Source organism: Oncorhynchus keta, chromosome 5, assembly GCF_023373465.1.
Source record: "Oncorhynchus keta strain PuntledgeMale-10-30-2019 chromosome 5, Oket_V2, whole genome shotgun sequence".
Taxonomy (NCBI): Eukaryota; Metazoa; Chordata; class Actinopteri; order Salmoniformes; family Salmonidae; genus Oncorhynchus; species Oncorhynchus keta.
The window spans coordinates 18,636,736-18,780,914 of NC_068425.1; the positions used below are offsets into that span (position 1 = coordinate 18,636,736).

Below are 144,179 nucleotides of genomic sequence, written 5' to 3' on the forward strand. Positions count from 1 at the left end.
CCTATATCGACATAATCTGAAAGGCCACTCAGCAAGGAAGACGCCACTGCTCTAAAACCGCCATAAAAAAGCCAGACGACAGTTTGCAACTGCACATGGTGACAAAGATCATACTTCTTGGATTAATGTCCTCTGGTCTGATGAAACAAAAATATAACTGTTTGGCCATCGTTATGTTTGGAGGGAAAAGAGAGGCTTGCAAGCCGAAGAACACCATCCCAACCGTGAAGCACGGGGTGACAGCATCATGTTGTGGGGGTGCTTTGCTGCAGGAGCGACTGGTGCGCTTCACAAAATAGATGGCATCATGAGGCAGGGAAAATTACGTGGATATATTGAAGCAACATCTCAAGACATCAGTCAGGAAGTTAAAGCTTGGTCGTAAATGGGTCTTCCAAATGGACAATGACCCCAAGCATACTTCCAAAGTTGTGGCAAAATGGCTTAAGGACAACAAAGTCAAGGTATTGGAGTGGCAATTACAAAGCCCTGACCTCAATCCTATAGAAAATTTGTGGGCAGAACTGAAAGTGTGTGCAAGCAAGGAGGCCTACAAACCTGACTCAGTTACACCAGCTCTGTCAGGAGGAATAGGACAGAATTCACCCAAGTTATTGTGGGAAGCTTGTGGAAGGCTACCCTAAACATTTGACCCAAAGTAAACAATGTAAAGGCAATGCTACCAAATACTAATTGAGTGTATGTAAACTTCTGACCCACTGGGAATGTGATGAAATAAATAAATCACTCTATTATTCTGACATTTCACATTCTTAAAATGAAGTGGTGAATCTAATGGACATAAGACAGGGAATTTTTACTATGATCAAATGTCAGGAATTGTGAAAAACTGAGTTTAAATGTATTTGGCTAAGGTGTATGTTAACCTCCGACTTCAGCTGTATAATTGTCTGTAGAACAGTTCATTCTGTTTATAGATGCTTAATTACGCCATTGAGAGCCGTGAGGATCCACAGTTAGTCAGTTAAACGGTCATCTGCCCTGGCAGGCAGTCACACACACACGACTAAATGTACAAAAACAACTTTTATTTGAGTTTCAGAACTCCTCAGGCACTTAAACAGATCCACATACACAACCCATATTTTCCCCTGCTTTCAGCCTCACACCATCTTAATACATTTCTTTCCCACTCATTCCCTGGCAATTATAACAGAGAGCAAAGCATTGACGTTTAACAGCGGGTTAAAAAGGGGCTACAGTACTGTATTAATAGCTTTGGTAATGACAAAGCAGAGAAAGTATTGCAACAAATATAAAGTAGTTACACAATTTCAAACAAGTATAAAATGTATGTCTTCGTACTGCATGTATTAAACTAATTGCATAGGTTACATACAAAAGTGCAGCTTTATGTAAATGTATAAAATACTTTACTAAATAGATCAGTTCTGTGCTCACCTTCATGTAACACACTCCAAGTAATATTCATAACAAAGCATGCTCATAACACACTGGTGTACAGCTGGTCTGATTACAGTAACATACAGCTATATTCAATAAGAACCACATTTGGTTGCTGGTTTTTGAAAATGAGGTCATCAAAATATACTTAAACAGACAAAAACTATGATTTCATCCAAACCAAATAACTGAATGAAAATGGGGGGGAAAAAACATCCTTGTAAGAAGCACTCTGCATGCAGCATTAAAATTCCATTTAGGATTTATACGCCTCACTCGACCACAGAGGATGGCAGCGATTGTTTGGACTTATGACAGATTGCCACATAGGTACTGGATGAGTGACAGCATGAGGTCCTTGGCCAACCCAGTCTTTAAAGCATACTCCACTATATACAATTACACACCTGTACACACCAGAGCTTTTGCCCTTCTCCACACCACATGGGAGAGCTCTACTCTGCTGGTTCAGGCTTGTTCTTCTTATTCAGGACTTTGAGGAGGCGGTCAGACATCAGGTAGGGTCTCTCCGCACTGCCATCGTTCCTCTCCAGGTCCTCCACTGAAGAATCAAGGAAAACATCATGAGACAAAAATATGAAATGATTTCAAAAGGAAAAACTTGAACATTGTTACATTTCCAAGCAGGGGCCAGATCAGAACTAACTTGTGATGGATTAGCAAAGCTTCAAGGTTACACCAAGTTAAACAGAAGTGCTTTAAAGTCATTTAGCATGTCATCCTACAAAACATATAATTGGCCTGCTTCTGACAGAATTGGTAAAGCTTGCCTAGTCAAACCCAAAAGGAAGTTTGTTACCTTAGCTTGTTCCCCATCAACACAATGCAGAAAGAGAATGAGGAGGAAGACAAATAACAGAAAGACTGGCAGCTTTAATCACTAGCAGACATACTACCAACATGCACAATAGCACAAGAAACAGAGAAAAGAGAAACTGCATTCAGTTAATGCTCATAGATCCTAGGAGTCTCCAGGGCAGTGCATCAAACAGACCTTGCTGACAGGCAAATATTTCAAGGCAATGAGGGATCTGATTGCAATTGCTTTATAGAACAAAAAAATGGAGTCGCTTCCCTCACAAGCGGAACTAAGAAATACATTTCAGTATATACAAAACTACATATGGCTTTTATAGATCATTGAAAAGATCACATTTTAATAATGCACTGATAGCAGTAACACTAATGATGGAAGCATTGCAGAGATCTTTTGAATGCTTTAACTGTAAACAAATGTGATATCTGTAGGAGGTTCAATACATCAGACCAAAATGGATAGTTAGTCAATTAGGCACATTGTTTCCTATGGCTGACAGTGTTTTCTTTCTAGCAACAATGTCAGAACTGCAACATGTTCACTAAAACATCAGTGGAATTCCTAGCATTGTTTATGGGTCAGGGTCTTTTTTCCAAATCAATGAAACAACTATCATTTGCCAACTCCAACCATTAAGAGCACTAATATATATATATATATATATACACACACACACACACACACACACACACTTCAATAGGGAGAAGGAAGGACACTGGTCAAGCAGTTGTCTTGTCCAAATTCAAGCCTTGATGTCAATCTACCAATCATGAACAGTAGCATGCCCATTTCTACAAGACAGATCTGCAGGTGGAGATCTCGTCCACAGTGTCTTTGCTATGACTACTCCTAAACGTCCTGGTCTTTCCCCTGCATCGGAGGCCGCTATTGTTTCAGCTGGACGTGTTGGTCATCTGGTTGATGTGGACTGGGTTGGCTCCTCTGTCTCCTCCACAGCCTTGTTCTCCGACAGAATGTCATGGAGCGAAGCTGACATGTAATACGGTCTTGCCAGAGAGCCATCATTTCTCTCCAGGTCTTCACCTATGTGGGTGTGTGTGTGTGTGTACGCGCGTGTGTGTGTGTTAAATGGGGTCAAGGGATGGTTGATTGGAAAACAGGATGATGAAGGTGAAGGGTGGCATTAGTAAGGGAGATGGAGGAAAACAATATGAATTGAGAAGGGAGAGAAAGAGAAAGTCTGTCAAAATTCCCAGCAAAAGCACCCATTCGCATTTTAAATGAATAGATCAACACCTAAACTTCCCCATTGTCTGCAACCAGAAAGTTAACACTAGTCCTAGATAGCTGGGTTAGGATCAATAACTTAGCAATAAAGCATTATGAAGAACACCAGAATATCATCATGCAATTCATCATTAGTGGCAGCCCAACACCATTAGCAGTGAAAGAGGTCATGAAGAAAGGGAGAGGTCATTGTTTCAGGAAAACATGAACTTTAGACACATTGGGACATCTTTACTTCAAAACATGCCATTTAGTAAAGCTTTGAGATGTAAAAGAGTTGCCAACAGGAGGCAGCCATTTCCTAAGTATACTATGTCCACCATAATCCTTTACCTTCTCACCACTGGTCCCTTGTGTTTGTGGGGGAAAGACAATGCGTAAAACAAGAGGGGGATGGTTTTACTGTTACTCACAGAAGCAGAGGAAGAGTGTGTCCACACACATGGCGTACACACTGAAGAAGCCGTGGGCAATAAGGTAGGAACCAACCACCACCGTCTGAGGAGAGAAACACACTCCAACCATTACAATACACAACACCGTAGGTTACACTCAGCTACATTTAAATCGTAGATTAAACTACATAACCCACGAGACCCGGAGCATGGCTATGCTACTCACCAGGATGGGAACCCAGTAGTAGTGGAGGTTGGGCGCTGTGTTCTCAAAGGCCTTCACCCTCCCAGAGAAGAAGAAGAACGCAAAGATTCCTGGGAAACAGGACGGAAGAGTTCTCTTCCAATAGCACAACTGGTTGTCAACAATGAAACGTAATAAAACTAAATACAATCATTAGAAGACTGGCCGTACTGAGAGCGTGTTATTGTTCATCATGTTTCCTGTAGAAACAGCCGCACTTACCCACAAGCCCCACGATGAGGAGTTTGCCCAGGAACAAGAGGAAGTCTGTCACCTTGTCCAGGACGGCTACCCTGCAAGGTCAAACAGTGATACGTTGTGATGATCATAGTCCATTTTATAAAGTTCATCAAGTCAACACAAACATTAAGAGACAGCACACTCACTCACCTGATCATGTTCCTCATAAGGAGGAAGAAGGCATCTTTGGCAGACGTGCAGAAGTTCTTGCCATATATTGCCACCTAGAGGCAGCAGACTCAAATTCATAATCAAGCATAAACCAAACGTTCTCCCACAGTTAACATTGACAGATGATCCAGGTGACAAAGCGCCTCTGAAATTAATTATATCCAATATGACATGCATTTAACTGGGTGACATTGGGCATAGCAGGTGCACACAAACAGGTAGTACACAAACCATAATATAGGCATTTCTGTTGATGAACTTGATGAATTTCTCCAGGCACCAGAAGCAGCACTTGAGACAGCACAGTAGGAACTTTGTGCACTTATTTTGGGTTCCTTTAGGGGAGAATAACAGACAGTAGGGCAGAACCAAATCAGAGCCAACACAAGTACTAAAAAACCAAACATTCATACACAGCTAGTGTAAAGTATGATGAGGGTATACAGTGACAGCTGTGTTAATATCAACATACCGTAGTACTGCTAATACAGGATCTATGTCTCACCTTGTAGCTTGTGGTCGATGTACTCCAGCAGAACCCTGATGATCTGGATGATGGAGAGGATGAGAGAGCCAAACGCCAGGGAACCTGTGTGATACCTGAGCAGGGGTGTGACGACATGTCACTAACCAACCTTATTAAATGGCGCCAAGATACCCACATATGCAACAGAGCATCATGTACATATCTGAACACCCAACTTGGTTAGGAACAGGAACGTAAACAGTCACACACACCTGAGTGATCTGCCAAGGGATGAGAAGATGGGGAAGGCAGGCATGTCGTCAGGCTTGACCAAGGCCCAGTAGTAGGAGGCAAAGGCCCCAGCCAGGGTCATCTGACCCAGCGCTGTCACAAAGTTGGCACACCAGAAGAACAGGAAGACGTTGTAGAACTGCAGGCCGATCAGGTACTTGTGATAGACAGTCTCTCCACCGTAGAAGGCAAACAGACACTTGGAGTCTGGGCACTCCGCCTTCATACTGGATGTGCTGAAGTTCTGGAGGAGACAGGTAGAGAAGAATCAACAGTTGACATTCTATCCTTTGTATACACTTTTATCATGGAGGTGATCGATGGTTCAATGTCTCTCCAATTAAGATCAGGATGTTAGATGGTGACATGTTGCATGGGCTAACGGAAAAGCAGGACTCACAGCTGGCTCGCAGATTTTCCTGGAGTGATCGCAGGCCGTCTCATTGAACACCTTATAGATGGGCTGATTGGAGGTGGACAGGAACCTGGCCAGAGGCTGTCAAGGACTAGAATATGACCCAGAGAACTACAAATCCCAGCAAATACAATCATTCAGAAGAGCATGTTGATTTACTCAAGCCTATGAGTCATTTTTCTCCAAACATGAAGGATACACAGCGGTGACAGCCCAGTAGGCGATGACAATGGATAGGAGGGCAAAGGTGAACAAGGGGTAAAACAGTGCTGACATCACATACCCAATGGCCCTGTTAACAAAACATCACAGTTTAGCACTAGAAAGGTCTTATCCACCATCTATGTATTACGCCCCCATTTAAACCACAATGATCTAGCATTCAATGATCCATTTCCCATCCAATCCCATTAGAAAAGGCTGTAAGTGCAGAGATCACTCCCGTTTCCTGACCTGCTGGCTTCTTTGATGAGAGCGATAGCGATGAGGATTCTATTCCTGAGGAAGATGAGCAGCAAAATGATGACGACCTCCACAATGGCCAGAATAATAACTAAAGAGAACGGGAGAGAGAAAAGGCATAAAAACAAATGGAGAATTCAGTCACGGCCATTTATACAGGAATCCTAGTAGTCCTTAGTATCAGTTTATGCTTGCAATAACACCGCAATGCATTATATCTAAGGGTTTATAAAAGTTACCTGGCTAACATTGATCCTGCTTCATGATATACAGTAGAACTCTAATGTATTGGCCCAGGTGTATACCTCCTGAACCACACTAGCTGTAAGGTTGAGAGGAGGTTAGTGGGGAGACTTACTGAAGGCCAGCCAGGTCTGTCTGATATGCAGGTACACAGAGAAGTCTGTCTGGAAGCCCAGGTCCTTTAGAGTGACATTAGAGCCGGCCTCTGACTTCAGGCTAACATACTCCATGGAGCAGTGGAAGATGCCTGTGGTGCAATACAAAGCATGGCCACAAGAGGGAAGTACAGCATTTAGAGAGATGGGAAAGGGACACAGAAGATGGCTTTGTTGATAAGAGCGTTCATAGAGACATGAACATTAAGAAACAACTAAAAATGGGACTTCTGTTGAACCGGTCTTTACCGTATCCAATGACCAGAATCACCATGACGATCATGACCCAAACCATGATCCCGGCCAGGAAGCGCAGGAGGACGATGAAGAGGAGACTGATGAGCATGGCAATCACCAACCCTCTGAACCCCGACACAAAAACAGACGATAGTGGCTACATAAATGACTCTTTGCTGATCAAGTGCTTTGGAATTCAGTGTGAATGCATTACTGCACAATAGTGTCAAAGAGAAGATGCTGACTTACATTAGGATCCAGTACCAGGACTGGGTGTAATCCTCAAAGATCTTCATGGCCACTTGTCGAGCTTCAATGACCACTGTGGCATTCCTATAGAAGAAAATACAGTGACCAATGCTGATTGTAGATGTAGCAACCATCACAGGAAAACATCATGCAAATTCTATGGACTCACTTGACCCCCGCCACCAGATCTTTGGCATCTCTAATGTTCCCCTCCCCGTCATCAAACTTAGAGTTATTTCCCACGGTGATCTCCCCTCCCTTCTTCTGGCCCAGGGCAGGGAAGCACCTACGGGTGACTGGAGGAAGAGGAAGGGGGTGAAGGAGAAGACACAGGACAATGAGGGAGAGCAGTAAAACAATGTCTTTCAATTTTTTCAAATTCCAGAAATGGGGAGGATGGGCTGGCCAGATGGAGGGTTGGGAGTTTGACTCAGAAGAACGGAAAAGGGGCAGGTAGCCAGGATAGGGGAGCAAAAGAGACTAGAGCCGTACTTACAGGGTTTACTTGGCGTCAGCATGGCAGGACACAGGCCAGTACTCAGGATCTGTGTTACAGTCTAAAACACACATGAACAACCAGCACTTAGTATCTCAACCATTGGTGCGGCAATGTATATTCAAAGTTTGAATTGCTCACACTAAATTGCCACTGGGCACACTATTGTTGTAGAACAAAACACTGTCACATTCTTGACATTTTATTGACATTGTCATCCATGTTGATTTAGTAAAACTACTACGCCACACATCTCAGAATCCTCTTCACATGCTACTCACCAGCCCCTCTAGACCCTCCTTGCAGAAGTTCTTATAATACTTAAAATCCTCTTTATTGGTGTAGGCATTCAGGAGCGTCATGAACTTATCAGGACATTTCTCCACACACATCTGATGGCAAAAGAAATGTAAGGCATGAGCCAAGATAATACAAGTGCATAGGCATGCATAAATAACATGGCGTTCAAGAACGTATCAACTAAAAACAAAGGTTCAGGTCACCTGTGTGGTTGGGCACTGGAACTCCAGCAGCACCATGGGACTGGCACACTTCATGATGTTGAAGTAGAACAGCAGGGGCTTCGTCCTACAATACAAACACAACCAGTTGTTCAGAAAACAGGAGCAGGTTAAAGAAAGTGAATGCCCAGGGGGGGAATGATGGAGACAACCAACACATGTGAGTGTTTGTGATTGTCTGTTATGTATTCCACCGTGTATGAATGGTGAGGGCAGAACTTACTCCAGAGGTGTGCCTGCCTGCCCACAGAACTGTCCTCTGCTGTCTGTGGGGTAGATCACCTTCCTGGGGTCTCCCTGGGACCAGGCTAGGGGAGAAGGGAACCATCAACAACAAAGAAACAATCAAATACCAGGCATCTTTAACACAGACATGCTTTAGGTGAGCAGCACTTAGACACATACCCAAGGGCATGACTCCGGGTATACCCAAGTCCTTAATATGGGGTCAGTTAAGCTTGTTTGTGCCTACAGGACACATTTACTTACCCAGAATTCCCACTGCAACATAGCCCAGTATGCAAATAATGAAGAGGATGCAGCATACAATGTCAGTGCAGCCCCTAGAGTAAAGAGAGACGGAGACATGGAAACGTTATGGGAACAATAGTTTTTAGATGTGAATGATGTGCCGTCCTGACTACAGCGTCGATGAACTGGCAATCCTCTCACCTGTTATAGATGGGGCCTTTGAAGGTGGGGTCATACTTTTTTGGTTCGCCTAGATGGAAAGAATGCAAGTATTGAAACAAACAGTAGGAATACCATTTCAGATGGTAAATGTCTTGCAGTGTAGAAGTTAAATGAAAGTGTACACACTGCAGGGCTGTCAGAAGGCATTTCATAACCAAGATGCACTTTGACACTGTTCCATGTGGGGGCGTCTGCCTCCTAGTTATACATTTCATGGGGTAAACAGAATGGATTGCCCACGCGTCAACATTCTGCTCCCTTTACTGTGGGTCAGATTACTTTTCCCTCGGGGCAGACACACCTGGCAACCCGACAAATTCCTCTGTAGTGACTAAGCAGCCCTTGCAACATGAGAACCTGCAGTACCAAAACACAGTCACTAGAGGTCAGCGACTCTGTGTGAGCACAACCTATTCTTGGGGGTCCTTTTCCAACAATGCAGAGTTAAGATAAAATATAAAAAATGGTGGCACAAGGAATAATACACAGTGAATACCGAATAACAATAACGAGTAAAGAGTAACATTGTTATATACAGGGAGTACCACTACCGAGTTTATGTGCAGGGGTACGAGGTAATTGAGGTAGCCATCTACATCACAGGTGGTTGGTGGCACCTTAATTAGGGAGGACAGGCTGGAGAGGAATGGTATCAAATACATCAAACATGGTTTCCATGTGTTTGATGTCTTTCCATTTGTTCCATTAGCCATTATTATGAAACGTCCTCCCCTCAGCAGCCTCCTGTGATCTACATATAGGTAGGGGTAAAGTGACCAGGCAACAGGATACATAAGACAGTAGCGTATGTGGGGAATGAACTCGTGTGATGTCTCCTTCAGCCAATGTTACATTTGATTGAAGGACATAAGACACACAAAATGACAGATTAACCTTTTCATCAGTATTGATTACTTCTTAAAAGGTAAATGTTGATTAATGCCATGAAAAAGGTATTAAAAAAAATATGTTCTTGTTGATGTTTCTTGATTTTCTTAACTTGATAACACCCCCCAAATTAAACTAGGCTATAAACCAGTGCACAATATCCTCTCCCTTTCATACCCAATATAATGTGTAACCTGGATCTGAACCCTGGGGTTCCAACAGGGTGAGGAGGAGCACAGAGACGACAGACTCTCCACATCTGCCATCAGCCCACATAAATCAAAGTTACCTACAGTTACTGTACAACAAGGGAATGAATATGTCATGAGCAAACTACATTCACTCATTGCCAGTTCTAAATCCTCAGACGACCAAAAGGAGGCATTAATGTCAACTACATTTAGGCCTAGATGAGAAAAGGTATGGTTATAACGATCAGTCAGAAGTGCTCAAGTTGAGCCATAGTGAATCTCAACTTCACAGAACATCAATAATCACAGTCTTAAGGTGGTTGAACCACTGGGTCTAGACTAGATACTATAGAGTATGACGTTCAGCATGGCGGCCATTAATAATGCAGAGCAGTGGTCAGGGTGCTGTTGCAGCATGCATTATAGTGGGCCTGCTCCCAGAGAACATCAATCCACTGGACACAGCAGGTCCACAAGCACAGAGATACAGAGTCTGGATGTTAAAGTGTTAAATGGGCAGAATCAGCCTGAGATGCCCTTCAAAGACATGGTGGAAACAGCCTGCCGAGGGAGTGTAAGCTGGAGCAACATGCAGAAACATTTGCCCAAAACAACAGTGGCTGATGCATTTATATTTTATCAGGGCTGAAAACAAACAATGTTGCCTGCCAATTTTTCAGCCCAGTCCTTACACACACAAAAAAAAATGCAGCAGCATTTGATAGAGGAGAGAAAAGATTGACACAATGTTCACTTGCATTTCTCCACACACCTGTATAATCAGCAGGTTTAACCCACACCCATTCTCAGTCATGTTGTCATAATGCCGATACTAGAGGTCTAGTTTCACCCAGTGTCGCTCTTCTCTAGAGACAAATTACACCACCCATTAGCAAGTTCCCAACTGACAGATTCATTAAAACATTCAAGCAGTGAGAAAAGCTCTCTCACTTTAAGAACAAACTTAAGCTACAACCAAACCAGCCATCATGAAAGACACAAACAGCTTTTCATAAGGTTGAAAAAGGTCAAACCACATAAGCTCTAATGAAACTAAAATCAAGTAGAAGCAATTAGTAGTTACCATTCTTTCCGTAATAGGGTTGCTGCTCAGGCATCTTTAAATTCCTTTCTGGTAGTCAACTTGTAAATGACCGGAAAACTCTCCCTCTTTTTCTTCAGCCCTTTTCTGCTTCACTTCCTTTTCCTGCCAACTGGTGTGTTTAAGAAAGTGAGAGCGACAGGTATTGTGGGGAGAAACTTGTCCGACCTGTCAAGAACAGCTCTGAGCACACCCCTGTTCCTCAGAGTCCACCCACTGCCCAACCCCCCAACAGCTGCCTAACTCAAATCTCTGGTCCACCTGTTCCTTTCTCTTTCCCCTTTTCCCTCCACACAGAGCTCTTTTTGTCTGTGTTTCTCTCACTCTCTGCCTTTGTTCCTGGCTGTCTCTACCTCTTTCACACTCTCTCTCTCCCCAGAGTTTGGTCAGGTAGCTCACCTACAGGGAAGGGTGGGAGCACAACTAAGGCTAAATGGGTGGAGACAATTCCTCGTTTTTCACAACACTGACTCTCCCCTCCCCCTCTGTGAAAGAGCTGCTGGATAAAGCAAACTACACAGGAGTGATTAAAAGCATGTGTTTGGGGAAAAACAAAAATCTGTTGTGTGCACTGGAGACTGATGAGACTCTGGTGGGCTGGTTATAATACTGGATAGATGAGCGCTTTAATCAAGATCTCCAGCCCTGAAGCTATTTTGACTGTCAAATTAACACCAAGCTATATTTTGATAGCTCTAAAAGTTAAACAAGGTATCTTAAATGGCAATTCTGATATTTTTCCACTAATTGACCATTTGACGAATCAGATCAGCTCTGAAAAAGATCTGGGCCCATTGTTGGTTCTAACAAACTCAGTCTGAAGATGCTTTGGGAAACCGGGCCCTGATGTGAAAAATCTGATGTGGTTGTTCAAAAGACCAATTTGTGGAAAAAAATATCAGAATTGGACTGCCTGTGGAAACACAGCCGTTTTAAAACTTATTTCTAACGGTCACTTCTACGTTTGAAAAATGATTGTCACACCAGGGCTGCGTTCAGTATGTTTTTATGTTCTGGAACGTTCAACTGAACGGCCAGGTTGGGGAATGATGTATCATGGCCTCTGCCCTTTAAATACGTCACCCATTGAATCAAGGCATGACTCGCCACACCCACCAAATGGGAGCAAATGTACCTCAAAGTCTGTTCAACGTACAAACCGTTTCTGCAACGTAGCAAATGTTCAAAGCAAAGTGAGCGCACCTCTGTTGAATGGAGTATTCACAAGGTGCATTCAATTCAAAGTTGCTCATTAGGAAGTTCATTATAAGCTAAGATTGTCTATTATAGTGACAAGATAAACATGTGACCGCTCTAACAATGGAAATACATATCCTCAAAGATGGAAGGCAGGCAGGAGGATGGACCATTCCAGCCAATGAGAGGGCAGATAAGTGTGTGAACAACTGGCCATAGAGATAGATAGAGGACTCATCCTTGTATCTGTGCCATTATACTGTAGTATCTGTGACAAATGGCATCTCCATTTTAAGGTAGTACATTTTCTTATTCTTCATTGGCTGATTGCTTCCAACTCATAGGAATCCCCACCCAGTTGACTACTTTAAAATGGTGGAAGTCCTCAATGGCTAAATCAATCAGGGCTTGACATTCACTTTTTTAGCCAAGTAGGACAGATTCTTGTTAATTGTCCAAAAGCTCAAGTCACTTGTAACACCCCCCAAAAGAAAAAAAATAAAATAAATATGACTGAAAATGTTTTGTATTACGCAAGTAACCACAAAATAATTTATTATTATATCTGGTATTGACAATGGAAGGCTGCTGTTCTGATCCCATGTATTATACAGTATCTCCTGGCGTTGTGGCCTTGAGCAAGGCACTTAACCCCCACAAAGTAAAATACGCACCAGAGTCAGCTTATCAAGGCCCTGTTGAGCAGCTGATTTTTTGCAATGTGCTGTGTTCAAGCAAGGCTGGAGCAAAAGCCTGCACACCCAATAGCGCTCCTGAAATCTCCTGGAGCATGATTGGCCTCCCTGCAACAATACAATTACAACCAAATACTTTTTATGTCTTTATAAAATAATTCCCTCATTCAGTGAACCAGAGATCAAATGGCTAAGGTGGGTGAGGTATCTAACTAAGATGTTTATCTATTTATAAGGTTCAAATATTCAGTGTTCAGGGGAGATCTTGACAGCATAAGAGTTACTTGTCAATAAACCTAGTCTAGGAATATTCTTGTAACTTTGTCAGAATTACATGGGCAGTATTGACATTTTGAGCGCTTGAGAGACGGTTTTACAACCGGAGTTTGCAGCATTGGTTTCATCAGCACCCGTATCAACTGCATGTCAGCCATTTGCGATTATACACGAGTGCCGGTGGAAAGTTATTTTAGGACATTGGACATGACAATGACACTAATACATGCTAAAAGCAAGATAGTTAATGATTAATATAATTTATTTAAGTGTTATACACCTACCGGTGCCCAGCCCAACTAGCGAGTTAGCCAATTCAAAACATATTGTGTAGTTTGGCTGGTTATCCAGTTAGTCTGTTGTATATCATTATTTTACCTGCTGTGCAAATGTCTCTCTCTCCCTCCTCTGGTAATGGCCCACTGGAACACAGGTGATACACACACCATGACTTTTACAGGACTTTCATTGCTGACCAGAATTTGCTATAACTGTGCAAATAACTCACTAACTAGTAATAAATATCAACAAATGTGCACATGCTGCTGCTTTGATTTCAAAAACGCATCTCGCAACTGCAAGATGTAAAGGCCTGTCAATGCAGGCCTACAATACTATGCTCAGCAGCATACCACACTGCATACCACTGCTGGCTTGCTTCTGAAGCTAAACAGGGTTGGTCCTGGTCAGTTCCTGGATGGGAGACCAGATGCTGCTGGAAGTGGTGTTGGAGGGCCAGTAGGAGGCCCTCTTTCCTCTGGTCTAAAAAAATATCCCAGGGCACTAGACTGTCCTGTGTAGGGTGCTGTCTTTCGGATGGGACATTAAACAGGTGTCCTGACTCTCTGAGGTCATTAAAGATCCCATGGCACTTATTGTAAGAGAAGGAGTATTAACCCCGGTGTCCTGGCTAAATTCCCAATCTGGCCCTCAAACCATCACTGTCACCTAATAGTCCCCAGTTTACAATTGGCTCATTCATCCCCCTCCTCTCCCCTGTAACTATTCCCCAGGCCGTTGCTGCAAATGAGAACGTGTTCTCAGTCAATTTACCTGGTTAAATAAGATGTGCTCTGCTGAGATTGGGAGGACAGTGTGCAACACATTGCATCCGGAGGACACTGATCCAATACTGATCGGAGTAACCTAATGTTTGAGATTGTGATTTTTGCGTGATTGTTTTTTACTTGTCCATCTGGACAACTTAAATCTATATTCTTCTTGTCCGACAATTGTTTTACTTGTCCTGGGCAAGCGGACAAGTATTAATGTCGAGCTTTGTCCATGATGAGTCCTCAATCTATCTCTATGAGAACAGGCACAATGCCGATATAAAGTTTTTTTTTTTTTTTTTTTTTCAAAAGTTGCCGAAATGCCATGTGCGTCCACTTATCAATGCCTTCGTAACAACCCAACTATTATCAAACTTCTATTCAATCAAATAAGCAAATTAGCAATTTCATTTGGCCACACTTGATTGGATAGAGCATCTACAGACTGACTATCAAAATAAAGTCTAACCTTACATTTTTTTGTTGACCAAATTCAAAACTCTCAATGACCTCCATACGAAAATACCTCACTTCGTGGGCTTATTTTCATGGACATATTTTGGGCTGAATAAAACCTCTCACTTCGCCTATTCCTCTTTGTTGTATCCAGGTGTGTCCTCTCAGAGCCATTGCATGTCATATTCATAGGTGTTTTCTACCCTCTTGTGGGAACATGACTGTATTACATTGGGTGGTTTCACCCAGCCTGGCTGGATATTCACATATCCATGTATGGTCCTTCTGTAGCTCAGTTGGTAGAGCATGGCGCTTGTAACGCCAGGGTAGGGGGTTCGATCCCCGGGACCACCCATACGTAGAATGTATGCACACATGACTGTAAGTCGCTTTGGATTTAGCGTCTGCTAAATGGCATATATTATTATATTATTATTATATATAACCACATCCTGTTGCGCCATTTCCTTTTCTTTCATTTCATTATCACGCTAGCGGGATATTAGACTACTTTTTATTAAAAAACATTTAGCAGTGAGCAATGAAAAGCAATATTTATACCAATTCAATTTAGATTGCCTTTGTCTGAACTAGAGGTTGACCGATTCATCGGAATGGCCGATTAATTAGGGCCGATTTGAAGTTTTCATAACAATCAGATTTTTTTTTTTTACACCTTTATTTAATCTTTATTTAACTAGGCAAGTCAGTGAACACATTATTATTTTCAATGGCGGCCTAGGAATGGTGGGTTAACTAGTCCAACGCTCTAACCACCTGCCTCTCACTGCAATCCACGAGGAGACTGCCTGTTATGCGAATGCAGTAAGCCAAGGTAAGTTGCTAGCTAGCATTAAACTTATCTTATAAAAAACAATAAATCAATCATAATCACTAGTTAACTACACATGGTTGATGATATTACTAGTTTATCTAGCATGTCCTGCGTTGCATATAATCGATGGGGTGCGTATTGTTGCTCCAATGTGTACCTAACCATGAACATCAATGCCTTTCTTAAAATCAATACACAGAAGTATATATTTTTAAACCTGCATATTTAGCTAAAAGAAATCCAGGTTAGCAAAGCAATATTAACCAGGTGAAATTGTGTCACTTCTCTTGCGTTCATTGCACACAGAGTCAGTGTATATGGAACAGTTTGGGCTGCCTAATTTGCCAGAATTTTACGTAATTATGACATAACATTGAAGGTTATATTAATGACATAAGCCTTGTATTTTTGTGTGTTATTATGTTATAATTAAGTATATGATTTGATAGAGCTGTCTGACTGAGTGGTGGTAGGCAGCAGCAGGCTCGTAAGCATTAATTCAAACAGCACTTTCGTGCGTTTTGCCAGCAGCTCTTCGTTGTGCGTCAAGCATTGTGCTGTTTATGACTTCAAGCCTATCAACTCCCGAGATTAGTCTTGTGTAACCGATGTGAAATGGCTAGCTAGTTAGCGGGGTGCGCGCTAATAGCGTTTCAAACGTCACTCGCTCTGAGACTTGGAGTGGTTGTTCCCCTTGCTCTGCATGGGTAACGCTGCTTCGAGGGTGGCTGTTGTCGTTGTGTTCCTGGTTCGAGCCCAGGGAGGAGTGTGACGACCCTCCCACTCTGTCTGCCATATTCTCTCTTTGTTCTTGTTTCCTTATTAGGATGCCGGTAGGCGGAGTTGGGAGGGTCGTCAACTACATGGGAAACACCTGGGCCCGGTGTCTCCCAGGATAAATACACCACTTCCCCATTCATGGAGGAGACTCTCTCCATGCAGACACCTTTATAGATTTTGTTGTGTTTCTTGGTGGTTTTTGGGTTGTTTGCGTTAGCATCTTTCAACACTCTGCATTATCACATTTATGCATGCAAAACACTCACTTTGATGACTGATTACACACACACAATTGTATATTATACTTAGTTACTTTATTTAATAAATATATATTTTGTTACTCCTTATCTCCACGTTGTTTCCCTTTTGTTACGGGCTTTGAGCCGGTTCATGACAGGAGCGAGGAGAGGGAAGGAAGCTATACTGTTACACTGGCAATACTAAAGTGCCTATAAGAACATCCAATAGTCAAAGGTATATGAAATACAAATGGTATAGAGAGAAATAGTCCTATAATTCCTATAACAACTACAACCTAAAACTTCTTACCTGGGAATATTGAAGATGTTAAAAGGAACCACCAGCTTTGATATGTTCTCATGTTCTGAGCAAGGAACTTAAACGTTAGCTTTCTTCCATGGCACATATTGCACTTTTACTTTCTTCTCCAACACTGTTTTTGCATTATTTAAACCAAATTGAACATGTTTCATTATTTATTTGAGGCTAAATTTATTGTATTGATGTATTATATTAAGTTAAAATAAGTGTTGATTCAGTATTGTTGTAATTGTCATTATTACAAATACATTTTTTTTAAATGGCCGATTAATCGGTATCGGCTTTTTTTGGTCCTCCAATAATCGGTATCAGCATTGAAAAATCATAATCAGTCGACCTCTAATCTGAACCCAACGGGATGCTGTGTATGCCGATAATAAAGACAGATTATGGAGTATGTTTCATGACGAGCTGTGTTTGGAAAATTGGTATTGATGAGAAGCTTCTGTTGGAATCTCTCCATACTCTTTCCAGGCAGTGTAGTCACTTGTTTTGGCCAATGGGATAGTCTATGTCATTCTGGGAATGTCCAATTTTCCATTCATTACAAGTTAGTGAGAGAAAGCAAAGGCTCCCTCTGTCCTCATTTTCTGTAAGACCCTACTGGCCCCATTATTACAAGCACAGTAGCAGACTGTTTACAAGCTACCAGCACAAAATAGCAAATCAGCAACAGTCTCAACATCTCGATGGGCTATGCACAGGGAGGATATTTCACCCTACAAGAGTTGGATCTCCACTGAATACATAATACAGGTATGACATGAATTCCCACATTTCAGTGTCACATTTTCTCTACAACTTCTATATTATCCTTCCTCCCTACCCTCTCCTCCTCTCACAGTAAAAACACCCATAAATAAGGTCAACCTTCCATTAAATGTTTTCTGTCCACCATGTCTGAATATATTGTGACTGTCATTCTGAATGTGTGTATGCACATATCTTGAGAGAACAGAAATAATGTATTTAGTTTGGGACTGGTGAACAGCACTACACTTAAACTTACACTTAAACACTCATCCCATGTGCACTTCTCCTGAGTCAACTATTATACAGAGCATTCGGAAAGTATTTAGACCCCTTCACTTTTTCAACATTTTGTTATGGTACAGCCTTATTCTAAAATGTATTCAAATGTTATTTCCCCTCATCAATCTACACACAATACCCCATAATGACAAAGCAAAAACAGGTTTTTCAAAATGTTTACAAAAAAAATGATATCACATTTACATAAGTATTCAGACAGCTCTAGGAAGAGTCTTGGTGGTTCCAAACTTCTTCCATTTAAGAATGATGGAGGAAACTGTGTTCTTGGGGACCTTGAATGCTGCAGAAATGTTTTGGTACCCTTCCCCAGATCTGTGCCTTGACACAATCCTGTCTCGGAGCTCTACAGACAATTCCTTCGACCTCATGGCTTGGTTTTTGCTCTGACATTCACTGTCAACTGTGGGACCTTAAATAGACAGGTGTGTGCCTTTCCAAATCATGTCCAATCAATTCAATTTACCACAGGTGAACTCCAATCAAGTTGTAGAAACATCTCAAGGATGATCAATAGAAACAGGATGCACCTGAGCTCAATTTTGAGTATCATAGCAAAGGGTATGAATACTTATGTAAATAAGGTATTTCTGTTTTAAGTTTTAATAAATTTGCCAAAAATTCTACAAACCTGTTTTCACTTTGTTATCATGGGGTATTGTGTGTATTGTTGTAGAACTTTTATTTATTTAATTCATTTTAAAATAAGGCTGTAATGTAACAAAATGTGGAAAAGGGGAAGGGGTCTGAATACTTTCCCGAAGGCACTGTATACCCTTGAGAAAAGAGAAGCATGTCATTGTCACACCCTGGTCGAAGTATGTATGTTTGTCTTCATTTATTTGGTCAGGCCAGGGTGTGACATGGGTTTATTTTGTGGTGTGTTTTTGTATTGGGGTTTTAGTAGGTATCGGGATTGTAGCTGAGTAGGGTTGTCTAGGAAAGTCTATGGTTGCCTTGAGGCGGTTCTTAATCAGAGGCAGGTGATTTTCGTTGTCTCTGATTGGGAACCATATTTAGGCAGCCATTTTCTTTCAGTGTTTCGTGGGTGATTGTTCCTGTCTTTGTGTTGGCACCAGATAGGGCTGTTTCGGTTTTCATTATTTCATTTCATTATTTTTGTAGTTTCTGCATGTATAGTTTTCCTTCATTAAAATATATCATGAATCATCATCACGCTGCATTTTGGGCTGATCCTTGTTCCACCTCTTCGTCAGAGGAGGAGATAGAAGAGAGCCGTTACAGTCATTCAGAGATATTGAAACTAGATATGGAGCCTTGTTGGTGGTTAGGGTAGGGAAGTGTGCCCTCTCTCCAAATATCTCCGCTGGTAAAAACAGCATCCTCTTTATGGTCTGGACTAGATGTCTGTACACTTTGGATCAGGGTTCGAATTACAGAGCTACCAGGACACCCCCATAAATGTTACAAATATCAATGTTGGTCCAGTCCACTATTTTTAGAGTATCCCAAGACACAATTCCATCCATTCCATGTAATTCCATCCCTGCTCTGGACTTTAATCCTAAACAAAACTCTTCTGTAACAATGAATATCTCTGAATAGTCCTAACCAGTTTCCACTTTCTGAAGCCTTCTGGATAAACAGGCCTATCTTCCTGAGGAGAGAGTGTCACCTCTACTGTCTATCTCCCTAATTTACTCCAGTGAGAGACTCTCTCACAGACAACAGACAGCACTGCACTTCACTGAAACAGACGCCCATTCATGTCTTGTCTTTGTTGTTTTCTCTATTGTGCTCAGAGCAGAGATAGATAGGCTAGAGCCTCAGCACCAACCCATTAGACAACATCAATTAGGTTACTTGGCTATGTTTTGATAACATTGACAAAGAAACGCAATTACATTCTCTAAAAGTCTGCTAAATTAACCTATTTCCAAAATAGTGCTCTATTTTCGTACCCCTTACTCATGGCTCTGATTCAGCTACGAAAATCTATAAAACAATGCAGAATTCCAAAGAATATAGTGGTTTTTCACCTTCCAAACATCCAGATGTGACAGACCAGACAGGCTGTGGGAGGGCAGCCAAGTCCAACAGTGATGACTACCAGTCAGGAAGAGGAAGGGCATGGCATACCACACAAATAGACGGTGCTTCCTAATAACTCAACATCACTATTACAGGAATTGATCTCTGCCACTTCTCTTCTCCTCAGGCCCCATGACCATAATAACTTTCCCTAATAACTTAATCTAACACAGGCTGTCTGCTGTCTGAATAGAAACAAAACGTAACTGCTGTTGAGTTAATAAGTCACATGAGTCTGTTTGGACCAGACTGTGATCAAGCAGATTAAACAATAATAATTGGGGCTGGCAGGGAACACTATTCTCCTTCCCTAGGGGCATGCCACTGGGCACAGACGTCAATTCAACGTCCATTCCACGTTGATTCAACATAATTTCATTTAAATGTTGTGGAAACAACATTGATTCAACCAGAGTGTGCCCAGTGGGATGCCTGTTTATTCAATACAGTTGTTGAGTAAAGCGACAATGTGGCAAGTGATAACACGATGACAGCTGTTGTAATAGAAAACAGCTGGACTGGACTTCAAATGTAAATGTTCATGAATAGCAAAAACAACACCATTGCTCCACTCTTAGAAAGAAAGGTGCTATCTAGAACCTAAAAGGGTTATTTGGCCGTCCCCATACAGGAACCCTTTGAAGAATCATTTTTGGTCCTAGGAAGAACCCTTTTGGTTCCAGCCAGAACCTTTTTGAGTTCCATGTAGAACCCTTTACACAGAGGGTTCTACATGGAGCCAAAAAAAGTTCTACCTGGAATCAAAAAGGGTTCTACCTGGAAACAGAAAGGGTTCTCCTACAGGGACAGCCAAAGAACCCTTTTGGAACTCTTTTTTTCTAAGAGTGTAGCTAGACCTTGCCAGAGCTTGAAATAAAGATCAGAGAGACTCTGGCTCAAGTTTCAAACCACTCTCCTAAATATGTCTTATAATTACACATAATCTAAGACTGCACAGGGCTGTAGGCTGTCTGATCCTGTCAGTTCCCCTGTTATTGAGGTTTGCTGATATGTGTTGGCCTGAAATTACTCCATGATGTGAAATGGGGATGACTATGTTAGATCACAGCCTAAACCCCACTGTATTTCTGAGGCAGTCCTGTTATACCATGAAAACCTCAATTACAACCATATGAACGCATCTACAACATTAGCACGTGGGAGAGTCGGGGTCAAAGGAATGTTGAGAAATGCTGGGGGAGATATTGAAAACCATTTCTTCATAAAAACAGATACAATCTAAAACCAAGTGAGGGCTGTTCATTTCTGCACGGTGGTAGCCTGTGTCAAACTCCCCATAGTTATGTTTTTTGTACATTGCCTTCTTATGTGAAACCCTGACAGATTTCCATGGAATGCAGAAAGACTTCACACGACTGCAAAACAAACGCACAAGGAACAAACAATGAAGAAGAAAAAAGAAGGGCCTCGGTCTACCAATCATCACACTATTTATAACCACACAAACACATAATACCTGATTATCACTAAATATGCTTCCTACTAATCAGATTCCAATAGATCTGCACCTCCATCATTATTTTCAATTAAGAGTACCAGGTACAACCCTAACTCTGTAAACAAGGGCACCCTCATAGACGTCATCCTGACCAACTGGCCCTCCAAATATACCTCCGCTGTCTTCAACCAGGATCTCAGCGATCACTGCCTCATCGCCTGTATCCGCCACGGAGCCGCAGTCAAACGACCACCCCTCATCACTGTCAAACGCTCCCTAAAACACTTCTGTGAGCAGGCCTTTCTAATCGACCTGGCCCGTGTATCCTGGAAGGACATTGACCTCATCCCGTCAGTTGAGGATGCCTGGTCATTCTTTAAAAGTAACTTCCTCACCATTTTGGATAAGCATGCTCCGTTCAAAAATGCAGAACCAAGAACAGATACAGCCCTTGGTTCACTCCAGACCTGACTGCCCTCGACCAGCACAAAAACATCCTGTGGCGGACTGCAATTGCATCGAATAGCCCCGTGATATGCAACTGTTCAGGGAAGTCAGGAACCAATACACGCAGTCAGTCAGGAAAGCTAAGGCCAGCTTCTTCAGGCAGAAGTTTGCATCCTGTAGCTCCAACTCCAAAAAGTTCTGGGACACTGTGAAGTCCATGGAGAACAAGAGCACCTCCTCCCAGCTGCCCACTGCACTGAGGCTAGGAAACACGGTCTCCACCGATAAATCCATGATTATCGAAAACTTCAATAAGCACTTCTCAACGGCTGGCCATGCCTTCCGCCTGGCTACTCCAACCTCGGCCAACAGCTCCGCCCCCCCCCGTAGTTCCTCACCCAAGCCTCTCCAGGTTCTCCTTTACCCAAATCCAGATAGCAGATGTTCTGAAAGAGCTGCAAAACCTGGACCCGTACAAATCAGCTGGGCTTGACAATCTGGACCCGCTATTTCTGAAACTATCTGCCGCCATTGTCGCAACCCCTATTACCAGCCTGTTCAACCTCTCTTTCATATCGTCTGAGATCCCCAAGGATTGAAAGCTGCCGCAGTCATCCCCTCTTCAAAGGGGGAGACACCCTGGACCCAAACTGCTATAGACCTATATCCATCCTGCCCTGCCTATCTAAGGTCTTCGAAAGCCAAGTCAACAAACAGGTCACTGACCATCTCGAATCCCACCGTACCTTCTCCGCTGTGCAATCTGGTTTCCGAGCCGGTCACGGGTGCACCTCAGCCACACTCAAGGTACTAAATGATATCATAACCGCCATCGATAAAAGACAGTACTGTGCAGCCGTCTTCATCGACCTCGCCAAGGCTTTCGACTCTGTCAATCACCAAATTCTTATCGGCAGACTCAACAGCCTCGGTTTTTCGGATGACTGCCTTGCCTGGTTCACCAATTACTTTGCAGACAGAGTTCAGTGTGTCAAATCAGAGGGCATGCTGTCCGGTCCTCTGGCAGTCTCTATGGGGGTGCCACAGGGTTCAATTCTCGGGCCGACTCTTTTCTCTGTATATATCAATGATGTTGCTCTTGCTGCGGGCGATTCCCTGATCCACCTCTACGCAGATGACACCATTCTATATACTTTCGGCCCGTCATTGGACACTGTGCTATCAAACCTCCAAACGAGCTTCAATGCCATACAGCACTCCTTCCGTGGCCTCCAACTGCTCTTAAACGGGAGTAAAACCAAATGCATGCTTTTCAACCGATCGCTGCCTGCACCCGCATGCCCGACTAGCATCACCACCCTGGATGGTTCCAACCTTGAATATGTGGACATCTATAAGTACCTAGGTGTCTGGCTAGACTGCAAACTCTCCTTCCAGACTCACATCAAACATCTCCAATCAAAAATCAAATCCAGAGTCGGCTTTCTATTCCGCAACAAAGCCTCCTTCACTCACGCTGCCAAGCTTACCCTAGTAAAACTGACTATCCTACCGATCCTCGACTTCGGCGATGTCATCTACAAAATGGCTTCCAACACTCTACTCAGCAAACTGGATGCAGTCTATCACAGTGCCATCCGTTTTGTCACTAAAGCACCTTATACCACCCACCACTGCGACTTGTATGCTCTAGTCGGCTGGCCCTCACTACATATTCGTCGCCAGACCCACTGGCTCCAGGTCATCTACAAGTCCATGCTAGGTAAAGCTCCGCCTTATCTCAGTTCACTGGTCACGATGGCAACACCCATCCGTAGCACGCGCTCCAGCAGGTGTATCTCACTGATCATCCCTAAAGCCAACACCTCATTTGGCCGCCTTTCGTTCCAGTACTCTGCTGCCTGTGACTGGAACGAATTGCAAAAAAATCGCTGAAGTTGGAGACTTTTATCTCCCTCACCAACTTCAAACATCAGCTATCCGAGCAGCTAACCGATCGCTGCAGCTGTACATAGTCTATAGGTAAATAGCTCACCCTTTTTCACCTACCTCATTCCCATACTGTTTTTATACTGTTTTTATTTATTTACTTTTCTGCTCTTTTGCACACCAATATCTCTACCTGTACATGCTCATCTGATCATTTATCACTCCAGTGTTAATCTGCAAAATTGTATTATTCGCCTACCTCCTCATGCCTTTTGCACACATTGTATATAGACTGCCCATTTTTTTCTACTGTGTTATTGACTTGCTAATTGTTTACTCCATGTGTAACTCTGTGTTGTCTGTTCACACTGCTATGCTTTATCTTGGCCAGGTCGCAGTTGCAAATGAGAACTTGTTCTCAACTAGCCTACCTGGTTAAATAAAGGTGAAATAAAATAAAAAATAAAGTACTACGCCGAATTTGACAGTCATTTGGGAGAGTCATTTGTGTCACAATATAGTGCTAGAGGCCTTTAACCCCACAACTTTTCACAGAATGTCTTCAACTTTATTTCCTGCCAAGTCACAGCTTACTATTCCCACAATGCAATTTGTTGTTCAACTGTCTTTTCTTCCCATCACAATCTTGCTCTGGTGTTGACCTGACTGCTTGTTTGTATGAGGGTTATAACACATTCCTAAATCCTGTATAGAGGGAAGAGGAAAACAGTGCTATACACAAAATAGTAGCCTATACTGTGGTTGTAAAATCTATTGTGCCAGGAAGAGAGGAAAAAGTATTGGATAATGAAAGAGGGTTTTAAATAATAAATGAATCATCATAAGACAGGCAGAGGGAGGAAAAGGCTGTGTGCAGTGGAAAGAAGAAAAACAGCTTTCCTATGGCTGGAGAGGGGAGACAGCTAACAAGTCAACCATATATCTCGCCTTATCCCTCCTCCATGTTGTTCACAGGGCCCTGCAAACCCCACATAAAACCAAAACACAAACAGTGAAAATGAGAAAATATATCAGTGTTTCTACATCTTGTGGACAGTGTTGAAACTGAAAAAAATATTTTAGCTCACAACAAAGGGTTCCAGATGTCTGTGATGCTGCGAGAAAGTCTACATTTTGAGCGAATCTCATTATTTCTTTCTTTTACTGGTTTCCACCATGCTTTGCTGTACTAGAATTACAATGTTAGAACTGCAGGCAGCAGTAGCGTACCCGCAAAATGACTGGGTGTGCCACTACTTACATTTTGGGGGTATACAGTACCAGTCAAAAGTTTGGACACACCTACTCATTGAAGGGTTTTTCTTTATTTTACTATTTTCTACATTGTAGAATAAAGGTGAAGACATCAAAACTATGAAATAACACATATGGAATCATGTAGTAAACAAAAAAGTGTTAAGCAATTATATTTTATAGTTTAGATTCTTCAAAGTAGCCACCCTTTGCTTCGATGACAGCTTTGCACACTCTTGGCATTCTCTCACATGCTTTTCCAACAGTCTTGAAGGAATTCCCACATAAGCTGAGCACTTGTTGGCTGCTTTTCTATCTCAATTGGGTTAGGTTGGGTGATTGTGGAGGCCAGGTCATCTGATGTAGCACTCCATCACTCTCTTTCTTGGTAAAATAGCCCTTACACAGCCTGGAGGTGTGTTAGGTCATTGTCCTGTTGAAAAACTAATGATCATCCCACTAAGCGCAAACCAGATGGGATGGTGTATCACTGCAGAATGCTGTGGTAGCCATGCTGGTTAAGTGTGCCTTGAATTCTATATAAATCACTGACAGTGTCACCATCACACCTCCTTCATGCTTCACGGTCTTGGCCCAAGCAAGACTCTTCTTCTTATTGCTGTCCTTCAGTAGTGGTTTCTTTGCAGCAATTCACCTTGAAGGCCTGATTCATGCAGTCTCCTCTGAACAGTTGATTTTGAGATGTGTCTGTTTTTGTGACTGCACTTGAAGAAACTTTCAAAATCCTTGAAATTTTCCAGATTGACTGAAGTAATGATGGACTGTCATTTCTCTTTGCTTATTTGATCTGTTGTTGCCATAATATGGACTTGGTCTTTTACCAAATAGGGCTATCTTCTGTATACCACCCCTACCTTGTCACATCACAACTGATTGGCTCAAGCACATTAAGAAGGAAAGAAATTACATAAATTAACTTTTAACTAGGGACACCTGTTAATTGAAATACATTTCAGGTGACTACCTCATGAAGCTGGTTGAGAGAATGCCAAGAGTGTGCAAAGCTGTCATACTCTGAAGAATCTTATGTTCTGATTTGTTTAACACTTTTTGGGTTACAACATGATTCCATATGTGTTATTTCATAGTTTGATGCCTTCACTATTACTCTACAATGTAGAAAATAGTTTTTTTTTAAATAAAGAAAAACCCTGGGATGAGTAGGCGTGCCCAAGCTTTTGACTGGTACTGTATATTTAAAGTCCAAATTACAACCATGGAGTCAGACTTTATCATTTTGGCAGAGGTTTGTCTACTCCAGCAGAGATTCTTGCTCGTTTTAGGAAGCATAAATTAACTAATGTATTATGAGAACATATCTTCAAGGAAAAACATTTCCCTTACATGAACAACAATTGTTTGGATCCATTAACCTACCAACACCTTTATATTGCAGGGAATAGCAGGTTTTTGCTGACAATAGCTGAAACAATACACACAGTATCTTCTCTAAATTCAAATTCAGACCTACCATGAGGCATTTTTTTAAATGAACTAATCTATATTTGGATGGTGTTCAAATTTCTGTCAGCACAAAGCTGGTGAGTTGTTCTCTAGTGTGCCATACCAGGCTGAGGAATGAAACAACTGGACATGCAAAGGCTGAGTAAGGACACTACAGCTTAACCCTAACAATCGTAAACTACATGTTTACTACTGATTAACTGAAAATGTTAGAGAATTGAAAGAAACGTCAAAGCCCACAGCCTATTTGAGAATCATATTGTATGCTAATTTCAGATAGGCTACAGTATTTGCATACAAGTGTGCATTTATTGTATGGAATATTGTAGGCCCTTATACTACTAATTGCTCAGCAGTCTCATTGTTTGGCACAGGGATGAGACCTGGGCGTGGGAATGTGAGAGGCAACAACAACATAGGCTAATCAAATGCAATCTGTAGGCTCGCCCAAAACAGAAGCATAGACTATTACGCATGGAAATTATGGCTCGAATTGTGAGAGTCAATTTCCATTCGTCTATTCTCTGAAACGGAGACAGAGAAAAGTTGATTGAGTTAGGCTACGTCAATGGGGTAAATCAAATATGTAATAGCCAAATGCTGAGTTAAATTGTTACATGCATCCAGCACAAACCAATACAATGTTGCATTCCACACTCCAGTCTTCTTCATACATGAAAACGAAACTATATGGGGCTAGTCGACTAGCTATCCCAGGACAGTGAAAGCGCTGTTAAAGATATACGGTACCCTATATAAACTAAACAAGCTAACAACTTACCATACTTCGGTTTCTCACCCTCCAGTTCCATCACGAATTAGTGAGTCCACTTGTAAACTAAAATTGTAAGACTACATATATCATAATTCCCAGTCCAAATGGTAGCCTACCGATAAAGTTACTTCGTTGAACTCCACTACAAATCTGAACCAAACTCATAACATTTAGCGAGGCGTTACTTCTTGAAAAAGTTGACCAGTGAATGCCAACAAAACTTTGAATGACGGGCAAATATACGAATCACTGGACGTGGGTGTGAGCACGATGACACTGCTATTATAACGGTACGTCATTGTGACCATATAACATGCAGACAGTATAGCCTATCTATTTATCTTCATATGCAGAGCACAGGGACATGTTTTTATACAGTATGATACAGTGTGTCAAGAAGAGAAGTTGCAAGATTTCCTAAAATACTAAATCATCTATGTCAGGACTGGAGTGGATGAACCGCTGTGAAAAGGGACTAGGAGTACGATACAGGTTTAAGCCTACTTGCTCAGTAATTTGTTTTCTAGTTTATCAGATTAATTGAGCTACACAATAAATATGTAAGAACTGTGTTGGACGTGCAGTCAAGTTCAAATATTATTTCCAAAAGAAAGAAGAATACTGGAATTGGTGCCTATCTATCCAACTCAGATGACTGGCAAACAATTACATTACACTGGAAGGCATTCCATTGGCACCATATCAACGTGGCTATTGTTCCAAATGTGTGACTGTCCTGGTAAAAAAGTTACATAATTCAGCATAACACCAGGTGACTATACACCATGTCAGTTTGTTTCTGTCTCAGCATGGCTGGTACCTTGAAGGTCTTACCTAAATGGGCATCTATCTCACTGCAGGATTCCTTAGGGCCTTTCAACAGCACACTGCTTCTGCCAAGTGTCACACAGGATTAAAGTGCTTTTTTCCCCAATTATTAATATATTTCATTCTCATTTAGTTACAGACCTTTTTCTAAATGTGGGATGGGGAGTTGCATGTCTGGCTGGAATCAACATCTCTTTGCACATTTAATTAACAACAATCATAAACAAACCTTCAATCAGCTTTGTAGAATTGTATAGCTCCATTATACTCTATCATATTAGTGCATGTTACATTGAGCTCATTACACAAATGTCAATGTGCTGCACTCTACTGGTAAAGTCAGGGCCCAACCTCTTAGAATAATATGAAAATGATCCTCATTTTATGATCCAGAGAGAAGGGCAAAGTCATGAGTGGTTGCTCAAGTAATCAGACTCGAGTGACTTAATGTTTAATTGTTATCTACAGGAAAAACGTTCCAAGTCATAGTCAAGTTAATGTATGGAATGATAAATTACAATCGTTTTTATCAGCTTGACAGGTCCATATGCAGTGATGTAAAGTACTTTGTAAAGTTCTACTTAAGTAGTATCTGTACTTTACGTTACTATTTATATGTTTGACTAGTTTCACTTTTACTTTACATTCCTAAAGAAAATAATGTATTTTTTAATCCATACATAGGGCGGCGCACAATTGGCCCAGCTTCGTCCACGTTTGGCCGGTATAGGTCGTCATTGTAAATAAGAAGTTGTTCTTAACTGGCTTGCCTTGTTAATTAAATTTTAAAAATGTAACTTTTTCCCGTACACCCAAAAATACTCCTTATATTTTGAATGCTTAGCAGGACAAGATTTTCCAATTCACTCTGATCTGGAGGACTCACTAAACCCCAATGCTTAATTTATAAATTATTTGTGTGTTGGAGTGTGCCCCTGGCTAATCCACAAATAAAAAATAAATGTAAACAATTATGGCGTCTGGTTTGATTAATATAAGGATTTTGAAATGATTTATACTTTTACTTTTGATACTTTATATTTTTAGCAATTACATTAACTGTTGATACTGATAGTTGTGGCTGCTTTGCGTGATATATTGTTCTCTACGTTCTCGCCCTTCGTGCTGTTGTCTATGCCCAATCATTTTTTGTGCCCAATAATGTTTTGTGCTCCTACCGTGCTGTGCTGCTGCCATGTTGTGTTGCTACCATGTTGTTATGTAGTGTTTTTACCATGCTGTGTTGCCATGTGTTGCTGCCATGCTATGTTGTTGTCTTAGGTCTCTTTATGTAGTGATGTGTGTTTTTGGCCTATATTTTTATTCAATTGATTTTACATTTTAATCCCGGCCCCGGTCCCCCATGAGACTTTTTGCCTTTTGGTAGGCCGTCATTGTAAATACGAATGTGTTCTTAACTGACTTGCATAGTTAAATAAAGGTTAAATAAAATAAATAAAAAATACATAAGTATATTTAACACCAATTATTTTAAGTTGTATTTTACTAGGTGACTCTCCCTTTTACTTCAGTCATTTTCTATTAAGGTATCTTTACTTTTACTCAAGTATGACAATTGGGTATTTTTTCCACCACTGTCCCTACGTTCTGAAAATAGTTCTGAACATGAATGTGGTCAATACATGAAAAGAACCCTCTCATAGCCACGCCTTTAATCTGCACGCCCCCGCCAATAAACCAATCAGAGCTTAATCAAAAACTACGCAACAACATGGAGAGACACAAGAAAGCAGCCATAGGGAGTGGTTCAATAGAGAAAAAAACGACCAATGCTTTTGCACAAAAAAAACATGTTTGAAGTTCATAATAATTTACTTCCCACTATCATTTACATTTGGTTCCAGACATACCATTAACATGTTATTTTATCATACTAAATGTGGATCAACGTAAATTTGCCACACTCAAAATGGCGACAGAACCTAACCATTCCTGACCTACGTAACGCAGGCGCCTGTGTTAACGTTTGTCCTCCTCTACCTTGTCAATTTGGAAAGGACTACCGAGGCCTGGGTCAAGGATCTCCAGCACTGTAAATTACAGGTCAGTCTATGTATTGAAGTTAGCTAATATATTTGGGACATTGATGAAACAGTAAGTTTGTGTTCGTGTCAAGTAAATAAACTCGATACTATGTTTTTACATCTTGATACTAGAGCAAGACTGACTTTCAAGCTAGTCTAGCTAACGTAAACTAACTAATCGTATTCATTTATCTGCATGCAGCATTTTTCTAAATAGCTAGCTCTTTTAGCTATCACAACTAAAATGTTAACATCAACTAACGTGGCCAACACACACAGTGAGGTGTGTTAATAGCTGCCAAGTTTCAGTTGCCTGCAGATCATCATTTATCTAGCCATGTACTTTGTAAATAGTTGGGATAGCTACTAGCTAGTGCTAATGTTATCTTGCGTAACAACTTGTCTGCCGACCACCACATCTCTTTTTCAACATTGTCGAAACTAATCACGACGTATTACTCCTCACTTATTACTCCTCAAACTATCCTATGCAGCTACATGAGTTCAATTTGCTAGTTGCTTTCTCCACCTGCTCTCTTAAATTACATAATTGTTAAAAGTTATAACCCATTATGTCTTTGCAATGACAACTATTTGAGTTTGTTGCATTGATTTATGGATTATTTTCTTCTAAAACGTTTTTCTCCTTGTTTTTCTCTCATAGAAATCTAGCTACCCATCATGGCACTGAGAAGCGCTGTGTGCCGTCTGCTGGTCAACCCCCAGAGATGTGCCATCATTTCAGCATCAAGATCTCAGGGATCAGCAGCACCTGCACAAAAGGGTATATATAACATTACTCAATAATGACCTTGCCATCATGAGAACACAATGGTAGCAGTTTTAAAAAGCCATTCTTACAATCATCATGCCTCTTTTTGTCGGGTGAAGTACTCAATCTGTGTCTTTTCCACAGATGCAGAGAAAGCTAGTGAGAAGAAGGCTAAAGCACGTATGTTGATATCAACTCCTTTCAGATAAATCATACATATATTGCCCTTCTACAATTTTTGGGGTCTGATTGCTATTCAATTGTGCTTCTCTGCTCTATGATCCTTCTCTACTGAACGACCAGCCAAGGTTCAGTTTAACTGGCGGGATGGCCTGGAGCTGGAGGGTCAGCTAACTGAGGACGAGATCATGATCCGAGACTCGTTCCGTGATTACTGTCAGGACAAACTCATGCCCCGCATTCTGATGGCCAACAGAAACGAAGGTGGGCCTGACTTTTGAGACACACCATCACCCAGCCCATTGAGCTATTGATGCCAATAACCTAGGAAGGAACCCTTAAGGATCAGTTTTGCCCTTTAAGATGGAATGTCAATATTATGAATTTTGTCAGTTATGCAAACCATGTCAACATAACAAGCTGCCTGTTTTGTCTTAGTGTTCCATCGAGACATTGTGTCAGAAATGGGGGAGCTGGGTGTCCTGGGCCCAACTATTAAAGGTGAGTCAATACCTTTGTGATCTGGAGGGTGGCCTTGCCGATATCCTGGACAGTAATAGTTTGAGAACATTCCAAGATTTGAAATACATATACATTACCAGGTAAATCATTTTTTTCTATATTTACAATTTAGATCAGCTATGCTGGCCTATGGGGTCCCTTGGGAAACCCAACTACTAAACCATCCAATGATGGGATTTATAAATAAATTATCTGGGCTCTCGAAAGGACTGATCTCCATTAGAGGTTGGCCGATTAATCGGCATGGCCGATTTAATTAGGACCGATTTCATGTTTTCATAACAATCGGTAACCTGTCTTTTTGGACGCCGATTACATTGCAATCATGAGGAAACTGCGTGGCAGGCTGACCACATGTTACGCGAGTGCAGCGTCAAAAGGACCTTGTGGCTCCAACGAGCCAAGATAAGATGCTAGCTAGTATTAAAATGATCTTGTATTAAAATGATCTTATAATAAAACAATCTTCACATAATCACTAGTTAACTACACATGGTTGATATTACTAGGTTAACTAGCTTGTCCTGCGTTGCAAATATTCAATGCGGTGCCTGTTATTTATCATCGAATCACAGCCTAATTAAACTTTGCCAAACAGGTGATGATTTAGCAAAAGCGCTTTTGCGATAAAAGCACATTTGTTGCACAAATGTTCCTAACCATAAACATCATTGCCTTTTTTAAAATCAATACACTGAAGTATATATTTTTTAAACCTGCATATTTAGTTGAAATAAATGCATGTTAGCAGGCAATATTAACTAGGGAAATTGTGTCACTTCTCTTGCGTTCATTGCAAGCAGAGTCAGGGTATATGCAACCGTTTGGGCCGCCTGGCTCGTTGCAAATTGTGATTCTTCCTAACAAAGACCGTAGTTAATTTGCCAGAATTTTACATAATTATGACATAACATTGAAGGTTGTGCAATGTAACAGCAATATTTAGACTTGTGGTTGCCACCCGTTTGGCAAAATACGGAATGGTTCTGAAAGACTAAATGTTTTGTTTTCTAAATTATAGTTTCCGGATTTGACCATATTAATGACCAAAGGCTCGTATTTCTGTGCGTTTATTATAATTAAGTCTATGATTTGATATTTGATAGAGCAGTCTGAGTGAGTGGGGGTAGGCAGCAGCAGGCTCGTAAGCATTCATTCAAACCACACTTTACTGCATTTGCGAGCAGCTCTTAGCAATGCTTGAAACACAGCGCTGTTTATGACTTCAAGCCTATCAACTCCCAGGATTAGGCTGGCAATACTAAAGTGCCTATAAGAACATCCAATAGTCAAAAAGGTATATGAAATACAAATGGTATAGAGAGAAATAGTCAACGTGTCATAATTCCTATAATAACTACAACCTTAAACTTCTTAACTGGGAAAATTGAACCACCAGCTTTCATATGTTCTGAGCAAGGAACTTAAGTGTTGAGGATCAGCGGGGTGGAGATGTTGTTACCTACCCCCAGGTGGTGAGGGTAGGTAACAACATCTCCACCCCTCCGATCCTCAACACTGGGGCCCCACAAGGGTGCGTTCTCAGCCCTCTCCTGTACTCCCTGTTCACCCATGACTGCGTGGCCATGCACACCTCCAACTCAATCATGAAGTTTGCAGACAACATTACAGTGGTAGGCTTGATTACCAACAATGACGAGACAGCCTACTGGAGGAGGTGAGGGCCCTCGGAGTGTGGTGTCAGGAAAATAACAGGGGGAGGCGGAGCAGCCCCCTATCCACATCGACGGGACAGTAGTGGAGAAGGTGGAAAGTTTTAAGTTCCTCGGCGTACACATTACGGACAAACTGAAATGGTCCACCCACACAGACAGCGTTCAACCTCAGGAGACTGAAGAAATTTGGCTTCTCTCCAAAAACACTCACAAACTCTTACAGATGCACAATCGAGAGCATCCTGTCAGGCTGTATCACCGCCTGGTACGGCAACTGCTCCACCCACAACCGTAAGGCTCTCCAGAGGGTAGTGAGGTCTGCACAACGCATCACCGGGGGCAAACTACTTGCCCTCCAGGACACCGACATCACCCGATGTCACTCATTCTGAGCTAGCTATTAAAAACGTTTGGTTCACAGATCTTGTTGAATCTGAATAACCTTTTAACTGGAACAGAATATGGAAAAATAAGTCATCCTGTAATCCAAGCCATCAATTTATACATTATAAGTTTGTTCACAGACTGTATTTAACACCAAGAAAATATTTAATGATGAAATTGGCCCCAACTCCATATGCTGTGTGAGTGCCCTGCAGTTATATGCTTCTGGGGCAAAGGTACAAGTGCGATGTGCATGAATGTAAATATTCAATGTTTGATGATAGCTCCTTGAATCTCTCAATCAATCAGAGATGATTGATGGCTCTTAGATGGCAATCACCCCACTCTCCAAGTTCGCCAGTGGATACAGTTACTGTTAGAAGTTATAATTATCGACAGCGAGAATGAATGGTGCTACTCAAGGAACAATTGAGGCTTGGACAAATATACTTGACTCTAAACTGGTGAGCGGGATGGGAATGGGTGGGAAACATGGTTGGCTGTTTTTTTTATATCACTTAAACTCTGTATTTCTTACAGTTTTCTTTATTTTAATTTGAGTGACAGCCTACATGTTTTATAAACGTATAATTTGAAATGGATAATGTACCTGTAAGCCCCCCGGGGGTTATATCATTCTCTGTAAGCTTTCAAAGAGGGATTTTGTTTTCTGTGAAATGGACTTTAGTCATTTTGATCACAAAATGTTAAAGGCTATTTGTTTTTGAGAATCAACTATATGTGTGATGCCAAAATAATTCAAATATAGATAATGTAAATTAGATAATTAATTGTAGATTCACTTAATTCCATTTTAATGTAGGCCTACTGTTTGTTTTGGAGGTTATTGCCTATGATGTGACCTCTCTCCCTCTACACTTTGACCAGGCTATGGCTGTGCTGGGACGAGTTATGTGGCCTACGGTTTGATCGCGAGGGAAGTGGAGAGGGTGGACAGTGGCTACCGCTCTGTCATGAGTGTGCAGTCCTCCTTGGTCATGCACCCTATCTACGCGTACGGTACCGAAGAGCAGAAGGAGAAGTGGCTGCCCAGGCTGGGTAAGGAGGAGGGGACATCCACATCCCTTAAGCCTCATCTTAAATGATGCACAGTCCTGTTTGTATCTGGGTGTATTTGTCCTGTAATGCGTCCTCTACCTCCCAGCACGTGGAGAGATCCTGGGCTGTTTTGGGTTGACTGAGCCCAACCACGGCAGTGACCCCGGTGGCATGGAGACCCGTGCTAAGTTCAACCCCTCCAGCCGCACCTTCACTCTCACTGGCTCCAAGACCTGGTGAGTAGAAATGGGAGACTGTACTTCATTCACTACATAGTAGTGCTAGGGAGAAAAAATCAATAGTTACATGTCGCAATATTATTTTTGACGATATTGTGTTATATATATATATATATATATATATATATTTATTATTATTTTTTGCTAGATGGTGCTAGTTGTCTGTACCTGCACCAAAACTCTGGTATTTTTCATCTTATAGCTTGTTCTCCATCTTCTTTTTAAACAGTGAGCCACCATGTCTTCAGCACTTTTATTTCCTGACTGATCAAAACAAATTTTCTCATGCTTTCTCATCTCTCTGCAGCAGACATATAGTGAGCAATATGTTTGGAACATAACCTTGCAATAAAATCGCAGTATTGAATCACAATACATGAGAATTGCAATACATATTGTATCGTCACCTAAATATCACGATAATAGTGTAGCGGGAGGTCCCTTGTAATTCCCAGCCCTACTACATAGTGACGGAAACAGTTCATCACCCCGTGAGGACTTCAGGACTGACTGGACAGAGATGTATGTAGCTGGATAGCAGGCATTAGGAGAACCGTGATGTTTAGATGTGATGTACTCAGTGTTTTGTGATGTACCCAGTGCAAAGAACTTTAGAATTGCTTCCTATAAATAGCCAATGGATTATATAACAGAACAAACACCTACAGACCACAAACATTGATGAAGGCTACCTTTGTCTCAACACCTTGGAATGCATTCCTCTACTGATTGAAAAGACTACCTATTCATGAAACATCAAGAATAGGCCACTTCCAAAAATTCTGAAGAATAGGAATATATGCTTTCTATTATACAGAAATCTTCAGAGTTTTTGTATTCATTAGAGCAATTTTTTAAATTTATATTTTTATGTATTTTTAAAATAAAAAAACCCAAGATCAAGTGGTTTGGCTCTTATCTAAATTGTAAACATTTCACTCTGTAAACTAGTCCACAGGGTGGTGCTGTTCACAAATATATTAATGCTAGGTGCATGAATATTAGGTTCCCCTCAGTTCCCCTTTACTCGGGTTTCACAGAGTGTTATGATTCTGAACTGAGAGACGTCAGCAGTGACTGAACTGGACTTTGTGGTTGTATACTTAACCATTGAGTGCATTGGCCCTCACATTGCGTAAGCTTAACACTGAATAAATACATGTTAATTGGTAACCTGGGCCTGTAGTTCATGTTTTATATATTTAATGTAACACTGTTTCCTCTGGGGAAATGCAGCTTCAACAACTTCAACAAAATGCTTAGTTTGACATTGAGTACGTGGTTCTGTTCAATTCTCCCATCACGTCTTGTGAAACTTATGCAAAACTGTCCTCATATAGCCCTAGAAACCAGGCTCACTCTGTAGCATACTGATAAAATAGCTCCTCCCTAAATTGCAATGCCTTCCCTCATCTCCTTCACCTTCGTCAGGATCACCAACTCCCCTGTGGCGGACATCGCTGTGGTCTGGGCCAAGTGTGACGATGGGAAGGTGTGTGGCTTCATCCTGGAGCGCGGTATGAAGGGCTTCACCACACCCAAGATCGAGGGCAAGTTCTCTCTGAGGGCGTCTGCCACTGGCATGATCATCATGGACGAGGTGGAGGTTCCTGAGGAGAACCTGCTGCCCAAAGTCTCTGGCCTGGGGGTGAGTAGAGGCCAGGATTACCGCTCTCATGTACTGACTTTTATGTGGATGGCCAGACTTTCTTATAATGCTGTTTAACCTTGTTGGTATATAAATGTTTTGTCCTCCTTGGCTCTAGGGTCCCTTTGGTTGCCTGAACAATGCCCGGTATGGCATCGCCTGGGGTTCACTAGGTGCTGCAGAGTTCTGCTTCCACGCGGCTCGTCAGTACACACTCGACAGGTGAGGATTCTGCGGCTACTATTGGTATGGGATGTTTTGGATGAGCAGGACCGAGCAAAAGTCTGTAGCTCTTGAATCTTATTTTGTTTTCTCAGCTTTTCTGAGTGAACTTAAGATGTTCTGCTACTCATGATATTTGTTAATCTCAGAATCCAGTTTGGAGTACCCCTGGCCAGAAACCAGCTGATGCAGAAAAAGATGGCCGACATGTTGACAGAAATCACCATTGGTCTGCAGGCCTGTCTACAGCTGGGGAGACTCATCGACGCCAAAAAGTAAGAGGGAACTGGAAATGATGTGACATAATTGTCTTGTAGTGTGACACCACCTTTTAACAAATAACTACACACCATAGGGGAAGTACAATTTCAGGTTGTTTCAGAGTGAATAGAACCTGAGGAGACTTATCTCATATGTCTTCTCTCCTCCCTCAGGGCAGCCCCTGAGATGATCTCTATGCTAAAGAGGAACAGCTGTGGGAAGTCCCTGGACATCGCCCGGCAGGCCAGAGACATGCTGGGAGGAAACGGCATCTCTGATGAGTACCACATCATCCGCCATGTTATGAACCTGGAGGCCGTCAACACATACGAAGGTGAGGAGAAAGAAGGCCATAACCAGGTCTAAGAGGATATGGATGTGGAAGCAAAACTGTTTTATCGTGGTTTATTTACTCACCAGTAGAGGTCAGTAATATGTCATTTACAATAAATAAATAGGTCATATGGGAAAACCATTGAACTTTCCACAATATTATCAAATGAGAAAACAAAATGTCTCTCTCCCCTTATATAGTTGCTCAACTTCAGCAACAGCACTGTTCCACATGGTTCCTTATATTGTTTTCTTTGTCTTCCAGGTACCCATGACATCCATGCCCTGATTCTGGGCAGAGCCATCACTGGACTGCAGTCTTTCACTGTTAATAACTAACTGCCTGCTGCTAGTGCTCAAACAGACCACTATCAGAAACCTCAAGTCAATCTGTTCCTTAAACAAAGGACAAGTAGTTCTACACTGCTTTTATGGCTTGTCTTCTACAGTAACACTAATGCTAATGTTTCCTCTCTCTTGAGTTTGTAGATTATGGGCTGGTTTTCTGGACACAGATTAAGCTTGGTCCTGGACTAAAAAGCATGCTCAATGGAGAATCTTGATTGAAATGGCTTTTTAGACCAGGACTAGGCTTAGTCTGTGTCCGGGAAACCAGTCCTAAATCTTTATTTTATGCGAATGACCAGGTCGGGTATTAAAGGCAAGTCTATCATCGATCTCATGGACAATTCATGAGTGTAATTATTTCAACTTGAAAAACAAAGCTATTTTTCTACTCTCATAAAACCCTAGTACTTACTGGTTTGTTTGGACAATTTCTGTCTAGAATGTGTTTGAAATAGTTTACTATACGGTGGAAGTTGAAATGGTTCAGAATGAATCGCTTGTTTCCTCACAGCATTTGTAGTAAAATGGTTGTTGGACAAACATTTTAAAATTAGGTCATGATCCATACGTGTCCTGAGTTTTTAGAACTGTGATGGTACGAATGACCAGTTATTGAATGCCAAATAATTGATACTGCATGTACTGTTAGAGTTAGGGGGAAAAAAGTTAAATAAATGAAAGCAGTTTAAATAATCATGCCGTTGTATTTGTGACCATTTAGGCAGATCCGAGAAATGTGTATTTGGGGTATTCCATGAAAAGTGTAATTTTGCATCCCTTTGATATAGAAATTGTGCACCACTATTGAATTTTAAAAGCCTGTTACATTAAATGAAGTGCCTTTTAATATAGATCACACGGAGTGTTCAATAAATCAGATTTCTATTATGACTCGCTAAATGGCCTATATTCAGTACGTTGACATGCTCCTCTGTGCACTCTGACTTCTGGAAGATTTTAACGCACTTAAACTCAAACGTTTTCCCCATCACTGAAGTTGTAGTTATTTTGTTGCTTTGACAAGGTCATTTGCAAATACTTATTTAATGTGATTAGTGATTTATCTGTACATTAAAGTCAACACTTGTGAACTGAACTCTTATATTTCTAAACATTGAACATCTAATAGTCAAATCCTAGTGTAAAAGTAGATTCTCCTCTTTTTGGACATTTTCTGGTGTTTTGTGATGGAAAACTGAGTGGGTCGAATAACACGTCAACCCCGTTACCCATGGATAGACAGGCTAGAATAACACGTCAACCCCGTTACCCATGGATAGACAGGCTAGAAATGTTTTAACAATTTTAATGTTGGGTGAAGCTTGCATTCAATTGCCACTGTTGCACACAAGCTTCCATTCCCCCTGTCACAAGGGATTTTATAGCTGCTTTAAGAAGTCATCAACCCTGTTACTTTATTTCGCACTTAATATGCCCTTACTATAGTAATTATTTTTATTTGACATCTTTTGATAGAAAAACTTTCTTTAATGAAGTTCTCTGCTCTTTATGACAGCATGTTCAAAAAATAATAATTATACCAAGTTACACTTCTCCAAAGGCAGCGAATTGGTGGACTGACCCATAGGCATTAAGGTGAATGTTTTTGATTCTAAACTGGGCACAAACCTATATTCTGGCCCATTAAATATGTTCTATAATGCTATTTGGTGATGGGTATGAACAAAAAAATATCCACACTAGTTATGTAATAAATAATTTTTATAAACAAAAGCTTCCAACACCCACTCAGTTTACAACCACTGTTTTATGTTATATTTGACATATACCACAGTCAAACAAACAAGGCATTGCTTTAATTATTCCAGACCTCCCAGAAGTTGGGATGCTATTAGGCAGTTCAAATAAATTAATGGCTGGGTAGATGTCAGTTCTTAGCTGTCCGCTGCAGGCTGTTGTTAATGGCTGATAAGGTCTGACTGGCTCCCTGCAGCTCCATACTGAGCTGACTGCACCGCTCCAGAACCTCAGACAGCTCCTGCAGATTGGCCTCCATCCCACGGCCATGTTCCTCATAGCTGCTGAACATCTGCTCCTTCACCTGTTGGCACACCTCACTCACCTGGGGAGGAACCCACGCGCGCACTCGTCACAGTCGCTCTCCTTCACATAAACATTAGGCTAGACTCAATCTAAATGCATTCTTTTTTAACTACCAAAAAATATGACCATGTGCTTTTTACTCAATAGTAGGACAGTGATACCTTATTCATTAACTTGTTCTCGAAGGTGGTCATGATTTCCTGGTCCATGGCTCGGCTCTGGTTGATTCGCTCTATCAGATCCTGGGCCTTCTTCCCTATTTCCTCTATTGTTGAACTGAGAACAGTTGTAGCCCCCTCACCTGGGCGCTCGCTGGAGATACTGTTGTGTACGTCACGTCTATTGGATATGTTTGAAATGTCGATGCCGGAGTCCTCACTTCCATTAAAAAAAAAACGTTAAATACTTAACAGAACACATAATGAATAATGCTTTAAACCCAGTAACGCCATACCGTTGCTGTCCATGGCTTTCGTCCAGTGTCACAAACGAAAATGTCTCATCGGGGATGTTCTGTTCTGGCCCATGTCCTTGTTCAGGGTCCTAAGAATACAGGGATAAATGTCAATCAAACCATAACATTTTCTGATCCCTGTAATATACATTGACAATGTGTACAGTTGTCAAAAATAAGTAGCAAATGATTCAAAGGTGCAAGATCTCAGTCATTCAGAGTTGAGCTGGACAGTCATATTTTCCTTAATTTACCTTGGGTGATGAAGGATGATGATGACAAGGTTTTGGTGTAGACTGAAAGGTACGTGCTGGCTTTCCAAAGAGGAGCTGGGACATTGTCTATGAGCAAAATGTTGCATAGGAAAAATAAATGCAACCGGTATGGAAGTTAGATCATTCTGTAACAACTCAACCAAACCACTTTCTCTAACCTTCTCTGACTCAACTTCTTTAACGTTACATTGGGCTATGCTGGCCAGCTAGCCTAGCTAGGCATAATACTAACATTCAGACTGATCTGATCATGACAAAACCAAATAGGTATCCAGTCTCGAGTTTTGTCAAGGGTAAATCATGTGGTGGTAACCAAAATATTAGGAATATTTAGCGAAACTCCATTGGAAACAACAAAATACTGTTGCTGGCTACTTACCAAAAAGAATATGTATATTATTCAGTTGCACTGTGTCATAAAAGTTTTCGTCAGAACTGTCTGGCCACCTCGAAAATTGCGCGCGAAAAACGGGTTCTGGAGGACACGTGCTGTGAACTGGTTCGTTGTCAACGTAGATTCGGAACAATACTGTATCGTGCACCAACACGCATTCTGAATGATTGAATGCATATTCTTTAAAACAATTATCAAAGAAACACATTTTTATCATCAAAAATCATATTCAAATGAATTGTCAACTGTGAGGCTGGGGTCCGGTCAAGACAGTGGGAGAAAAACATTTTACAGTCGAAGTCGGAAGTTTACATACACCTCACCTTAGCCAAATACATTTAAATTCAGTTTTTCACAATTCCTGACATTTCATCCTAGTAAAAATTCCCTGTCTTAGGTCAGTTAGGATCAACACTTTTTATTTTAAGAATGTGAAATGTCAGAATAATAGTAGAGAGTATGATTTATTTAAGCTTTTATCACATTCCCTGTGGGTCTGAAGTTTACATACACTCAATTAGTATTTGGTAGCATTGCCTTTAAATTGTTTAACTTGGGTCAAACGTTCAGGTATCCTTCCAGAAGCTTCCCACAATAAGTTGGGTGAATTTTGGCCCATTCCTCCTGACAGAGCTGGTGTAACTGAGTCAGGTTTGTAGGCCTCCTTTCTCACACACTCTTTTTCAGTTCTGCCCACATATTTTCTATGGGATTGGGGTCAGGGCTTTGTGATGACCACTCCAATACCTTGACTTTGTTGTCCTTAAGCCATTTTGCCACAACTTTGGAAGTATGCTTGGGGTCATTGTTCATTTGGAAAACCCATTTGCGACCAAGCTTTAAATTCCTAACTGATGTCTTGAGATGTTGCTTCAATATATCCACCTAATTTTCCTCCCTCATGATGCCATTGTAGGAGAGTTAAAAAGGTTTTTCCATCCAACTTCAAATTATTAGAAAAGTACACAACGGAGAACAGAACAACCAGATTGAGGGTCAGTGGCAAAAGCCTGTGAACAGTTCAGACAGATGGGGGAAGTCAGATCGATATGATTGCCACTTACTTTATTTTTGGTGTCTATTTTTAATTGTTGCGCTACTGGTGCTGCCTGTTGATGTTCGGTAGGCAGCTACAGTAGCTGAATAATGTTAACATCTTCGGGTTGTGTTTCATTAAATGTATTTTATTTCATCTGGGTGCTTGCGTCACCTACTAACACCCTGGTACCACCCGTAGCTCCCGTTCTCCTCAGTCCAACAAAACACAGAGTACAACTTGTCAGATGGTGCATTGGAGACTGATGTGTTCCTGTCTTTTCACAATACTATTGCAGATCAACATAAAAGCCAAAAACATTACATTTACATTTAAGTCATTTAGCAGACGCTCTTATCCAGAGCGACTTACAAATTGGTGCATTCACCTTATGACATCCAGTGGAACAGCCACTTTACAATAGTAAAGAAAAAGACAGCCATGGTGTTGCTCTTCATTTCTTGGTTCTCCTGTGGTACATATAAGACCCGCTACACCATCTATTTTGTGAAGTGCACACGTCCCTCCTGCAGCAAAAAGCACCCCCACAACATGATGCTGCCACCCCCGTGCCTCACGGTTGGAATGGTGTTCTTCCACTTGCAAGCCTCCCCCTTTTTCCTCCAAACATAACGATGGTCATTATGGACAAACAGTTATTTTTTGTTTCATCAGACCAGACAACATTTCTCCAAAAAGTAAGATCTTTGTCCCCATGTGCAGTTGCAAACCATAGTCTGGCTTTTTAATGGCGGTTTCGGAGCAGTGGTTTCTTTCTTGCTGAGCGGCCTTTCAGGTTCTGTCGATATAGGACTCGTTTTACTGTGGATATAGATACCTTTTTACCTGTTTCCTCCAGCATCTTCACAAGGTCCTTTGCTGTCGTTCTGGGATCGATTTGCACTTTTCGCACCAAAGTACGTTCATCTCTAGGAGACAGAACGCGTCTCCTTCCTGAGCGGTATGACGGCTGCGTGGTCCCATGGTGTTGATGCTTGCATACTATTGTTTGTACATATGAATATGGTACCTTCAGGGAAATTGGTCCCAAGGATGAACCAGACTTGTAGAAGTCTACTATTTTTTTCTGAGGTCTTGGCTGATTTCTTTAGATTTTCCTATGATGTCAAGCAAAGAGGCACTGGGTTTGAAGGTAGGCCTTGAAATACATCCACAGGTACACCTCCAATTGACTCAAATTATGTCAATTAGCCTATCAGAAGCTTCTAAAGCCATGACATCATTTCCTGGAATTTTCCAAGCTGTTTAAAGGCACAGTCAACTTAGTGTATGAAACTTCTGACCCACTGGAATTGTGATACAGTGAATTAAGTGAACTAGTCTGTCTAAACAATTGTTGGAAAAATGACTTGTGTCATGCACAAAGTAGATGTCCTAACCGAGTTACCAAAACTATAGTTTGTTGACAAGAAATGTGTGGAGTGGTTGAAAAATTAGTTTTAATGACTCCAACCTAAGTGTTTGTAAATTTCCGACTTCAACTGTAGCTAGAGCACCAGAGACGAGGTATTTTCAGGATGAACTTTGTGTGATCAAACAAACTTTAAAGTACATCCATCTGCAGTAGCTTAATCTGCTTTGGCGACTTTGACGCAATGTCTGGGTCAAACTGATTGATGAGCGGTGTTGTATTGCAAGAATGCCATAGCAAACATTGGAAATGTGTATTTGGCTGGCTCATCTACACAGTGATTTGTCCTGGCAGGGGCTCAGCGGTCATTTAACCCATGCAGTGTCCTTTCAGTTCCATTCCGAGTAAAGCAGATTCAATCCGGGACCATGGAAGAATCGTGTTAAATGTCAAGCGCGCTATAAAAGGTAACTTCCAGTTCAGCCGAAATATGCAGCGTTCACCTTGAATGTCGTCTCTGCGAACGCAGAAACATTTCCTTTCAAAGGTGCATTGCCGAAAGGCAATGAAGGATTGATCGTATTGAATCTCGGCCTAACATCCTTTATATCTCAACATACCATAGCCTACTAGGTGTGTCTGATGTGCATTCTTTCATTTATTTAGAGGCTTCTTGGTGAAAGAAGTGATTCGCAAACTGGAATTCCACCCCCAACATCTCTCAAACATCTCCGCACAGATAGTCTACAGGCACGCAGAAAGGAGGGGGGTATATTGGTCCGCTAAAACACGACTAGTAAAGGCCCAGTGCACTACTTCTGTGAAAAATAACGAAAGCAGGTGGCATGTGCATTCACATACACACGTACATGAAGTATACACAACTTGAGAAGAGGTCCGCATTATGTTGCAATATGTAGATATATTGGGCCAACAGAACAAAACGTTGTCAAAGTTCAGGAGATAATCTCTGGAGGTATTCCAGTGGCTCTAGCAGTTTAAATCCATCAGGAAATGAAGGACATGGGGTGGTCAGATAAAGGCTTGTCTCATAGAGGGAATAAAACCTCTAATCGCTTCAGATTCTGCTTCTTTGCATGTCTACTGCTGCTTTGAAAATGGGGAATTATGAAACAGATAAATACCATACATGCCCAAGCCTGCTCTCTACCTAAGGAAATAGAAGTCAGTCACTGAATATGAACCAGTGTAGCTCCTATTTTGGTAGAAATTATTCGTAGCGTAATAATAATAATACATTCATTTGATAGGGACAGTCTATATTTACACATTGAGGCCATGAACTGTATGATCATTTCCAGTTAGGATTTGGCTCATGAGGTTGCGTTTCAAAATCTGCTAACAATTAGCGCTTACAAATACAAATCTAGTCTATGATGGGAAAGCATTAAAGGCCAAAAGGCTTTTTCATTTATGAGCCCTGAATTATTCCCGGCGGAGAAGTATATTCCCTCTAAAACAATCGAGTGGAGATGAACAACTACATGTTTTAAAGATGAAAGTAGGTTTATATTGAATAGGAAATGTCTACAATATTTCATAAACAACATAGATTAAACAAATTCGTCCACTACATGCGATCGTGTGTCGATTAACTCCTGTTAACTACGATTAACTCCTGATAATCTCCTGTAAAGGTTCTAATTGGCATGATTTTCACGCCATGAGTCCTTAGTACATTTAAGGAGACATTTCTTGGTAATGTAAATCCATCAACTATAGCATTAAGGGAACATTATCAACTACATCTAGCTGATACAGGTTGGCTGTTTAAGTGGAGGCTGGATAAAGTTTATCCCTTGAGTGATGAACAGTGCGCGGTCTAGGAATAGAACTGTTTCCTACCGCGTGAAAATTGGTTGGGTTCATTACAGAACCAAGGACAGAGACAGAGGGATGACAAAGAAGCGTGTCAAAGGAAAACTCCAGGGGGACTGATTTATGAACATGGACATTAATTTCAGATGGACATCCAAAAGTTCTCTCCCAATTAGGGACCTTTAAACAAATCTAAGCAAAGACAGTTTCATCAAAACAGCGGTCGTCCAAAATCAAGGTAAGCAGCTAACGCTTGTATTGTCAAAATGGTATTGAAATCGTTTTGAAGTAATATCTCCATAAATGAAACTACATTTGGTGGAGATATTAACATATATACATGTTTCATGCTTTTCAATCCCCTTTAGGATCATTCGAACTGAGACATCAAAGAAGTTGAGACTTGAGTGTTGCACGGATTCAAGACTCACCACCAATCAAGTCCTTGTCTTGGTGTTGGGGGGGGATTGCCTCATCTCCGGACATCAGCGGGTTTATCATCATTAGAGCTATATCGTTTAGGCTACTTTTCCATAATGAATGCCCTCAATTTCACCAGTTTTAATTTCAATGATGAGGCACATGCTTCCCCACTAGTCTACAAATTCGACATACTAGTCGGGACGGAAGACCCGCTGTACAAGGAATATAAACCGGCAGTCCGGGACCTCATTCCGTTGCCAAAGGCAGTGGTCTACCTGCTGATTGCAGCACTGGTAGTGGTAGGAGTCGCCTATGCTATAGTTGGACATCTGATCAAGGACCTGGCCCTTGATATAACAGGTATGAACTTAAAATTTTCGAAAATCAGGTGGAAATATAACTAATCTATGTAGTTGTTAGGCTGATCCATCGCAATGTATAAGTGTACCAAATAACTTGTGTCAAATAGGCATAAGCCTAAGCTTTTCTATGCAAAATGGCAACATGACTAGCTAACACAGAGATGATCAGGGGCACTAGTCCTGAAGGAAATGTACTTATCTCCAGTGTCCCCTCTGTTTACCCCTTTCATCAGAATGTCTTCTTGGCCCCACTGACGAGGACCTAGAGAAGAACAGAAATCCGGAGTGCTTCATTGCCAGACACCCCCCCATAGTCCTGACCCACAATGCTTTCCACGTGTGGGACACAGATGATGTGGGCTTCCCCATGCCCCTGGATGAGAGCCCCCCGGGCAGCCCTTTGCTGTTTCCTACAATCCCCTACATCCCCTTCTTCCCCACCCATGGCACTGGCAACAACAGCCCTGCTGCCCTGGCCATAGACAGCAGCCCCTGGCCTGGGTACTCTAACTCCCTCCCCAGCGAGATCTGAAAGGAGCCAGCACCAACTCCCTCCAGCCCTTTGGTCACTGGTTGATTCTGATTACACCAAGCTCGTCACAGGACTCAACAGACCTACTTAAGGTTATTAACAAGACAACTAAATGGGTTGAAATGTTAACACCACACAGCAACCAAAGCTTTACAAAGGAGTTTTTGAAGACAACTTTCATGCTGGTGCTATACAGTATCATCCTGTACTGACACGTAGAATTGTCTACTGCAGGGTTTCTTAATTAAACTATGGGTTGGGACCTTGAGTGGGCCCTGGGTATGTGAAAGGAGGGTCATGAGTTATAAGGATACATCTACAATCACACACTATTTATTCTTAATTTGGGTCATGGGAGGATGGTCAATTTCTCATTTGCGTCTCGAGCTGAAAAAGTTTAATAACCCCTGGTCTACTGAATGGACCCTGTGCAGGACAGGGGTTAATCAATGGCTATTGCCATGAGATGATGATTTAAAGATGTGCAACACATTCAAAATGATCCAGACTGATCCCATGGAAAAGGATTTGCCATGTTTCATCCCAAACCTATAACCATCAGCTGCCTACACCAGCCCCCTTTCTTAAATAACATTTAAATACTGCTTCAGTATCCATCAAAACATGGAGACTTGGGGGCCTCTAAAAACTGCTATTCCTCTGTAATATAAATGTTGCTTCATTTCAAGATCAAAGTCAAATGATCAAAGGGAAATAATGAGACCTATAGGGTAAAGGCTAAACAAGGGAACTGATTATTGCTAAATCTTAACCAAGCTACTTTAAATAAAACTTTCAGCAAGTCTCTCAGGACTTGGTAGATCATGTTTTGATGAACTCCTAAATGTATTAATCATTGACTTGACGAAATGTCCGATTTTCTGATCAATGCAAAGCATTGCATTCATGGTGATATATGTGGAACTGTGTGCAAAATGACTCCCAGATGTGGCTTTGGAGTTTAAATGAGAGTATGAGGGTGAACACGATTAAGGACCAGCTAATAGGTTTGTCCACTGGTCGTGCCAACTGGAATTTTTCTTTACTGTCTGTATCTTCAGAACATGAAAAGGGACTACAATTATACAGTACCACATCAAAGCTGAAATGTTCAATGAAGTAGTAAATATTTGTACAAACTTCAAACTAAATGGCTATTACATCGGTTGTTATTATTGATTTGGGTATGTAGTGTAACTTTTGCAAGTTAGAAACTGCAAACATGATATTATGCCGCGGAACACACAGAATCAGATTGAACAGGATAAAAAAATGTATATTTAAATTGAAATTTGCATATAAAACTGGATACAAATACCTATGAAGCATTTTTCTATCCCAGTGCTTTTGAGGATAGTTAGTACCTGGTAGGATAAAACTGCATCCAGAAGTATGTTCCAACTAGAATTAGAGGTTCTACAGAGAAACTTGGTTGATCTGTTCTGTCTATATATTGTTTTGTTGTGGGGAAACCTTAGCTGGACTCCCAGACTCTGGTTTAAAATGTTATTTCCAGACGTTGAAGGATTAGCTGAACAGAAAGACTTAAGGAGTTCCTGCATTTGATTAAGTAAACAACCTTTAATCCTGTCGGTCCATTATTGCAGCAGACACAGGATTTCCCAGTATTGGCAGGGCACGCAACATCATTCTCCTTGTCACAAACTTTCAACAGCATCTATTATGTGCCCTCAAGTCAACCTCAATAGCATGCAAGGTTTTTTAAAGACTCACGAATTCAGAAATTCAGCTCCATGTAAGCGTCTAAAGACAGCACAGGATGCTCAGGCAGACTTGCATGTACCACGACGTCGCTGTGCCAGGTTCATTCAGGAGAAGCTATTCCAGTGAAGTGATTACACATGGCTGAAGTACAATGTCAATATTGCTCCTCAGGATACTGATTTGCATTACAACGTACAGTCTCAGTGATTCAGACTACGGAAGACTTAACTAATACATAACAGAAGAGTGTAGAACATCTCTTCGCAACAGCAAATTGATTCAGAATCTTGCAGGGATTGGGGATGAACTAGGCTACCAGCAAAAAACATCAATGTGTCGTTGCCTAAAACAAACTAACAGGAAGACTTGACTCTTTATTTAGTACCATATTAAGATATTTTAGGTTACACTTACAACCAAAGTGCTCTAATGTGTTAATTATCTCCTGTGCGCACAGAGCTAAAAATCTACCCTGTGTACGATGACATGAGACTTAGAGGCGATGAACGTGATTTGTAATTCCACCTTCACTGGAATGACACAAATAACTCCTAAATCCTCTGGGTTAAACCTTGGCACACATCATTCAACATGCCAATCCACGTTACGCACCAGCCACAACAAGATTGAGGAAAACAAGAATGTTCTTCTGACAGGTTTAAAACCGGACCTGGCATAGCCAGAATAGAATAACAAAAGCTCAGCATTACCAATGGTAATTACATTAGACTTGACGACATAAATCGTGCTCCTTTCAAACATCTTTATTTGACTATTTCTAATTTGTCTCATGAACTGAGTGGACACAGCACGGAGTTGGTTGGTTTTGTATGGAAGGCTAAAGGGTTTCAAAATAGCATCTTTACTGTACAATCATTTCATTACATAGGAGCTCAAAGGTAGCCGCTGTGCAGCGTTCTAACGTTTAAATTAAAAAAGACTCACTGGTGAAGTTCCTTATGCTCTGATGTAGTGCACACATCAGCAGAGAACCCAGTACTAGCACTACCTACCCCTCAGCACATGCATAGATGCTGATTAGGACCAAAGATGAGTTATAACTGTTTCATAAATTAGGTTTAAAGTATAATCTGTGTATCACTTTCTAAACAGCAGCTAGAATCCAGCTAGAATCCCAGACAAGCTATAAGGAGAAAAGTAAGTCCTCTTTCCCACCCTCTCAAACAGACAGATCTGTCTCTCAGGCAGTCTCTGGCCAGGGTAGATTAAGGGTTTGTGGGATTGTTCATTGTTCATATGGTTACTAATGAGCAAAGGGGTCCTGATAACACAGGCCTTGGATGGGATGGGATATGTATGGTAATGTGAGCCTGTCCAAGTGGAAGCCTGAACAGAATCTAAGAGTCCAGTCGACACACAGGGCTGTCGTAGACCATCTGTAGGTTGACCTTGTGTCCCACCAGCTCACGGATGTTGTTGATGCCATACTTGATCATGGTGGGCCTGAAGGAGATAGAGAAGGGCAGAGGAAAGAGTGTCAGGAAGATGACATAGTACATTATAAGGAGAGGTGGAAGACAGCAAGAGAGGACAAACGGGTGATAGAGACAAAGGTCTGTATTGACAGAGGGGATGGAGGAGAGCGATTACACAGAGTAGATGATATGGTCCTTCCCAGCTCACTGACTATATCCATTAGCAGTGATTGTTCTCATAGATGCAAGTCCTCAGTGTCACCAGGGTTCAAGCACCCGTAGTAGAGCACAAATATATCTAAATGGTCAATTCTGACCTGCATCTGAGGAAACCATTATTCTAGGCTCATTAGGCGATATGGTGTTTTATGCTCATTGCTCAGATATAACAATCCAGAAGTAAACATGTCGACATGTGGGCCAACAGACTGGTTTGTGTGCTGGAAGCATGGCTGCACATCTGGGGACATGACCACACTACTGTCCACCTTTCATCCCTCTATGGGAAATCACACTGGGATTACAGGCATAACATTGTATATTTTCACATTTTCCTATTGAAATCCCATGTCCCATTCAAGTACACTAACAGTTGAGACTGTGCATCTGGTTATGAGAGGGTTAAGGTCAGGGTAAGGGATATGGATCTGATGTGAGTGAATTCCAGTGACATAGCTGGCCCAAGAGTGGGTAGTGATTTGGGGGGGGGGGGTAGATAGTTACATATTGCAATATTATTTTTGGATGATATTATATCGATATCCAAGTTGATTTGTAATTAATAATAAACGAATGGTTTTGCTACTCTAGGTAGCGTTAACTAGCACAAGTTGGCTGTACCTGCCTGTAGCTTGTTTTCCATCTTCTTTTTAAAAACAGTGAGCAAACATTTGTTCAGCACTTATTTCCCTGACTGATCAAAACGTGTTTTCTCATGCTTTCGCTTGTCTCTCTGCAGCAGACATACACAGAGTATAACAAACATTAAGAACACCTTCCTAATATTGAGTTGCACCCCCCCTTTTGCCATCAGAACAGGCTCAATTCTACAAGGTGTCAAAAGCATTCCACAGGGATGCTGGCCCAAGTTGACTTCAATGCTTTCCACAGTTGAGTCAAGATGGCTGGATGTCCTTTGGGTGGTGGACCATTGTTGATACACACAGGAAACTGTTGACCATGAGAAAAAACAGCAGCGTTGCAGCCCATTCACTCTCTGAATGTCACACATACACAGTCCATGTCCCAATTGCCTCAAGGCTTCAAAATCATTTAACTTGTCTCCTTGAAGTGGATTTAACAAGTGACATCAATAAGGGATCATAGCTTTCACCTGGATTCACACAGTTTGTCTGTCATGGAAAGAGCAGGTGTTCCCAATGTTTTAGACTACATATCGTATCGGCACCGAAGTATGGTGATATCGTATCGTGAGGTCAAATCAAAATCAAATAAAATTTTATTTGTCACATACACATGGTTAGCAGATGTTAATGCGAGTGTAGCGAAATGCTTGTGCTTCTAGTTCCGACAATGCAGTAATAACCAACAAGTAATCTAACTAACAATTCCAAAACTACTGTCTTATACACAGTGTAAGGGGATAAAGAATATGTACATATATATATTATAAGGATATATGAATGAGTGATGGTACGGGGCAATGATGGTACGGGGCAGCATACAGTAGATGGTATCGAGTACAGTATATACAGATGAGTATGTAGACAAAGTAAACAAAGTGGCATAGTTAAAGTGGCTAGTGATACATGTATTACATAAGGATGCAGTCAATGATATAGAGTACAGTATATACGTATGCATATGAGATTAATAATGTAGGGTAAGTAACATTATATAAGGTAGCATTGTTTAAAGTGGCTAGTGATATATTTACATAATTTCCCATCAATTCCCATTATTAAAGTGGCTGGAGTTGGGTCAGTGTCAATGTCAGTGTTGGCAGCAGCCACTCAATGTTAGTGGTGGCTGTTTAACAGTCTGATGGCCTTGAGATAGAAGCTGTTTTTCAGTCTCTCGGTCCCAGCTTTGATGCACCTGTACTGACCTCGCCTTCTGGATGATAGCGGGGTGAACAGGCAGTGGCTCGGGTGGTTGATGTCCTTGATGATCTTTATGGCCTTCCTGTAACATCGGGTGGTGTAGGTGTCCTGGAGGGCAGGTAGTTTGCCCCCGGTGATGCGTTGTGCAGACCTCACTACCCTCTGGAGAGCCTTACGGTTGAGGGCGGAGCAGTTGCTGTACCAGGTGGTGATACAGCCCGCCAGGATGCTCTCGATTGTGCATCTGTAGAAGTTTGTGAGTGCTTTTGGTGACAAGCCGAATTTCTTCAGCCTCCTGAGGTTGAAGAGGCGCTGCTGCGCCTTCTTCACGATGCTGTCTGTGTGAGTGGACCAATTCAGTTTGTCTGTGATGTGTATGCCGAGGAACTTAAAACTTGCTACCCTCTCCACTACTGTTCCATCGGTGTGGATAGGGGGGTGTTTCCTGAAGTCCACAATCATCTCCTTAGTTTTGTTGACGTTGAGTGTGAGGTTATTTTCCTGACACCACACTCCGAGGGCCCTCACCTCCTCCCTGTAGGCCGTCTCGTCGTTGTTGGTAATCAACCCTACCACTGTTGTGTCGTCCGCAAACTTGATGATTGAGTTGGAGGCGTGCGTGGCCACGCAGTCGTGGGTGAACAGGGAGTACAGGAGAGGGCTCAGAACGCACCCTTGTGGGACCCCCGTGTTGAGGATCAGCGGGGAGGAGATGTTGTTGCCTACCCTCACCACCTGGGGGCGGCCCGTCAGGAAGTCCAGTACCCAGTTGCACAGGGCGGGGTCGAGACCCAGGGTCTCGAGCTTGATGACGAGCTTGGAGGGTACTATGGTGTTGAATGCCGAGCTGTAGTCGATGAACAGCATTCTCACATAGGTATTCCTCTTGTCCAGATGGGTTAGGGCAGTGTGCAGTGTGGTTGAGATTGCATCGTCTGTGGACCTATTTGGGCGGTAAGCAAATTGGAGTGGGTCTAGGTGTCAGGTAGGGTGGAGGTGATATGGTCCTTGACTAGTCTCTCAAAGCACTTCATGATGATGGAAGTGAGTGCTACGGGGCGGTAGTCGTTTAGCTCAGTTACCTTAGCTTTCTTGGGAACAGGAACAATGGTGGCCCTCTTGAAGCATGTGGGAACAGCAGACTGGTATAGGGATTGATTGAATATGTCCGTAAACATACCGGCCAGCTGGTCTGCGCATGCTCTGAGGGCGCGACTGGGGATGCCGTCTGGGCCTGCAGCCTTGCGAGGGTTAACACGTTTAAATGTCTTACTCACCTCGGCTGCAGTGAAGGAGAGACCGCAGGTTTTGGTTTCGTTGTTGTTTTCGTTGCAGGCAGTGTCAGTGGCACTGTATTGTCCTCAAAGCGGGCAAAAAAGTTATTTAGTCTGCCTGGGAGCAAGACATCCTGGTCCATGACTGGGCTGGGTTTCTTCTTGTAGTCCGTGATTGACTGTAGACCCTGCCACATGCCTCTTGTGTCTGAGCCGTTGAATTGAGATTCTACTTTGTCTCTGTACTGACGCTTAGCTTGTTTGATAGCCTTGCGGAGGGAATAGCTGCACTGTTTGTATTCGGTCATGTTACCAGACACCTTGCCCTGATTAAAAGCAGTGGTTCGCGCTTTCAGTTTCACTCGAATGCTGCCATCAATCCACGGTTTCTGGTTAGGGAATGTTTTTATCGTTGCTATGGGAACGACATCTTCAACGCACGTTCTAATGAACTCACACACCGATTCAGAGTATTCGTCAATATTGTTATCTGACGCAATACGAAACATGTCCCAGTCCACGTGATGGAAGCAGTCTTGGAGTGTGGAGTCAGCTTGGTCGGACCAGCGTTGGACAGACCTCAGCGTGGGAGCCTCTTGTTTAAGTTTCTGTCTGTAGGCAGGGATCAACAAAATGGAGTCGTGGTCAGCTTTTCCGAAAGGGGGGCGGGGCAGGGCCTTATATGCGTCGCGGAAGTTAGAGTAACAATGATCCAAGGTTTTACCACCCCTGGTTGCGCAATCGATATGGTCCCTGGCAATTCCCAGGCAGAAGGGGTTGTGTATTGTAGATATTGTATTAGACAAACGTTGGTCAGTCAATTCCATTACATCACCAGGATCAGTTCTAGTTGAAGAGGATAATGTGTTTCTTTGTCATTGACTCACCTCTCCAGAGACAGCCCCCAGGCGATGACTGTCACCCCCTCAGGGAGCCCCATAGGCAGCAGCATCTCTGGCCTGAACATCCCAGAGTTCCCCACCTCCACCCACTTCTTCAGCCCTGGAGAGAGCAGGAATGGACAATTTAAGATGGATTCCGTATGGATAGGACTGCGTTGTCTATGGGCTTTTGGGTTTGAGTGAGAAAAGCCCAAGGCCTATACACACATATCACACAAACATGAAAAATGTCAGGGTTTGAGGATATTCACAATAACTGTACCTTCATGATAGCTGAACACTTCCATGCTCGGCTCGGTGTATGGATTGTAGGCCGGTTTAAAGCGTAATTTGGTGATTCCTGGAGAAAATACAAAATATATTTACTTTCTCAGAAATACTATATCTGACAGATAGAGAAACAAGCTCATGTTATACTACAGGCATTAAGATGCATTAGAAGCCACATCAGTACGGACAACCGAACCCACTGTAAAAAAACAAAATAAGAAAATAATGAGGTACTGGAAGCAGGGTGGGGGTCAATTCCTATTTAATTTGAAATTCCAATTAAATTGTTGAATTCCCTCATTCATGAGAATGTACGTTGAATTACATTCACATTTTTAAAGTTATGGAAATGTAAAAACATTTCATCTTTGGAATTGAATTGGAATTCAATATGTTTACATTTCCCAGTCAATGTAATTAATGCATATAGTATAAAACATTTACTGTAGGATTTGTTTTTAATAATTTCAACCTGTATTCCGATATTTACAGTATAGCTAGGCTGTCTGAACAGTGACATGATCAGCCTGAAAGCCTGAAGAAATGTAATTTCTAATTGGAGTTTGTGGAATTGTTGGGGATAATATTGAATTATCTCTGAATTCAAAGACTGACCTTTGAATTTGAATTGAATTACATTTCATGGGAGATAATTGAATGAGTGGAATTGACCCCAACCCTGACTGGTAGAGCCCTCACCTAGTTTATTGAAAAACTGATGAAGGATGCCCATGAGGTCACCCAGGGTAAGGCCAAAGTCAGCCACCACTCCCTCAATCTGGTGAAACTCTGCCAAGTGGGTGGCATCCAGAGTTTCATTACGGAATACTCTGTCGATGGAGAAGTACTTGACAGGGGTGAACTTTTCCTGGTAGAAAGAAAGGAACATTTGAAATGGTTACAGAAGAGTTGCTCAATTGCTGCACAGTTAGAATGTAACATCATGCAATTGATTTCTAATTCATTTGAGTAAATACTAAGACAGCATGAACCAATGTAGATAGTGGGTTACCTGCTGAGCGAGTTTATACAGCATGCGAGCGCTGACTGCTGTGGTGTGAGTACGGAGGATGTTCTTCTGAGCCTCCTCAATCTTCCAGTCATACTTGTACCTGTCAAACACAGACATTGTTAAAAATAGAACATGTTGGGCCTCCCGAGTGGCGCAGTGGTCTAAGGCACTAGAGATCCTGGTTCGAGTCCAGGCTCTGTTGCAGCCGGCCACGACCGGGAGACCCATGGGGTGGCGCACAATTAGGGTTAGAGGAGGGTTTGGCCGGCAGGGATGTTCTTGTCCCATCACGCACTAGCGACTCCTGTGGCGGGACGGGCACAATGCACGCTGACATGGTCGCCAGGTGTAGTGTTTCCTCCGACACATTGGTGCGGCTGGCTTCCGGATTAAGTGGGCATTGTGTCAAGAATCAGTGCAGCTTGGTTGTGTTTCAGAGGACCAAGAAAGGGGGTCATATTTTATTTTAATTAAAATAAAACATGGTTGTGGTCATGGTGAGTGTGTGTAAATCCATGCGTATGCATTTGTGTGGAAGATTAGCTCTCACCCCTGTGATCCAAAGCCTCCCTCTGAATGGACCTTCCTCACTCTCTCCAGGTAGTCCTGGGGAAACTCATGGGCCTGAGCTGGGTCTGAGACATATAATAATAGGAGGGGACACAGTTACCGGTAAGTTAAACGGAAATAATACTGATGGTACATGATGAAAACAGATTAGTTATATCTAATGGAAATCTAGAGTGTTTTAGCTAGGGAAATCAGATTTCCCTTTCAGCGCATCATCAATAATGCACCATTTTATCCTATCTGGGCATCAAGTCCAGACACACAGAGACACCCAGTCGCTCACCAGACAGGAAGAAGGTGTCGTGTTGGTCCCTGGCTGGGTGCTGCTGGGGCTGAAACAGGGAGTCAAAGTTCCAGAAGGAGCTCTCAATGAAGTTGTTGGTGGGCATCTCAGTGAAGCTGAAGGAGACAGGAGGAGTGAGTACACACAGGTCTTAGAACTTAGTCTTACCATACATTAGTTATATAGGGTATACTGATGGTGTCCTGCAAGGGCAGAATAGAGGATAGGCGACTGACCCCATCTCCAGGAAGATCTGTCTGAACTGCGTGCGGACCTTCATGAGCGGATGCAGGTGGCCACAGTCTAGGGCCACACCCATGGCCTCAAAGTTATAAGGCTTGAACTTCTTCTCCTTCCAGCTCCCACTGTCACAGACCAGAGATGGGTCAATTTGGAGGAGATCATCAAATATGTTCTAGAGAACATCAAATTAATTTGTGTATATGGCCAAACACAAACAAAGTCTGTGTGCAGATAAAACATGGAGGCAAATAAACAAAAACACTCATTTAATTTTTGGGACACCTGAATACAGTTCTGTGCCAAATCCCCTCATGTGATAATGCAGACCAAGTGCATTTTCATTCATCTATTTTGGACTACGAGAACCAACAAATTGTTTCAGACAATCACATGAAAACCAGGCTTGGTCAAGAGATCACCTGCATTTTAAGAGAGACTGCAGTTTCCAGGTAAAGACCAAACTTATTGGATCATGCGTGGTACCTAATGAAAACACTGCCAATTTGACTACAACATTCAGTGATATGAATAGAAATGACACAGACATCACTGTGAGAGAATGAACCACTTAATACATTTGCCTTAGGACAGGGTCCTCAGCAGCAGCATGCAGGTTAGAAATACAGAATGAGGAATCCCTTATCCATCTTAGCAATCATAGAGCGACCATGTCAAAGTTGACAGTTAAAGCAGAGCAGGATTCACCTAGCGATCATCTCTGGGGTGAGCTCTGTCTCCTGCTTGGTGATGGTGGTGCTGAAACAGCTGCCCTTTGTGATCCAATAGGACTTGACCGTCCTAATATTCACAGAAATAAACACAATCATTCTCATTCAAACTGCATAAATGTGGTCATTTGAAAGTGTTATATCACATGAGTCACAAAGGCCACATCATCTTGGGGAACATTGGAGATTGGGAACATGTGGTGGTGAGTGCCTGGGACACTATTTAGCAAATAGGAAGTAGACAATTAACAATCTGTTGATAAATGCGTCTAAACTCTGGACACGTGGAACGTCACAGGGTTGAGTTCTCATACTGCTGTTCATTTATGATATTAAAACCGAACAAAGCCTGGGGCTGGAAGCATGCCATTTACGGCAGACAGAGACAAACGAGAAACAGAGAGAGCTACCTGGGGGAACAATGGCCTGAGCTAGCGACGCAGCCAACATTCTCACCAGGTACAGTATTAACCTCACCACTGGGATCCTGACTGACTGGACCCAGAAAAGTACTTGTGGTCCTTTAGCTGGTGCATTCATTTAGTAATAATGTATATAAACACAATGTTAGGGTATTCATATCATTGGGTGAACTAGACATCTCGACTCAGACAAGGCGACAACATTGACTCACATCTGATCTGTGAATATTATGTAAGTAGGATGTAACTATGATATGACATAATTTATATTCTAATCCAAACCTGCATTTCTCAGCTGTTATTCAACTAAAGACTTAGGGGTCAACAAGTCAGAGAACATCATCAGCATGAGACTATGCTGAGGCTAGTTGTGACTGGGGCATCCTGAACATGCCTGGATGCCAGATGATTGAACACTGTTGTACTGCTGAATGGCATCTATTGCCATCTACTGGTAGATATCAGTTAGGCATATACTTAACATTTCACAAACATTTTCACAGTAGTCAAATATTATCAACCGGTCTGATTCTTACACTTCAGAGAGCAGTTTGCGTTTCTTCAGCTCATTCTTCTCCTTCTCCTCCAGTTGAGACGCCTGGCCTTTCTGTACCAGGAGCAACTTGTCCCTCACCAAGTCTTCTAAGCGCTCCACCTGGGTACACACACACGAAATTGATGCTTGTGTGTCATACTTATTTTCTCCATTATAAAAGCAACACTCACACTCAATCGCAAAGCACACCAAGTCAGATGTGAAGATGAACTCACAGTCTTGAAGATCCTGGGACCGCCCTCATGGCCCTTGTCCAGACGGATCCACTTGTTGGACATGGCCTTGCTGAAACCCACCTTTCCAAAGGCTAGTTTCTACACAGAAATAGAGACAAAACTATCTGTAAACACTGCCCCAATGCTCCAAGTAGGGAGCATATACTGTATATTGCTATGACCCAAAATCACAATGTAAAGACCATCTTTAATTAAATTCTTTCTTTTTCAGCCAGATGTTTTTCATCCAAATAAACATAACATTACAGTACATATTATTTGTCCAGGTACCCTGCAGGTCCTCTCACCATGAGCTGGCTCTGAGGCATCCCTTCCTCTGGGATGGAGCTGACGACTCTGGCCTCATGGCTGCCCTGCTCGGCTATCTCACAGCCTTCCCCAGTCAGCTCCCAGTGCTTTGAGGAGCGCTGCTCAGCTGAGATCACCTGTGCAGGAAAACCAACAACCATGATCAAAATCATAATGGAGGCTTGAGGCAGAGGACCACCAATCAAGGTCTGATTGTGGTACACATCATTAATTAGCTATCACTGCACATTATACGTTTACCATGGGCTCATTTTTAGATCCAGTGACAATAACAGCTCCCAATTTATTGACTCGGTCTAGTTTATCAAAGTTGACATTATGGTATTTCCTATTTTATTAGGATCCCCATTAGCTGTTGCAAAAGCAGCAGTTACTCTTCCTGGGGTCAACACAAAACATGAAACATAATACAGAACATCAATAGACAAGAAAAGAACTACATACATTTTTTAAAAGGCACGTAGCCTACATATCAACGCATACATACAAACTATCTAGGTCAAATAGGGGAGAGGCGTTACTTTATCTGTTTTTTGAAACCAGGTTTGCTGTTTATTTGAGCAATGAGATGGAAGTTCCATGCAATAAGGGCTCTATATAATACAATACGCTTTCTTGAATTTGTTCTGGATTTGGGGACTGTGAAATGACCCCTGGTGGCAAGTCTGGCGATATAAGTGTGTGTCAGAGCTGTGTGTAAATTGACTATGCAAACAATTTGGGATTTTCAACACATTCATGTTTTTTATAAAAAGAAGTGATGCAGTCTGTCTCTCCTCAACTCTTAGCCAAGAGAGACTGGCATGCATAGTATTTATATCAGCCCTCTGATTACAATTAAGAGCAAAACGTGCCGCTATGTTCTGGGCCAAATGCAGCATAACTTGGCCTTTCCTTGCTGCACTGGACAATAATCAAGATTAGACTAAACTAAAGCCTGCAGAACTTGCTTTTTGGAGTGTGGTGTCAAAAAAGCAGAGCATCTCTTTATTACGTTTAGACTTCTCCCCATGTTTACAACCATTGAATCTAGAGGTCGACCGATTAATCGGAATGGCTGATTAATTAGGGCCGATTTCAAGTTTTCATAACAATTAGAAATCGGTATTTTTGGACACCGTTTTTTTTTCTTTTTACACCTTTATTTAACTAGGCAAGTCAGTTAAGAACACATTCTTATTTTCAATGACGGCCTAGGAACAGTGGGTTAACTGCCTTGTTCAGGGGCAGAACGACAGATTTTTACCTTGTCAGCTAGGGGATTCAATCTTGCAACCTTACGGTTAACTAGTCCAACACTCTAACCACCTGCCTCATGAGGAGACTGCCTGTTACGCGAATGCAGTAAGAAGCCACGGTAAGTTGCTAGCTAGCATTAAACTTATCTCATAAAAAACAATCAACCAATCATAATCACTATTTATAACTACACATGGTTGATGATATTACTAGTTTATCTAGCATGTCCTGCGTTGCATATTATCGATGCGGTGCGCATTCGCGAAAAAGGACTGTCATGTGTACCTAACCATAAACATCAATACCTTTCTTAAAATCAATACACAGAAGTATATATTTTTAAACCTGCATATTTAGCTAAAAGAAATCCAGGTTAGCAGGCAATATTAACCAGGTGAAATTGTGTCACTTCTCTTGCGTTCATTGCACGTAGAGTCAGGGTATATGCAACAGATTGGGCCGCCTGGCTCTTTGCGAACTAATTTGCCAGATTTTTACGTAATTATGACATAGCATTGAAAGTTGTGCAATGTAACAGGAATATTTTGACTTATGGATGCCACACGTTAGATAAAATACGGAACGGTTCTGTATTTCACTGAAAGAATAAACGTTTTGTTTTCAAGAAGATAGTTTCCGGATTCGACCATATTAATGACCTAGGGCTCATATTTCTGTGTGTTATTATGTTATAATTAAGTCTATGACTTGATATACAGCACTTTTGTGAGTTTTGCAAGCAGCTCTTTGCAATGCTTCAAGCATTGCGCTGTTTATGACTTCAAGCCTATCAACTCCCAAGATTAGGCTGGTGTAACCGATGTGAAATGGCTAGCTAGTTAGCAGGGTGCGTTACTAATAGCGTTTCAAACGTCACTCGCTCTGAGACTTGGAGTAGTTGTTCCCCTTGCTCTGCATGGGTAACACTGCTTCGAGGGTGGCTGTTGTCGATGTGTTCCTGGTTCGAGCCCAGGTAGGAGCGATGAGAGGGATGGAAGCTAATCTGTTACACTGGCAACAATAAAGTGCCTATAAGAACATCCAATAGTCAAAGGTATATGAAATACAAATCGTATAGAGAGAAATAGTCCTATAATTCCTATAATAACTACAACCTAAAACTTCTTACCTGGGAATATTGAAGACTCATGTTAAAAGGAACCACCAGCTTTCATATGTTCTCATGTTCTGAGCAAGGAACTCAAACGTTAGCTTTGTTACATGACACATATTGCACTTTTAGTTTCTTCTCCAACACTTTGTTTTTGTACTATTTAAACCAAATTGAACACGTTTCATTATTTATTTGAAGCTAAATTGATTTTATTGATGTATTAAGTTAAAATAAGTGTTCATTCAGTATTGTTGTAATTGTCATTATTACAAATACATTTTTAAAATGTTTTATTTTATTTTAAAAATCGGCCGATTAATCGGTAGCGGGTTTTTTCTGGTCCTCCAATAAATCGGTATTGGTGTTGAAAGATCATAATCGGTCGACCTCTAATTGAATCTACATGTTTTGACCATGCCAGTTCACAATCTAAGGTAACGCCAAGTAATTTAGTCTCCTCAACTTTTTCAAAAGCCACACCATTCATTACCAGATTCAGCTGAGGTCTTGCACTTAAGGAATTATTTGTACCAAATACAATGCTCTTAGTTTTACAGATGTTCAGGACCAGTTTATTACTGGCCACCCATTCCAAAACAGACTGTTTTGTACCGCTGCCCTGCGGTACAACACACTTTACATGTTTGACATTAGAGAAGCTTCCATTAATTACCATCCTATACAAGTAGTAGCCAGCTAGGTGTATCAAACGTTGGTAGATTGCCTTAATGACGATTCAATAAAAGCTAATATTGAAAATGTCTAACAGTTTTTTAGTCAAATTCGCGGATTCGCAGTGCAGCTGAACATTCAGTCTGAACAGTCACCATTGCCTTGGATTGTAGTCCACACTGCATTGTTGGATTGTTCTGTGTGTCTTGACAGGGATGCACGTCTGTAATAGCATTGTCACTGTATTCAATAAGAGTAGCTAAATTATGTATTTATTCATGGTCTACAATTATTTCGTCTTCACAATAGAAGGTTGCTACCTAGGTGGCTAACATGATCCCGTTTACGTCCCTATTGCATCACTTTCCTATCCAATCGCCCATCATCATAGAATGAACAAAAAAATGCACGCTTGACGCCCAAAACGATATTTAATTACATAATTTATTAAAATTAGGTTAGGGTTAAGGTAATGGTCAGTTTTAGGTTTTTCCTAGTCGGTTTAAGCATAAGTTGTGTTCTTAAATTCTCCGCCGAATGAACAAAGTGGACGGTCGCTTAACTTCCGCTTCAACACGGGCAGGTAAACTCACATCACCAAGTGCCTGTAGGCTCTTCACAGCACCGACGATAGCTTGGTGGTCCACACCAAGACTGGTTGCAACATCCTGACTGTCGAGACCACCGTCCACCTTTTCCACCCGCCGAAGAAGCGTTTCTACAAGACCAGTGTCAGCCATGCTTGTCACAGTGAAGCCGAAAAGAGACCGGTAGTGAGCTCAGTATTGGATATGTCGAAAGTACTAGAATACAAGAGCCCGTATTTTGAAATACCGTAAACTCCTCAGAACAAGCGAAAATTAATACCTGAATTGACATCTTGAAGAATTTTTAAAAAATCCACTACACACTTGATTTATCCCTTGCATTGCATGCAATGTACTGACAGTGACTGAATTGCGACTGAGGATGAAAATGGATATAGTTGAATGACTGAACTGATATATCTTGGAAATATTGTGCTTGTTGTAGGTAGGTGACGTTTAAATGGATGTAAGATCAAACGGTTGCAATTATGTTTTTCTGAATGGCTCTCAACACCAGGATTGTCGCACGAAAGGGGGGGGGGTCTATGACGTGTTTGCCTATAACTGGAACGAATATTTCAATAGAAATATAATACAATTTTACTTTACACAAAAGCAAATTACTACACATATTCCTTGTTGAGAGATTCAAAAAGCACTAATGGAAACAGACACGGAAATCCAGATGGATAGCTGTACCAAATATAAAATAATGTAAATGTCAATTGTTGGTCCTGTGTTTCATGAGCTGAAATTAAAGTTCCCAGAAATGTTCCATACAGAGAAAAAGCTTATTTCGCTCAAATTTTGTACACAAACTTGTTTACATCCCTGTTAGTGAGCATTTTTCCTTTGCCAAGCTAACCTGACAGGTGTGGCATATCAAGAAGCTGATTAAAATGCATGATCATTACACAGGTGCACCTTGTGCTGGGACAATGATGGGCCACTAAGATGTGCAATTTTGTCACACAACACAATGCCACAGATGTCTCAACTTTTGAGGGACCGTGCAATTGGCTTGCCGAGTGCAGGAATGTCCACCAGAGCTGTTAACAGGGTGTTCATTTCTCTACCATAAGCCGCCTCCGTCATTTTGGAAAATTTGGCAGTACGTCCAAACGGCCACACAACTGCAGCCCAACACCTCCAGCTTCTTCACCTGCGGGATCATCTGAGACCAGCCACCTGGACAGCTGATGAAACTGTGGGTTTGCGCGACTGATAAGGTAAGCTCATCAGGTAAGCTCATCTGCATACTCATCATCCTCAACAGGGTCTTGACCTGACTGCAGTTTGGTATCGTAACTGACTTCAGTGGGCAAATGCTGACCTTCGATGGCCAACTGGCTCTTCACGGATGAATCCCAGTTTCAACTGTACCGGGCAGATAGCAGATAGCGTCATGTGGGCGGGCAGTTTGCTGATGTCAACGTTGTGAACAGAGTGCCCCATGGTGGCGGTGGGGCTATAATATGGGCAGGCATAAGCTATGTAGAATGAACACAATTGATGGCAATTTGAATGCAAAGAGACATCGTGGTGAGATCCCGAGGCCCATTTTCATGCCATTCATCTTCCGCCATCACCTAATGTGTCAGCATGATATTGCACAGCTCCATGTTGCAAGAATCTGTACATAATTCCTGGAAGCTAAAAATGTCCCAGTTCTTCATGGCCTGCACACTCACCAGACACTTTTTCCCATTGGGCATGTTTTGGATGCTCTGTATCGACGTGTAAGACAGCATGTTCCAGTTCTCACCAATATCCAGCAATTTCACACAGCCATTCAAAAGGAGTGGGACAACATTCCACAGGCCTGATCAACTCTATGCGAAGGAGATGTGTCATGCTGCATGAGTCAAATGTTGGTCACAGCAGATACTGAATAGTTTTCTAATCCACGCCCCTACTTTTTCTTTTGTTTACATCTGTGACCAACAGATGCATATCTTTATTCTCAGTCATGTGAAATCCATATATTTAGGGCTTAATAAATGCATTTCAATTGTCTGATTTCCTTATATGAACTGTAACTCAGTAAAATCTTTGAAATGGTTGCATTTATATTTTTGTTCAGTGTATATTTGGCTCAATTGCCTGTAATACACCTATGCAGAAAAAAAGCTGTGCGTTCATCACTCAAAGCAGTATATACAGTGCAGGTCCTGAGCACTCTGGAGCAGGTTTTCATCAACGCTTTCTCTGTACTTTGCTCCATTCATCTTTGCCTCGTTTCTGACTAGTCTCCCAGTCCCTGCCGTTGAAAAACATCCCCATAGCATTATTCTGCCACCACCATGCTTCACCGTAGGGATGGTGCCAGGTTTCCTCCAGACGTTACACTTGGCATTCAGGCCAAATAGTTCAATCTTAGTTTCATCAGACCAGAGAATCTTGTTTCTCATGGTCAGAGTCTTTTAGGTGCCTTTTGGCAAACTGTCATGTTCCTTACTGTAAGGCAAACACCTAGCAAACCAAAGGTTCCAAATTAGAATCTTATCACAGAATAACTTTAGCATTTGAGCTACTTTGTTACTATTTAGCACGTTAGCTAACCCTTCAACAATAGAAAACATTTGCGAACGCTGTTAGCTTGATGTTGACTGTGAACGTTTGCTAACGTTAGCTAACAGTTTGAAAAGGTATTCTCACGGACTCATCTCCAAGCTCATCAAAAGCAACTGCTAGTAGGGGAAGCAGTGCTTCAATAAGATCGGGACCAAAATACATTTGAAAAATCCACAATTGCTCTAGCTGCAGCAAGCACAGCTGCTCTTCTTGCCGCATCCATATCAAACACAGTTAGCCGCGAGGGTTTGCAAACGGAAGCCTTGTTGAATGCACCTCTAGTTTTCCATACCTACAACTGAGAAGATCGTCCAAAACATGCTCAGGAAGCTAGAACACCTGTTTGGCACTACTAAACTCCTGACTGACAAACTAAGCACAGGTGACACACCTGCTCAACACCATTACTGCTGAGATCACAGCTAAAGTTAAGAATGTATTTAAGGGTCCCAGCAGTCTCAATGTAACAGTCAGCACTACCCTCAGAATCTTATCAGAGGCTACTAGGAATAGGACTCCAACAGAAGAAGACTTGCTGGTTCACTCAGACACTGAGGTGCAATGTCTCTCTCTTGCACATTCAGATATACAATGACATCAAATAAACAAAATCATAGACTTGCAAGACTGGCAGCTCATTGATTGTGTTGTGAGCAAGCTAGATTTATTTTAAGGAGTCACAGTGTTGAAAATGATGGCCAACCTCTGTCTTGAGGGGAAACAGACTAGTCCTTCAAGATATGTTTTTAGTGAGTCCAGATATTGGTATTAACTACGAGTTTGTCCTCAAATGCATATTCTGCAGATTTTTAGGGAGGATCTACCCTGAAGCACAGATCAAAGCTTTTCACTCTGTAACAAGCTGTAGTTGAACACCTGCTTACCTTGGTTCTGGGCTTCGTGTCAAGAGCTCATATGAGCATTTGTGAGATCTGACAAAACTGTATCACCAGATTCATTGCACAAATGATAAGAAGCCTGGCATGCTGTACGACAATTATACAAAGTTGTTTCGCCCAGAAAATAGCCCGAAAATCGAGACCTTCATAGCAGACATAGAACAGTGTTTGGTGGTGGCAGACATGATCACCCTGGCTCACCCTGACAGTCCAGCATTTTTTCCAAGCTGCCTCTGACTCCATTGAAAGACATCAAGACCGAGCAGGTAATTCCTGATCTGGTGATGGTACCAGAGCACGTCTCCACTCCACCATCTGTAGGTACAAACACCTAGCTGGCATCCCACTGTGGCTTCTCGAGACTGACAAGTCAGTGCTGAAGCAGAACGAGAGGGGCAGAGAGAGACATCCAGATCAGCTCAAATCGGGGTAAGCAGAGTATGCTGACCACAAATGGAAAGGCCTTTTGGTTAAGCTGTAAATGGTATTAATCAAATCAAACATTTTGACATGTAATGCCATTGCTTTTCTGCTTTCAGTGGGCTGTGGCACAAACAAGTTCCACAGACAACTCTAATGAGGAATCAGTTGATAAACTGTCTTTCCTTTTTGTATCGATACACATTTTAACACTTCATCAAGTACCCGATACGTAGATTCATCCAATCTGTTTGACACAGTTAATGTAATGTCATTTGTAAGAGTTGGTCGCAAACCAAAAAGTTGGATCATATGCTGCTGTCCCAGCGTTGTAAGGGCAATGAGCTGTTGTTATCCCGGTTTCTGATGAAACTGTCAGAGCATGACACTTCATCACAATTCACCACGTTCACCTCATTCATACATCTGAACAGGGTTGGGGAGTAACGGATTATATGTAATCCTTTATATGTAAGAGATTACAAAAACGGTAACTGTAATCCGTTACGTAACCAGCAAAAATATTAGAATCTGATTACAGATACTATTTAAAAACTAGATGATTACTTCGAGGATTACTTTTAAATTCAGATCGGATGCACTTCTCTGTTTTCTCAAAGACATTTAAGTCAAATTTAAGTTTGTTTCACCAAAGCGAGTCTGACCACAAATCAGAGAGGACTATGATGACACACTAAATGTGTTTAATGGATTGCGGGAAAAGAGCAGGAATTGGCTTTAAACCAACCAATAAACGCTTGGAGGTAAGGATGACAGCAGTGGTGTGGTCTACGGGGGTACAGATATCTACATAGCTCATTGATGTAAAATCACACTGCTGCGCTTTCATTTATCTATTTGCGCCTTACGGATTGTGGTTGCTGTGGATGGGTGTTCACAAATTTAAGTTTATTTGAACCCAATAATGGTTTAATTCAAATGGTCAAGCTGCCTATCAATCATTGTTTTTGAAACCAGTGGACAGCCAGTGAAAAATGTGCTCTTGCAACAGCTGCAAAGTGCGGATCCCAGCCTATGGAATAAAAATGGGGCTTTTATTGCTCAATCTAATTCATGCAGATAAAAAAATGTTTTTAATCCATAGGCCTAACGGACATGCTTAAACTTGCCCACTTTTGATAGCCATTTTTAAGCCTGTCTGTAGTTGCAACATGCATTTCTTACATATGTATATATATATATATAATTTGGTTAATTCCAGACCTGACTGCCGTTGACCAGCACAAAAACACCCTGCGGTGTACTGCATTAGCATCAAATAGCCCCGGTGATATGCAACTTTTCAGGGAAGTTAGGAACCAATATACACAAGCAGTTATGAAAGCTAAGGCTAGCTTTTTCAAACAGAAATTTGCATTCTGTAGCACAAACTCAAAAGTTCTGGGACACTAAAGTCCATGGAGAATAAGCGCTCCTCCTCCCAGCTGGCTATCCCTACCCCGCACACCCCACAGCAACTCACCCAAGCCTCCCCATTTCTCTTTCACCCAAATCGATATAGTTGATGTTCTGAAAGAGCTGCAAAATCTGGGCTAGACCGGGCTAGACAATCTGGACCTTCTCTTTCTAAAATGATCTGCCGAAATTGTTGCAACCCCTATTACTAGCCTGTCCAAACTCTCTTTCGTATCGTCTGAGATCCCCAAAGATTGAAAAGCTGCCGCGGTCATCTCCCTCTTCAAAGGGGAAGACACTCTAGACCCAAACTGCTACAGACCTACTATATCTATGCATTTTTAAGGTCTTCGGAAACAAAGTTAACAAACAGATCACTGACCATTTCAAATCCCACCGTACATTCTCTGCTATGCAATCTGGTTTCCGAGCAGCCATGCTCAAGGTCCTAAACCCAATTTGTAAGTCGCTCTGGATAAGAGCGTCTGCTAAATGACTTAAATGTAAATGTAAACGATATAATAACTGCCTTCGATAAAAGACAATACTGTGCAGCCGTATTTATCGACTTGGCCAAGGATTTCGACTCTGTCAATCACCGCATTCTTATCAGCAGACTCAACAGTCTTGGTTTCTCAAATGACTGCCTCACCTGGTTCACCAACTACTTCTCTGATAAAGGTCAGTGTGTCAAATCTGAGGGCCTGTTGTCCAGACCTCTATCAGTCTCTATGGGGTTGCCACAGGGTTCAATTCTCGGGACGACTCTTTTCTTTGTATATATCAATGATGTCGCTCTTGCTGCTTGCTGGTGATTCTCTGATCCACCTCTACGCAGACGACACCATTCTGTATACTTCTGGCACTTCTTTGGACACTGTCTTAACAAACCTCCAGACAAGCGTCAATGCCATACAGCACTCCTTCCGTGGACTCCAACTGCTCTTAAATGCAAGTAAAACTAAATGCATGCTCTTCTGGACGGTTCTGACCTAGAATATGTGGACAACTACAAATACCTAGGTGTCTGGCTAGACTGTAAACTCTCCTTCCAGACCCACATTAAACATCTCCAATCCAAAATAAAATCTAGAATCGTCTTCCTATTTCGCAACAAAGCATCCTTCACTCATGCTGCCAAACATACCCTCGTAAAACTGACTATCCTACCGATCCTCGACTTCGGCGATGTCATCTACAAAATAGCCTTGAACACTCTACTCAGTGCCATCCGTTTTGTCACCAAAGCCCCACATACTACCCACCACTGCGACCTGTACTCTTTCGTTGGCTGGCCCTCGCTTCATACTCATCGCCAAACCCACTGGCTCCAGGTCATCAACAAATCTTTGCTAGGTAAAGCCCCGCCTTATCTCAGTTCACTGGTCACCATAGCAGCACGCGCTCCAGCAGGTATATTTCACTGGTCACCCCCAAAGCCAATTCCTACTTTGGCCGCCTTTCCTTCCAGTTCTCTGCTGCCAATGACTGGAACGAACTGCAAAAATCACTGAAGCTGGAGACTCATATCTCCCTCACTAAGCACCAGCTGCCAGAGCAGCTCACATATCATTGTATCTGTACATAGCCCATCTAACAACCTCATCCCCATATTGTATTGATTTATTTAGCTCCTTTGCACCCCATTATCTCTACTTGCACATTCATCTTCTGCACATCTATCACTCGTGTTTAATTGCTATATCATAATTACCTTGCCACTATGGCCTATTTTATTGCCTGATCTCCCTTATCTTAACTCATTTGCACACACTGTATATAGACATTTTCTACTGTATTTATATCATTGATTCTTGAAGAATATAACTAAAGTCTCATGAGCCTAATTCAACTGTCACACTCCATGAGAAACCAAAATATGCACTTGTTTTTCTCCAGTTTGTAAACATTGTAAATCTGAACAAACACCGTGGTTAAAACAATAATTTTGGTATCATGGATGGTCAGTCCTTGCATCAATAGCGGCCTATTAATCTCAGTGGTTACATTTCTCCAGGCCCATCCCTCAGCTTTTTACCAAAACAGAGGCGGCGTCTGTATTGTTTTTATCTGTGGATTTGCCCTTTAAACAGCTGCATATTATCAAAATAAAGTGTCACCAACAAAAAGGTAAACAATAGGCCTATAGCATTCATTTTTCACATGTAAATAGTACTTTTCAGTAGTGATCAATGCATGCCACTCCATGAGCTCACCATTTATTTTTCAACTCAAATCAATTAGCCCAAACAAAATCATAAACCGAGTAGTCCTGGCTAATAAATCCTTAGTTTTGGGTTATGCTCCGGTAAAACAATTTGGCTAATCTATACTTCAATATTTCCAAGTCCTATTCTTGAAGATCAAGGGGTATGACCTTTATTAGAATAACTGGAATTCTGACTTTGGTTATTAATGTAAGGATATAATCCTATTATATTTAGTAGAAAGTGATGGGTTAGATTAGAAGAAGCATACATAGCCAACCCATAAAGTACAATTGAACATCCATATGGCCAGCTATGTAAATGTAAACTAACATGGATTTATGCTACAATAGATGTGGTTCATTTGGGAACATACATTTGTCTTCCAATACATTTTATGGGGAAAGGAATCTAAGTACTGAATGTAATCAGAAAAAATTGTTTGGGTAATCCAAAAATTGTTATGGATTATAATTGGACAGCTAACTCATTTTGCTGTAGCTAGCAAGGTTTGACGAATACCCTGAGGAAGAATGTATGACAGATGTGGTTGTCCCACCTAGTCATTTTAAGATGAATGTAGTAAATTACTCTGGATTGGAGCGTCTCCAAAAGGACAAATGTAACATTTCATTGCACAATATTGACTTCAAAATGTATTTTCTGATATCTGGGAGGGAACGCAAGGTTAATAGAGAGCCTCTTTCATGAAGTGAAATGCTTGGTCGACACACAAGTTGCTTTCCTCCAAAATAAAAGTCCTTTATTGATACAAACACCACACTTTCTTATACACGGTTCTGAGAAAAAAATAAAATCCCAACCACCAAATCTACTTTGACCAGAAATGTAATTGACATTTAAAAATGTCTTCCTCGTCATTTCCAAAATTATTTGTTGGAGTTAAAACTACAGAAATACGTCAACTAAAACATTGAAAAATAAATGTCTAAAATTACAAGCAAATACATTAACAAGCAAGCAGTTCTCCAGGCCCATTGTATTGTAAAATGAAAATTTAAACAAATCCTCAGCCAAAAACAACTAGTGGTCAACATAGTTAACTGTTTGTGTATGGACAGAAATACAATCATAGCTGGGGTAAAAAAGAAAAGTGGTGTGTCATTCCCTCTTTTTGGGTGGTAGTGGTGGTGATATGGGGGAGGGGAAATTGGTGGAGTGCATACAAATAAAACAAGCTTGAACACTGACCAAACTGATGAAATAGACCATTTGATACAGACGAAGAGCTGCCAACTAATAAGTCCAGTTTATTACTTTAAACTTTGAAAAAAAAAAACTAAAAAACAAATGCACATAACCATGGATCACAGGACAGCCACCATCGCTTCTTTGGAGAACGCTTGTGACAGGGTTGTGGGGCTCAGTTGGGGGTGTGCAGAGGGCAGATTCAGTCTATCTGTACTGGTAGTTCACGGTGGGGTCTCCCCTGCCGTATCCTACTGGGTTGTGGTATGGCGCTGGATTTGCACCATAGCTCTGGTTGGCTCCTGCCTGTGCGTTGTAATTTGACTGATTTCCGTAACCTATTGAAGAGGAAGTTGATTAGTGAAGCTGTTTTATCAAGATTTTAGGTTACGTTGAACTTGTGATTCCCTGTGCCGAAAATCCATCTTACCGTCGTAACTGTAGTCTTGGCTGGCAACAGTGCTGCCCGTCACCTGGCTGGGGTAGGCAGTGCTGTAAGGATAAACTCCTGCTCCTGCCTGGTTTTGATTGAAGGTCTTATTGCCTTGCCCATAGCCCTGGCCATACTGGTTATAGGCACTCTGGCCAGGGGTGGTCTGGTAGGCCCCTTGGGCCCCCCCACCAACTCCTGGCGGTCCAGGGAAGGTCGACTTGGCCTCCTTTTTGACAGGGGCTTTGGGAGCTGGAGATGGGGTGGAGTAGCCCCCATCATTCTGGTAGTATGAACCATAGGTTCCTGTAGCCGTCACGCCTGTAGTGCTGGCCGCAGCGACTTCAGTAACGGTGCCAGCAGCCGCAGCTCCACCATTTGCGCCACTATTGTAATAATCTAAAAGAAAGAGGCATGCAATTAAGAGAGGTTTTTGTAGAGTTCTACTGTTGTCACACCCATGCTTGTGAAGATTAATACATTACATTTTCAAGAAAGTGAAGCGTTTCACTAAAATTGTAGTACCACATTATTGTATGGGATATCACATTTATTTTTTAAAAACATACAAGACTATTTTTACTTCACAATCATAATGCAGAATGTCAAAATCAGTCTTGTGCAAGTATCAACAACGCTGTGGTTCTTTCATGCCTAAAGGTGCCTCACGTGAGGTAAATGAGGGGCATTGTGAACATTATCATTTTCAAAGTAAGACTAGCATGTAACCACCATGCACCAATAGCCACAATTTAGCAATTCTGACATTTTAATAAAAAACTGCAAATATTCAAAGCAGCCTTATGTTCTCATAACAAAATGCTAAATAAAATAAAAACATTGACAATGAGGTGATTGATAATACATTTTCAGACAACAAAATGAAATAAGACCGTTCACATCATAAGAAATAACTTTTTTTGTGTGTAGACATTCAAGACAGATGGCCACAATGGGATCAATCTCCCCAGTCTGACACACTCCAATGTGCATGTCATCACAGTGGGCCATTATCCATCAGCCAACCATAATGCTCTGGTCTCAATTCCACTAAGGCAGTCTATTGGGAAAGTGTGCCTGTGGCTTTTGGCATATCCAGGTGTCCAGGTACGTCCCAGGGTTGGCAGAGGGTATGGAAGGTGACCAAAGGCAACAAGCACTCACTGGCCTCCCATCTCTCTAGGCGTTGGGACATGAGTCGTAGCGGTTAAGCAAAGGGAGTTTTTTCCCAGGGGAGTGATTGGAGTTCATGTTGCAGGAACACTATAGTTTGCTCCTCTTTCTCTACATTTTGTTTTGATTTAAAAGATTGGGATGATCTATGTTGCAAACTCGTGGTAGCCATAGCAGTCTGAGACAAAGTCACCTAAAGAATGAGACAGAGCAGAGAAGGGAAAAATTGAATTAGATTGGTTTGTTTTTTTGCCATAAAAAGTGGCATGTGTCAATGACTTGGTCAAATTGTTTTCAAAACTGCTTTTTGTTTGTTGGGACTTTTAGATTTCTCTGCTCCTGTCACGCTCAAGAAGGTGTTTCCTCAGAACAGGCTGCTGGTAGGAGGGGGTTGTCAAAGTGATATAGATTGAGTCCTGTGGCTTAACAAAGCAGAGAAATGTAAAATCATAATCGAACCAGAAATAAGAGCACTCAAGTTCCTTCTTTGGTAGTTTGTTTAGATGACATTCAATGGCATACTCTCCAAAACAAAAATATACTTTGATTATAGATTTTTAAATAACATTTCCAGGTCTTGTATTGTTGGAAACCTCCAGATGTACGCCACTAACTCTCCACCTAGATGGCTGAGCATGTTGTGCTCTGATCAAACCACACTGAACTTCCGCTTATCTTACAATGCGAGTAGAGTGAGAAACCCTCTTGTAGTGTCCTCATGATAAAGGTGGACATATCAAATGAAAACCAGACTGAGTCGCAAGACTATTCCAGGGATTGGAAGATGAGGATAAAGGGAAAATCAATACTCACTATAGCCGCCAGAGTTTCCATTGTTCCCATATCCATAACTTCCATAGCCACCTGAAGAGTTAAGCAAACCAACCATTACATTTCTCAGCTGACGTGAGATGTTGCCTACCATTTCATGTTGAAAAACAGTATTTACAGCATAGTCAATTCAGGGACAGAATACACAATAATTGCATGCAGTGCCTTCAGAAAGTACTCATACCCCATGACTTACTCCACAGTTTATTGTATTAGTGCCCAAATTAAAAACCTGTTTTTCTGACCTGACAGTCTACACACAATCACCCATAATGACAAAGGAAAAACATGTTCATGGACTCCAAAATTAAAAAAAATATATATACATATATATATTATTTTTTATCTCAATTTAAATAAATATTCACACCCCTGGGTCAATGTTAGAATCACATTTGTCAGCAATTACAGCTGAGTCTTTCAGGGTAAGTCTAAGAGCTTTACACACCTGGATTGTACAATATTTGCACATTTAATTGTTTTTTTATTCACGCTCCGTCTGTCAAGTTTGTTGTTGGTCATTTGTTAGAAAGCAATTTTCAAATCTTGCCGAAGATTTGCAAGCTGATTTAAATCAAATCTGTAACTAGGCAACTCCGGAACATTCAATGTCTTCTTGATAAGCAACTCCTGTGCTTAACTGGCCTTGTGTTCGGTTATTGTCCTGCTATCACCTCCCACTGCCTGAGGGAAAGAAGTCAACCAGTTCTCTAGGATTTTGTCTGTGCTCAGTTTTTTTTATCCTGAAAAACCCAGTTCTTAAAGATTACAAGAATATCCATAACATGATGCAGCCACCACTGCGCTTGAAAATATGGAGTGTTACTCTATTGGATTTACCCCAAACATAACACACTGTATTCAGGACAAAGTTAATTGCTTTGCCACATTATTTTGCAGTATTAGTTCAGTGCCTTGTTGCAAACAGGATGCATGTTTTGGAATATTTTTAAACTTTGTACAGACTTCCTTTTCACTGTCAATTAGGTTAGTGTTGTGGAGTAACTACAATGTTGACCCATCCTCAGTTACTCCTATCACAGCCATTAAACTCTACCCATTTTAAAGTTACCATTGGCCTTGGTGAAATCCCTGAGCGGTTTCCCTCCTCTCTGGCAACTGAGTTGGGAAGAAACCCTGTATCTTTGTAGTGACTGGGTGTATTGATACGCCATCCAAAGTGTAATTAACAACTTCACCATACTCAGAGATATTCAGTGTCTGCTTTTTTAAAATCCATCTACCAATAGGTGCCCTTCTTTGCGAGTCATTGGAAAACCTCACTGGTCTTTGTGGTTGAATCTGTGTTTGAAATTCACTGCTATACTTAGGAACCTAACAAATAATTGCATGTGCGGGGTAGAGATGGGGTAGTAATTCCCCCCCAAAAATGTTAACTTTTTTTTTTTTTTTTTTTTTTTTTTACATTAGAACGTTTACAGACATCTTCTGAAATATGTGTTTTAGTGTGTTGGCCAATTGACAAAAAAATACATTTAATACATTTTAAATTCAGGCCGTAACAAAACGTGGAGAAAGGAAAGGGGTGTGAATACTTTGAGGGCACTGTAGGTAGCATATAGCTCTGTTTTACCTTGACCATAGCTGCCACCATTATTGAACCCTCGGCCCCTCCCCCTGCCACGCCCTCTACCTCTGCCCCTGGGAGTGGCTGCCGGGTCACCAGTCGGGTCACCCATCATGCCAAACCCATGCTGTTGGAGAAAACACGAGGACTAAATTGACAGACAGGTCAGCAGCAACCATAATTACTCAGTTAATATATTTTACAAACAATAGCAAGCACATGTATAGAGTAAGGCAGAAGGAATCTTACCATTGGGAGTTTCTTCTTCTTGGTTGCCTCAGTCACAGAGCCCTCTGGGAAGAGTTTGTCCAGGGCTGCCAAGGCAGCATAGGCCTTGGCCACCTTCTTATTGGAGCCAGTCCCTTGGAACTTCTGTTCGTCTATCTCCACCTGGAACAGGAGGAAAGACAGGTCAATACATAGACTCAGGCAAGAACAGGATAAAGCATGGGACCAAGAATTTGTGTCAAAGCCAAGCTCATGTTGTTATTGTCAATGTTTAAAAAGGTCAAGTTAACTTTATTTTAACAAAATTTGAGATTTAAATTGTATGTTGCTATAGAAGTGTCCAGACACTGTTTTGAGAAATGTACCTCACCAATATACTTCCTTGTTGCTCGTTCTGCAGTATGGGAGCCACAGATAAACAAAACTCCAAAAACACCCAAATGTAATGTTAGAAACGACAAAGCTCTCAGTATAGTGATGCAGGGGTAAATTCTCAAAACCAAGCTGAAAATAAAATAACACCTCTAAAATTTACATGAAATTGAGATTTGGTGCAAATAAAGTAAACTCCTCCAATCATTGAAGCAGCTGGATATCTACTGTTTGATTCTAAAAGGCATCAGTCTGGTTGCGGGGTGGATGGGCACTTATTCCACCCCTGAGACACTAACCTCCATGACGAAGCGTTTGTCGTGGCTGCCTCCGGTCTCTGAGATGAGCTCATACTTGAGGCCGCGCCGCTTCTCGTTTAGCTCCATCACAGGGTTCTTCCCATGTTTGGTCAGGATTGGTCCCTGTTGACGAGCACTCTAAGACAAAGAAAAACATACATTTCTCTGTAAACAAGACCAATACAACAAAACTGGAGTCAAAACCGAGCCTAGTGTCCAAAAACATTGTTTTTAGTTCTACTCCGAGGACCCATACCTCTGCACCGTCTGTGGCCTCCACGCTGTCTGCCCCTGTGGCTGCTGTGTCCATTGCGATGGGAGTGATGCAGGGTTTCACCTCCTCCACAATGGCCGTTGCCACCTCAGTCTTCACTGGTTCAGCAGTCTTCAGCTCCACACCTGTGGGGAGGCCCATATCCTGGAGGACCTATGATTGGGCCGGGCAAAAGATTGGAAAGGAAAATATGTGAAGCGCAGCAGACAATAGTTACAATCTTCTGATTTCACAACACACCAAACGCTTAGAATATCTACACCATTTACCCCATACACCCACTCACCTTGACAGCAACGTGAAGCTTGGCAGTGCGTTTGGATGGGCCTGAGGCTTCAAAGCTCTTGCCGTCCACTTCCACAGCCATGGTGAAGACTGGTACGTGCACCGGTCCAGTTTGGGAGAGGAGTTTATACTGCAGGCCAGGCTTCAGCTGGTTCAGCCTCATCAGAGCATTCATGGCCTGGGGAGGCTCCGACTTCTCATCGGGGGCTAGTGAAGATTAGGATTAAAAACACTGCCACTTAATAAATTGTTTTGGTCCAGCCAAGGGGGAAATTAAAAAGAGTAGCCGAATTTACATGACAACACTGAAGAACTGTGAAGAACAGGAAGAACTAAGCAACACCTACATTTCTTTTGCAGCTTCTTTTTTTTCTTGTTTGGACTTTTGTCCTCCCCTCCTTCCTCCTCCTCGATAGGCCTCTTCATTGGTGGGGCGTAGGTTGTACTGGGGGGGATTTGGACTGCAACAAAAACAGGGACTGCTGAGCCTTTCCAAAATATGGACACGAAGTTGTATGCACACGTCTGCAGCCTGGCTTACCTGTATAGTCAATGGGGGTCTCGCTCCTGGGTTTCCGGGGCATTTTGGAAGGAAGGGGGTCCATCCCTAGCACTTTGTGAAGCTGTCCGAAGGCAGACAGCCTTAAGGCATGCTGAAAACAGATGGTGATTTTTTTCCCATTCACTACAGCCACCATAATAACACACGTTGGTGTAGAAAAACACAATTTTACCCCCTTTTCTCCCCAATTTTGTGGTATCCAATTGGTAGTTAATCTTGTCTCATCGCTGCAACTCCCGGACGGACTCGTCCTCCAAAACACGACCCAACCAAGCTGCACTGCTTCTTGACACAATGCCTGCTTAACCCGGAAGCAGTGCAGCAATGTGTCGGAGAAAACACAGCACACCTGGCGATGTGCATGTGCACGCCCGGTCTGCCACAGGAGTCGCTAAAGCGTGATGGGACAAGGACATCCCTGCCGGCCGAACCCTCCCCTAACCTGGACTCGAACCAGGACCTCTAGGGGTACAGTTAGCAACTGTGATGCAGTGCCTTAGACCACTGCCCCACTCTGTAGGCCCTGTGGGTGTAGATGTGACTCACCTGGGCACTCTGTGTGAGGTCCTCCCTCTGCTGGAGGTCCAGGTGGCCAATAGCATCTGTCAGCTCCTTCTCACATGGATCACAGATTCCAGCACCATCTAAAAACCAACAGGCAAATTATGACATCTTTTGCCTTGGGATGTGGAATTACTACTATATTAATTAAGCAGAGGTGGGAGGACATGTTCTCTCCGCTCTTTGAGACTACTCACCAGCCATGAGGATTCCAGAAGCCAGACACTCCAAAACTCTTCGCAGAGCCTCTCCTGCCCCCATTGGCCGGTTCCCTGTGCCAATTGCCTTCTCACACAGCAGCTCTATTGGCTAGCAGGGGTGAAGAAGAAATGTTAATGTTTGTATTTTGTCCAGATGTTTGGCAAATTGGATAAAAAGGCTGTAAATAAGAAATTGTTGCAGTTTGATGTACTAAGCCCCTTAACCTCTTCAACATATGGGGGCGCTATGTCATTATTGGATAAAAAGACGTGCCCGTTTTAAGCGCAATATTTTGTCACGAAAAGATGCTCGACTATGCATGGAATTGACAGCCTTGGAAAGACAAAACTCTGACGTTTCCAAAACTGCAAAGATATTATCTGTGAGTGCCCCAGAACTAATGCTACAGGCAAAACCAAGATGAAGTTTCATACAGGAAATGCCCCAGATTCTGAAGGTGCTGTGTTCCAATGTCTCCTTAAATGGCTGTCAATGCGCCAGGAATGAGCCTGCCTTTTGTGTCGTTTCTCCAAGGTGTCTGCAGCATTGTGACGTGTTTGGAGGCATATCATTGGAAGATTGACCATAAGAGACTACATTTACCTGGTGTCCCGCCCGGTGTCCTGTGTCTCAATTATTGCGTAATCTGTAGGTCCATGCGCGTTCCATTTCTTCAGAAGAGAAAGTCAACTGCCACGAAGGATTTTTATCGTCGATAGATATGTGAAAAAACACCTTGAGGATTGATTCTAAACATCGGTTTGCCATGTTTCTGTCAATATTATAGAGTTAATTTGGAAAAAAGTTCGCGTTTTAATTACTTAATTTTTGTTTTTTTCCTTACCCAAACGTGATGAAGAATGATGAAGAAAACAGACCGATTTGTCAACACAAATAATATTTTTTGTAAAAACTGAACATTTGCTATCTAACTGTGAGTCTCCTCATTGAAAACATCTGAAGTTCTTCCAAGGTAAATGATTTTATTTGAATCCTTTTGTTTTTTGTGAAAATGTTGCATGCTGAAAGCCAGGCATAAATCCTATGCTAGGCTATCAATACTGTTACACAAATGCTTGTTTAGCTATGGTTCAAAAGCATATTTTGAAAATCTGAGATGACAGTGTTAACAAAAGGCTAAGCTTGAGAGCAAATAGATTAATTTTATTTTATTTACGATTTTCATGAGCTTGAGGCTGTAGTTACGATACCGGATCCGGGATGGTTCGACGCAAGAAGTTAAATAAATTACCATCTTACACATCAAACCTGACCACTGTAATTAGAATGACATTTCTCAAACCAAATGTCAGGAGTCAGGGGGCGTTAGACAAACCAGCTGGCAGAAAATGCTGCTGGTGACTCACCCATCCATGCAGTGGGGCCCAAGTGGGGACGCGGGAGCACAGGTCCCTCAGGATGCGGATGACGATGACGCAGGACCTCAGCCCGTTGGCCCTGGCCTGGAGACACAAGCAGGGAGGGGGAGGAGGGAGAGGGAGCCTTAGTCAAACAAGAACTCACAAAAACAAGAAAGCAGCAGCTACATCAAAAAGCCACACAGACGAACGGCTCTGCTTTGTCATTGTGGTACAGTATGGGAAAAGTGCAGCATGAATGTGATATTTGTTCTGTCTGCAGATGTGGTTATTGAATTTAATAGACAACTCCATTTGTGTGAAGTAAAAAGCAGATTTGATCAGTGGTGCTGTAATACATATGACAGGATGGTGATTGTTGAGTAATTGTGCTTCTTGCAGCTCCGTATCAAATGTGTCAACTTGTGATTCTGTTAAATGATTAGAGGGAGAAGGGGAGTCCATGTAAAGCCAAATGCTGACATGGAGAAATGTAGGACAATGACAGTATTTATAATGTGCTTAATTTAATGAGTGGCGATACCTTACAGTAGCTCTAAAGGTTATTGCATGGGGTATATACAAGGGGCCTCATTTATAACCATTGTGTGAATTTAACAGTAAATATTTGCACCATTTCTGAAAAGACTACGCACGGACAAAAATAGCTTTATATAAACTTTGCACATGTCAAACATATGCATTTTCCCCATTAGAAATCAGACCAGTCATAAAAATGTAAACACGTGTGCGCGTTAACGAGCAGGATAAGTCCACCTGAAAAACAACCATATTTCACATTTTATGGTGACAATAATGCCCTTATTTGCTGTTTACTAGAATTGGAAATAGGCAAAAACAGTATCTAAATAACAATAGCGAACTTGATCGGATGTCGTGTGTTGGCAGAATGTTTTCTTTTGCAGTATCTGAGTGACAAAATCAATTGCAAATTGTTGTGGACCTGTAAACAGATCGTTGAATGCAATAATGTTTTGCATTGACTCTCTCCCCACAAACCTAAATATGCAGCAATGTCCACAAGTTCTGAAACAATACCTACTCTAAAAAAAAAAAAATGACCGTAGGCCTACACATTTCAGTAGATCAACTGTCTGTTAATTTGTTACATTCTCCTGTTGGATGCAGACTAAAAACATGACATTATAAATAGCACATTAATTGGCCCAATTAAATGAGATGTGACATGGTAATTTGTTATATGGCTACTTCAGGAATATGAACTCAACCATCTTAACATGGCCAGAAATGTAGAGGAATGTATTATGCAATTGTTGTTGTATGTATTTTGCTTCTAAATGAAATGTCTGAATACTGTAATGTCAAATTTCTCCAGTAGACATAGGCCTAGCATACAAACGTCAATGAAAAGGTGAACAGTCTGTTCTACTGTTAAACAGCATTTCGGAATGGATCACATAGCAAAATACTTGAAATAGCTTATTTACTACTGTGACATAAGACAAATGAAATGAGCGATGGGAAGAATGGTAGCCTATGGTAACTTGTAGGTATATAGACCATTTCGCAAGTAGCTTATGAAATCATTAGTCAGAAAATGTGAAGAATTTACTCTGCAATGATCATGTAAGTGAAATAGGATTTTATTTTAGAATGCAAAGAAAATAAAAAGATTTCTCTATTCGCTAATGGCAGATTTTGGCATTATTCATGACTGAGTAAGAGTCATATTCCCCATTAGCACAAGGCTACCACTTTCAACTTGCAATGTAATACTTCAACCACTAGAAACTGTGCAATGTCCACAAGTCTGAAGTTCGTGGGAAGAGAGTATTTTTAATTAATGCCAACTTTGGTGCACACATGTTTTGGGTCATATTTTGTCATAAGCAACGTTTATAAATGAGGCCCCAGAAGACGGAATAGTGAATGTACATTTTCTAACTAAGGTGCAATATTCCTTTTTTTGTGGCACACAGAAAGCTGAAACAGCCAGAGCATGGGGGATTGGAGCCTACACACTCTACAAGAACAGGCTGCAGAGATGGAGCGCTTACAGTTAAGAGCGAGAGATGACAGTTCACTATGATGACTAAGAATCATAGTCCACAATGAAGAATCAACCTCAACACAATATGATAGTACAGAAAAGGGTTGTCGATTGATAGATTGATATTATTTGAGAAATATTGCACCCGAGTGTAGCAAGTTAGTTCCACATATCTGATCAAAATTAAGCAGTGGTTTAATACAACGGTTGCTTTGAGGGGATTGTTGAACGTCCTTTCTAAAAGCAGCATTGAACATTTTCAATGACACTGCAATCAAACCTGTTAAGTCAGCAGAGCATCTCTACAAGGTAATGACAAAGGTTTCCTTGGAAACACTATAAAACCAGAGTAAGAAGTCTACTACAGGTGATAGATACACTTCGAAAGGACATTTAAAAATAAAAACAGAAAAAACGACCAAAGAAAGAAACTGCGTCAAATGTAGAAAAAAACTGAACTACTTTAAGACAAATAAAGACAAGATGCAAACCTGGAACCACTTGGCGTGGCGAAGAGACGCCAAGGCAGTAAGGCATTTCTGCCTGTCCAGAACATCCGGTGGATCGTTGACTGATAGCGTTTCTATTGGCGGGTGGAATAAGAAGACAAGGTACAGTTTGACCAAGGGGGGTTCTGTCACACGGCCAGGGGGAGTAGGCAGCTTTCCCAAACCACAGGCAGGACAGGGAAGGGGAGGGGGGACCCCCCCACACCTGGAGAACTTGATGGTCTGAACCTCTCAGTGAAACTGCAATTACACTAAAGATATATAACTTAAACCCACTTCAGAAACTGCTGTCAAGTGGGTGATTTCTTAAGATCACTCCAAGTAGGCCTATATGGAGAAAAATGTGTATGGATGTAAGATTACAGTGAGAGTGAATTATCAAAAGGGAAGTGGTCTCCATTATGTTAACTCAATGTCAACTCGTATGCCTCAGCCCAGTTATGAAGTCTGAGTGCTTTGCTATAACAATGAGAGGTAGAGCCCCTCCCCTTCACCCCTATACTGGGTGTACTGCTTAGCCCCTTCCGAGACAGAGAGCGTCCAGTTGGTCAAAGGTCCAGCGTCCCTAAAAATTGACAAACTAGAAGGCTTGACAGAGAGAATCAGATGCACAAAATTATCAAAACAAGTCCACACTGCAGCAAAACTGATGGCCTTCAAGAGCCAAACCGGGCTTCAATGTTGACACAGTTATAGATAAGGCTAGGTTGATGCCTGGTGGGTACATCCAACTTCCTGTTCAGAACGTCTGAGGGAACATGGGCCGCCACCGACTAGTACCCTTTCTCATAATATACAGTGCCCCCTAATTGGGAAAGTGAAGCATTTCGTCTTCTTTTGACTCTATACTCCAAAACATGTGGATTTGAAATCCAACAATGACTACGAGGTTAAAGAGCAGACCATCAGCTTGTCTTTGAGGGTATCTATACCGGGTGAACCGTATAGAAATTACAGCACTTTTAGTATAAAAGTGTGTGTATAAAAGTAGTTCAAAGTTTAGTATTTGGTCCCATAGTCATAGCAAGCAATGACTACATAAAGCTTGTGACTCGACATTTGTTGCATGCATTTTCTGTTAGTTTTGGTTGCGTTTCAGATTATTTTGTGCCAATAGAAATTTGTTAATAATGTGTCATTTCGGAGTAAACTTTATTATAAATAAGAATACATTTCTAAACACTACATTAATATGGATGCTTCCATAATTATGGATAATCCTGAATGAATAGTGAATGATGAGTGAGAAAGTTAAACGCACAAATATATCCCCAAGATATGCAAACCCCTCCCAATTACACTAACAGGGGAGGTTAGTATTTTGGAGTGGTATGATATGTGCATCTAACTTCCTCAAATAATTCGAGCCAAAAAATAAAAATATGCTTCACTGTGCCAATAATTACAGAATAATTACAGAGGGCACTGTAGGTATTTCTTGTATTTATTATTGAACTTATGACTCCCTCTGCTTCGGACATACCCCCATGGATTGGATTTACAAAGACTGATCACAGTTGTCCCCTGATTTTGACTGTGACTGGGAGAAGTGACATTCAGCCATGCAGAGTCAAAGAGCCCCTGGCATTATCTGTAACCCGTGTCCTCCCTGCTGATGAACATCAGTCAATAGCCCACTGCTGGGTCTAGTAACCAGAACACTTGACAACACTTTGCAACTCATTTTTGCTGCAATGCAAACCGTTCAGTGTTCAGTATAAAACATGCAAACAAAGTGGTGTTTGTTTTTTTGTTATTCTCAGTAAGCCTTCATATAGTTAATGTCTGGAATCCATAGGGAATAGAAAACCCTTTTCAGTCAGTAACTAGCCTTTCTATACTGTGTATTGGGCCATCAAAAATGTACATCACATTACATGGAACTACGAGAGTCTAAAGAGCTATAAACATAGCACGGTTTCATTACATGACAGTTCCCACACATCCCCTAGCTCCATTGAAGGCCCAATAAACAATATCTGTCTAGACTGGCTGCCTGCCTGTTTAATCTCCCTACCTAAGGGGGCGCTAGTGAACCATCTGCCCCTGTGTGGCAGCCTACCTCCGGCAGCCTGTTTCTCCACCTCCTCGCGGACCAGGGGGGACGTCATGTTGATAGTCAGGGTCAGGGGAGGCTCCTTGGTGCTCTTGATCACGATGGTGGCTTCACGGATGACCTGAGTGACCTCATACTTGTCCTCTGTGATGGTCTGCCAGGTAGAACAGGAGGAATTGTTAATACAATAGCCATGTAGTGGCTATCCCACCAAGCAGTCAAGGTCATGTACCCCCAAGCATAAAAAAAAAAACGATTTGCTACTGAATTCAGTTGTGACCATTCCTCTCAAATGAATGAATCACCCCACAACTGAAATGATGCAGGAGAGTATATTCTCAAAAGAACAAATTCAACTTCACAAAGCCAACTCTGAATATGAAGACACAGAAAACACCAGAACTCACCTTGAGTTGCACAGCCAGGTTATCTGCCACGTTCTTCAGCAGGGTGATTGTGGGTTTGTCCTTACACAGAAGGACCAACTCTAGGTCCAGGTCCCCCTTCAGCAGCAAGCCCTTGGCCACCAGGCCCACCCGCATCACCCCACGCAGGGACCGTGTGGCCTGTTCCGACACCTTGGTCTCACTGGCAGAGGAGACATGGGTACCCAGGTCAATTACCTTTGAAATTCAAAGCTGAAAGTGATGCTGCCTTCACCAACACTCCAGCCTTGATGGTGCAAAACTTATTTCTACGCAACTGACATGTTGTACCCCATGCACCATTTTGAATACAATTTCCCACTCCCTTACCTTTCTTTATCGGACTCGGTTCCGTCGGGTGCAGACTTGACCACCTTCTCCTGCTCGTCCAGCCAGTCAGAGACAGCCTTGAGGGCACGCTCCGTGTGGGACACCATGTTCTGCACACCCTCCAGCTCCTCCTGTGTGGGGTACACAGCGGAGTGCTTGGCCATCACATGGCGGTCATCGTTCATGAAGATACGCATGGAGCGGTGGCGCAGGGGAGGAGGCTGGACCGGAATAGAGGAGTTATTTTAAGGAATTGACTTCAGCGGGTCACAATTGTAGTCACTAAGTGGCTTTGATAGGAAGAAACAAGTGATAACCTTCACCCCACTGTAATCCTCAAAATACAGTAATTTTACTTAGTCAGCTTTCACTGTCCTTACATAATCATCCATGGACTACTGCTGGGTGAGAGTCATGTACAATTAGAGGAGTGCAATCAAATGCAAGCAGGAGCATGTGTTTGAAATGCCCAGGGCAGTTTTGACTGGCAGCAACCTGAATTACTCTTACAATGGACATTTGATGGAATACATTTTCTTTTTAGGTCTACTTGTATGCTGCGTCCTTGTTAACTTACAAATAATCTTCTCAATCAATTATGTCAGACAAATACAGTTGATTGCTTGCAGAGGCAAATTATTATAGTGGTGAGGCTAGTAAAATTAAAGTGCTCCATGTTCACTACCAAATAGAAAGTGTTTACACAAAACAGCCTTCCTAAAAATGAGTGTATAAGAAAAGCGGTACCATAGTTGCTTTAGAGTCTTTGATCCTGTGTTTATGGCAGTGATACAAGAACAGGTCCTTCCTGAGAGAACACCAACACTGCTGCTTGGTTCTGCTGAGAACAAAAGGGACATGCTTAAAATGAGCAAAGCAATAAAAGGATGAAAGATTCCCCTAGAGTAGGAGATGTCATTTTTTTGCTAAAATAAAAACATGTTATTTAAGGGTAACAGAACATAGGGATTTCTTTGAACAGACCCAAGGACGCACCTCCCTACAGTGGAGGGTGGCTTTGCATGACAAGGGAAATTCCATGCTAAAGGAATTACACAAACTCCAATTTTTCACCTTAAAATGTATATCAAACAAACCATTGATTTCTAAGTTTAACAAACCAAAAACTATGCACATTGACTGCTTTAAACAATTTACAGTCTCAGCATAATTCAGATACCACGGAATTACCCATAGGTTAAGTGTGCTGAAACAGCAGTAACAAGGGTGTTCCTATTGTAGCCTGTTGCAAACCTGGGTTGTGTTCAGTAGGCACGGAATGGGAGAGGGGAAAAATAGGACTCAATGAGCATCGTTATTGGACAAGGTTGCACTAAAATGTTTCTCCTGTTTTGAGCCTCTCTGGATAAAACCCAGCGCCAAAGGTGGTCTGATATCACCATTGTTGATTTTAAAAAAAATGGGCAGCTCCATCATTGTAGGCCTACAGATGAGCAGGACACCGGTCGCATTCTTCCTCCCAAAAATAAAAGATGGGAAAAGTTGGACCAGGGCTGAAGCAGTGCCAGGACACAACTGTAGCACAATCCTTAGGGGCACCAACAGCATCTACTTTCAAAACACTGATTCAATCAGTTTGATTATGAATCAGACCTGCAGGAGCAGATGCCAGATATGTTAGTGACTAAAATGTAGCTCCACCAAGGAAGATAAATTGGGCTACTGCCCCTGTACCCCAGTATGACTCAAATCCCTCTATTCAGGAAACTAGCATTGTAATGGTGGCTTTATGTGAATGCTTCCATACATTCGTTACGCCTTAGCTAGTGTAAAACGGCAGGAGCAATTTTTCAACATGCCCAATTCACCAAAGTCTTCTCCAAACCCATCGCTACTTGCGGAAGAAACATTTTAATTTAGAAAATGTGCCGATTTGAAATTACATTGTTCTACCTCTGAGCAAGAATGTATATGCCACCATCTTAAGAGTATTTTTGTCGCTCATTGTGCAAGGCGGGTGGGTGTCCAAAGTTCTGCACGTCGTGAGCAAAGCAGAAATAAAGCGCCACTTTGAACGACACTCACCTGTTTTGCTCAATGAGAGAAGACAAAGATACTCTAACATGGCGGCGTATATATGGTTGGATTATCTCACGGAGCAACAATGGATTTAAAGGAGCATTCTCCGAATTTAAACGTTCCACCTACAACTAGCAATGGAAGTAGACGATAAGAGGTCAACCGATTATTTGGAATGGCCGATTTCAAGTTCATAACAATAGGAAATCTGTATTTTTGGACACCGGTTTTGCTGATTTTTTCTTATTACACCTTTATTTAACTAGGCAAGTCAGTTTAGAACACATTCTTATTTTCAATGACGGTCTAGGAACGGTGGGTTAACTGCCTGTTCAGGGGCAGAACGACAGATTTTCACCGTGTCAGCTCGGGGGATCCAATCTTGCAACCTTACAGTTAACTTATCCAACGCAATAACGACCCGCCTCTCTCTCGTTGCACTCCACACGGAAACTGCCTGTTACGCAAATGCAGTAAGGTAAGTTGATAGCTAGTTAAACTTATAAAAAAACAATCATAATCACTAGTTAACTACACATGGTTGATGATATTGCTAGATATTATCTAGCGTGTCCTGCGCTGTATATAATCTGACTGAGCATACAGGTATCTAAGTATCTGGCTGAGCGGTGGTAGGCAGAAGCAGGCGCGTAAACATCCATTCAAACAGCACTTTCGTGCGTTTTACCAGCAGCCCTTCGCTGTGCGTCAAGCATTGCGCTGTCTATGACTTCAAGCCTATCAACTCCCGAGATGAGGCTGGTGTAACCGAAGTGGAATGGCTAGCTAGTTAACGCGCGCTAATAGCGTTTCAAACGTCACTCGCTCTGAGCCTTGGTGTAGTTGTTCCCCTTGCTCTGCATGGGAATATTGAAGACTCATGTTAAAAGGAACCACCAGCTTTCATATGTTCTCATGTTCTGCGCAAGGAACTTTCAACCTTAGTGAAAGTACAATGTGCAATGTGCTTTCTTCTCCAATACTTTGTTTTTGCATTTATTTAACCTGTTACTCCTACCCCCTACTTTTTCGAACATTCTGTTAAAAATTGTGCAACATTTCAGCGCCCTGCTGCTCATGCCAGGAATATAGTATATGCATATGATTAGTATGTGTGGATAGAAAACACTCAGACGTTTATAAAACTGGTTAAATCACTGCTGTGACTATAACAGAATGTGCGTTTCATCGAAAAGTGCAGGAAAATCTGATCACTGAAAATGGAAATACATATCCATGCGCCACTTCCAGGAATTGTTCAAGAAGAACCGAATTAAATGAGGCCGAGGTTGCAGTGCCTACAGCTTCCACACGATGTCTGGAGTCTTGTCATTTGATTCAGCTTTGATTCTTGGTCAAACCGAATCAAGGGAACCGATTCCCTCCGGTCTCCGACCTGATGTTTTGGTTGAGAAATATCCGGACATTTCTTCCAGACGGACATCTATAGAATTTACATCGCCTCCTGATGAATTTTATCGCTTATTAACATGTACTAATACCTAAAGTTGCATTACAAAAGTATTTCGAAGTGTTTTGTGAAAGTTTATCATCGACTTTTTTAATAAAAAAAAATGACGTTACGTTATGAAAAGCTATTTTTTTTCGTTTATCACAGTCTTCATAGATCGATTTCTAGGCTATACATGGTCACGAGAGAGTTAGCTCTCGTTCAATTGCTTTTCTACAGACATAAGAATTCTCCGGTTGGAACATTATTGAACATTTATGATAAAAAACATCCTAAAGATTGATTCTATACTTGGTTTGACAAGTTGGTTTGACGGAACTTTTGAACTTTTCGTCCAACGTTCGGCTGGATCTGAACGCGCATTTGGATTTGTTTATCAAACGCCCTAACAAAAGAAGCTATTTGGACAAATTATGAACTTTATTGAACAAATCAAACATTTGTGGAACTAGGATTCCTGGGAGTGCATTCCGATGAAGATCAAAGGTAAGTGAATATGTATAATGTTATTTCTGACTAATGTTGACTACACAATGTGGCGGATATCTTATTGGCTGCTTAGTTGTCTGAACGCTGTATTCAGATTGCATGGTTTGCTTTTTCCGTAAAAAACATATGACACAGTGGTTGCATTAAGGAGAAGTATCTCTCTACTTCCATGTATAATACTTGTATTTATCTAAATTTATGATGAGTATTTCTGTATATTGATGTGGCTCTCTGCAAAATCACTGCATGTTTTAGAACTACTGAACGTAATGAGTCAATGTAAAAATGAGATTTTATATATAAATATGCATGTGATCGAACAAAACATACATGTACTGTGTAACAGTCCTATGAGTGTCACCTGATGAAGATCAAAGAATAGTGTTTATTTTTCTCTTTATGCTTTTCGTGACTACTCTTTGGCTGGAAAAATGGCTGTGTTTTTCTGTGAGTTGGTGGTGACCTAACAATCGTTTGTGGAGCTTTCGCTGTAAATCATTTTTTAAATCAGACAATGGCCGGATTAACAAGAATTTTATCTTTAAAATTGTGTAATACTGGTATGCTTGAGGAATTTTAATTTTGAGATTGTTTTGAATTTGGCACCCTGCACTTTCACTGGCTGACGGTGAGGTGGGACGCTATCGTCCAGAGAGTTTAAACACACCTCAATCCTGGGATGATAACTGGTTGTACACCAAATTGTCCCATTATCCCAACTGTTACACAAAGACTGAATGACTGCTTGATTCTAAGTAAACGGATGTCGGTCTTCATGCTAGTTGGCAGTAGCCATTATGGAATGGCATGTCACTTGAACGACAAAGGAGCCAATTGGCTCACACTGATATTCCAAAATGGCTGCTGTAGTTTATGCTTCCTGAGGAGGAAAGGGAGTTTTCCTGAAAAACTACCAGTTGATCAATGTGACAATTCAGCATATAGAGCAATATTTGGCGCGGGCTCTGTGGTGTCTATCTACACAGGAACGCTGTCTGACCCTAGTCAGTGTTGCTGTAAGCAAGTGGGTAGGATCTGCTGGCTAAGAGAATCCTCCCAGACGCCATTTTAATTTCAAGCCTTAATTCAGTGCGCCAGTCTGGAATATGCCCCCTGCACTAGTCACACCACGATTAGACTGCTAACTATGTGGGTATATATAGATAGTTAAATATAAAATGCCATATGTGATCGCCATGATATTGTGATAACATTTTATGAGCGTCACGTTAGCTAGCGTGGCTAGCCCAAGATGGTCGTGTCTTCGCATTGTTGCCAACGTTGACTAGCCATAGCTATATAGGCAATCATACATAACGAGACAAAATCCTGCATTTGCTTTCTATTCCTATCCGCGAAAAAAAATATATATATACATAATATAACGTTAGGTAGCTAGCATGGTGCCTTACGACGTGCTGCCTTGCTTGTGGTTCGAGCTGAGGGAGCGTTCTGAACAAAGAGGGCTGCTGCTAGGCTAACGTTAGCTTGCGAGACGTAATTCGTACAACGGCAAATGAGTGTCACCGGTAATATAGTTGCTTAATTCATGTTCATGGGGAAGGTGGTAATCATTTAATCAATCTGAATATAATCTGCATCGTTATAAAACACTCAAAATAAAACATCCTTCTTGACTTACCAATTCAGCGACGCTTCGCTCCAACTCTCCTCGCTGAGGAGCAGAAATGACTACACACACACCTGAATAGCACTTTCTGAAAGCTAATTGGGCGAAAGTAGCATGTGACCAAAGAAGTAGCCAATCCCGTTTCACCTTTCGATGTCTAGTCTGAAACGTAAAGTACTAGCGAGCTAGATCACGAGTCAATACCGTACTGTGTGATAATCACCAGCCAATTTCCCAAAATTACATAGCTACCATAATAATTATTAACTCTATACACCATGCCCTGTTTATCCAGGATATAAAATAGTTATAATTTGATATCTGGGGATTCCATTAAAGTATGTGACCAAACACACACATTTCAGACAGAAAATGTGGTGTATTTAAACAATAAGGCCCGATGAGGTGTGGTATATGGCCAATATACCATGGCTAAGGGCTATGTCAGGCACTCCGCAATGAGTCGTAGTAAGATCAGCCCTAAGCCGTGGTATATTGGCCATATATCACAAACCCCAGAGGTGCCTTATTGCTATTATAAACTGGTTACCAATGTAATTGGAGCAGTAAAAATACATGTTTTGTCATACCCATGGTATACAGTCTGATATACAATGGCTGTCAGCCAATCAGTATTCAGGGCTCGAACCACCTAGTTTAAAATACCTGTTAAAAATATGAGGCAATGTTTATATAACCACCTTTCAAATGGCCCTCTTATTTACCACCTTCTTGCAGGGCCCTTTATACATATTTGTTGTTTAAAAAATCTAAGTGTTTAAAAAATCAAATTGTTAATGAATTTCCCTGCACAAGAGCAGCAAATCATTCACTCAGACCCAGGGTCTGTGAAAATGCAGGAGTCATGACAAGATTTTTAGGTGTGTTTTAATTTATCATGTTTTAATCTGCACTCCATTAAGGTGACTCAAAGTTACCTGAACAAAAATATGAACGCAACATACAACAATTTAAAATATTGCACTGAGTTATAGTTCATATAAGGAAATCAGTCAATTTAAATACATTAATTAGGCTTTTCATATATATATATATTTTTATATATATTTTCACATGACTGGGAAAACATTTTTTGGTCACAGATGTTTCAAAAGGGTAGGGCGTGGATCAGAAAACCATTCAGTATCTGGTGTGACCACCAATTGGCTCATGCATAGAGTTGACCAGGCTGTTGATTGTGGCCTGTGGAATGTTGTCCCTCTCCTCTTCAATGGCTGTGGGAAGTTGCTGGATATTGGCGGGAACTGGAATTCGCTGTAGTACACGTCAATCCAGAGCATCTTTTAACATGCTCAATGTCTGGTGAGTATGCAGGCCATGGAAGAACTGGGAAATGTGCAGCTTCCAGGAATTGTGTACAGATCCTTCCGACATGGGGCTGTGCATTATCTTGTTGAAACATGAGCTGATGGCTTTGGACGAATGGCACAAAAAACTGCTTTAATGTTTACGTACTGCTTTACTCATTTCATATGTATATACTGTATTCTATTCTAACGTATTTTAGGTAATACCACTCCGACATTGCTAGTCCTAATATTTATATATTTCTTAACTCCATTCTTTTACTTTAGATTTGTGTGTATTGTTGTGAATTGTTAGATATTACTGCACTGTTGGAGCTAGGAACACATGCATTTCGCTACACCCGCAATAACATCTATTGGTCTGTATGTGACCAATGCAATTTGATTTGATGACTATGAACCTCAGGATCTTGTCACGGTATCTCTGTATAAATTGCCATCGATAAAATGTAATTGTGTTGGTTGTCCGTAGCTTATGCCTGCCCATACTATAACGCCACCGCCAACATGGGGCACTCAGTTCACAACATTGACATTAGCAAACCGCTCGCCCACACGATGCCATACACGTGGTCTGCGGTTGTGAGGCCAGTTGGACATACTGCCAAATTCTCTAAAATGAAGTTGGAGGCGGCTGGCTATGGTAGAGAAATAAACATGACATTTTTTGACAACAGTCCTGGTGGACTTTCCTGCAGTGAGCATGCCAACTGCATGCTCCCTCAAAACTTGAGATATCTGTGGCATTGTGTTTTGTTACAAAACTGCACATTTTAGAGAGGCCTTTTATTGTCCCAAGCACAAGGTGCCCATGTGTAATGATCATGCTATTTAATCAGCTTCTTGATTTTCCAGACCTGTCAGGTGGATGTATTATCTTGGTGAAAGAGAAACACTCACTAACAGGTATGTAAACAAATTTGTGCACAAAACTTGAGAGAAATAAGCCTTTTGTGCATATGGAACATTTCTGTGATCTTTTATTTCCACTTATGAAACATGGGACCAACATTTTACATGTTGTGTTTATATTTTTGTTCATTATATTTGTGTTTCTAAAATATTTACTGTTTATGTTTGAATGCAGTGGCTAAGTGTTCTATCTTTTTTTCATGAAGAAGCATTGTTTGTAATTGTTTTTTGTCTGTTTTGTGTAACTGTCGGCAACATATCTAATCCTGTGAAAGCACTGTTGCACTTTAGACATGAGCAAAGATCTAACACGGAACCCAAACCGGGCTGCGCGCGTGCGCCATCATGCATAAATGTATTTTGTCCCCCTACACCAAACGCGATCATGACACGCAGGTTAAAATATCAAAACAAACTCCAATGACATGAATTTGGGGACAGATCGAAAAGCATTAAACATTTATGGCAATTTAGCTTGCACTTGCTAGCTAATTTGTCCTATTTAGCTAGCTTGCTGTTGCTAGCTAATTTGTCCTGGGATATAAACATTGAGTTGTTATTTTACCTAAATGCACAAGGTCCTCTACTCGACAATTAATCCACACATAAAAACGGTCAACCGAATCGTTTCTAGTCATCTCTCCTCCTTCCAGGCTTTTTCATTGTTTAACTTATATAGTGATTGGCATCTAAACTTTCATAGTATTACCACGACAACCTGCAACATTTCGTCTGTCAATCACCCACGTGGGTATAACCAATGAGGAGATGACACGCAGACGCTTGTGAGAGGTCTGGGTGCAATAATTGAATAACATAGATTCCTAAATGTATTTTGCAACGCACGCGACGCGAGCGGTGTAGTCAGGGTATAAGACTCCATTTGTGTACTTGTGTCATTGTCTTTTGTACTGTTACCTACATACAAGTAAACCTAAATTCATAGAATTCATAGAATTCCATAACCTTCAGAGAAAATGTATGTAATTGTAAGGCGTTGTGTGTATTGCATGAAATTATTTGTGGTAGTTCATCAATATGAGCCATTACAGACCACTTTACTCAGTAATAATTAACATTCGTTACAACCATTGCAATTGATGGAGTAATGAAAACTTGTATCAATTCATACCTATACTGAGATCCTTTCTGTTCTACTTCCCCTGTCAGAGGACATTTTCCACACCTCTGTTCTCTCCTGGGATGAGCACCATGGTGCTATGACCCTGACAGGCCATTTTGTGGTTTATTTCATTTTATTTTAATTGAAACTTTATTTAGCTATGCAAGTCAGTTAAGAAAAAAATATTATTTACAATGACGGCCTATGGAACGGCAAAATACCTCCTGCGGGGACGGCGGGGGCTGGGATACATTTTCTTTTAAAGAAAAATAAAATCATATATGTTTTTCAGTAAAAAAAGGATAACCGGCAACTTAAACTTTATTAGACAACATTAAATTCTATAGCTTTTGCAACACTTAGCTTCATTTAGGTCCCCAGACAATTGGGTAAACAATATAAGCAATAAATACACACACACACACACACACACACACACACACACACACACACACACACACACACACACACACACACACACACACACACACACACACACACACACACACACACACACACACACACACACACACACACACACACAATTCACACGTCAATAGCATTACAAGTTTGACACATACTGTATGTCTTTCACATCTTCAAGCACAGGTAAAAGCACAGCCTTTACTTTGCTTTGGCATAGTGCCACTGACTTCATGATGTGTCAAAGTGCACTTTGACATTTCCACAAACAAACAAAGCATGAACTCCAAAAACACTGACAGTAACACACACAAACACGTATATATAATTTGAGATGTTTGTTGTTGATATCTTATAGGCAGCTTAATTTCATGTACAGTTATGTACACAGAGAAAGACTCATGTTGCGTGACCTACCAGACACTTTTACAACAAACCCTTCTCCTTGGGCAGATTTATCTGTGCTATGTCTCCAGTGTCCAGGTGAGGCATACTGTCCTTACTTGGTCAGAATGTTTTGTTATAAATCCATTTATGACATTTCATTTGTTTGAGTATAGTCTGGCTTGGCTGTTTCCCATAAAATGATGAGACTTCTCCACACAACAGTCAAAGCAGGTCTTACTGACCAATCAAATAAATCTGAAAGAGATCCAAGATCTGGAGGATGATGATTTCAATCCCAAACCCCATAGACTTTCACAGTCAGGCAGACCCACACAGTTCTCAATAAAGGAATATAGGTCTTATAGGCAATAGGTATTTCCTTTTGTGTGAAACACCAACACTGCTGTTAGATCCTACTGCTGGATGTTCAGTCTTCTCCTCAATCCAGCATGTTGAGTTGGGTGGCAAATAAAGCCCAAAGAACAACAAAGGACCATGATAAGATGCCAGTCTCTTTCTGTCTGTGTGTTTTCTTCTCCCTCAGATCCTGTTGACAGTGTTTATTTTCTCAGAGTTCTGGAAGGAGCTGATGTCCCAATGGCGGAAGGTGCTGTTCTTGAAGCTGGCCTGGCTCTTGGTGATGCGATAGATCTTCCTCAGCACGGCCCGGCGCAGCAAAATGTAGACCCAGGGGTCCAGGATCTGGTTCCAGGAGGCCAGCCGGACACCCATCACCATCAACCTCCTGTATGTGTCCTGGTCATTGCCTATGGAACCGCTATAGGACCATGTGACTGACATCAGGCCAAAGATCTGCAAATAACACAGATACCTAGGTTAGTTTTACAGTGGTTGTGCAGGATATAGATATGTTCAGCTGGTGTATATATTTGCATCAATCTGCATACACTGCTAGTAATTTATAAACATTACCTGACACTGTAGATTGCCACATGTTAGCAGTCAAAATGCATCTTCACAACGTGTTCCTATGAATAGCTTTACTGATGTTAGAAACTACAGGCTCAAAATTGTAGCCTTATAAATCTTATTTACAATTTTTATAACAATTGGCCACAGCTTATTAAGAGATTTTAAGCACAAACAATGCCTCTGTAATGATTCTTACATCTCCCCAACAGTAAAAATGTATGCTAAGTTGTTCCTATTTAGTTCACACATCAGTAATTATATTTGGGCCCAACTTTTGTGCAGTATTGTGCAAATCAACAGGTCAACTACTGACATTAATGGGCGTAATGTCTTCCAGGTGAGAAATCCATTAATAGACACTTTTAACGCACATAACATGCTTCTACACCTGCATTGCTTGCTGTTTGGGGTTTTAGGCTGGGTTTCTGTACAGCACTTTGAGATATCAGCTGATGTACGAAGGGCTATATAAATAAATTTGATTTGATTTGATTTGAGAAGGAACAAGAGGGGGAGGTGGGGGGTGCTCAAGGCTACTCTAAGTTTTAACAGACCCAGTAATGACAAGTAACAGGCTGCCATAATTTGAAGCATGGTTTATAGTCTGTCCTCTTTCACTTCTCACAGTTTATGTGTCAAAATGAATGGTTACTTTTAAATTGGACCTGAATGTAGATTGCTTTGTATGTTTCTATTCTTGTTTGGTCAGGGTGTGATTTGGGTGGGCATTCTATGTTTGTATGTCTAGGGTTTTGTATTTCTAGGTTTTGACCTGGTATGGTTCTCAATCAGGGACAGCTGTCTATCGTTGTCTCTGATTGGGAATCATAGGTAGTTGTATTTCTGTTTAGCGTTTGTGTCACCTTGCAGGACTGTTTCGGGTCTTCCTTTTGTTCTTTTTTGTATTCAGTGTTCAGTTCCTTAAAATAAAGATGAACACGTTTCCCGCTGCATTTTGTTTCTGACGATTCCTCTTCTTCCGATGAAAGCCGTTACAACATATTAACAGTTTATACAAAATTCTTAGTCTTGGAATTGTAAAAAAAAAAATATCCTTGATTAAAAAATCATCAAACCATCACCATGATTTTGTATGAAATTATTTTAGTTGGCGAATATTCCTCTTTCCCAGAAGACTGGAAAAGGAGAGAAGCTGTAACATTTTCAATGTCACCCAATCTTAAATCTGTTATTCAAGCCCTTCATAATGCATTACCTTAAATAATTTATTCCATCTAGTCAATGCAAGAGCCCACCATGACTATTCATTTATACCCTTGGTGCAGTACACCATGTCTATCCATCTGTTTTAGGTGCAGTATTCTGAATCATAGTGTTTATGACTGGGAACTGGAAAGTGTCTATTTCAGAAGGTGTACAAAAAGAGGATGAAATAGTACTGGATTGTTAGCAGAGATTTTCTATATTATTTCAGGCCTTTGAGTTTATGGGGCAGAATATCTTGGAGATTTACCGAGAGGATGAATTACTTTTGTTAGCTGAGCATTTTTACAATATTATTTTATGCTTTTACCACCCTGCATCTCACTCCTGGTTTGTCTCTGAAGCTTAACATGGTGGGTCAGTCCTGGTTGGCCCTGGATGGGCGACCAGATGCTGCTGGAAGTGATGTTGGAGGGCCAGTAAGAGGCACTCTTTCCTCTAGTGAAAAACAAAAAGATCCCAGGGCAGTGATTGGGGACATTTCCCTGTGCAGGGTGCCGACTTTTGGGTGAGACAGTAAACAGGTGTCCAGACTCTCTGTGGTCACTAAAGATCTCAATGCACTTATCTTAAGAGTTGGGGTGTTCTCAGTGTCCTGGCTTCATCTCCATTCTGGCCCTCATACCATTATGGCCAAGTAATCATCCCCAGCTTCCAATTGGCTCATTCATCCCCCCTCTTCTCCCCTGTAACTTTTCCCACAGGCTCTATTCAATCTGTATTGCTGAGGCGCAATAGAAATGTAAATGTAACCCACATGAAAAATTACTACAGTTTACTATAGAATTCTATAGTAAACTTTAGTATACTGTAAAATACTATACTACACATGGTAGTATGCCTCAATCATGTGTAGTACTTACTATAGAATGTTGTAGTATACTGTAGAATACTACAGTTGATATTACAGTATGATCCGCAAAAGAACATTCTAGTAAATACTACAGTAATGTACGTAAAAACAATACAGTCCGCACAAACACTAACCTTTTTTATTATAGTAAAGACGACAGTATTTAATTTGCATATACCCTGCCCATTCCCCTCCCCATATCCCAATTTGTGCCACCCATAAGTGAGAAACCTACATGCCAAGTATAGAAGATATTATGTAATAGAAAATAGCAGAAGTGTTGAATTATTTGGTAAGATTTCAGGCTGGCTGATTGACTTACAGGTTATGGAATTCGTGCTCATTTAGTAGGTTTCATGAAGGAGAAAACCTCTACTCATAGTAAAAAAATAATAAAACAAAAACACCATAGTAAGTACAACATTAATATATTGCACAGCACTACAGTGAATACTGTAGTATTTAAACCAGGGCTCTCCAACCCTGCTCCTGGAGAGCGACACTCCCGTAGGTTTTCACTCCAACCCCAGTTGTAACTAACCTGATTCAATTTATCAACCAGATACTTATTAGAATCAGGTGCGCTAGATTGGGATTTGAGCAAAAACCTACAAGAAGGCAGATTTCCAGGAACAGCGTTGGAGAGCCCTGATTTATCCCATAGTATACTAGTCTTTTTTCATGTGGGATTTCCCGATTGAGCAGACATACGAAGTGTTTACCGTGGATGCAGTAGCCGCTAACATGGGAGCATTGCCTTTCAATTATGCTGTAGCGCTGAATTTCCATGATAAGGACTGAAAAGAGACCTTAATTCCCAAATGGAACACAATAAAGATAGTTTTGACCCCTACCCTGATTCATGCAGAATTGTGAACTTCAGTGAACTGAACTTTTCCAACTCACCAGCAGGGGGCTCCAGCAGATGCAAGAAGTGATCATAATGCCCACCAGCTGGGCCACCATCTCAATGTCATGGGACTTGGCTGAGCGACGGTAGCAGGTCTTACACTTCTTACGCAGTCTGGCAAGCACCAGCGTGACCCCACTGATGGTATTACACACCAGGGCCACAGTCAGAGAGGCCAGGCCCAGTCCAGAGAACAGCATGACAAAGGCGACGTCCGTCTCCTGAGTCTCTCCCAGGACACTGATGAAGCACCAGGTCCCGGGGTACTGGTAGGTGTAGGCCCCCAGCCTGAAGAAGGGAAGGAAGGCCACACACAGAGCCAGCAGCCAGATGAGAGCTAGTGCCATCTTGGTGCGAGCCGTGGTGACCAGTGAGGCATGGAGCAGGGGCTGTGTGACACCCAGGCAGCGCTCAGCAGCCATGGCACAGCCCAGGAACAATGGGCACAAGCCGAAGAACACCATGCTACCCCCTAGGAACTGGCAGGGGGCATCGGTAGCAGCGAGACCTAAGGGCCCAGTCGCAGCCCCAGCTGAGTACAGCCTCAACACCAGGGCACCGGGGATGACGTGGCCGGCAAAGTCTGTGGCCACCAGGGAACTGGCGAAGAGCAGGAAGGTGGCCTTGGAGCGGCGGCGCAGACGGGCATAGGCTTTCGCCAGGATGACCAGGGCCACGATGTTGGACAGGATGCCCAGGGTCATGGAGAGGCCAGCTGCAGTGGGGTTACTGGGGGGAGACATGGGCCTCTCTGTGGTGATGTTTGCCCTCCAGGCCATGGCCGGCACACTCTCCACCCCCCAGGTCTGGTTGGGGAGGAGATTGGGGGCAGCCAGGCCTGAGGAGTTGTAGTGCTGCATGGCCAACATCACTGGCCTCAGGTAGCCATCGGGGTCCTCAGAGTGAAAAGGCACTGAAAATAGGAAAGGTGTTATGATTAATATACTGACCAGTTGACCTGGAAGAACTCCTAACCTCACTAATATATAGTACTACCATAACCAAACTTAACCAATAGCCTATTATACATAGCATAAATACAATTCTGTTATAACCTAACAACAATAAATATTATCCTGCATTATGTAAAGATTTTTTTCTGTCATAAACCAGGTCTCCATCCAACCTTATTATGCGAGAAAAGTACAGTGCATTCAGAAAATATTCAGACCCCTTTTTGTTACGTTACAGCCTTATTCTAAAATTGATTAAATAAAACATTTTCCACATCAATCTATTAACAATACCTCATAATGACAAAGACATTTTTGCTAATTTATTAAAAACAGAAATACCTTATTTACCTAAGTATTCAGACCCTTTGCTATGAGACTCAAAATTGAGCTCAGGTGCACCCTGTTTTCATTGATCATCCTTGAGATGTTTCTACAACTGCATTGGACATGATTTCGAAACATCCTGTCAGAGAAAAAAACAAGCCATGAGGTCGAAGAAATTGTCCGTAGAGCTCTGAGACAGGATTGTGTCGAGGCACAACCAAAAAATATATGTCTGTATTATTGAAGGTCCCCAAGAATACAGTGGTGTCGTGTCTTTACTATCATTAAATTGAAGACTTAGTTTTTATCAAAGATTTTCTGTAATTAGTATTACGCGATCAAACTGATTAATCATGGAACTGTAATTAACTAGGAAGTCGGGGCACCAAGGAAAATATTCAGATTACAAAATTATAATTTCCCAATATAACCTTTAAGATATTTTCATATCTGATCAATAGTCTTCTGATTAATTAATTATTTACTTTACCTCACGTTATTCTCATTCCAAACGTAGTAAATTGTTGGTTATCTGCACGAACCCTGTCTTCACTATGAGTCATCCATACATCAATTGTCTTAAATCATTTATTTATTACTAAGCAATTCACAGAAATGCATAAACAAACAGTAGATAGTTGTTGTTCAGAGTGACATTCATTCATTCGTTATAGGGGGCGGCAGGGTAGCCTAGTGGTTAGAGTGTTGGACTAGTAACCGGAAGGTCATTGAAAATAAGAATTTGTTCTTAACTGACTTGCCTAGTTAAATAAAGGTAAAAAATTCAATTAAATTAAAAAATAGAAGGGATGTTTCAGCAGTTGTCGTTCTTCGCGTTCAATGATACCGAATTCCTAGCTGCAGACTAGTAATTAATATCAAAGACTTGTTCTTATTCTGTCGGTATCGATAGTCTAAGAGTTTAACCACGTGGAATGGTTAAAAGATTCAACAATGGTCTGCAACCTTTGTCCTCCTGTGATTGAGAGAAACATGGTCTACTTGAGGAATTCTCAAGATTGGGGTTTTATTCGGAATTTCAGAAAAGGGGATGTCCCAGGATGCCTGACCCTAACTGGGCTCATGGGCGGTCCTCTTTAGTTCAACTCAAAAGGGAATTGGAGTTTCCTTCATTAAACATTCCAAAATCACATTACACAATTTTACAAACAGTATCATACTCACTCATTCATCTTATACAAAAATTAGATGTAAACCTCATATCTGAGGCTATTATATAAACAGCGTTACGGTAATGTTGCCGCACCATCTCCCATGAGCTTCCCCAAGTTGTAACAAACGGACCAGTTCGTAGCTAGATTCTTCACCGATCTTTTATACCTTCTCCGGGAACGTAAACGTTGTTCGGATCTCAAGTTTTGTGAGGTGGAAGAAATTCCTTTATTATCTATGAAACTTCACTCTATCTCTATACTGTGTGGCCATGTGGCAGGCTCTTCCCTAGGAATATACGACCTCACTGACCACAGCAGCCTGGTTGAAGGAGCAGAGAGCGGGTGATGGTGCTCGCTGTACCCAAAGACGGCAACGTCATGACAGTGGCCTCCATCATTGTAAAATGAAAGAAGCTTGGAACCACCAAGACTATTCCTAGAGCTGGCGCCCAAATCAAATCAAATCAAATTTATTTATATAGCCCTTCGTACATCAGCTGATATCTCAAAGTGCTGTACAGAAACCCAGCCTAAAACCCCAAACAGCAAGCAATGCAGGTGTAGAAGCACGGTGGCTAGGAAAAACTCCCTAGAAAGGCCAAAACCTAGGAAGAAACCTAGAGAGGAACCAGGCTATGTGGGGTGGCCAGTCCTCTTCTGGCTGTGCCGGGTGGAGATTATAACAGAACATGGCCAAGATGTTCAAATGTTCATAAATGACCAGCATGGTCAAATAACAGTAAGGCAGAACAGTTGAAACTGGAGCAGCAGCATGGCCAGGTGGACTGGGGACAGCAAGGAGTCATCATGTCAGGTAGTCCTGGGGCATGGTCCTAGGGCTCAGGTCAGTTGAAACTGGAGCAGCAGCATGGCCAGGTGGACTGGGGACAGCAAGGAGTCATCATGTCAGGTAGTCCTGGGGCATGGTCCTAGGGCTCAGGTCCTCCGAGAGAGAGAAAGAAAGAAGGAGAGAATTAGAGAACGCACACTTAGATTCACACAGGACACCGAATAGGACAGGAGAAGTACTCCAGATATAACAAACTGACCCTAGCTCCCCGACACAAACTACTGCAGCATAAATACTGGAGGCTGAGACAGGAGGATTCAGGAGACACTGTGGCCCCATCCGAGGACACCCCCGGACCCTGGGCCAAAACCCAGTCGATGATGGCTCTGAAAGCCTTTTGGAGTGGGTCTGTGGACTTTTCCATGTGAATATTAAAGTCACCAAAGATTAGAATATTATCTGCTATGACTACAAGGTCCGATAGGAATTCAGGGAACTCAGTGAGAAACGCTGTATATGGCCCAGGAGGCCTGTAAACAGTAGCTATAAAAAGTGATTGAGTAGGCTGCATAGATTTCATGACTAGAAGCTCAAAAGACGAAAACGTCATTTTTTTTTTTTGTAAATTGAAATTTGCTATCGTAAATGTTAGCAACACCTTCGCCTTTGCGGGATGCACGGGGGATATGGTCACTAGTGTAGCCAGGAGGTGAGGCCTCATTTAAAACAGTAAATTCATCAGGCTTAAGCCATGTTTCAGTCAGGCCAATCACATCAAGATTATGATCAGTGATTAGTTCATTGACTATAATTGCCTTTGAAGTAAGGGATCTAACATTAAGTAGCCCTATTTTGAGATGTGAGGTATCGTGATCTCTTTCAGTAATGACAGGAATGGAGGTGGTCTTTATCCTAGTAAGATTGCTAAGGCGAACACCGCCATGTTTAGTTTTGCCCAACCTAGGTCGAGGCACAGACACGGTCTCAATGGTGATAGCTGAGCTGACTACACTGACTGTGCTAGTGGCAGACTCCACTATGCTGGCAGGCTGGCTAACAGCCTGCTGCCTGGCCTGCACCCTATTTCATTGTGGAGCTAGAGGAGTTAGAGCCCTGTCTATGTTGGTAGATAAGATGAGAGCACCCCTCCAGCTAGGATGGAGTCCGTCACTCCTCAGCAGGTCAGGCTTGGTCCTGTTTGTGGGCGAGTCCCAGAAAGAGGGCCAGTTATCTACAAATTCTATCTTTTTGGAGGGGCAGAAAACAGTTTTCAACCAGCGATTGAGTTGTGAGACTGCTGTAGAGCTCATCACTCCCCCTAACTGGGAGGGGGCCAGAGACAATTACTCGATGCCGACACATCTTTCTAGCTGATATGCACGCAGCAGTTTCATCCTAACATCGTTGGTGCCGACGTGGATAACAATATCTCTATACTCTCTACACTCGCCAGTTTTAGATTTAGCCAGCACCATCTTCAGATTAGCCTTAACGTTGGTAGCCCTGCCCCCTGGTAAACAGTGTATGATCGCTGGATGATTCATTTTAAGTCTAATACTGCGGGTAATGGAGTCGCCAATGACTAGAGTTTTCAATTTGTCAGAGCTAATGGTGGGAAGCTTCGGCGTCTCAGACCCCGTAACGGGAGGAGTAGAGACCAGAGAAGACTCGGCCTCTGACTCCGACCCGCTGCTTAATGGGGAAAACCAGTTGAAAGTTTCTGTCGGCTGAATGAGCGACACCGGTTGAGCTTTCCTACAGCATTTCCTTCCAGAAACCGTGAGAAAGTTGTCCGGCTGCGGGGACTGTGCCAGGGGATTTATACTACTATCTGTACTTACTGGTGTCACAGACGCTGTTTCATCCTTTCCTACACTGAAATTACCCTTGCCTAACGATTGCGTCTGAAGCTGGGCTTGTAGCACAGCTATCCTCGCCGTAAGGTGAGTACAGTCGACTACAATTAGAAGGCATCATGCCCAGCCAAACTGAGCAATAGAGGGAGAAGTGCTTGGTCAGGGAGGTGACCAAGAACTTGATGGTCACTCTGACAGAGCTCCAGAGTTCCTCTCTGGAGATGGGAGAACCTTCCAGAAGGACAACCATCATTGCAGCACTCCACCAATCTGTCCTTTATGGTAGAGTGGCCAGACTGAAGTCACTCCTGAGTAAAAGGCACAAGACAGCCTGCTTGGAGACCATGATAAACAAGATTATCTGGTCTGGTGTAACCAATATTGAATACCAAGAGTCTGGAGGAAACCTGGCCTAGGAACGGTGGGTTAACTGCCTTGTTCAGGAGCAAAATGACAGATTTTCACCTTGTTAGCTTGGGGGAACCAATCTTGCAACCTTACAGTTAACTAGTCCAACGCAATAACGACCTGCCTCTCTCTCCCTCTCTCTCGTTGCTCTCCACAAGGAGACTGCCTGTTACGCGAATGCAGTAAGCCAAGGTAAGTTGCCAGCTAGCATTAAACTTATCTTATAAAAAACAATCAATCATAATCACTAGTTAACTACACATGGTTGATGATATTACTAGATATTATTTAGCGTGTCCTGCATAGCATATAATCTGACTGAGCATACAAGCATAAAAGTATCTAAGTATCTGACTGAGCGGTGGAAGGCCGAAGCAGGTGCGTAAACATTCATTCAAACAGCACTTTCATGTGTTTTGCCTGCAGCTCTTCGTTGTGCGTCAAGCATTGCGCTGTTTATGACTTCAAGCCTATCAACTCCCGAGATTAAGCTGGTGTAACCGAAGTGATATGGCTAGCTAGTTAGCGAGCGCTAATAGCGTTTCAAACGTCACTCGCTCAGAGCCTTCTAGTAGTTGTTCCCCTTGCTCTGCATGGGTAACGCTGCTTCGATGGTGGCTGTTGTCGTTGTGTTGCTGGTTCGAGCCCAGGGAGGAACGAGGAGAGGGACAGAAGCTATACTGTTACACTGGCAATACTAAAGTGCCAATAAGAACATCCAATAGTCAAAGGTTAATGAAATGGTATAGAGGGAAATAGTCCTATAATTCCTATAATAACTACAACCTAAAACTTCTTACCTTAGAATATTGAAGACTCATGTTAAAAGGAACCACCAGCTTTCATATGTTCTCATGTTCTGAGCAAGGAACTGAAAGGTTAGCTTTCTTGCATAGCACATATTGTACTTTTACTTTCTTCTCCAACACTTGGTTTTTCCATTATTTAAACCAAATTTAAGATGTTTCATTATTTACTTGAGGCTAAATTGATTTTATCTATGTGTTATATTAAGTTACAATAGGTGTTCATTCAATATTGTTGTAATTGTCATTATTACAAATAAATGTTTTTTTTTTAATCGGCCGATTAATCGGCATCGGCTTTTTTGGTCCTCCAATAATCGGTATCGGTATCGACGTTGAAAAATCATTATCGGTCGACCTCTAGTCTTAACTTCTTCAGAATAGGAGGCAACATTCGGAGGTGCCCAAAGTAAACTACCTGTTACTCAGGCCCAGAAGCTAGGATATGCATATATTGGTAGTATTGGATAGAAAACACTCTGAAGTTTCTAAAACTGTTACAATAATGTCTGTGAGTATTTTTTTTTCACCTTTATTTAACCAGGTAAGCTAGTTGAGAACAAGTTCTCATTTGCAACTGCGACCTGGCCAAGATAAAGCATAGCAGTTCGACACATACAACAACACAGAGTTACACATGGAAAGAACAAAACACAGTAAAAAATACAGTAAAAAATAAGACAACGTCTATATACAGTGAGTGCAAATAAGGTCAAATAAGGGAGTTAAGGCAATAAATAGGCCATGGTGGCGAAGTAATTACAAGATTTAGATGCACTATTGTAAAGTGGCTGTTCCACTGGATGTCATAAGGTGAATGTACCAATTTGTAAGTCGCTCTGGATAAGAGCGTCTGCTAAATGACTTAAATGTAAATGTAAATGTAATATGGCAATTAAACACTGGAATGGTAGATGTGCAAAAGATGGATGTGCAAGTAGAGATATACTGTGGTGCAAATAAATACAGTATGGGAATGAGGTAGATAGATGGGCTGTATACAGATGGGCTATGAACAGGTGCAGTGATCTGTGAGCTGCTCTGACAGATGGTTCTTAAAGCTAGTGAGGGAGATGGGAATCTCCAGCTTCAGTGATTTTTGCAGTTCGTTCCAGTCAGTGGCAGCAGAGAACTGGAAGGAAAGGCGACCAAAGGAGGAATTGGCTTTGGGGGTGACCAATGAGATATACCAGCTGGATCGGGTGCTACGAGTGGGTGCTGCTATGGTGACCAGCGAGATGAGTATGAAGCGAAGGCCAGCCAACGAGAGCGTATAGGTCACAGTGGTGGTTAGTATATGGGGCTTTGGTGACAAAACGGATGGCACTGTGATAGACTACAACCAGTTTGCTGAGTAGAGTGTTGCAGGCTATTTTATAGATGACATCGCCGAAGTCAAGGATCGGTAGGATGGTCAGTTTTACGAGGGTATGTTTGGCAGCATGATTGGAGATGCTTAGTGTGAGTCTGGAAGGAGAGTTTACAGTCTAGCCAGACACCTAGGTATTTGTAGTTATCCACGTATTCTAAGTCAGAGCCGTCCAGAGTAGTGATGCTGGATGGGCGGGCAGGTGCGGGCAATGATCGGTTGAATAGCATGCATTTAGTTTAATTTGCGTTTAAGAGCAGTTGGAGGCCACGGAAGGAGAGTTGAATGGCATTGAAGCTCGTCTGGAGATTAGTTAACACAGTGTCCAAAGAAGGGCCAGAAGTATACAGAATGGTGTCGTCTGCGTAGAGGTGGATTAGAGAATCACCAGCAGCAAGAGCGACATCATTGATGTATACAGAGAAGAGAGTTGACCCGAAAAAATTTAACCCTGTGGCACCCCCATAGAGACTGCCAGAGGTCCGGACAACAGGCCCTCCGATTTGACACACTGAGCTCTATCAGAGAAGGAGATGGTGAACCAGGCGAGGCAATAATTTGAGAAACCAAGGCTGTTGAGTCTGCCAATAAGAATGTGGTGATTGACAGAGTCGAAAGCCTTGGCCAGGTCGATAAATACAGCTGCACAGTAATGTCTCTTATCGATGGCGGTTATGATATCGTTAAGGACCTTGAGCATGGCTGAGGTGCACCCATGACCAGCTCGGAAACCAGATTGCATAGCGGGGAAGGTACGATGTGATTGAAAATGGTCAGTAATCTGTTTGTTAACTTGGCTTTCGAAGACCTTAGAGATGCAGGGTAGGATAGATATAGGTCTGTAGCAGTTTGTGTCTATAGTGTCTCCCCCTTTGAAGACTGGGATGACCGCGGCAGCTTTCTAATCTTTGGGAATCTCAGACGATACAAAAGAGAGGTTGAACAGGCTAGTAACAGGGGTTGCAATAATTTCGGCAAATAATTTAAGAAAGAGAGGGTCCAGATTATCTAGCCCGGCTGATTTGTAGGGGTCCAGATTTTGCAGCTCTTTCAGTACATCAGTTATCTGGATATGGGTGAAGGAGAAATGGTGAGGGCTTGGGCGGGTTGCTGTGGAGGGTGCCGGGCAGTTGACCTGGGTAGGGGTAGCCAGGTGGAAAGCATGGCCAGCCGTAGAGAAATGCTTATTGAAATTCTCAATTATAGTGGATTTGTCGGTTGTAACAGTGTTTCCTAGCCCCAGAGTAGTGTGTAGCTGGGACGAGGTGCTCTTACTCTCCATGGACTTTACAGTGTCCCAGAACTTTTTTGAGTTTGTACTGCAGGATGCAAATTTCTGTTTAAAAAAGCTAGCCTTAGCTTTCCTAACTGCCTGTGCATATTGGTTCCTAACTTCCCTGAAAAGTTGCATATCACGGGGCTATTTGATGCTAATGCAGAGCGCCACAGGATGTTTTTGTGCTGGTCAAGGGCAGACAGGTCTGGAGTGAACCAAGGGCTATATCTATTCCTGATTCTACATTTTTTGAATGGGGCGTGCCTATTTAAGATGGTGAGGAAGGCGCTTTTAAAGAATAACCAGGCATCCTCTACTGTCGGGATGAGGTCAATGTCGTTCCAGGATACCCCGGCCAGGTCGATTAGAGAGGCCTGTTCGCAGAAGTGTTTTAGGGAGTGTTTGACAGTGATGAGGGGTGGTCATTTGCTCACAGACCCATTACGGATGCAGGCAACGAGGCAGTGATCGCTGAGATCTTGGTTGAAAACAACAGAGGTGTATTTGGAGGGTGAGTTAGTTAGGATGATATCTATGAGGGTGCCCATGTTTACGGATTTGGGGTTATATCTGGTAGGTTCATTGATAAGTTGTGTGAGATTGAGGGCATCAAGCTTAGATTGTAGGATGGCCGGGGTGTTAAGCATGTCCCAGTTTAGGTCACCTAGCAGCACGAGCTCAGAAGATAGATGGGGGGCAATCAAATCACATATGGTGTCGAGGGCACAGCTGGGGGCAGAGGGTGGTCAATAGCAAGCAGCAACGGTGAGAGACTTGTTTCTGGAAAGGTTAATTTTTAGAAGTAGAAGCTCAAATTGTTTCAGTACAGACCTGGATAGTAAGACAGAACTCTGCAGGTTATCTTTGCAGTAAATTGCAACACCACCCCCTTTGGCAGTTCTATCTTGTCGGAAAATGTTATAGTTAGGAATGGAAATTTCAAGGTTTTTGATGGTCTTCCTAAGCCAGGATTCAGACACGGCTAGGACATCCGGATTGGTGGAGTGTGCTAGGGCAGTGAATAAAACAAACTTAGGGAGGAGGCTTCTAATGTTAACATGCATGAAACCAAGGCTTTTACGGTTGCAGAAGTCAACAAATGAGAGAGCCTGGGGGATGGGAGTGGAGGTAGACACTGCAGGGCCTGGATTAACCTCTACATCACCGGAGGAACAGAGGAGGAGTAGGATAAGGGTTTGGCTAAAGGCTAACAGAACTGGACACCTAGTACGTTCAGAACAGAGAGTAAAAGGAGCAGATTTCTGGGCACGGTAGAATATATTCAAGGCATAATGTACAGACAAAGGTATAGTAGGATGTGAATACAGTGGGGGTAAACCTGTGCATATAGTGATAATAAAATAGATATTGTCTCTAGAAATAGCATTTAAACCAGGTGATGTCACTGCGTGTGGGGGGGGGGTGGAACTAAATTGTTAGCGTGTTGAGCAGTGTTGAGCAGTGCTAGAGGCTCTACAGTGAAATAAAACAATAGTTACAAACCAGAAAAGCAATCGACATGGCATGGTGACGTTTGGGAAAGGCATGCGTTGCCGGGTGATCATACAAGTCCAGTGCGTGGTTTCAAGCAGCTAGCGACACGGGGCTAGCAGGCTAACAGAAAGGCCTTAGAGGGATAACGCGACGGAGGGAAGTCTGTTGTGCCCCCCTCGTGCAGTTACATCAGCGGATCAGCAGGGCTCCGTGTGGTAAACCAGGCCAATTGGCAAAATATGTATAGTGGCTAAAGAAATATGTCCGAAGGGCCTCTTAAGTCAGCAGTCCAATGTGCTTAAAATAGCTAGCAGGCCGCAGATTAGAGGCTGTACGTTCAGGGGTTGTTAGCTGCTATAATTCCAGGTGGAAAAATATATATATAAAAAATATCATAATAAAAATGTTTTTTAATTAAATGAAAAAAATAAAAAATAGTTTCAGATCTTGCGGTAGGAATCTGGAGATATCGAGAAGAATAAGTCCAACTAGCTCTGGTTTGAGTCACGCTGTACAGACTGGCGAGAGTTGTCCGGGATAAAGGTAGCTGATGACCGCTAGCAAAGGATAGCTGACTGCTAGCTAGTGGCTTCGGAATGTATTCGATGGGCCTCGTAAGCCAACAGTCCGTTGTGCTCTAGACAGCTAGCATTCAGGGGACGTTAGCTGCGAAGGTTGGAAGGTGAAAGGGTTCAGAGCTTGCGATAGGAATCCGGGGATATGGAGAGAATAAAAATAGGTCTGGTATGCTCTGGTTGAATCGCGTTGTACAAACTGGCGAGAGCTTTCCGAGCTAAGGTTAGCTGATGACCGATTAGCTGGCTAGTTAGCTGGCTAGTTTATGTTGGAGAGGTTCCAGGAAGTGGCAAAGAAAAATATGTTAGAGAAAAAGCAGGTCCACACCACATTGGGTGACGCGGGTTGCAGGAGAGTATCTTGAAATAAGGGTTTAGAAAAATATAAAAAGATATGCGAAGAAAAATATATAAACATATACATGGGACACGACAAGACGAAGGACAAGTACGCCTGACTGCTACACCATCTTGGAAGCAGTATAACAGAACAGATATGGCAGGTGGAAATCAGAGGAGAATCCATACAGATTTTTCATTTTGTTGAGATCACAGCCCATTCAAATCCTTGTTTATGGGAGATTCAAAGGAATACCTCCCATATTGCAGTTCATATGGCTTCCACTAGATGTCATAAGTCTTTAGAAAGGGTTTCAGGCTTGTTTTTTGAAAAATTTGCTAGAATTTGTAGTTTTTCTAGGTGGCTCTCATTTTGACTGTAGTGTTCTGGCGCGCGCACTTCGTTATTTATCTCCAGTATTGAACACACTATTCTACGTCTTAAATTTGATCGTTTATTTACATATTAGGGTACCTGAGGATTGGTTAGAAACGTTGTTTGACTTGTTTGGACAAAGTTTATTGGTAACTTTTGGGATTCCTTTGTATGCATCTTGAATGAGTGGAACAGGTGGATTACTGAATTAAGCCCGCCAACTAAAATAACTTTTTGGGGATATAAAGAAGGACTTTATTGAACAAAACAACCATTTGTTTTGTAGCTGGGACCCTAGGGATTGCAAACAGAGGAAGATCTTCAAAGGTAAATAATTTATTTTATCGCAATTTCTGACTTTCGTGACCCCTCTGCTGGTTTGGAAAATGTTTTTAATGCTTTTGTACACGGAGCACTGTCCTCAGATAATCGCATGGTATGCTTTCTCCGTAAAGCCTTTTTGAAATCTGACAAAGAGGCTGGATTAACAAGAAGTTAAGCTTTTAAATGATGTATGATACTTGTATTTTCATTAATGTTTAATATTATGGTTTTTGCATTTCTAATTCCGCGCTCTGCAATTTCAAGGGATGTTGTCGAGGTGGGGCGCTACCGGAATGTCTAGCCCAAAGAGGTTTTAATACTTATGTAAATGTCAAATTTCCCCTTTCGCATTTTTTTCTTCTTTTCTTATAAATTTGCAACAATTTCCAAAACTTGTTTTTGCTTTGTCTCTATGTGGTATTGTGTCACGCCCTGACCTTAGTTATCTTTGTTTTCTTTATTGTTTTGGTTAGGTCAGGGTGTGACGAGGGTGGTATGTGTGTTTTTGTTCTGTCTAGGGTTTTTTGTATATCTATGGGGTTTTGGTATGTCTAGGTAAATGTAGGTCTATGGTGGCCTGAATTGGTTCCCAATCAGAGGCAGCTGTTTATCGTTGTCTATTGTCTATGTGTAGTTGCATGTCAGCATTCGATTTATCATAGCGTCACGGTTGTTTTGTTAGTTTGTTTAAGTGTTCTTCGTTAATTAAAGAGGAATGTGTTCATATCACGCTGCGCCTTGGTCTCATCGTTATGACGAACATGACAGAATAACCCACCAAACCAGGACCAAGCAGCGTGAAAAGGAGGAACAGCGCTTAATGGGGAAATGGACCTGGGAGGAGATATTAGATGGAGCAGGACCCTGGACACAGCCGGGGGAGTATTCGCCATCATAAGGAGGAGTTAGAGGCAGCGAAAGCGGAACAGCGATACTACGACGATAAATACTTGAGAATAGAGGAACAGCGATGATATGAAGGTACACGGCTAGCACGGAAGCCCGAGAGGCAGCCCCAATAACCTTTGGGGGGACACAAGGAGATTGCATGAGTCAGGTCAGACACCTGAGCCTACTCCTCGTGCTTACTGTGGGGAGCGTGTTACTGGACAGGCACCGTGTTATGCGGTGGAGCGCACAGTGTCTCCAGTGCGCTATTCTAGCCCGGTGCAATCTATTCCAGCTCCTCGCATTGGCCGGGCTAGAATGGGCATCCAGCCAGGAAGGAGGGTGCCGGCTCAGCGCTCCTGGTCTCAGTATACCTCTTTGGACCAGGATATCCTGCGCCGGCTCTACGTACTGTGTCTCCGGTGGGTCTGCACAGCCCAGTGCGTCCTGTGCCAGCGCCCTGCATTTGCAGCAGGCCTCCAGTGCGCCTCCAGGGTTCAGTACGCCCTGTTCCTACTCCCGCACTCGCCCTGAGGTGCGTGTCCCCAGCCCGGTGCCACCAGTGCCGGCACCACGCACCAGGCCTATAGTGAGCCTCGGCAGTCCAGAGCGTCCGGCGACAGTACCCAGTCCAGAGCGTCCGGCGACAGTTCACAGACCGGAACCTCCAACGACGGGCCACAGACCGGAACCTCCAATGACGGGCCACAGACCGGAACCTCCAAGGGCGGGCCACAGTCCGGTCCCCAGTCCGGGGTCTCCAGCGACGGTCCCCAGCCCGGGGCCTACGGCGAGGATCCGCAGTCCAGAGCCTCCGACGATGATCCACGGGTCAGTGCTACAAGAGCGGACTCAGTGTAAAGAAGGGGGGAGAACCAGAGCCGCCACCGAGGTTAGATGCCCACCCAGACCCTCCCATATAGGTTTAAGTTTGCGGCCGGGAGTCCGCACCTTTGGGGGGAGGGATACTGTCATGCCCTGACCTTAGCTATCTTTGTTTTCTTTATTATTTTGGTTAGGTCAGGGTGTGACGAGGGTGGTATGTGTGTTTTTGACCTGTCCAGGATTTTTTTTGTATATCTATGGGGTTTTGGTATGTCTAGGTAAATGTAGGTCTATGGTGGCCTGAATTGGTTCCCAATCAGAAGCAGCTGTTTTTTGTTGTCTCTGATTGGGGATCCTATTTAGGTTGCCATTTTCCATGTTGGTTTTGTGGGTTATTGTCTATGTGTCGTTGCATGTCAGCACTCGGTTTATCATAGCGGCAGGTTCGTTTTGTTTGTGTTCTTCGTTAATTAAAGAGGAATGTGTTTATATCACGCTGCGCCTTGGTCTTATCACTATGACGAACGTGACGTATTGTGTGTAGATTGATGAGGGGGGAAAACGATTTAATCCATTTTTGAATAAGGCTGTAATGAAACAAAATGTGAAAGTCAAGGGGTCTGTCTGAATACTTTCCGAATGCACTGTATATGTTGGATAAAAAATGTCATGACAGGCCGGATGGCTTAAAATGTGTCATAAAATGTCAAAATGTGGACAAAACAAGCTAGATAAATTGATAACTTTTTGAGTTGGTGAAGTTAATTATGCAAGAAATGGCTGTGGAAACGCTTTTATGCGCAAATATTGATAAAATATCATCATCATATCGAAATTTGGGAGTCATGCGATGATATGGTGGGATGTCTTTCCACTAGAAATCGGGTCGAGAAAGCATGCAGTTTATTAGGCTACAGATGATGAACTTCACATGGTGGTGGAAGGTGATGAGCTTGATGTTCCTTTCCAATAAATATCGATAGTCTTATTCTGCTGACATGATGATCGTGCTTGGCTATCATTTGACAAATAAAAATAATCTCGCTCTTCTCCATAAATAATTGCATCATGTAGGTAGTCTACCCGGACTGTAGGCCTATCCGGGAGCTGTTCGCTAGAGCGCACATACCAAGACAAGAGTGTGCACATTCGCTATATAATATATACATTTTTTTGGGGGGGGGGGGGCAAAACCATCAGTGTTGAAAATGCGATGGAAACCCATTTATCTTGTATTTATTATTTTGGTAAATGGGTGTTTAACCGCAAAAGTTGTTTTAATTTGCACACGTCATCCCGCACAGCTTTTTTTCCCGCAACGAATTAATTTTATGGAAACATCTCTGGTGGGAAAATGTACATAGGCTATTGTTTCTATTCTGATTTTAGAATATTCTGTTGCCAATTGTCGTGAACTGAATGGAAACCTAGCTAGTGTCCTTTAAAAAGCCGATTGTAGACAAATGCCACACACTTCCCCCTCATTGTATTCTGCAACCTGAGAATGCGGGACAAGTCAAGACAGTTCTTGTGAAAGGTGCTCCTTCAAGTCTTGACCGTGTCTGACAGTGACATAGCACACGTTCTGTGAAAGGTGCTCTATCGTGATAGCAGACCCATAGGCGTAGTCTACACGATGCCAATAAAATCACCCTTTTCCTTCTTCTTCAAAACCTTCAATGCAGAATAACAGAACAGAGTCACAATACTTCTTCCAAAATTAGGTATACATAAAATCCTATACTGTGCCTAGTTTGTATAATATGTTTTCTCATGAGTTACTCGATCGAGCAATGATTTCGGATTGATTTGTAGCAGAGATACCTTACCATTGTTAATGAGAAACACACACACAAAGGGTATGTCCCTGCCTTGCCAAACATGACATAGGCTACTACAGTTTTGTAGGGTGCATTTGCAGTCCTTGTTCCGTTGGCATTTCTAATCTAAAACAAAAATGTCTAACAAAGGGTGCGTTTGTAAATTCACTCTATCTACTCCGATTTTAGAGCCTTCTCGTCTGTGTGCCAGAGCACAGAATAACTCATTCATTTACAAACTTGCAACACCCGTTGAATATGACCGGTGTCAGTAAACGTCGGAGGAAAAAAAATACGTTATTAAATGTTGCAAGCAGCACAGTTACAGTTACTAACGCTCTAGATAACATGACAACAGGTTAATCAACTCCGCTAGGGCGAGTAAAATGGTCAGAGTGAGGTGTTTTCTCATTTTGTCTGGAAGTAGCAAGTAAGCGAGCCAACTTTATCCAGTTAGCTTTGGTGCTTGACTGCTGTCGTGAGGTCAGAACGCTCGGATCAACCCTACTCCTCCGCCAGAGCGTCCAGTGTGCGCTCTGAACACTCCGAGAGCGAAGCCTCTGAATTTATGAACTGACAATCTGACAACGCTCTGAATTTACAATCGACACATAGCCACTGACACACTGGAGGCAATTTACGAACGCACCCAAAGACATTGATGAATGAGAGAGTTGAAAACAATTTCAGGTTTTAAATCGAAATGAAATCATACTAATTCAGCCCAATACATGTGCACTCATTATTGGTAAAACAAAAAACATGTATGGTTCTTCTAAAAAGCCTTATTAAGATGAGCAGTGTATGTAACGACTAATTACATGGAGTGTAACGTTTGACCAGGCAAGCAATTATTTCCCCCTACTTTCACCTATTTTGTGAAAAAAATACTAATAGTTGTTAATTGTAAATTTCCTGAATGATTTACAATGTCCAAATTAAAAGGGATCTGTGTGCATTGTCAAAACGGTTATTATTTATGTGCATAGCTAGTTCAGCATCATAGGCTACAAGAAGATAATTAATGGTGTGAAATAAGTAATAATGATATTACCTGACCAAACAGTGAATCCATAGAAACAAATGAAGATGTATTCCTTTGGTTTTCAGATGTTATATCATTTCACTGTGAACCATGACATTCAAAGTTCCTTAAACTCGGATTCATCCACGATAATGTTACTTATTATCAACAATGATAACCTGAGCTGATAGTGAAGTCATGTATCCCGAGGAGTGCCTCATTCTCTCCTAAAGAAAACAAAACGAGCAACCGCACGAGAAGTCCGTCACCAAGATCAAGACCCAGTCTCCAAAAGGTTGCACAGCCAACCATTTACTATTCAACGTTTGTTTCGTTGCTCAGCCCTCTTTATAGACTTGTACCGCGTCGACGCAGGCCCGGGGCTTCTTGAGTCCGCGAGAGGAATGCATGTATCCATATTACAGCATTTCAGTGAAAGGGAACTGGGAGTGCTACCCAATAACTTATTGGAAACGAAACAGATATTCTATTAATGCAGCCATTTTATTTAACAACCAACTTTACACGTTGACATGTAACTATAACATCCTAAGATCAAGTAATGTCAAAGTACAGTATCTTACAGTGTTCAAACAAAACAGCTGGCAGGAGTTTGACAAATGTTTTGTTGTAACAGCGTTATTAAAGGGCAATTCCGACACTTTTCAACCTAATATTCATAATCCACAGCACCAAACCAGTGTCTACATATGTGAAAACAGTGGGTTTCTATGATCCATGGTTAAAAAGATAGGAAGAAAAGTCTTTAAAAATGTTTTCTCTTTGACATCACATTAAAAGTAAAAAACGGTGAATTTCAAAACCTGCAACTTGTTTATATTTTCTTGCTCCCCATGAAACAGATGTGAAATTGGCTAGCTAGTTAGCGGGGTGCGCTAATAGCGTTTCAATTGGTGACGTGTCTCGCTCTGAGACCTTGAAGTAGTTGTTCCCCTTGCTCTGCAAGGGCCGCAGCATTTGTGGAGCGATGGGTAACGACGTTTCAAGGGTGGCTGTTGTCAATGTGTGCAGACGGTCCCTGGTTTGAGCCCAGGTAGGGGCGAGGAGAGGGATGGAAGCAATACTGTTACACCAGCATCACTGCAGATCTCATAGTGTTTGAAAATCCCAGTTTTAAAATGTTGAAAGTTTTGATGATATCATTGGGCAGAATTATTCACATACACATACATACAAAAGTATGTGGGCACCCCTTCAAATGAGTGGATTCAGCTATTTCAACCACACCTGTTGCTGACAGCTGTATAAAATTGCACACAAGCCTAAGATCACCATCACAATGCCAAGTGTCGGCTGAAGTGGTGTAAAACTCGCCGCCATTGGACTCTGGAGCAGTGGAAACGCGTTCTCTGGAGTGATGAATCACGCTTCACCATCTGGCAGACCAACGGACGAATCTCGGTTTGGCGGATGCCAGGAAAAAGCTACTTGTCTGAATGCATAGTGCCAACTGTAAGGTTTGGTGGAAGAGGAATAATGGTCCCGGGCTGTTTTTCATGGTTCGGGCTAGAACCCCTTACGTCCAGTGAAGGGAAATCTTAACACTGCACCATACAATGGCATTCTAGACTATTCTGTGCTTCCAACTTTGTTGCAACAGTTTGGGGAAGGCCCTTTCCTGTTTCAGCATGACAATGACCCTGTGCACAAAATTGTTTGTCGAGATCGGTGTGGAAGAACTTGACTGGCCTGCACAGAGCCCTAACCTCATGGCTTTCACAGCAGTGATAAATTAATGAACTTCTTTGAGGAAAAGATCATGATCATTAGAAAGCAAATTACGGACCCCTCTTTAAATCTGCATATTCCTCCAAAGCTCAGTTGTCCTGAGTATACACAACTCTGCCAGGACTTAGGATCAAGGGAGACAGTCAAGTTTTTTAGTACTATATCTCTTGACACATTGATGAAAATAATCATGGCCTCTAAACCTTCAAGCTGCATACTGGACCCTATTCCAACTAAACTATTGAAAGAGCTGCTTCCTGTGCTTTGCCCTCCTATGTTGAACATAATAAACGTCTCTCTATCCACCGGATGTGTACCAAACTCACTAAAAGTGGCAGTAATAAAGCTTCTCTTGAAAAAGCCAAACCTTAACCCAGAAAATATAAAAAACTATCGGCCTACATCGAATCTCCCATTCCTCTCAAACATTTTAGAAAAAGCTGTTGCGCAGCAACTCACTGCCTTCCTGAAGACAAACAATGTATACGAAACGATTCAGTCTGGTTTTAGACCCCATCATAGCACTGAGACTGCACTTGTGAAGGTGGTAAATGACCTTTTAATGGCGTCAGACCGAGGCTCTGCATCTGTCCTCGTGCTCATAGACCTTAGCGCTGCTTTTGATACGATCGATCACCACATTCTTTTGGAGAGATTGGAAACCCAAATTGGTCTACACGGACAAGTTCTGGCCTGGTTTAGATCTTATCTGTCTGAAAGATATCAGTTTGTCTTTGTGAATGTTTTGTCCTCTGACAAATCAACTGTAAATTTCAGTGTTCCTCAAAGTTCCGTTTTAGGACCACTATTGTTTTTAACTATATATTTTACCTCTTGGTGATGTCAATCGGAAACATAATGTTAACTTTCAATGCTGTACATTTCGACATGACACACAGCTGTACATTTCGATGAAACATGGTGAAGCCCCAAAATTGCCCTCGCTGGAGGCCTACGTTTCAGACATAAGGAAGTGCAAACTTTCTACTTTTAAACTCGGACAAAACAGAGATGCTTGTTCTAGGTACCAAGAAACAAAGAGCTATTCTGTTGAATCTTACACTTAATCTTGATGCTTATACAGTCGTCTCAAATAAAACTGTGAAGGACCTCAGCGTTACTCTGGACCCTGATCTCTCTTTTGACGAACATATCAAGACAGTTTCAAGGATAGCTTTTTTACATCTAAGTAACATTGCAAAAAACAGAACGTTTCTGTCCAAAAAAAAAATTAAAAAAAATTAATCCATGCTTCTGTCACTTCTAGGTTAGACTACTGCAATGCTCTACGTTCCGGCTACCAGATAAAGCACTAAATAAGCTTCAGTTAGTGCTAAACACGGCTGCTAGAATCTTGATAAGAACCAAAATATGTGATTTTATTACTCCAGTGCTAGCCTCTCTACACTTGCTTCCTGTTAAGGCAAGGGCTGATTTTCAAGGTTTTACTGCTAACCTACAAAGCATTACATGGGTTTGCTCCTACCTATCTTTCCGATTTGGTCCTGCCATATACACCTACACGTATGCTACGGTCACAAGATGGCAGACCTCCTAACTGTCCCTAGAATTTCTCAGCAAACAGCTGGAGGCAGAGCTTTCTCCTATAGAGCTCAATTTTTATGGAATGGTCTGCCTACCCATGTAAGAGACATAGACTCGGTCTCAACCTTTATATCTTTATTGAAGACTCATCTCTTCAGTAGGTCCTATGATTGAGTGTAGTCTGGCCCAGGTGTGTGAAGGTGAATGGAAAAGCACTGGAGCAACAAATTCCCTTGCTGTCTCTGCCTGGCCGGTTCCCCTCTCTCCACTGGGATTCTGTGTCTCTGGCTTACTGGTGCTCTTCCATGCCGTCTCTAGGAGGGGTGCGTCACTTGAGTGGGTTGAGTTACTGACGTGATCTTCCTGTCCGGGTTGACGCCCCCCTCGGGTTGTGCCGTGGAGGAGATCTTTGTGGGCTATACTCGGCCTTGTCTCAGGATGGTGGTTGAAGTTGATGGTTGAAGATATCCCTCTAGTGGTGTGGGGGTTGTGCTTTTGCAAAGTGAGTGGGGTTATATCCTGTTTGTTTGGCCCTGTTTGGGGGTATCGTCGGATGGGGCCACAGTGTCTCCCAACCCCCCCCGTCTCAGCCTCTAGTATTTATGCTGCAGTCGTTTATGTGTCGGGGGGCTAGGGTCAGTCTGTTATATCTGGAGTATTTCTCCCGTCTTATCCGGTGTCCTGTGTGAATTTAAGTATGCTCTCTCTAATTCTCTCTCTCTTTCTTTCTTTCTTTCTTTCTTTCTTTCTTTCTTTCTCTCTCTACCTGGCCTGATGACTACTTGCTGTCCCCAGTCCACCTGGCCGTGCTGCTGCTCCATTTTCAAATGTTCTGCCTGCAGCTTTGGAACCTTGACCTGTTTACTGGATGTGCTACCTGTCCCAGACCTGCTACCTGTCCCAGACCTGCTACCTGTCCCAGACCTGCTGTTTTCAACTCTCTAGAGACAGCAGGAGCGGTAGAGATACTCTGAATGATCGGCTATGAAAAGCCAACTGGCATCGACAACCACTGTGATTATTATTATTTGACCCTGCTGGTCATCTATGAACATTTGAACATCTTGGCCATGTTCTGTTATAATCTCCCCCCGGCACAGCCAGAAGAGGACTGGCCATCCCTCATAGCCTGGTTCCTCTCTAGGTTTCTTCCTAGGTTCTGGCCTTTCTAGGGAGTTTTTCCCAAGCCACAGTGCTTCTACACCTGCATTGCTTGCTGTTTGGGGTTTTAGGCTGGGTTTCTGTACAGCACTTTGTGACATCAGCTGATGTAAGAAGGGCTATAAATACATTTGATTGATTGACCTCAACCCCATCGAAGACCTTTGGGATGAATTGGAATGCCCGCTACGAGCCAGACCTAATCGCACCCAACATCAGTGCCCGACCTCACTAATGCTCTTGTGGCTGTATGTAAGCAAGTCCCCGCAGCAATGTTCCAACATCTAGTGGGAAACCTGTTCGACGAGCAGGTGACCACATACTTTAGGTCATGTAGTGTGTGTTGACACTGGTATTGTGCTGGCGACAATGAAAATAAGGTTGAAAAGTTGTGGAGATGCCAGCGCACTAGCGACTCCTGTGGCGGGCCGGGTGCAGTCAACGCTGACCAGGTCGCAAGGTGCACGGTGTTTCCTCCGACACATTGGTGCGGCTGTGTTAAGAAGCAGAGTGGCTTGGTTGGGTTGTGTTTTGGAGGACACATGACTCTCGACCTTCGTCTCTTCCGAGTCCGTACGGGAGTCGTAGCTATGAGACAAGACAGTAACTACTAACAATTGGATACTACGAAATTGGTGAGAAAAAAGGGGGGTAAAAATATTTTTTTAAATTTAATAATATATATATATATATATATATTTATATATATTCAAAGTGTTTTGTCCAATAACTTTTAGTGCTGGAAATCGAAACATAGCCTGGATAACTTTTAATGTTCCTGCAAAACATTTTTTGAGGCTATGGTAAAAAAGAGATATGCAAGGTACTTTTTTATTTGAAATAAAATGAAAATAATAACATTGTACAGATGTCTGTCACAGATGTCGGCCAGGTATTATGTTGAGCAACTTTATAGTAACATAAGGTGACACATAATGTTCAATGGAAGACCCCATAACTACAAAAAAAGATTGACCTCCATCTAGCTTTTCGAAACTAGTGCTAATGAAATTCTGTTGAGACGATCTTCTCACATGTTTCTGTAGGCTATTGGATTTGAGCTGTTTAGAGGTTGAAGAGGATCATCAAACCAAACTAGATCTGCCCCTGTCTCCGCAAACATCCATAAGTTGAGTGCCTATAACTACAGCTGTGCTGTGCATGTAACCCAAATCAAAATAAAATCAAATGTATTTGTCACATACACATGGTTAGTAGATGTTAATGCGAGTGTAGTGAAATGCTTGTGCTTCTAGTTCCGACAATGCTGTAATAACCAACGAGTAATCTAACCTAACAATTCCAAAACTACTACCGTATACACACAATTGTAAAGGGATAAAGAATATGTACATAAAGATATGAATGAGTGATGGTACAGAACGGCATAGGCAAGATGCAGTCGAGATGGTATCGAGTACAGTATATACATATAAGATGAGTAATGTAGGGTATGTAAACAAAGTGACATAGTTAAAGTGGCTAGTGATACATGTATTACATAAAGATGCAGTAGATGATATAGAGTACAGTATATACATATACATATGAGATGAGTAATGTAGGGTATGTAAACATTATATTTGGCGACGAGTATGGCCCTCGCTTCATACTCGTCGCCAAACCCACTGGCTCCATGTCATCTACAAGACCCTGCTAGGTAAAGTCCCCCCTTATCTCAGCTCGCTGGTCACCATAGCATCTCCCACCTGTAGCACACGCTCGGGCAGGTATATCTCTCTAGTCACCCCCAAAACCAATTCTTTCTTTGGCCGCCTCTCCTTCCAGTTCTCTGCTGCCAATGACTGGAACGAACTACAAAAATCTCTGAAACTGGAAACACTTATCTCCCTCACTAGCTTTAAGCACCAACTGTCAGAGCAGCTCACAGATTACTGCACCTGTACATAGCCCACCTATAATTTAGCCCAAACAACTACCTCTTTCCCAACTGTATTTAATTAATTTATTTATTTTGCTCCTTTGCACCCCATTATTTTTATTTCTACTTTGCACATTCTTCCATTGCAAAACTACCATTCCGGTGTTTTACTTGCTATATTGTATTTACTTTGCCACCATGGCCTTTTTTGCCTTTACCTCCCTTCTCACCTCATTTGCTCACATCGTATATAGACTTTTTTATACTGTATTATTGACTGTATGTTTGTTTTACTCCATGTGTAACTCTGTGTCATTGTATCTGTCGAACTGCTTTGCTTTATCTTGGCCAGGTCGCAATTGTAAATGAGAACTTGTTCTCAACTTGCCTACCTGGTTAAATAAAGGTGAAATATGTCACGCCTTGGTCTTAGTATTTTGTGTTTTCTTTAATTATTTGTTCAGGCCAGGGTGTGACATGGGTTTATTGTATTGTCGTATTGGGGTTTTTGTAGGCATTGGGATTGTGGTTGATTAGGGGTGTGTCTAGTATAGGCTTGGCTGCCTGAGGCGGTTCTCAATCAGAGTCAGGTGATTCTTGTTGTCTCTGATGGGGAACTGTATTTAGGTAGCCTGGGTTTCACTTTGTATTTCGTGGGTGATTGTTCCTGTCTCCGTGTTAGTGTTCACCAGACAGGCTGTATTAGGTTTCACGTTCCGTTTGTTGTTTTTTGTATTTGTATTGTTATTTCATGTATCGCGATCATTTATTAAAGACATGAGTAACCACCACGCTGCATTTCGTTCCGACTCTCTTTCAACAAACGAAGAACGCCGTTACAGAATCACCCACCACACACGGACCGAGTGGCGTGGTAACAGGCAGCGAAAGCATGAGCAGCGAAAGGAGGATGAATTATTCGGAGAATGGACATGGGAAGACGTTATGGACAGCAGAGGTATGGAGTATACTACGTGGGAAGAAATAGACAGGTGGGCGGTCGACCCAGAGAGAGTGCCGGAGCCCGCCTGGGATTCGCTGGAGCAGTGCGAAGAGGGCTATAGGAGAATGGAGTCGAAGAGAAAGACACGGCGGCGCAGAAAGAAACCCGAGAGTCACCCCCGAAAATGTATCTCCCTGTTAATCGTGAGGAGCAGCGATCAAAGGACTTCTGGACTTGGGAGGAGATATTAGACGGAAAAGGACCCTGGGCTCAGCCTGGAGAATATCGCCATCCCAAGGAAGAACTGGAGGCGGAAAAGGCGGAGAGGCGCTGGTATGAGGAGGCAGCACGGCGACGCGGTAGGAAGCACGAAAAGCAGCCAAAAAAAATGATTGGGGGGGGGCTTACAGGGAGTAGCTCCAGTGCGCCTGCACGGTCCGGTCTATCCAGAGCCACCTCCACACACCAGTCCTCCGGTAGCAGCTCCCCGCACCAGGCTTCCTGTGCGTGTCCTCGCTCCAGTATCACCAGTGCCAGCACCACGCATCAGGCCTACAGTGCGCCTCGCCTCTCCTGTGCTGTCGGAGCCTCCCGCCTGTTCAGCGCTATCAGAGCCTTCCTCCTCTACAGCGCTGCTGGAGTCTCCTGCCTGTTCGAAGCAGCCAGAGCTGGCAGTCTGCATGAAGCAGCCAGAGCTGTCAGTCTGCAAAGAGCTGCCAGTCTGCAAGGAGCTGTCAGTCTGCAAGGAGCTGTCAGTCTGCAAGGAGCTGCCAGTCTGCAGGGTGCTGTCAGCCTGCATGGAGCAGTCAGAGCTGTCAGTCTGTATGAAGCAGCCAGAGCTGTCGTCTGCATAAAGCAGCCAGAGCTGTCAGTCTGTATGATGCAGTCAGAGCTGTCAGCCTGCATGAAGCAGCCAGAGCTGACAGTCTGCATGAAGCAGCCAGAGCTGTCAGTCTGTATGAAGCAGCCAGAGCTGTCAGTCTGCATGAAGCAGCCAGAGCTGTCAGTCTGCAAGGAGCTTTCAGCCTGCATGGAGCAGCCAGAGCTGTCCATCTGCAAGGAGTTGTCAGTCTGCATAGAGCAGCTAGATCCGCCAGTCAGCCATGATCTTCTAGATCTGCCAGTCAACCAGATTCTTCCAGATCTACCAGTCAACCAGTCTCTTCCAGATCTGCCAGTCTGCATAGAGCAGCCAGATCTGCCAGTCAACCAGAATCTTCCAGATCTGCTAGTCAACCAGAATCTTCCAGATCCGCCAGCCAGCCAGGATCTACCGGAGCCTACTACCTGCCTGAGCTTCATCTCAGTACTGGGCTTCCTCTCAGTACTGGGCTTCCTCTCAGTACTGGGCTTTCTCTCAGTACTGGGCTTCCCCTCAGTTCCGGGCTGCCCCTCAGTCCCGAGCTGCCACTCAGTCCCGAGCTGCCCCTCAGTCCCGAGCTGCCCCTCAGTCCTGAGCTTCCCCTCAGTCCCGAGCTTCCCCTCAGTCCCGAGCTTCCCCTCAGTCCCGAGCTTCCCCAGTCCCGAGCTGCCCCTCAGTCCCGAGCTGCCCCTCAGTCCCGAGCTGTCCCTCAGTCCCGAGCTGCCCCTCAGTCACGAGCTGCTCCTCAGTTCAGTGGGGTTCTGGGTGAGGACTATTAGGCCATGGTCAGCGGCGAGGGTGGATTATCCCAGGACGCGAAGGGGAGGAACTATGACTTTAATGGAGTGGGGTCCACGTCCCGAGCCGGAACCGCCACCACGGACAGACGCCCACCCGAACCCTCCCTATGGTTTTGAGGTGCGTCCGGGAGTCCGCACCTTAGGGGGGGTTCACATTTCGGTCCGACTCTCTTTCAACAAACGAAGAACGCCGTTACAAAATAAATATTAAGTAGCATTGTTTAAAGCGGCTGGTGATATTTTCCATCAATTTCCATTCATTTCCATTACTAAAGTGGCTGTAGTTGAGTCAGTGTGTTGGCAGCAGCCACTCAATGTTAGTGGTGGCTGTTTAACAGTCTGATGGCCTTGAGATAGAAGCTGTTTTTCAGTCTCTCGGCCCTTGCTTTGATGCACCTGTACTGACCTCGCCTTCTGGATGATAGCGGGGTGAACAGGCAGTGGCTCGGGTGGTTGTTGTCCTTGATGATCTTTTTGGCCTTCCTGTGACATCTTTTTGAGTAGCAGGGGAATGCCTTAGATACCCCATGTCCCCTTCATCAACAATTAAGCATTCCCTTTCTACCAAATCAGAATTCTGCAGAAAAACGAGGGTTGGTTTTGATATGCTATCCTATGTCAAAACAGCAGAGGCCTATGGTATATAAGATATCTTAATCTACAGTATATTCTTTCAGCTACTACGAAATCAGACAGAGAAAACATTGTCCTTGACTGACAGCCTAATGAAGCAAGCAATGGAATCCATCAGGTTGTGTGAGTCCGACAGCCAGCCAGCATCCTACACAGACCAACATCAGAGACAGGTGAGGCTATTTGCTTGGCTTAATCAGGCCCAGAAACTGACATGTCAAATCAGTATGGAACCTGGAGGGCAGGTATTAACTCTGTGGTCATGGAGGAAAGAGTAGTGAAAAGAGAGGGAGCAGAAATGTTATATCCAAAAATGTTGTATTTACACAGCTAGAGCAACAGAATCACGACTTCCACAGCTGAGACTCCAAAGACAGGTGGGAAAAGGCTAATAGCTATTACCTTACTTTTCTTTATGTGGTAGCCCAGATAAAGATCCTATGACAGGGCCTTGACTGCAACTGAGCAAATGCTCTGATAATGTATTATGTCCCAATGAATTTTTCTTTGCATCAGCGAGGCTTTGATGAACTCGCTGGCACACATGCGAAGAAAGCATCTTGGGCACTGGTAGTGCTACACTTTGATTGGTAGGAGAGGATTTGTTTGGTGCAGGCCAGGATCTGATAGCAAAGGCAGAAATAACATCACATTTTTACCAGGACCATCACCACTGAGAGGTTTCCCTCAGAACGGCACTGGGTGCTTTTGGTTGTTGACATTGGACCCTAAGGCGAGAACCCTCTGAAACATTGCGGGCTTCAATGTTTGTGGTCTTCAGCCACAAGCCCCCTACTTTTACCTACTAACTTTACTCCAGCAGTTTAGGATTAACTTAAGCTGGAGTCTGTATTACTTGGCCTCAGACAACATTTTCCACTGCCTTGTCTTGTAGTGGACGCCATTGTTCCATCTCTCACCATGATTAGTGATTGAAAAGATTGCCATTTGGCCCCAATAACCCCAGGGTTCTCCAACAGCACGTCTAAGCCTTGTAACCTAACTCCACTCACCCTGTCCCATTCACCAACCATTAATACGTGCAGTGCAACTCTCTTGTTTCTTTCAGGACCTCAACCTGCTAACATATAAGATGTATAAGAGAGGATGGTCAAAGTGATTCAGATTGTTCTTCAATGCTTTTGAAATGGTTTCGAAATAAATTGGACAAAAAAACGTTCCCTTTGATTTTGGTCTTGCAGGCACAGATCCTAGATTACTGTTTCACCATTGAGCAGTGCGGTCATTTTTTGGCATGAGGCTCAAATCCCTAATAGAGGTGGACTTGAGTGTTGCTACTGTGATGTGTATGATGTACAGGACCATAATGCTATCACAACATCAACTCTCTTGACACAGTTATTTTCATATGCCGTGCCAAAATCAGAGACAACTTGTAAACTTGTAATGTAAGCTGTGTAACTCTCCACATTTGTAAGAGAAACACATTATAAACATTTCTGTGTTTTTAACATAATTACTTATTTTGTCCTCTAAAGTGCTGCCTTGTCCTCATTTCAAGACCTCAGACTGAGAGGCAGAAGGCCAATTCAGGGCCACATGTTTTAGATTTTGGAGCTGAATGACTCACCTGGTTGTTGGCGACAACGCAGTATGGCATCTCATCTCGTCTGCAGCAATCGTTAAACAGCAACCGAGCGGTGGAACACGTCCTATTGCTTAGTGAAACACCCAAGTGTCCAACAGTACCTCTGGCCCTGGGGATCCAACTGGTAGCGGAGCAGCATTGGAACTAAGCGACATGTTCTTGAAAGTATTTTTATTGATGTGTTTCAATGTGCATGGGATTGAATATCAAATTTATCTCACACCCTTTACGTCTGTGTGTTCATATTCCATTTTTTGTACTGTCACAATTTTAACCAATAATATACTGTTGTGACAACACTTCCCTGAGTGTCACAATGTCCATTTCCTGAGGGCAGAAGAAAGGCAGGCAGTTTGGTCATCAAGTATGACACTGCAAGATGAGCCTCCGTGGTTGCAGTATCTCATGGTGTCTGTATCTCTTTATGGTGTCAGATAAAAGATATGGTTAATCAACAGAAGTAATCATGACCCTTCAACTCCAGCCACTTTATAGCTGCATGTCTGGCTCCTGGACCTTCATGCCATTCATAATCACTCACTTTGGGGAATTTGGTCAATGCAATCTGGACCCGGACACTGGATCGCCTTGATTTGGGATAAAAGGACAGGACCAAATATGATCTCTAGACATGACTGTAATTTCCTCTCACCTAATTTTCAACTATCTGATGAAGATACTGCTGTGCCTGATGAGTCTGCAGTTTAGTGGGCGTCCACTGTGCCATTCAAGCCATGAGTTCTGTACACTCTTCAACTTCTTGTGTGCATCTAAACGAGTGCATACTGTCATCTCACAGAACACATTTTTGACACAAATTATCCACTTGTACAGATTATCCACTTGTGATATAGGCTTGAGCAGGAGGTGCTGTAGGCATTTCTTGGAGACAGAGTTAACAGAAAGCTAAAATGACTGCTGTTCCTCCTCCCCACAGATTCCTGACAGTTGCACTGAAGCTCCCCTAACCACCCGTCGGTTTACCACACGCAACAACAAAAAAATTCCTTCCCATGCTGGGCCCTAGACAGGGAGCCAATGTGGGTGTGGGGTCTGAAAAAGAGGGGTGATGGAGGGAAGGGTTGGATGATCTTGGAGAACACTGTCTGGGTGGGATGCCAGGAGATGAGTGCTGTTTAGATCTGCAGAACTGGTCAGAAAGTCAGGGGTGACTAAAATATTTCTCTTGAAGTAATGGGAAGAAGTTGAAGTTCTATTGAAGTTCTATTCATAGAAGGATCCAGTGACTCTGTAGTTGTTGGAATGGTAATTCAGCTCATAAATGCAGTGTGCATCAGTCACAGAGAAAGATAAACAGAGTTCGAAGGAGGACCTAAGGATAGGATGAATAATACAAGATGTGCCAGGAAGTTTAGAAGTCACTGTTGAAGGGGTCATCAATTCCAATATAAGTGTCTTTCCTCCCTCCTCCCATCTCCCATATTGGAAAAAATAACAGCCTATGAAAACGGCAATCAGCAGCTGAGTGCTGAGTTTAGCCTTCTGATTTCCCCCACTTATCAACAGAAGCACAGGAGTTAGGAGCATGTGCTTGTTTCTTCAGAAGCCATTTCCATTTCCCTGTACTTAGGGTTGCATAATTGCTTTGAAAAGTTACAAGTCTTTTCTATCCAGCCAAACTAGCACATTGAAAAGAAACCTCTGTCCCTGAGGCTCTCGACTGAGCCCCGGAAGTCAGGAAGAGCATTTGGCCTAAATTAATTCCGTCTGTATGGAGTGATTGCCCAGGGAAGGTCAGGCCATTTTATAGAGCCCGTGCTTGCATAGGTCTTGGTGACCGTATGTTTAGGTGTAAAACATAAACTTAGTCACACTGCATGGACTTCTTTTTGGTTTTCTTTTTTTTTTCAATTTAAAGTTTTATTAAGTTTTCTTGTTTTTCAATCAACCAACAAAACACAGATTTAAAAAAAATAAAAAATAAAAAATAATAATAATATAAATATAATAAACATAATACAAAATAATTATTAAAACAAAAAAATATATATATATATTAAAACTTGCAGCAGCACTATCAATGTTCTTATTAGCTATTTCCAGCCTTCGCTGAGATGATGAGCAAATAATTCGTTTTTACAGCACCTTACACAACATGTATCTTCTCATTTCCCTAATCACCCCATTCACTCTGTCCAATTTGAAATATAATTGAGTAGTGGAGACCAGAGTCTCAAACTTGGGCTGTCTCTTGCGTAGGTCATAAGTGAGCTTTTCAAGAGGGAGAAAGTCAACAGTCTGGTATTAGAGACCCACAATAGTATTAGAGGCCCACAATAGAATAATACATTTCTTAGCAATGTATGTAATAGTCATAAACAAATTTTCTATGTCAGGATCAATAACAAAGTCCTGCTGGGCATTAAGAAGATAGATACACGGGGTCATATCAAACTGTACATCTAGTATTTTCTGTGCAGCAGTATGTACAGATTGCCAAAATCTGGAAATCTCTCTACAGCTCCAAAATAAATGCATATAGGTTCCACTTTAAGAGGTGCATCTTTTACAGTTAGGGGAAATGTCTGTTTCCATTCTATGGAGTCTCATTGGAGTGAAATAAAATTTATACAACCATTTGTAATTAGAGTCTTTCATTTTTACATTAGTAGAGGTGCAGTATACTATGTCGCAAACCTCAGCCCATAACTCATCACTGATAGTCAGACCAAGGTTCCTTTTCCCAGATTATTTTCAAAGGAGTAAAGGAGGAGCCTCCTTTCTCAGAAAGGAGTCTCTCGATATAGGAGATGTTGCCTTTAATGGATTGTGCTGTTGCAAGAAGGGTTTCAACTTAATTCAGCTGAGCTCTAAACCTCCTCTTGGAAGTAAATAAGGAAATGACATGTCTAATTTGAAGATATTTAAAAAAAAAAATTTGATCTTGGCACATTTAATTCACTGCAGAGCTTTTGAAATGATTTCAGTGTAGTGGTTTTCTGATGAAATAGGTCTGAAAAGGTCCTGATTCCTAGAGTATGCCAAAGATTAAAGTTGGCATCACTCAGGGCTTTTGGCAAGTCTGGGTTGCATACTATAGGTGAGTGAGAACATATTTGGGAGGAAATGCCCAGGTATTTCTTACAGTCCCTCCATGCTAGTAGGGTGCTGTAAATCACAAAGGTTTTGGCTATGTTGCCTACGTCACTAAAGTTATTAATTAATATAATTGAGCTTAGGGGCAATGAACCACAGGATTGGGCTTCTATCTGAATCCACGTTGACTCTTGTCTGTTTGTGATCCCATGTTAGCATGTTGCAGATTTGGACAGACCAGGAGTACAATTGAAGGGAGGGAAGGGCAAGACCACCCTTTAAATCAGGTTTTGATAAAGTGGAGAACTTGATCCTAGGTCTTTTATTGGCCCATATAAATTTGGTGATGCTTTGGTTAGTTGTTTTGAAGAAGGAAACTGGGAGACAGCATGGGAGTATCTGAAATAAGTAGTTCAGTCTAGGGAGGATGTTCATACGGATGACATTAATTCTTCCGACTAAGCTAATTGGGAGGGAGATCCAGGTTTGGAGATCTTTCTTGATTTGATCCAGGAGTGGAAGATAATTTTCCTTGAACAGGCTATTCAGATCTGGCGTTACGAAGATCCCAAGGTATTGAAACCCCTGTATCTTCCATTGGAACGGACATAGTGCCTTCATAGAGCTGGTGAGTGTAAGATTGAGAGGGCAAACAGTGGATTTGTTCAAATGTACCTTATATCCTGAAATCTTGCCATACTGAGCAATTGTGTCTAAAATGGGAGGGATTTCTCTGGATTGGATATGTAGAACAAGACATCATCCGCGTAGAGCGAAATCTTGTGCTGCAGGCCGCCTGCAGAAACACCCATAATACTTGGATTGCTTCTTATCAACTCTGCCAGAGGCTCCGCCCCCAACAAGTTGAGCAGGGGGGACAGCGAGCACCCTTGTCTTGTGCCCCATCCCAAAGGGAATCTGTCAGAGTTCAGTCCGTTAGTAGTCACCATGGCATTTGTATGAGAGTATAGGGACTTAATCCATTTAATAAAGTTTGGGCCCATATTGAACTTTTCTAAGACAGAACAGAAAGCTCCACTCCATCCTGTCGAACGCCTTCTCAGCATCCAGTGAAGCCAGCAGAATAGGAGTCTTCTGTGTGTTACTTGATCAATAATATCAAAAAGACGGCGAATGTTATCAGAAGAGTACTGTACCTGTCTCTAATAAATCCAGTTTGGTCCCTTTTTGGTTTTCTATTCCACAGCAATGTTCCGTAAATAATGGATCCCTTTCCTTTATCATGTCAATCATTATTCTGATCTATACCAAGCTAAATTCCATCCTGTTCTCTGAAGCAGGACAGGAGTCTTTTCAAGACATGCTCCAGAACTTTGGCGACTACTAAGTATTTTTGGGGATGGATGTGTCAATGTGTAGTTCATACATGCAGAATTACTGTCTTACATCAATTAGCCACGAAAGCTGCTTGAAAACAATTATTTCTCTGGAAGCTGTGCTGTGCCATTTTCCCTAGATTTTCCCCCACATGGGCAATAACTACTGTCTAAAACAGGGATGGGCAACTGGCCCCCTTTTTGTAGGCCCGTGGACCAATAATAGTTTTAGTGTGAGTACGCAGACCCACGAGCCACCATAATGAGTTCTGTTTTTTAATGGCACCCACCCCCATCAAAGGTCCCCATCCTTGGTCTAAAAAGTATACAAAAGTATGGGAGATCATCCACATGTATTGATCACATTTTTACTAATGCTGTAGAACTTTGTTCTAAAGCTATATCCGTACCCATTGGATGTAGTGATCACAGTATAGTGGCTATATCCAGGAAAGCCAAAGTTCCAACAGCTGAGCCTAAAATAGTGTATAAGAGATCATACAAAAGATTTTGCTGTGACACGTGGATGATGTTAAAAATATTTGTTGGTCTGATGTGATTAATGAGGAGCATCCAGACGCTGCACTTGATGAATTTATGAAATTGCTTCTTCAAATTTTTGATAAACATACACCTGTTAAAATTAAGAAACTGCCTGTTAGAACTGTTAAGGCTCCATGGATTGATGAGGAATTGAAAAACAGTATGGTTGAAAGAGATGGGGCAAAAGGAGTGGCTAATAAGTCTGGCTGCACATCAAACTGGCTTATTAATGCAAATTGAGAAATGATGTGACTAAACTCAACAAAAAGAAGAAGAAACTTTATTATGAAGCCAAGATTAATGATACAAAGAATGATGGGGTGCAACTCTTTGGGTTGGAGCGAGCGGTCGCACCCGCACTTCGGTCCGCAGGTAGTATAACTTTTCATTACATTTCACTACATTTCATTATAGTATAACGGTTTGATTTGTCTAATCTTAGCAATTTCTTCTTAGCTAGCTACATAGCCGTCTTTGTATCAAAGATAATTGCGTAATTATCGTATTTCGTCGTCCTAACGTAGTCTACACTGCTATCTGCCCAGCAGCTAGCCAGCTAGCAAATGTCCACCGTCTACCGAATAGCAGCACTGTAGAAACTATTACACTCAACTGAACGACTTGATTAGTGTAGTGTTAGCTAGCTACATAGTTGTCTTTGCTGTCTTCGTATCCAAGATAATTGTGTAGTTTAGAGTGTGTAGTCTTAGAGTGATTATCTTAATTTACCGAGGTTAGCTAGCCAGCTATTTGTCGTCCTTAACGTAGGAGATACTGCTAGCTAGCCAACAGCTAGCCAACGTCTACCGAATAGAACTTCCGCACTCAACACTCAACAACCCGGTCGCATTCCGCTTTGCTCCACAGGTAGTATCACATTTTCATTTCATTTCATTACAGCACAACGGTTTGATTTGTTTGATCGTAGCTAGCTACATAGCTAGCTACATAGCTTTTGTATCTAAGATAATTGTGTAGTCTAGAGCGATTTTCTAGGTTAGCTAGCCAGCTATTGTCGTTCTTTTAACGCAACGTAACGTAATCAACACTGCTAGCTAGCCAGCTAGCCAGCTAGCCCCCGAATAGCAGCACTGTAGAAACTATTACACTCAACGGAACGACTTGATTAGTGTAGTGTCAACAACGCAGCCACTGCCAGCTAGCCTACAAAGTCAACAACGCAGCCACTGCCAGCTAGCCTACTTCAGCAGTACTGTATCATTTTAATAATTTTAGTCAATAAGATTCTTGCTACGTAAGCTTAACTTTCTGAACATTCGAGACGTGTAGTCCACTTGTCATTCCAATCTCCTTGCATTAGCGTAGACTCTTCTGTAGCCTGTCAACTATGTGTCTGTCTATCCCTGTTCTCTCCTCTCTGCACAGACCATACAAACGCTCCACACCGCGTGGCCGCGGCCACCCTGATCTGGTGGTCCCAGCACGCACGACCCACGTGGAGTTCCAGGTCTCCGGTAGCCTCTGGAACTGCCGATCTGCGGCCAACAAGGCAGAGTTCATCTCAGCCTATGCTTCCCTCCAGTCCCTCGACTTCTTGGCACTGACGGAAACATGGATCACCACAGATAACACTGCTACTCCTACTGCTCTCTCTTCGTCCGCCCATGTGTTCTCGCACACCCCGAGAGCTTCTGGTCAGCGGGGTGGTGGCACCGGGATCCTCATCTCTCCCAAGTGGTCATTCTCTCTTTCTCCCCTTACCCATCTGTCTATCGCCTCCTTTGAATTCCATGCTGTCACAGTTACCAGCCCTTTCAAGCTTAACATCCTTATCATTTATCGCCCTCCAGGTCCCCTCGGAGAGTTCATCAATGAGCTTGATGCCTTGATAAGCTCCTTTCCTGAGGACGGCTCACCTCTCACAGTTCTGGGCGACTTTAACCTCCCCACGTCTACCTTTGACTCATTCCTCTCTGCCTCCTTCTTTCCACTCCTCTCCTCTTTTGACCTCACCCTCTCACCTTCCCCCCCTACTCACAAGGCAGGCAATACGCTCGACCTCATCTTTACTAGATGCTGTTCTTCCACTAACCTCATTGCAACTCCCCTCCAAGTCTCCGACCACTACCTTGTATCCTTTTCCCTCTCGCTCTCATCCAACACTTCCCACACTGCCCCTACCCCGCTACTCTCTCCTCTTCCATCCTATCATCTCTTCCCTCTGCTCAAACCTTCTCCAACCTATCTCCTGATTCTGCCTCCTCAACCCTCCTCTCCTCCCTTTCTGCATCCTTTGACTCTCTATGTCCCCTATCCTCCAGGCCGGCTCGGTCCTCCCCTCCCGCTCCGTGGCTCGACGACTCATTGCGAGCTCACAGAACAGGGCTCCGGGCAGCCGAGCGGAAATGGAGGAAAACTCGCCTCCCTGCGGACCTGGCATCCTTTCACTCCCTCCTCTCTACATTTTCCTCCTCTGTCTCTGCTGCTAAAGCCACTTTCTACCACTCTAAATTCCAAGCATCTGCCTCTAACCCTAGGAAGCTCTTTGCCACCTTCTCCTCCCTCCTGAATACTCCCCCTCCCTCTCTGCAGATGACTTCGTCAACCATTTTGAAAAGAAGGTCGACGACATCCGATCCTCGTTTGCTAAGTCAAACGACACCGCTGGTTCTGCTCACACTGCCCTACCCTGTGCTCCGGGCAGCCGAGCGGAAATGGAGGAAAACTCGCCTCCCTGCGGACCTGGCATCCTTTCACTCCCTCCTCTCTACATTTTCCTCCTCTGTCTCTGCTGCTAAAGCCATTTTCTACCACTCTAAATTCCAAGCATCTGCCTCTAACCCTAGGAAGCTCTTTGCCACCTTCTCCTCCCTCCTGAATCCTCCTCCCCCTCCCCCCCCTCCCCCCTCTCTGCAGATGACTTCGTCAACCACTTTGAAAAGAAGGTCGACGACATCCGATCCTCGTTTGCTAAGTCAAACGGCACCGCTGGTTCTGCTCACACTGCCCTTCCCTGTGCTCTGACCTCTTTCTCCCCTCTCTCTCCAGATGAAATCTCGCGTCTTGTGACGGCCGGCCGCCCAACAACCTGCCCGCTTGACCCTATCCCCTCCTCTCTTCTCCAGATTTCCGGAGACCTTCTCCCTTACCTCACCTCGCTCATCAACTCATCCCTGACCGCTGGCTACGTCCCTTCCGTCTTCAAGAGAGCGAGAGTTGCACCCCTTCTGAAAAAACCTACACTCGATCCCTCCGATGTCAACAACTACAGACCAGTATCCCTTCTTTCTTTTCTCTCCAAAACTCTTGAACGTGACATCCTTGGCCAGCTCTCGCGCTATCTCTCTCTGAATGACCTTCTCGATCCAAATCAGTCAGGTTTCAAGACTAGTCATTCAACTGAGACTGCTCTTCTCTGTATCACGGAGGCGCTCCGCACCGCTAAAGCTAACTCTCTCTCCTCTGCTCTCATCCTTCTAGACCTATCGGCTGCCTTCGATACTGTGAACCATCAGATCCTCCTCTCCACCCTCTCCGAGTTGGGCATCTCCGGCGCGGCCCACGCTTGGATTGCGTCCTACCTGACAGGTCGCTCCTACCAGGTGGCGTGGCGAGAATCTGTCTCCTCACCATGCGCTCTCACCACTGGTGTCCCCCAGGGCTCTGTTCTAGGCCCTCTCATATTCTCGCTATACACCAAGTCACTTGGCTCTGTCATAACCTCACATGGTCTCTCCTATCATTGCTATGCAGATGACACACAATTAATCTTCTCCTTTCCCCCTTCTGATGACCAGGTGGCGAATCGCATCTCTGCATGTCTGGCAGACATATCAGTGTGGATGACGGATCACCACCTCAAGCTGAACCTCGGCAAGACGGAGCTGCTCTTCCTCCCGGGGAAGGACTGCCCGTTCCATGATCTCGCCATCACGGTTGACAACTCCATTGTGTCCTCCTCCCAGAGCGCTAAGAACCTTGGCGTGATCCTGGACAACACCCTGTCGTTCTCAACTAACATCAAGGCGGTGGCCCGTTCCTGTAGGTTCATGCTCTACAACATCCGCAGAGTACGACCCTGCCTCACACAGGAAGCGGCGCAGGTCCTAATCCAGGCACTTGTCATCTCCCGTCTGGATTACTGCAACTCGCTGTTGGCTGGGCTCCCTGCCTGTGCCATTAAACCCCTACAACTCATCCAGAATGCCGCAGCCCGTCTGGTGTTCAACCTTCCCAAGTTCTCTCACGTCACCCCGCTCCTCCGCTCTCTCCACTGGCTTTCAGTTGAAGCTCGCATCCGCTACAAGACCATGGTGCTTGCCTACAGAGCTGTGAGGGGAACGGCACCTCAGTACCTCCAGGCTCTGATCAGGCCCTACACCCAAACAAGGGCACTGCGTTCATCCACCTCTGGCCTGCTCGCCTCCCTACCACTGAGGAAGTACAGTTCCCGCTCAGCCCAGTCAAAACTGTTCGCTGCTCTGGCCCCCCAATGGTGGAACAAACTCCCTCACGACGCCAGGACAGCGGAGTCAATCACCACCTTCCGGAGACACCTGAAACCCCACCTCTTTAAGGAATACCTAAGATAGGATAAAGTAATCCTTCTCACCCCCCCCCCCTTAAAAGATTTAGATGCACTATTGTAAAGTGGCTGTTCCACTGGATGTCATAAGGTGAATGCACCAATTTGTAAGTCGCTCTGGATAAGAGCGTCTGCTAAATGACTTAAATGTAAATGTAATGGGAAAAAACTTTGGAGTACTTTAAAGGAAACTATGGGCAGAAAGACAAATTCAACTCCATCTTTCATCGAATCAGATGGCTTACTCATCACAAAACAAAATAAAATTAATGTTGCCAATTCATTTAATGATTATTTCATTGGCAAAGTGGGCACACGTAGGCAGGAAATGCCCATGACAAACAGTGAGCAATTATATTCATGCATAAAAAAATGAAAGAAAAGAAGTGCAAGTTTGAATTTTGTAAAGTTAGTGTGGGAGATTGACAACTTAGATGGAAAGCTACTGAGGATGTTGGCTGTCTCTATAGCCACTCCTATCTGTCATATTTTTAATCTGAGCCTAGAGGAAAGTCTTTGTCTTCAGGCCTGGAGGGAAGCCAAAGTAATTCCGCTACCCAAGAGTGGTAAAGCGGCCTTTACTTGTTCTGATAGCAGACCTATAAGCTTGCTGCCAGCTCTTAGCAAACCTTTGGAAAAAATTGGGTTTGACCAAATACAATTCTATTTCTCTGTAAACAAACTAAAAACACACTTTCAGCATGCTTATAGAGAAGGGCACTCAACATGTACTGCACTGACACAAATTACTTATGATTGGTTGAAAGACAGGCAGCAGGTAGCCTAGTGGTTAGAGCATTGGGCCAGTAACCGAAAGGCTGCTAGATCGAATCCCCAAGCTGACAAGGTAAAAATCTGTTGTTCTGCCCCTGACAGCTTAGAAACCCACTGTTCCTATGCTGTCATTGTAAATAAGAATTTGTTCTTAACTGACTTGCCTAGCTAAATAAAGGTAAAATAAATTGATAACAAGAAGATTGTGGGAGCTGTACTGTTAGATTTCAGTGCAGCCTTTGATATTATTGACCATAATAAAACTTAAGCGCTATGGCTTTTCAACCTCTGCCATATCGTGAATTAAGAGCTATCTATCTAATAGAACTCAAAGGGTTTTCTTTAATTGTCTCTAATGTCAAACATGTAAAGTGTGGTGTACCGCAGGGCAGCTCTCTACTTTTTCTATTTTTACCAATGACCTGTCACTGGCATTAAACAAAGCATGTGTGTCTACGTATGCTGATGATTCAGCCATATACGCATCAGCAACCACAGCTAATGAAGTCACTGAAACCCTTAACAAAGAGTTGCAGTCTGTTTTGGAATGGGTGGCCAGTAATAAACTGGTCCTGAACATCTCTAAAACTAAGAGCATTGTATTTGGTACAAATCATTCCTTAAGTGCTAGACCTCAGCTGAATCTGGTTATGAATGGTGTGGCTGAGGAACAAGTTGAGGAGACTAAACTACTTGGCGTTACCTTAGATTGTAAACTGTCATGGTCAAACATATACAGTACAGTGGGGAGAACAAGTATTTGATACACTGCCGATTTTGCAGGTTTTCCTACTTACAAAGCATGTAGAGGTCTGTCATTTTTTTATCATAGGTACACTTCAACTGTGAGAGACAGAATCTAAAACAAAAATCCATAAAATCACATTGTATGATTTTTAAGTAATTTATTAGCATTTTATTGCATGACATAAGTCTTTGATCACCTACCAACCAGTAAGAATTCTGGCTCTCACAGACCTGTTAGTTTTTCTTTAAGAATCCCTCCTGTTCTCCACTCATTACTTGTATTAACTGCACCTGTTTGAACTCGTTACCTGTATAAAAGACACCTGTCCACACACTCAATCAAACAGACTCCAACCTCTCCACAATGGCCAAGACCAGAGAGCTGTGTAAGGACATCAGGGCTAAAATTGTAGACCTGCACAAGGCTGGGATGGGCTACAGGACAATAGGCAAGCAGCTTGGTGAGAAGGCAACAACTGTTGGCGCAATTATTAGAAAATGGAAGAAGTTCAAGATGACGGCCAATCACCCTCGGTCTGGGGCTCCATGCAAGATCTCACCTCGTGGGGCATCAATGATCATGAGGAAGGTGAGGGATCAGCCCAGAACTACACGGCAGAATCTGGTCAATGACCTGAAGAGAGCTGGGACCACAGTCTCAAAGAAAACCATTAGTAACACACTACGCCATCATGGATTCAAATCCTGCAGCGCGCGCAAGGTCCCCCTACTCAAACCAGCGGATGTCCCGGCCGTCTGAAGTTTGCCAATTACCATTTGGATGAGGAGGAATGGGAGAAGGTCATGTGGTCTGATGAGACAAAAATAGAGCTTTTTGGTCTAAACTCCACTCGCCGTGTTTGGAGGAAGAAGACGGATGAGTAAAACCCCAAGGACACCATCCCAACCGGGAAGCATGGAGGTGGAAACATCATTCTTTGGGGATGCTTTTCTGCAAAGGGGACAGGAAGACTGCACCGTATTGAGGGGAGGATGGATGGGGCCATGTATTGCGAGATCTTGGCCAACAACCTCCTTCCCTCAGTAAGAGCATTGAAGATGGGTCGTGGCTGGGTCTTCCAGCATGGCAACGACCCGAAACACACAGCCAGGGCAACTAAGGAGTGGCTCCGTAAGAAGCATCTCAAGGTCCTGGAGTGGCCTAGCCAGTCTCCAGACCTGAACCCAATAGAAAATCTTTGGAGGGAGCTGAAAGTCCGTATTGCCCAGCGACAGCCCCGACACCTGAAGGATCTGGAGAAGGTCTGTATGGAGGAGTGGGCCAAAATCTCTGCTGCAGTGTGTGCAAACCTGGTCAAGAACTACAGGGAACATATGATCTCTGTAATTGCAAACAAAGGTTTCTGTACCAAATATTAAGTTCTGCTTTTCTGATGTATCAAATACTTATGTCATGCAATAAAATGCTAATTAATTACTTAAAAATCATACAATGTGATTTTCTGGATTTTTGTTTTAGATTCTGTCTCTCACAGTTGAAGTGTACCTATGATAAAAATTACAGACCTCTACATTCTTTGTAAGTAGGAAAACCTGCAAAATCGGCAGTGTATCAAATACTTGTTCTCCCCACTGTAGATTCAATGGTTGCAAAGATGGGGAGAGGTCTAGCCGTAATAAAGAGATGCTCTGCTTTTTTGACACCACACTCCAAAAAGCAAGTTCTGCAGGCTTTAGTTTAGTCTAATCTTGATTATTGTCCAGTTGTGTGGTCCAGTGCAGCAAGGAAAGACCAAGTTATGCTGCATTTGGCCCAGAACATAGCGGCACGTTTTGCTCTTAATTGTAATCAGAGGGCTGATATAAATACTATGCATGCCAGTCTCTCTTGGCTAAGAGTTGAGGAGAGACTGACTGCATCACTTCTTCTTTTTATGAGAAACATTAATGTGTTGAAAATCCCAAATGGTTTACATAGTCAATTTACACACAGCTCTGACACACAAACTTACCCCACCAGACGTGCCACCAGGGGTCTTTTCATAGTCCCCAAATCCAGAACAAATTCAAGAAAACGTACAGTATTATATAGAGCCCTTATTGCATGGAACTTCCTTCCATCTCATATTGCTCAAATAAACAGCAAACCTGGTTTCAAAAAACAGATAAAGCAAGGCCTCGCGGCACAACGCCTCTCCCCTATTTGACCTAGATAGTTTGTGTGTATGCATTGATATGTAGGCTACGTGTGCCTTTTTAAAAATGCATTTCGTTCTGTCCTTGAGCTGTTCTTGTCCAATGATGTTCTGCATTATGCCATTCTGTATTATGTTTCATGTTGTATGGACCCCAGGAAAGGTAGCTGCTGCTTTTGCAACAGCTAAAGGGGATCCTAATAAAATACCAAATACCAACTCTCTTTAATGTCGTATTTAATGCATTGCATTATACATGATCAATGCTCAGTCAGGGAGTGCAGGCAGACTTATACTGCATATGATTTTATTTTATTAACCACAAGATCAATTTGTCATCCATTTTTCATCGATAAACGTGCCCCGGTAAGCAGAAACTGACAAATGTAATCTCTCTTTGAGGCTGTCCAGAAGACAGATAGCAGCTCTCAGATGTCAATACATATCCTCACATTTAAAACTCAACTGTCCAATATTAGTAATCTCAATGTGCATGGTTAGAACTGTCATGTCTTTGGCTATACCGGATTAAGTGATATGACATGCTATTCTAAAAAATGATGTCTCCGTAATTAATATCACCTGATTGAGCTAATCATGTAAATGTAATAAACTAGAGAGTCTGGCACCACAAAATAATATTTATAGAGCAGTTATCTTCCGAATAAACTCTTAAAGACCTAGTAATATTTTACATCAATAGCAGTCCATATCAATCGTCATCTTAATTCAGTCTCATCTGAAAGTTGTAAATTCTTGGTTATCTGCACGAACCCTGGCTAACAATTTGAATCAGCAATACAAAATTGGGTTTAATTATTTATTTACTAAATACCTAACTAATCACACAGAATTACACATAATTAAATCAGAACTTGATTACAAATTACGTCATAAAGGAAAACGTCCCTGGTGGAACAGATATGACAGCTTGTTACACAAAAGATAAGGGGCTGTGTTTGAGTGAAGGAGCGGGAAGACTGAGGAACAAAGGTGAAGCTGTGCTATCGTAAATTCAGTATCTTATGCATTCTACATTACCGCCCAAAAGGAAAAGGAAAATGCAATAATATTTACTCTGAGCTGCGCTTCGGTAGGTTGGTGGTAGATGGAAGGCCGTGTTGCCAAACCGAGTCCTTGAAGAATGTCTCTGGTTGTCAATTGGATAAGTTGTAGTAACGTTGTTGGGTGATAGACGGGATACTCTGTCTGTTTCTTCCTAACCCTCGTTTGCAGCGGCTGTTGCTAACTCAACGGCTAGGAGGTATCACTTCTGCAGTGAATAAGAGTTCAAAGTTCATACCATTCGCAACCAAAGCTCATTCTGATGTTGGCTTCGTTCTGTAGTTATTATCTGAACCGTTCTGACATAGGACCGTCGTCCTACATCCTCGGAACAGGAAGTTATATTGTCGTCAAGGGCTTATATAGGAAGGGAGAGGAGGGCGTGTTTGAAAAGTTTTATAGCCCATGTCCCTTCACAGGGGCGGGCCACTGATTGAGCAGCCCTATCTTATGAAAACCCAAATTTCACATTTTAGAAGTTAAAATCACATTTCATCCCATCACAAATCATTTCATATTCAAACATTTACATTGAACAACAATTCCATGTGAATCCAATAACTCTGATGTGCAGACTTTCCACTGTAGAGTTTATGTCATCTTATCATTGATGAGAATGTCTCAGATGACAACCAAACTGACATCATATTCATTAAGTACCACCGCATATGTTCAATTGTTCGGATTACCAGAATATAGTTAATTTCCCCCCACCTACTGATGTTCCCAGAATCTCTATGTTAACCAAGGGTTTTTCAAATGTAACCTCAGTAGGATAGAGAGGCCAACATCATGATGGAACCAATATGAAAAGTCATGGTACAGTGCCCTGCATATCAATTATTCTCCTTCTATCTCCTCCCTCCACTCTGTCCCTGTCCACCTTGCCTGCTTGGCATATCGCCAATGTAGTCTGAGGTGCCTGAATGAACCACAGTTATTGAGATGACAACATGATCATTCCTGTCTTTCACCAAACTTGTCATTAACAACCCGCCACTGACTCACTGGAGTTTGAAATATCCGTAACGCAGAGCAAAGACCCTGCAATCATTAGGACATACAGTTGAAGTCGGAAGTTTACATACACCTTAGCCAAATACATTTAAACTCAATTTTTCACAATTCCTGACATTTAATCCTAGAAAAAAATCCCTATTTTAGGTAAGCTAGGATCACCACTTTATTTTAAGAATGTGAAATGTCAGAATAATAGTAGAGAGAATGATTTATTTCAGCTTTTATTTCTTTCATCACATTCCCAGTGGTTCAGACGTTTACATACACTCAATTAGTATTTGGTAGCATTGCCTTTAAATTGTTTCACTTGGGTCAAACGTATTGGGTAGCCTTCCACAAGCTTCCCACAATAAGTTGGTTGATTTTTGACCCATTCCTCCTGACAGAGCTGGTGTAACTGAGTCAGGTTTGTAGGCCTCCTTGCTCGCACACACTTTTTCAGTTCTGCCCACAAATATCTATAAGATTGAGGTCAGGGCTTTGTGATGGCCACTCCAATACCTTGACTTTGTTGTCCTTAAGCCATTTTGCCACAACTATGGAAGCATGCTTGGGGTCATTGTCCATTTGGAAGACCCGTTTGTGACCAAGCTTTAACTTCCTGATTGATGTCTTGAGATGTTGCTTCAATATATCCACATAATTTCCCCTGCCTCATGATGCCATCTATTTTGTGAAGTACACCAGTCCCTTCTGCAGCAAAGCATCCCCACAACATGATTCTGCCACCCCTGTGCTTCACAGTTGGGATGGTGTTCTTCGGCTTTACAAGCCTCACACTTTTTCCTCCAAACATAACGATGGCCATTATGGCCAAACAGTTCTATTTTTGTTTCATCAGACCAGAGGACATTTCTCCAAAAAGTACAATCTTTGTCCTCATGTGCAGTTGCAAACCGTAGTCTGGCTTTTTTATGTCGTTTTGGAGCAGTGGCTTCTTCCTTGCTGAGCGGCCTTTCAGGTTATGTCGATATAGGATTTGTTTTACTGTTGATATAGATATTTTTGTACTGGTTTCCTCCAGCATCTTCACAAGATCCTTTGCTGTTGTTCTGGGATTCTTCTCTAGGAGACAGAACGCGTCTCATTCCTGAGCGGTATGACGGCTGTGTGGTCCCATGGTGTTTATATTTGCCTACTATTGTTTGTACAGATAAACGTGGTACCTTCAGGTGCTTGGAAATGGCTCACAAGGATGAATCAGACTCATGGAGGTCTACAATTTGGCTGATTGGCTAATTTATTTTGATTTTCCAATGATGTCAAGCAAAGAGGCACTGAGTTTGAAGGTAGGCCTTGAAATACATCCACAGGTACACCTCCAATTGATTCAAATGATGTCAGAAGCTTCTAAAGCCATGACATCATTTTCTAGAATTTTCCAAGCTGCTTAAAGGCACAGTCAACTTAGTGTATGAAACTTCTGACCCACTTGAATTGTGATATAGTGGATTATAAGTGAACTAATCTGTCTTTAAACAATTGTTGTGTCATGCACAAAGTAGTTGTTGTAACCGACTTGCCAAAACTAGTTTGTTAACAAAACATTTGTGGAGTGGTTGAAAAACAAATTTTAACGACTGTAACCTAAGTGTATGTAAACTTCCGACTTCAACTGTAAATCAGCTGAAAATGTCATTAGCAGCGGATTTGAATGTGGATGAAAAGAAACTTAGGCTGAATAAGAGACTGGGAAACTGCTAAAGGTCAGCTAGAGAGAGGTGGCCTGTGGCATAAAGCTGTGATGAATAATAGACCCTTCAGTCCCAGGCATATCTCTCTGTAGTTGGGGCTCAGCCTCGCTCTGGTAGCTACTCTGATGAGTAATAACATTGGTTTATGGAACCAGCGATAAACAATCTCTCATAGTGTTTTATGACATCAACCACTCAGGACCTATAAGGTATCAAGGCCCATGGGAGAGATACAGTATGTACTGTATATGCGGAGCTGTGAGGGGAACGGCACCTCAGTACCTCCAGGCTCTGATCAGGCCCTACACCCAAACAAGGGCACTGCGTTCATCCACCTCTGGCCTGCTCGCCTCCCTACCACTGAGGAAGTACAGTTCCCGCTCAGCCCAGTCAAAACTGTTCGCTGCTCTGGCCCCCCAATGGTAGAACAAACTCCCTCACGACGCCAGGACAGCGGAGTCAATCACCACCTTCCGGAGACACCTGAAACCCCACCTCTTCAAGGAATACCTAGGATAGGGTAAGTAAGGGTAAGTAATCCTTCTCACCCCCCTTTCTCCCCCCAACAAGATTTAGATGCAAGTGGCTGTTCCACTGGTTGTCATAAGGTGTATGCACCAATTTGTAAGTCGCTCTGGATAAGAGCGTCTGCTAAATGACTTAAATGTAAATGTAAATGATATGCCACGCATCCAAGGGCCTGCCTCAATGACGTATTTTTCATAATGTCAGAGATAATATAGTATATGTATTTATCGATCTCTCTAATCAATATTCCATAGTGGCATTCATCCCTAACCTTGTGTTGCAATGGTCTTTTCATGCATTACCACTTGCTATAAGCATTCAAAAAAGATTGTGGCTACATAAAAATTCATAAACCCCTATGTATGCATTCATGATACATTGGAAATGGTTAGTTCCATTTTTTTTACCAACCTTAAATGGTGATATGAGGCCACACTACACCGCTCATATGAGGTCATTGCTAATGGAGAATTAGTGAGTAGGTGAGGATTGCAAAGACTGTTAAGATGGTACCCTTTGCCATGAACACAGCCCGGCTTGGGAACCAGCCGAAGAAAGATGAGGAATCAAAGTACCCCAAAAACATGAATGATCATTGGTCATTTTTGTTTTCTCACACACCACCCCTCCCTTCTCTGCATTTCTTTTACCACAGAAAAACAGATTGACGGGAAGTTAGAGAGGGTGACTGGGGACCTTCATTCAACTTCATCAGTCAATGCTGACACGTGTGCAACTATGTGGCAAAACAGAGGCTTAGATTGTTGACGACGTACAAAATTAACGAATGGCAGAAAT

General features: G+C 42.4%; 6 protein-coding genes and 1 long non-coding RNA gene across 14 annotated transcripts; 2 read left to right on the forward strand and 5 right to left on the reverse strand.

Annotated features, from left to right (window-relative positions):
* Positions 1-1,034: 1,034 nt before the first annotated feature.
* Positions 1,035-27,408, reverse strand: LOC118384617 (choline transporter-like protein 2). Of its 3 annotated transcripts, none has more exons than XM_035771300.2 (22): positions 10,953-11,355; positions 8,769-8,817; positions 8,586-8,659; positions 8,320-8,404; positions 8,079-8,163; positions 7,857-7,967; positions 7,576-7,636; positions 7,249-7,375; positions 7,080-7,163; positions 6,843-6,955; positions 6,554-6,685; positions 6,187-6,286; positions 5,933-6,025; positions 5,719-5,803; positions 5,300-5,562; positions 5,067-5,161; positions 4,793-4,896; positions 4,541-4,614; positions 4,373-4,443; positions 4,133-4,221; positions 3,925-4,009; positions 1,035-1,987 (listed from the first exon to the last, which is right to left on the reverse strand). In XM_035771300.2, exons 1-22 carry the CDS (start codon positions 10,984-10,986, stop codon positions 1,881-1,883), a joined length of 2,121 nt encoding a protein of 706 aa, XP_035627193.1. In that variant the 5' UTR covers positions 10,987-11,355; the 3' UTR covers positions 1,035-1,880. The 3 variants fall into 3 exon arrangements, with proteins under 3 accessions (XP_035627193.1, XP_035627192.1, XP_035627191.1); XM_035771299.2 differs by lacking the exons at positions 1,035-1,987; positions 10,953-11,355 and adding exons at positions 2,922-3,307; positions 27,241-27,408; XM_035771298.2 differs by lacking the exon at positions 1,035-1,987 and adding an exon at positions 2,922-3,307 and having other exon boundaries at positions 10,953-11,357.
* Positions 27,409-29,934: 2,526 nt separating this feature from the next.
* On the forward strand, positions 29,935-38,642 carry LOC118384625 (glutaryl-CoA dehydrogenase, mitochondrial-like). Of its 2 annotated transcripts, none has more exons than XM_035771310.2 (12): positions 29,935-30,126; positions 30,772-30,891; positions 31,024-31,059; positions 31,183-31,323; positions 31,498-31,560; positions 34,530-34,700; positions 34,807-34,936; positions 36,371-36,587; positions 36,706-36,809; positions 36,959-37,084; positions 37,244-37,404; positions 37,669-38,642. In XM_035771310.2, the coding sequence occupies exons 2-12, from the start codon at positions 30,789-30,791 to the stop codon at positions 37,740-37,742; spliced, it is 1,326 nt and encodes a 441-aa protein (XP_035627203.1). In that variant the 5' UTR covers positions 29,935-30,126; positions 30,772-30,788; the 3' UTR covers positions 37,743-38,642. The 2 variants fall into 2 exon arrangements, with proteins under 2 accessions (XP_035627203.1, XP_035627204.1); XM_035771311.2 differs by lacking the exon at positions 29,935-30,126 and adding an exon at positions 30,159-30,177.
* Positions 38,643-38,989: 347 nt separating this feature from the next.
* LOC118384638 (synaptonemal complex central element protein 2-like) lies at positions 38,990-45,755 on the reverse strand. 2 transcript variants are annotated; one of them, XM_035771334.2, is made up of 5 exons: positions 45,617-45,755; positions 40,524-40,610; positions 40,270-40,358; positions 39,977-40,193; positions 38,990-39,834 (listed from the first exon to the last, which is right to left on the reverse strand). In XM_035771334.2, the coding sequence occupies exons 2-5, from the start codon at positions 40,605-40,607 to the stop codon at positions 39,640-39,642; spliced, it is 585 nt and encodes a 194-aa protein (XP_035627227.1). In that variant the 5' UTR covers positions 40,608-40,610; positions 45,617-45,755; the 3' UTR covers positions 38,990-39,639. The 2 variants fall into 2 exon arrangements, with proteins under 2 accessions (XP_035627227.1, XP_035627226.1); XM_035771333.2 differs by lacking the exon at positions 45,617-45,755 and adding an exon at positions 40,924-41,750.
* A 3,215-nt stretch (positions 45,756-48,970) lies between these two features.
* LOC118384620 (phenylalanine--tRNA ligase alpha subunit) lies at positions 48,971-62,340 on the reverse strand. The gene is made up of 13 exons (XM_035771305.2): positions 62,150-62,340; positions 58,510-58,647; positions 58,202-58,300; positions 57,967-58,085; positions 56,986-57,078; positions 56,274-56,402; positions 56,038-56,153; positions 55,735-55,819; positions 55,185-55,284; positions 54,872-55,040; positions 54,165-54,242; positions 53,888-54,002; positions 48,971-49,691 (listed from the first exon to the last, which is right to left on the reverse strand). The coding sequence occupies exons 1-13, from the start codon at positions 62,294-62,296 to the stop codon at positions 49,586-49,588; spliced, it is 1,494 nt and encodes a 497-aa protein (XP_035627198.2). The 5' UTR covers positions 62,297-62,340; the 3' UTR covers positions 48,971-49,585.
* An 8,056-nt stretch (positions 62,341-70,396) lies between these two features.
* LOC118384614 (interleukin enhancer-binding factor 3 homolog) lies at positions 70,397-90,146 on the reverse strand. Of its 3 annotated transcripts, none has more exons than XM_035771293.2 (19): positions 90,025-90,146; positions 85,130-85,220; positions 84,383-84,603; positions 84,035-84,215; positions 83,634-83,781; positions 81,554-81,645; positions 79,040-79,135; positions 77,669-77,780; positions 77,457-77,554; positions 76,890-77,001; positions 76,696-76,809; positions 76,350-76,555; positions 76,046-76,216; positions 75,790-75,927; positions 75,140-75,280; positions 74,897-75,017; positions 73,285-73,335; positions 71,299-71,697; positions 70,397-71,206 (listed from the first exon to the last, which is right to left on the reverse strand). In XM_035771293.2, exons 2-19 carry the CDS (start codon positions 85,130-85,132, stop codon positions 71,076-71,078), a joined length of 2,535 nt encoding a protein of 844 aa, XP_035627186.1. In that variant the 5' UTR covers positions 85,133-85,220; positions 90,025-90,146; the 3' UTR covers positions 70,397-71,075. The 3 variants fall into 3 exon arrangements, with proteins under 3 accessions (XP_035627186.1, XP_035627185.1, XP_035627187.1); XM_035771292.1 differs by having other exon boundaries at positions 85,130-85,223; positions 90,025-90,145; XM_035771294.1 differs by lacking the exons at positions 70,397-71,206; positions 71,299-71,697 and adding an exon at positions 71,815-72,664 and having other exon boundaries at positions 85,130-85,223; positions 90,025-90,145.
* Positions 90,147-91,201: 1,055 nt separating this feature from the next.
* LOC127930039 (uncharacterized) lies at positions 91,202-94,879 on the forward strand. Its single transcript, XR_008136586.1, has 3 exons — positions 91,202-91,335; positions 92,196-92,246; positions 94,758-94,879. It is a non-coding gene; the product is annotated as an uncharacterized LOC127930039 (long non-coding RNA).
* LOC118384630 (prostaglandin E2 receptor EP1 subtype-like) lies at positions 93,540-115,035 on the reverse strand. Of its 2 annotated transcripts, none has more exons than XM_052518928.1 (3): positions 100,571-114,748; positions 98,102-99,018; positions 93,540-94,998 (listed from the first exon to the last, which is right to left on the reverse strand). In XM_052518928.1, exons 1-3 carry the CDS (start codon positions 100,572-100,574, stop codon positions 94,726-94,728), a joined length of 1,194 nt encoding a protein of 397 aa, XP_052374888.1. In that variant the 5' UTR covers positions 100,575-114,748; the 3' UTR covers positions 93,540-94,725. The 2 variants fall into 2 exon arrangements, with proteins under 2 accessions (XP_052374888.1, XP_035627210.2); XM_035771317.2 differs by lacking the exon at positions 100,571-114,748 and adding an exon at positions 114,761-115,035 and having other exon boundaries at positions 93,541-94,998.
* Positions 115,036-144,179: the final 29,144 nt, after the last annotated feature.

Bases quoted from the DNA above. Each gene is read 5' to 3' on its own strand.
- LOC118384617 (XM_035771298.2), bottom strand. From the start codon at position 10,986: ATGCCTGAGCAGCAACCCTATTACGGAAAGAATG. The intron at 7,164-7,248 runs GTGAGTCCATAG...TTTCTTCTATAG, and splicing joins GATCTGGTGGCGGGGGTCAA to GAATGCCACAGTGGTCATTG. The intron at 6,686-6,842 runs GTAAAGACCGGT...ATTGCACCACAG, and splicing joins GATTCTGGTCATTGGATACG to GCATCTTCCACTGCTCCATG.
- LOC118384625 (XM_035771310.2), top strand. From the start codon at position 30,789: ATGGCACTGAGAAGCGCTGTGTGCCGTCTGCTGGTCAACCCCCAGAGA. The intron at 30,892-31,023 runs GTATATATAACA...TCTTTTCCACAG, and splicing joins AGCAGCACCTGCACAAAAGG to ATGCAGAGAAAGCTAGTGAG. The intron at 31,060-31,182 runs GTATGTTGATAT...CTGAACGACCAG, and splicing joins TGAGAAGAAGGCTAAAGCAC to CCAAGGTTCAGTTTAACTGG.
- LOC118384638 (XM_035771334.2), bottom strand. From the start codon at position 40,607: ATGTCCCAGCTCCTCTTTGGAAAGCCAGCACGTACCTTTCAGTCTACA. The intron at 40,359-40,523 runs GTAAATTAAGGA...CTGTATTCTTAG, and splicing joins ATCATCCTTCATCACCCAAG to GACCCTGAACAAGGACATGG. The intron at 40,194-40,269 runs GTATGGCGTTAC...TTTTAATGGAAG, and splicing joins GAAAGCCATGGACAGCAACG to TGAGGACTCCGGCATCGACA.
- LOC118384620 (XM_035771305.2), bottom strand. From the start codon at position 62,296: ATGGCTGACACTGGTCTTGTAGAAACGCTTCTTCGGCGGGTGGAAAAG. The intron at 54,243-54,871 runs GTGAGGGCTCTA...TATTTTCTCCAG, and splicing joins TCAGTTTTTCAATAAACTAG to GAATCACCAAATTACGCTTT. The intron at 49,692-53,887 runs GTGAGTCAATGA...TATCTCCTTCAG, and splicing joins TGGGGGCTGTCTCTGGAGAG to GCCCACCATGATCAAGTATG.
- LOC118384614 (XM_035771293.2), bottom strand. The intron at 83,782-84,034 runs GTGAGTTCTGGT...TCTACCTGGCAG, and splicing joins ACCTGGCTGTGCAACTCAAG to ACCATCACAGAGGACAAGTA. The intron at 76,810-76,889 runs GTAAGCCAGGCT...TTTTTGTTGCAG, and splicing joins GACCCCCATTGACTATACAG to TCCAAATCCCCCCCAGTACA.
- LOC118384630 (XM_052518928.1), bottom strand. The intron at 94,999-98,101 runs GTGAGTTGGAAA...TGTTATTTGCAG, and splicing joins TCTGCTGGAGCCCCCTGCTG to ATCTTTGGCCTGATGTCAGT.